The sequence below is a fragment of the Callospermophilus lateralis genome, chromosome 5 (assembly GCF_048772815.1).
Source record: "Callospermophilus lateralis isolate mCalLat2 chromosome 5, mCalLat2.hap1, whole genome shotgun sequence".
NCBI lineage: Eukaryota > Metazoa > Chordata > Mammalia > Rodentia > Sciuridae > Callospermophilus > Callospermophilus lateralis.
In genome coordinates, this window is record NC_135309.1 from 32,969,534 (window position 1) to 33,093,063 (window position 123,530).

At 42.1% G+C, this 123,530-nt stretch overlaps 1 protein-coding gene and 1 non-coding gene across 2 annotated transcripts; both read left to right on the forward strand.

Moving 5' to 3' along the window:
- Positions 1-2,714: 2,714 nt before the first annotated feature.
- Trnav-uac (transfer RNA valine (anticodon UAC)) lies at positions 2,715-2,787 on the forward strand. The gene has a single exon. It is a non-coding gene; the product is annotated as a tRNA-Val (tRNA).
- A 26,766-nt stretch (positions 2,788-29,553) lies between these two features.
- On the forward strand, positions 29,554-114,895 carry Glra1 (glycine receptor alpha 1). The gene is made up of 9 exons (XM_076855746.2): positions 29,554-29,609; positions 65,431-65,558; positions 71,209-71,276; positions 100,186-100,409; positions 103,009-103,091; positions 104,339-104,476; positions 106,110-106,324; positions 107,775-107,921; positions 114,608-114,895. Exons 1-9 carry the CDS (start codon positions 29,554-29,556, stop codon positions 114,893-114,895), a joined length of 1,347 nt encoding a protein of 448 aa, XP_076711861.1.
- Positions 114,896-123,530: the final 8,635 nt, after the last annotated feature.

A 123,530-nucleotide genomic window follows, 5' to 3' on the forward strand; every position in this document is an offset into this window, starting at 1 on the left:
ACCAGTAAAAACATGATTAGAACAATGTTGATACCTACCAAGACTGGGTAGAGGTCTCTGCTTTTTTGTACTTTTAAACATCTCCAATATAAGTTTTTAAATTTCTTTTCAATCACACCTGCCTAGGAGGAAATGAATCCATTATTGGTGAGTGGGCTATATGAGTGAAAGATGAACAAATTAAAAACATAAATGATTTAAAAATGGGAGACTGAGCTTCATCTCAGCACTGTCTGACACAAACTTGAAAACATTTCCTTTAGACCTTCAATCTTATTGTACTTCAGGCCTTATATTAAGTTCTATGAGGTGAAAAAATACCATGGGGAGATTAGAGTCCAGGAAAAGGGTCAAAATAAAAGCAAAATATAATGCACACAGTAAAAATTAAGAAAACATCAAAATTTGAATGTGGTTATATATAAAAGCTTCTGCATAGCAAAGGAAATAAGAGGAAAGCCTACAAGAATAGGAGAAAATCTTTGCCAGCTGCTCCTCCAACAGGGGATTAATATCCAGAATAAATATAGAACTCAAAAAACTTAATGCCAAAAAAGAATAATCCAGTCAATATATGGACAAATGAACTAAACAGGCATTTTTCAAAAAATATGTACAAATGGCCAGCAAATATATGAAAAAAAAATGTTCAACGTCCCTAGGGAAATGCAAATCAAAACAAAACTATACTGAGATTTCGTCTCACTCCAGTTAGAATTGAAATAATCAAGAATACAAATAATAAATGCTGGGATGAGGGTGGAGGGAGTACACTCATACATTGTTGGTGGGACTGCAAATTAGTACAACCACTTTGGAGAGCAGTATGAAGATTTCTAAAATGACTAGGAATGGAACCACCATAAGATCCAGCTATCGCACTCCTGGGTACTTATTCTAAAGAACTAAAATCAGCACACTATAGTGATACAGGCACATCAGTGCTTATAGTAGTGCAGTTCACAAATAGCCAAGTTATAGGACCAGCCTAGTTATCCCTTAACAGATGAAGGTATAAAGAAAATGTGAAACTATATATATGCATATATGCATATACATTTATACACACTATATATATAATTATGTATATTATATATGTACATATATAATATGTATATATGTGATTTTTATATATTACACACAATGGAGTTTGTATATATTATATACATATATAACACACAATGGATATATATTACACACAGCCAAGGAAGAATGAAATAAAGAAGAATGAAAATTATAAAGAAGAATGAAATTATAATCATTTGCCAATCAATGAATGAACCTGGAGAACCTCATGCTAAGTAAACTACACCAGATTCAGGAAGTTCAGGGCCAAGTGTTTTCCCTCATATGCAAAATCTAGATAGAAGTAAGGAATTCTTCTAAAAGAAGAATGCATGAAAATTGGGAGAAAACTGGAGCAGAGGAAAGGGATTGAGGAAGAGGAAGAAGGAATAGGAAGAGGAAGAACTGCAGAATGCAATTGACCAAACTATGCTATGTGCATACACTGAAATATCAAAATGAATTCCACTTTTATGTATAACTGTAATGCACCTATTAAAAAATGAAAAGAAACACCAACAGAGTTGAGGAAGGGGGTCATGGGGATGTTAGGAGGGAAGGGAAGAGTAATACTGAGGATTGAAATGAAGCAAATTATGTGCATTTATGAATGTCAAAATCAACTTCACAATTATGTATAACTATATTGCTCTAATAAAGTAAATAAATATGGTTATATAATATATTCACATAAAATATGCATTGGACACACATAGAACTGATTTCTCTGAGCACTTAACTCCATTCTAGGAACTATGCACTTAGTATTATGTAATTCTCACAGCACCCTCCCAGGTAGCTGCTCTTATCATCTCCATGTATAAAGAAATTGAGTCTCAACAGAGTAAAGTAATTCATCTAAAGTAATGCAGTTTTTACCTGGGGGAGCCAGGCAGCCTAAGCCATCACATGGCAAATGGAGAAAAAGCACCCGGGGTGGAAGGTGGGGGGATGAAATAATTTCTTGCTTATTTCTTTGCAGGAGTAAGTGTAATGACAGAGAAAGTGGTATTCATGTTTTGAGCAACTGGAAAGTCTGGAAGGCCCAGCAAGGGTAGCTCAACATTCACAAATCAGTAAATGTAATTCACCACATAAACTGAATCAAGGATAAAAATCACATAATTGTCCAATAGATGCAGAAAAAGCCTTCACCAAAAGTCAACACCCCTTAAGATAAAAGCCCTGAAGAAACAAAGGATAGAAGGAACCTACCTCAAATTCTTAAAGGCTCTATATCACAAACCAAAGCCAATGTCATACTGAGTGAGACAAAACTGAAACCATTTCCTCCAAAATCAAGAAGAAGACAAGGAAATCCACTCTCACCATTCCTGTTCAGCATAGTACTTGAAATTTTAGTCAGCACAATTAGGCAAGAGAAAGAAAGAAAAGGGATACAAATAAGGAAGGAAGAAGTGAAGTTATCCCTCTTTACAGATGATATGATCCTGTATTCAGGAGAACAGAAAGGTTCCACCAGGAGACTTCTGGAGCTGATAGACAAATTTAGCCATGGAGCAAAATGCAAAATTGATTTTGTATATAAATATCAATACTTTTTCTATACACCAATAATGAATCCACTGAGAAAGAAATCATGAAAACAATTTCATTTATGATAGCATCAAAAATAAAATACCTTGGGCTGGGGTTGTAGCTCAGTGGTAGAGTGCTTGCCTTACATGCATGAGGCCCTGGGTTCGATCCTCAGCACCACATAAAAATAAATAAATAAATAAAAATAAAGATGTTGTGTCCACCTACAATAAAAAAATAAAAAATTAAAAAATAAAATACCTAGGAATAAACCTAAGGAGATGAAAGACCTTTACAATGAAAATTAAAGAATACTAAAACTTAGAATGACCTACCTCCATGTTCATGGATAGTCAGAATTACTGCTGTTTAAATGGTCATATTACCAAAAGCAATATAGTTAATGCAATCTCTATCAAAATACCAAAGATATTATTCATAGAACTAGAAAAAAATAATCCTAAAATTCATATGGAAGAACAAAAGACCCAGAATAGCCAAAGCAATCCTGAGCAAAAAGAACACTCTTGGAGGCCTCACAATTCCAATTTCAAATTATACTACAGGCCATAATAACAAAAACAGTGCGGCACCCACACAAAAATAGAAACATAGACCAATTGGATAGCATTGAAAACAGAGATGGACCTCACAGACATAGTCATCCATTTCTTGACAAAAGTGCCAAAAACATACATTGAAGAAAAGAGTCTCTAACAGGTGATGCTGGGGAAACTGGATATTCATATGTAAAAGAATGAAACTAGATCCCTAGCTCTCACCCTGCACAAAGGTCAACTCAAAGTGGATCCAAAACCTAAGTATAAGACTAGAAACTTGCCTGGCAGGGTGGCACAAGCTTTTAATCCCAGCGGCTTGGGAGGCTGAGGCAGGAGGGTCGCGAGTTTAAAGCCAGCCACAGCAATGGTGAGGCGCTATGCAACTCAATGAGACTCTGTCTCTAAATAAAATACAAAATAGGGCTGGGGTTGTGACTCAGTGGCCGAGGTGCCCTTGAGTTCAATCCCTGGTATTAAAAAAAAAAAAAGAAAGAAAGAAAGAAAGAAAGAAAGAAAAAGACCAGAAACTTTACAACTTTTAGGAAAAATAAGTCGGCGGGGGGGGGGGTGGTAGTGAACATTTCAACAGATACACAGAGATCAAGAGATCTAGGGCACATTTATGATATGCTAGTACCAGTTTTCATTTATCTTTAAAATAGGAGGGAATCTTGAAACATGTAGGAAAGGTCAAGCCTCTGATTGCGACCCATAGAAATGCTTCCTTGATGGTATTGCCTGTTCTTCAAATTCCACCTCAACTTCACCAGAATAGCCAAATCTTTCATGGTTGAGGCCTTGGGGTCAAACAGGCATGAGAATCCATCCGAGCCCTGACACTTATCAGCTGGTGGCTTTTGGGGGAGTTCTTGGATCCTCTGTGCCTCAGACCCATCTGCAAAGTGGGATGATGACATTTCCTCCTTCACAGAGGAATCCTGGCTTCTATGTTATGCAGCTGATGAATAAGTATTAGTTGCTATGGATAAGATTGTTTCATCTTCCAGATCTCTTGAGTTCAATGACCAATGAACTGCAACCATGATAAAGCAAAGCCTGGCATGCAGAAGGCAGACATTAAACGTGCAATATATGAATCAATATAGTTTCTGGTGACTTCCATCCCATATGCTTACAAATCCTCAACTAGAACATCAGCATCACGGGAATTTGTCTTTCAATTCTGAATCCCACATAGCATGCAGCATGAGATTGGCAACTCATTCAACAAATGCCTGCTGAAATATCTAAATGAATAGCCAAGTGTTGGCTCTGTCTATAGGACAGAATGACTAGCACCCCAGGCATGTCTGCACCCCAGCAAAGACGGAGAGCAAAGAAACGCTGCAAAATCTAGCAGGTCCAGTGGAGGTAATTCAAGCCCCCAGTGACCACAAGCAATTTTCCCTGGCTTTCTGCAATACCCACCTTGGCTCTCCACGCTGCCTGGCCAGGGAATGGACACATCCTCACCATGATTTGTGACACCTCTGTTGGGACAGAGGGAATGCAGCAGTAGTGACAGTATCTACGCAGGGACGCATGCAGCAGGCTAGTCTGCCTGCCGGAGAGACGCAGGCTGGCCAAAGAACCCAGAGCTTGGCTCCCCTGGGCACGGCATGCTGCCGCCGCCACTGACCACAATAATTCATCATGTTTAAAAACTCACCCTCTGGAGGAGCCCTGAAAGAGGCAAGGGAGCCAGCGTCACGATTCTCAGGGAAATTCAGGACTGGGTGGTTTTTTGGGGGGGGTTTTTTGTATTTTTTTTTTTTTTTTATCTTTTACATCAAGCCTAAAAGGAGAGTAAGCAACATCCAATCCGCAGGATGTTGTAAACATGAACAGGATCCAACAAGGAGTTCTCATTCTGGAGTAAACAGTAAAAACAATCTAAGAAAAATCAACCTCTCCTGTAAAAAAAAAAAAAAAAAAAAAGACATTTTTGTCTATGAAGCATCATCTCCTTACATCCCAAAATCTACCCTACTGTTTTACACACCGTTCTCTGTGGGAGAATGAGACCCAAGTAGCCTAATCCAGCCATTGTGAGACCTGGGATAAGTTACTTCTGCTCTCTTGACCTCAGTTTCCTCATCTCTCAGAAGGCTGAGCAAGATAGGGGTGTACAAATTTAAGTGATATGGGGGTGACCTGAGGAAGCAGTTTACCTAATGGGTGAACAGAGAGCAATGGTGCTCAGCTGCTCCTCCTATCACCTGACTTAAAACAAGCTCTCACAAATCTACCTGCCTGTGACCCACTCCAAAGAGCTACTCAGGACTTTCCCAGTTCTATAAAGTTCTATAAAATTGTTTCAATGACACCAACAATTTTCTCCCATGATACCATCTCCTTGGCCCTATGCCAGAGTTGGCTACCAGATCAATTCACAGGAAGCAGCTCGAAAGCGGCCCAAGAGATTTCCTTCTCCCAGAGCGAGGTGAGAGTAAGAAAGAAGATGGGAAGGAAGCAAGAAAGAAGCCTCTTCATTTAAATGGACACACCCATGAGTGAGGAAACTGCGATTCAAGATGATTAAATAATTCGCTCAAAGTCCTTCCACTAGTGAAGAGGAAAGCCAGGACTCAAATCCCAGTTCATCCAAACCCAAAGCTCTGGATCTCCTCCTCTTCCACACTCCCCTCCAAACATGATAGGGGAAAGTCCTGCCTTCACCGAGAAAAACAAAAAGGAACCTGTCCGTCATTCTGGAGCTGCTATCACTAAATGACACAAACGAGGTCAGTTCTGGAGGCTGGGAAGTCAAGTTCAAGGCAGCAGCAGATTGCACATGTGGAGAGAGCCACTTCTATGCTTCAAAAATGGTACCTTCACACTGTGCCCTCGAATGAGGAACAGGCTCACGGGCTCTCTTCAACCCTTTTTGTAAAGCCACTAATCCCATGTCCCAAAGCACCCCCACCAAAGGGGCACATTGGGGATTAAGGTTCAACATAAGAACTTTGGGAAGACACATTCAGGCCACAGCAGTACGCCTTAAATATGTGTGTGGGCTCCAAAAACAAGTGATGCCCTTGATAACTCAGCATTTCAGAGTTTGATTTTTCTCTAGGGCATCCTACTCATTGTCCAAAATCAACCTTTCCATCTAGGGCATTTGTTTGCAAGCTTCCCTTTGCCTAGAATTTCCTTCTAGCCAGGTTTCAAATCAGGTGACGCCTCCTTCCTTCAGGAAGTCTTGTTTAACTCATCCCTCTCTCCCCATGTGACATTCCCTCCCAGCAGTCTGCAGCCCATTCCAACAGTAATAGCAAATATGAGGACCAACAGTGGAACTGTTCTAGCTCTACATCAGGCCCTGTTCCCAATGCTTAATTTGAATACAACTTATTCCTCACAAGGACTGTAAGGTGAGTACCATCACTCTCCCACTCTGATAGTAAGGTTAGATAGCCTGTCCCCAGTCAAAGGTCGGAAACAACAGGGACATTATCCAGACACAAGAAGTCTGTCCCAGCCATATTCTTTATCCCAAACACACCTTTGTTCCTTTACAAACAGTCTCAATTTTCATTTCAGGTGCAGACTCCTAACAACCCTCAAATGCAAAAAGAAAGGAAATCTTCTAAGAGAGCAGTGAACTTGTAAGTCAGGAAACATACCCAAGCAATGCACCCAGGAAATAATCATTCCAGGATTCTGGCCAGTCATCCACCACCAGTATGTTTCTCAGAGGTGGTATAGCTACTACCAAAGAACTGTGTTTATGCCACTCCATGCCCACCCCCACAGACCAAGAAAAGCCCAAGAGTGGCTAGGAAATTGACGCCAATAATGGGAATCTGGGAAAGAGGTGTTGGCAAGCCCCAGCAGAGCAAACGCTGACAACCCCTTTACTCCAGTGGAAGGCAGGCAGCTACTGTGCTCAGCCCAAGGCTGCACAGGTAAACATCCAATGAAGGACAGAGGTTCAGTGGGTTTCTCTTCTCAGGGACTGCAAGATCTAAAGGGCTACTACTATCATCCCCTTCTTGGGGAGAATAAAGCCTTGGCCAAGATAACAAGAGTAAATTAACACAAAGAACCAAATCCAGCCATCTCTTCCACCTCTTTTCCTCAGAAATGTCCTCTGCTGTACCTGGTAACCCGCTGACAGGGAATCATTGCTCCTTGGACAGGCAGCAGGGGAAACCCCAGTCATCTGGCTTCTGCCCCAGCATGTCCCCAGCCCCTGCAGACAAACACCACAGGCAGAAAGGGTGGGTGCAGAGTCTTAATGAGAGGGCTATAATTTCTTGGAGTCTTGGCCAAGCTGTTTGTCTATCCCAGAAAGCAAGCATCTTTGGACTGCCCTAACATATAGGCCTTTGGCCCTGTATGGCCTAAATAAATCACCTCAGAGTCCTCTCATCTGCTCTTTAATGAATAGTTTTCTTGGTCATGGAAATGCTTTTTAAATCATGGAGTCAAAAAAAGAATGGAACAAACCCTATAGGGTCTACAGATATGAAAGGAAAACCATCACATCTCGCTTCGACTTCATACAAAATAAGACAAATGCCTAGTCTCTTGGGGTCCCTTCCTATGAAAGCTAAATATGTTAATGTCACTCCAAGGGTCTTAGGTCAGATGTCCATGGAGGGTAAAGAGGTCCCCAGGGAAAGGAAAGAAAAGGGTGATTTCTGCTTTAGTGAAAGCCCATTGATAATCAACGTCCTTCCTCAATGGACCGGGTTGCCTCCACAGGAAAATGAATCAAACGGAAGCTCAATCTGTTGGGGACCCTGTAAAAGACTGTATGTGGATAGAACATTAAATAGAGGCCTAAGAGTTCCTTCCAAATCTCCAGTTCTATTCCCACAATTCTTAGGGGGCAGCAACATAAATAGCATAGGCTTTAGAATCAGGATAGTCCAGGTCAGTCCTGGCTTTGCTCTTTTGAGGCTCTGTGACCTTGTAGGAGGTGTTCCTGGTCTGCATACAGGACTGACCTCCCCGCACTTCTTTATGTTATTGTGGAGACCAAATAACAATGAGAGGAGAGATACCTTGCACCTGAAAGTGCTCAGTGAATAATAGTTCCCTCCCTTCCAATAAGGGAGCATCCAGAATTTTCCAAGGTCTTCTGATACCAAGACTCAAAAAAGGAAAAGATGTTTGTGATCACAACAGAAACAGGGCAAAGATGACACTGATGTGCAAACCCAGGCTGCCTCTCAAGAACACTGAGGCCACCTTCTCCCCAGCCTTTGCCATAATGCCCATGTTTTTATTTCTAAACTTGAAAATTAGCAGTCTTCTGTAGGCTTTTCTCCCCCTTTTTCTTCAAGTGACTTAAGCTGAGTTGTTGCTTGAGCCAAAAAAAAAAAAAAAACACCACCAAGCTGGAGTCTGAACCCTTCCCTCCAGAAGATAAATTATGTTGGTTTTCACAGTGAGTGAATTGGGGCAGGAGAGAGCTTTCACTAGAATAAAATGTTCTGGGCTGAAGAGGTGACTTTGTTTGCAGAGAGAGGTTCCCAGGCCCCTGGATCTACCTGCTCCTCCTCAAGACTGCTGCTCACCTCCAGGATCTCCAGTTTGGCTTGTGGGGAGCCTCCTAAGACTTGGAGCCGAGGCAGCTCCAGACAGAAAGAAGGGCACTGACCATTGGCAACTTAGCTCTGATCTCTTCCCACCCCCTTGCAAACAGGGCTGTTAGCAGAGACAGGAAGAAATAAACCCTCCTGTTTCTTTTCAGGTGTGAGACAGCTTTTAGAAGAATTGTCTTAAGATATGATGCTCAAGAGAGAAGGCTATGTCCACTGGTTTGGCATTTTCCCATTCAGGTAACACCGACCGGACTTGGGACAGGAGATGATGTCAGGCAAGACTCAGATGCAACAGGAAAGCACATGGAGTCATGTAGTAAGGAAGTTATTTCTTCAAATTATTCTCAATATGAAGAAGAAAGAAGTCTGAGCTTAGTACTATTGTGTCTTTAACTCTGTTCCACCATTTCCTAATCATACTTCTTAGCTTAAAAAAAAAAAAAAAAAGAATAGCCCAGACTCGGGTGTGTTAGCAGGCAACAGCACCTGCTAGAATCTAATTACTTTTTCCGTTATTGTTATACCTGTTTTCACATCAGCTATTTTTTAAAGCAAGTAATAATGGCTTCACATTTATCATAGTGTTATAAAGATTTCTTTTACAAAAAAAAATGCATGTTTTGAAAAGTGGGCTGATATTAAGAAAAATATTAAGTAAATCATATTATAGTTGGTTCACAGATATGGCAACAATCATAAAGATAAAATAGGAGAGACTAAATTTGGAAAACACTGGATTAATTGGAAAGAAATGCATGGCATGTACATTTTTCCTCCGTCTTTCTCAAATTAAATAATATATCTTGTTGCCTTGTTTTTCCAATTAAAATGAATGCTCTGTCTCTCCCACTTCCTTTTTCCTTCTTTTTCCAAAGCTTCCTTAGCAGCAGAGGAACTTGTGTCTGCTGAGCATTATCTCATGTTTCTTCCCATGAGATTCTAGGGAAATGCCTGGAGCCGTACCTAGGCTCATTATACTCATTAATTCATTTAATTGATATTTATTAAATGAATATTTAATAAATATTAAATCTATCATAGCACCCTGTGCTGGGTGCTGTGATAGAGCAGTGAACAGGTAAGATAAGTTCTCTGCCTTCCTCCAGCTGGATCTAGTTGGGGGCGAGAGGATTAGACAGCAACTGCACTGTAGTGTCACAAGTGCTGAATGAGGTGGGGGTGGAGCATGTGACACTGGGAGTAGAACCAAGAGGTCCCCAACCAAGAGTGGCGATGTAATGCATGGTGATACCCACCAGCCCTAGTAGAGCCACACACAGGGACCAATCTCAACAACATCATTCTCTTGCTGGGAGTTTTGGCTAAGTGATTTCAACCCTCGCCTCAGTTTCCTAATTAAACAGAGACAACTTGATATCCCTCTTAATATTACTGAAAGGAGTAAATGAGACAAAGAGCATAAAATGTGTTAGTTGGGGGGCTGGGGCTATAGCTCAGGGGTAGAGCACCTGCCTCACACATGCAAGGCACTGGGTTCAATCCTCAGCACCACATAAAAAACACAAAAGATATTGTGTCCATCTACAACTAAAAAGAAAGAATATTTTTTTTAAAAAAATGTGTTAGTTGGCAAAGTGCCCAGTACATATAGTAAGTGCTCAGTAAATGCCAAATAACTTTCTCATCACCTTTCATCCCAAGACTATTTCTTACATAGTTGAAATTTCATGCAAACATCCCTGCCTGACCTGAGCCAATTCTACTTGAAAACAGCAAAGAGAACCTAAGTATATTCCTATAACACTCTAGGTTGTTCTAGATCCCAGCAGATCTAGAACAAAACAGAACAGAAATACTTTTATTGCTTCTGATCTGATAGCATCTCCTTAAGTACAATTTGTTCTTGAAGAAGAATCCTCATGTTGGGTTAGTCAATTACAGTGGTGAAAATGAGACTGTTCAAAAGAAAAAGCGGACTAAGAAAAAGAGGAAATTATTCCTTTTTTTTTTTTTTTTTACCAGTGTGGAAAAAGTAAAAACAAGAAACTAGAGGGAAAATAGTAGGATAGGAAGTGTTAGAAGCAGAAAAAATTGAGAGAATAATCACTCCTTAGCTAAAATATAGAGACCTCCAAATTCCAGTAGAAAACATGAAAAGCTGGAGTCCATATGTATGAGTACATGTTTTTCACCAAAACAAAAATCAGAACTAGTGAGAGAAATAAAAATCTCATTTTTATAATATTTCAAGATTTATGAAGTAGATTCATATGTACTGAATTCTCTCAATGGCCCTGAAGACAGAGACCATTAGCTCCACCTTATAGATAGAATGAGGCTCAGAGAGGATTTGATTTGCCAAAGGATTTCATTAGATAGTAAATTCAAGAAGAACATTCCAGACTATCCAAATAAACAGGTAGATGGGAGGTAATACTAAAAAAGAGATGTGTACTCTAAGCTGTGAATGACCTGAAATACCATGTCACAGGCTCTAGATCCAATCCTTCTTGTTTTATGAAGTGTTTTCCAGATTGATGAATGTTTGAGGTTATATTTTTAGGCTCTTCTACCCGAGGGAATAAGTAGATGTGATCCAGGGTCTCTAGAGAAGGCCCACTGGGATAGAGAAAACAATTAGGAGCAGAGTTCTTGACTTTGCCATTGAGGACCCTCATGCACTCTGGCTTTGAAATATTTTAGTCCACTAAATTGCATGATTTAAATCTTGGTGATTGACCTCCTTTACCATATACATTCTTCCAAGTCATCAGGGAAGACTGGGATTGACCATACTGAATTGTTCTGATTCCAGTTAAAAGTCAAGAGAGCTCAAGAGGCTGAGGCAGAAGAATGGCAAGTTCAAAGCCCACCTCAGCAATTTGGAAGGCCCTGAGCAACTCAGTGAGGATCTGTCTCAAAATTAAAAAGTAAACAGTTTAAAAAAAAAAAAATCAGGTTAGGGATGTTGCTCAGTGGTTAAAGTGCCCCTGGATTCAATCCCCATTACCAAAAAAAAAAAAAAAAAAAACAGTCAAGGGAGAGCTAGGATAGGGGAACTGATGTAGGGGGTCCCATTTGGGCAACCATATCATTGTGAACCCAGTCTGACTTCAGTGGTCTCAGTGCTACTCTCAATGCACCACAGGTTGAATATGAATTCCCAGTGAGTTCCCCAGGACCACATACTAATACACCAGGAAAAACCTGATACAGGAATGGGAGCAGAACAGGCTTGATGATAATTTCTGCAAAGAAACCAAGCAGAGAACATCCATGCTCACCTGCAAGGTCTCACCCTTGTTTGGAAGCCCATAAATAAATATGGACACTGTTCTTTTCTAGACTACCAGGTGATCACAGAGAGGCAAATGCAGTTTGCAGGTGCTGTCTCCCCCTCCCCAGGAGTGCTCCCAGAGTGTCTGATAACTTGATAAACTCACTGTTGGCTGGTGAAGTAACAGTGAAAAGCAATGCTGCTGCAGAACAGCTGCAGAAAACGTCAGGCAGAGCCTCTTCTAGGAGCTCCTATAGGAGCAGCAGGACTGGCCCTTGGCAGAGTCAGAGACACAAGGTGCATTCTTGCACCTCCATAGTGATGGTCATCTCCTAATGCACACAGGACTCAGAGGTTGGCAAAAGGCTCACCTCACTTAGTCCAATCTCCCACCCTCCATCAAGAGAAGTGGGATAAGACATGTGAGTCCCAGGACCCAGTGAGAGGCAACTCCAAAACTCCTGCCTCTTCAAATGACCTTTTCTGACTCTGACTGTGCTCACCACCTACCTGAAATTTAAAGATTCTTGCTCCAGTCTGAAAGAGTCTGGCGTTCTGTCTGTCTGTCCATCCGTCCGTCCCCCACCCCCACCCCCCCGCTCCCACCTACAAATTCATCATGGCCTTCAGGTGTCATAGCAAATTCTGAGTCTGGGACTCCCACATTTAGCCAAGCCTGTGTAGACTCTTTTTTAATCGATGCATTACAATTCAACATAGTAGTGGGATTCATTATGCCACATTCATACACGCACACCACATACTTTGATCGACCCCCTTGCCCAGTCCCTTCCCTTTCCTTTCTCTCCTGTGTAGATTTCTAGCTCTGCATTGCCTACCTTGTCTTCGACCTCTTTAATCTGCTCTTCAGCGTTTTCTGAAGTTTGGTGTTCATTTCTCTGACTCATCCCCACCAGTTCTGCTGAGACTCAAAAGCTTTCTGTCTCCCTAGGAGCTCCACTCCCATCCCAACTAACCTTGCTCTCTGGAATACCCTCCAGACCACGAGCCACCTCCAGCCCATCTCTAATCCCAGAATCTGAATTCCAAAGTCTTTCCAGGTGTCCAGATCATAGTGACCATCTTCTTCCCTCTCCAACCCTCCTTAGAAACAGAGAAGGCATAAGTCCCTTTGGAGTGTGCCCATGGCTCCTCTTAATGTGCTCATCCCGTCCTCTCCTCCATTATAGGAGTTCATTTCCTAGATAATAAATTCTATGAGCAGGCACTATGCCACCTCCCCCACTGCATACCCAGAATTTGCTCCAGTACCTCTTCCCCCAGTGGAGATACTCAAAGAACATTGTCCTGGATGATTAATCACTAACTAAATAAGTTAGTGAATGCAGGCCTGGGAATCAGATAAAAGTGTTATCAAACCCCGACTCTACTACGCCATACCCTGTGACCTTGCTAAGTCACTAAACTTGCCAAAGCTTTAGCTTCATCCTCTGTAACATCTGCAAGAAAGCCAGATTACCCTCCTCGGTGGTTGTTGGTAGGATTAAATGACATAATAAATACCAAACTCTTTTCCTTCATTTCTGAAGAAAGGAAAAAAAAAAAGCCTTCCATCAATGGCATCCAGAGCTGTAGATCTAGAACCTCAACTGAATGCCAGTCACTGAACTAGCCACAAGGGATCCTGCACTGGATGAAAGTATAGGACCTGCTTTGTATTTTAATTGTGTTTATATAAATCTTATCTTTCCAATTAATGATAAAAGAGCACATATATTTTTCTGAACAGTTGGTATTAATTATCTCCTGTGATCTTCACAATAACCCTATTTAACCAACTAGGAAACCAACGCCAAAATGAGTTAATCAACTTGCCCAAGATTAGATGGCTAACAAGGGACCAGAACACACACAACCTGACTCTAAAGAGCTCTTAATGCTGATCTCTCTTCTCATCTCCAAGAACCTTCCATTGGCCTCGTCCCACCACGGGTAACACATCAGGTTGCCATCAATATCCGAAGACAAACTTTGCTATAGCAAAGTAGGGATGAGGTCACTGAGGAATAGGAGAGGCCCCTGTGGGGTAGAGGAGTACAAAAGTAACAGGGAGACACAGGATGCCTGGTTTTCAGAATAGTTCTTTCCTCTGCAACTACTACAGTGCCGGGCATACAATATATTAACGGAATGAATGACCTTAAAGGGGGACACTCAAGAAAACACTGGACTGGAAAGCCATAACACACACAACCTAAGACCACAAAGAATCGGACAGGAAGGGGAAAATGAATAGAAAAACAAAGCTAAGCTTCATGTGAAAAAGACTGCTTTTGTCTTGCTTACATGCCCCCCACCCTACCCCCTGTTTGACATTAGGTAAATCTCCTGGCCTTAGTTCTCTCATTTCTAAACAGGATACCAAAAGCCTCCCCTTCCAAATTTGTGGACCTCACTGACAGACCCCAAAAGAAACTTACTTTGAAAAAGATAAAGAAGGTATATTTTGAGGCTCTTTTTTACAGTTTTATTATTATGTTATAGGTGCATTATGTTATATGTAATAGTGGGATTCATTATGCCATAATTCATGCATGCACATGACACTTTGATCAATCTTTTTCCCCAGTACCTTCACCTTCCCTCCTAGCCTCCCTTTTTCTACTGCATTATTATTATTATTATTTTAATTAGAACATTATAATTATATATAAGGATTCATTGTATATTGGACATAATTTGGATTGTATTTCTGGTAGAACTACACCTGTCATGTGGTACAAAGTGCATCCCCCGAGTTGTTCAAGAGACAGGGTTTGCATCCTAGCTTGATTACCTTGGAATCTACTTCCCTATCTCTGCATCAGAGACATGAACATCAACTTCTCACAGTTGACCTGAATGCTGCATGGATATGTTAGCTCATTATAACCGTTATGTCTGAGACTATCTATCACTGTGTTTTGTTAATTTGTTAAACTACATAAATAATAAATGCCTTTCCCTAGCATAGTTCACCTAACAAAAGACATCATAATTTACCATCCATGGTCCAAGCATTGGGATCAGACAGATCTGCCTCAGAATCTTAACTCAATCCTTTCCTAGTGGGGTGAGCTAGGTATTGCACCTGTTTCTTTGTTTCTAATGCAGAAATAATATTTCTCTTCATTAAATTGGAGTTCATATGAAGTAGACAAAACATAATTATTAAATGACTACTATGTATAATCTGTCACAGCACTCATATAAAGGAACAATTTACATAAGAGAAGTTTTGAGTCACTTTAGTTCCACCCTCATTTGATCTCAAAACTTCTAGGACAGAGAATTACTCTGGGAGCAAATTTTCTCTCAATTAAGGGGTGGGCTGGGGACTGGAGATCTTTCCTTGCTGCTCCCAGAATGACCAAAGGACAAGAATGGATTTTTCTATTCCCGGGGTACATGTTTTGTTGATGCACTAATGGCCCAGCCACTGGAAATTCAGGTCAGGGATTTGGGGGGAAACTGAAGAAACTGCTGTCAGCCTTTTGGGAACTCAGTGTTAGACTCTTAAGCTTTTAAAACAGTTTCTGAAATCCAGGAGAAAACTGCCTTTAATGAGTGCCCGTAGCTAGAGTCCCAGAAGAGATTGGAGAAATGATATTGTGTTTTTCATCTTGTATTGTTGGCTCTGCAAAGTGGCCAGAGGCCTTGGAGGCTCAGATCTCCAGTCTCGCAGTCAGCTGTCAGTTCTCTGTTCAGAAGCACAAGTTTGGAGTCTCTGAGGGACCTCTCCTGACCTCTTCTGCCTGAAGCCTGAGATACCACCAGGAGAAAAAGACTGAGGTAGCCCCCAGGAAGCCCAGGACACACAGACAACTGATCACCGTGGAACAGGGGACAGTGATGGCCTTAACAACAAAATAACTGGGCTCTTCCTCCGTGTTGTGCATGACATCATTTTCTCATGATGTGACTATTTAGGATCACCACCACTTTACAGATGAGGAAACCGAATCTCAAAGATGTGAAGTAACTTTGCCAAGGTCACCCATTCCTAAAGAGGGGAACCAGAATTGGAACTCAAAAACCCATGAACTTAGTCACTGCCTATGTCTATATTAAATGAGGGAGGATTCACCTAGTGAGCACAAGATTTGCTTCCAAGAGCATTCAAAAACCATTCACACTGAAGATCTTTTAAATACTACTGTGTGAGCAGGAGGGAGCCCTGAAAGCACAAAGCCTCCGACAGGCTGGAATCTCCTGGGCAGTCTCCTTGCCAAGTGATAATAAGAACCTCCTCTCATGCCTTCAGTGACACACACCTCTGTTACCTTAGAAGACAACCCCTCCCTCGCCTACCAACAGCTTTGGCTGCAGGAAATCCTATATTGAGCTGAATTATGTCTCCCTGAAATGGCTACCCACTGGTCTTATTTCTGCCCTTTGGGATAACACAGAACAAATTCAACCCTTCTTCCACAGAACATTCCACTAGGTATCCCAGAAACAGTAATTCTGGTGGCTTGAAATTTACCACCTTACCTTCCTATACTCCCCCACACATACCTGAAAGAAAAAAAAATATTAAAACATTTATTTACTTGTTCATACTCTCAATAAACATTGCCAGAATATCTACCACAGATCAAACGCTCTATGCGCTGTGGGGACCGTGGAGCGTAAGTTTTAGGAGAGAAGATAAAAATACACACAAATGATTATATTACAAGGTAGGAAATTATGAAACTGTAAGGCTACCTGACGGAGTGCTGTGCAAGTTCAGAGGAGAATTCTTCTCCAGCTGGGTGATTTGTGGGGATGACACACAGGAGCTGCTTGTCAGGCCTGGTATTGGAGAACAAGAAGTATTACTGACCATCTGCTTCTGGAAAAAGACTGGGCAGCTGGAGGGTTGTGAGGCCCTGTGTGGCCCTGCCACGCTCCTGCTGCATCTCTCCACGCTTCCTTTTCATCTGTAGAATGGAACCTACAACACCTGCCCTGCTGATTCCTGAGTTGCCGGAAGGATCAGGTGCGAAGGTTTTGAAGTCAGAAGACAACAAGGGGGACTTGCTCCCCGTTGTGCAAGAGATTGTTCAAGCCTATTTTCCTATATCTGAAGATGAGCCTGACATTTCCACGTTTCTGGAGAATCAGGAGAAACTTGGTGAGAGCCCCACTGCGAGACTTCCACCCAGAACAAGCGGAGGAGAGAGGGAAACAAATGTCAGAGCCAAGCAACATGGCTCCAGTGTGAGCCCAGACAACCAAATGACAGCCCCGGCTCTCCCCAGCACCATCTCATTACAGAATAATCCTATAAGACGTGATCAAAGAAAGGATCAACAGCTCAAACATATTATCAGCCACCTAAGCCTTTCGAGGAGAGGCCCACTGAGAGATTAAGACACTGAGGACATGTCTGAGAGGTTTCCCTGCAGTTAGAACTTTGCTAATTGATATCCAAGCATCAGCAACCACTCCATCTGGCTCATGATTACCACCACCTGAGAAACAAGAGACGGCCCTCATGCAGAATCAAGGGCTCAAAGCAGAGAGCTGAAGAAGATGCACGATGAGCTTTGCTTCAAGGTCATGAAAGACCCCCCTCTGCCTCATGTCAGGCTGCCCTCTGGGGTTAAGTACCAGTTGTGAATCCACATGATCAGCCATCAGTGGGCTTTGATGAAGCATCGTATGAGTCGGGGCTATTTTTTTTTTTTTTTTTATGTAAGGAGGGAAAAAATCCAACTAAAACTGGCTTAAGCACAAAATAAACTCATTAGTCCATTTAACTAAAAAGACAAGAGGATATCACGGTCTGAGGCTGACTGGAAATAGGTACTCAAATAATACCATCAGAAATCTGACTCTCTCCAATTCTCAATTTTTATTTCCTCTGTTTTGGCTTCATTATTTTTATTTTGTTTTGTTTTGTTTTGGTTGTGGAAGGGGAATATTAGGATCTCTTATTTAAATCCTCAAAGAGTTAAGAGTTAAGGAAAAGAAAAAAACAAAGTCTTTCCAGTAAAGTCTCAGTTATCTACACTTGGATAGACTTGGGTCATGTGTTTATTTCTGAATAAAACCTGCTTAGAGACTTGAGCATAGGGATTAGGTGGTCCTGTATCAGGCCCTGCCACCCCTGTATCTTGGGATAATTCCAACCAAACCACTTGAAATAACACTGGGAGAGAGAAGAATATTCCTAAGGAAAGCCCAGATACTGTTAAAAGAAGAATATCTTATGAATTTTAGGGAAGGAAAATAGATATCAATTCTCAAAACTCTCCTGGCAAAAACCTATAAAGGAGCCTGGTGTGGTGACACATGCCTGTAATCCCAGCACCTCAGGAGGCTGAAGCAGGAGGATCACAAGTTGAAAGCCAGTCTCAGAAACTTAGCAAGGCCCTAAGCAACTTAGCAAGAACCTGTCTCTAAATAAAATATTAAAATGTGGGGGGTGAGGGGATGTGACTCAGTGACTAATTTTTTTGTTATCAAAGAAACCATTCTTTTAAAAAAAAAAACCTAATTGATTACAGCAAATAACTGAAAATGTACAATACAAACCATAAGTTTAAAAAAATTACATTAGGAGTTAAAAATGTAGGTTTGGGGTTAAATCCCAGTTCCACTTGTTACCTGCTATAACTATCAAGATGCTTGATCTTTCTGCACCTTACTACTGCTCCTCTGTAAACAGGGGATATGACTGCTCCACAGGATTGTTGTGATAATTTAATGAGAGTGTATCAGAATCATGAAACACAGTGCATGTCATACAGCAGATAAATCTAGTAGGAGTTCATTCATTCATTTCATGCTTAGTATGTGCAAGAACTACTACAGACACTGACAATACATTGGGAGAAGCCCTTTTATTAGGCTGTTTGTATTCTAAAATAAAAAGTAAGTATATAAAATTTTTAAAAATAGTAAGTATAGTTTCTATGAAGAAAAATTAGACTGAAAGAATAGTAGTACTAGGGAAGAAGAACTTCAGGGAGAAAGGTCAGGGGAAGCTTTGTTGGGGAGGTCAAATTTTAACTGAGACCCAGCTGATCAAAAGAACCAACACTGCAAATGTCTGAACTCGACAAAGAGTGAATTGACATCTGTGGCATGGTGAGAGAAGGGGAGAATGGTGATAGTGTGGTCAGAGAGGGAAGTCAGGGCTGATTGTGAGTAGTGAATAGTTGTGTTTCATTCTAAATGCAAAAGGAATTCAGCACACAGGCTAAAATTTACTTTTTTAAAGTTTACTCTGGGTGCTGTGTGAAGAACAGAATATGGGTTGGGTAAAAGGTAGAAAAGACAGCTAGGGAAGGAAAAAAAATGCTTAATGGAATAAAAGTGGAAAAGTAACAACTGATTCACAAGAAAAGCATGGATGAAATAGAAAGATGGGTCCAAAGGAAACCAGTTAAATGGAGCCATGAATGGTGTGCAGCTCACTCGTTTAAAAAAAAAAAAAGCCATGGATCTAGTGCAGAGTGGAAGTGGGAATATTCAGTGGCTTCCCTTTGCCTTGTAGCCAGGAAATAGTCTGCATCTGACAAACCTAAGAAGAGTTGTGAACAGTGATAAAAACTGGATCAAAAATAAAATTAAGTGTTTGAAAGCAATAGGGGAGCAGCCGTGACATCCAAGACTTGAAGGGCCAATGAAAAAGGAAAATGCATTGAGGTGAACCCTAAATTGGTGCTTTCTCCATTCAGGGTTTCTTCTGATTTCATTGCAGAGCAAACAAACAAACAAACAAACAAAAAAGTAAAGCAGAAAACAGTAATCAAGAGCTTAACAGAAGTTTCACTGAACTAGAAAGACCAAAAATTTAAAAATAGGCAGAAATTAAGAAGCCTAGATTCCAGAGAAAAAAGAACCACAGAGAAGTGACCCCAACATTGTGCATGCAATTTCTCACCGATGGATTTGCCAGATTCTCAGCTGCCCATATACGTGATCAGAGGCTGAAAAGTCCAGCAAAGGTAGCTGAGAACTTTCTCCAGGGGGGTGGAGCTAATTTCCCTCTCCTAGAATATGAGCTGGACTTAATGACTCACTTCCAAAGATTAGAGTATGGGGAGGAAAAAAAAAATAGTAACTTGACCACGGAGAAACCTGGCAGATACTACCTAAACCAAACAATCAATGCTAATCAACAGAGTTAAGTTATGGTGATAACATGCATCCCCTGACATCATGGGACAAAGGCACTTCACTTTTGTGATATTCTTCCAAACACTCCTAACTTCAATCTAATAAAAAGGAAACCACTGGGAAAAGACAAATGGAGTGACAATATGCAAAATGCCTGACCAACACTCTTCAAAATTGCGGAAGTCATGAAAGACAAGGAAACACTGAGAATCTGTCCCAGTTAATAGGAAACTAAAGAGACAGGATGACTAAATGTTACGCTGCACCTGAGACTGGAACCTGGAGCAGTAAAGGAGGATTAAAAAAAAAAAAAAAAAAAACTGGAAAAATTCCAAATCAATCAGTAGCTTCGTCCATGGTAATATGCCTGTATTAATTTCTTAGTTTTGACAAATGTGCTAGATTAAGAAAAATGTTGATATTAAGAGAAACTAGGTAAGGGGTATCTGGAAATTTTTCTAGAAATCTAAAAATAAAGCAAAATGAATGATAGTGCTTCAAGGAGAATGGTCAGGGAAAGCTTAATTACAAAATAGTTTCAAATGCTAGCTGCAAAGGGTTGAAAAGCTTAAACAATATTTTTGGAAGTTTCCCTCAGACAAAGAAACAAAAATTGGAGTCCAGGGTCCAAAAAAGAAGGGGTGCTAGCTTTCAATTGAGACCCTGATAAATGAGTTATGCCCAAAGAATAAGGTAAATCAAAAACAGACATCCCAGGGTAGGGTTGTGGCACAGTGGCAGAGAGCTTGCCTAGCATACATGAGGCACTGGGTTCAATTCTCAGCATCACATATAAATAAATAAGTTAATAAAGGTCATCAACAACCTAGTAAATATTTTTAAAAATAGACAGCCCTCCCAGAACTTGAAACACAACAAAATCCCAATCCATGATTAGATCAAGGTAATCTGTTCATACTCTACCAACCAAAGGAAATTCAGTTCTCTCCAAAAGATAATGTGATCCAAAGCCACTGTAATTTTTTCACACACAATTTAATGTATTCATTTCAAAAGTACCAAGCATGCTAGAAAACAGATACAAAAGGGAAAAAATCAAATAATAGAAATATACCAATAGATGACCCAGATTTTATTTTTTTATCTTTTTTTAGTTATATATAGACCTTTATTTATTATATGCAGTGCTGAGAATCAAGCCCAATGCTTCAAATATGCCAGGTAAGTGCACTACCACTGAGCCCCAGCCCCAGCCCAGATTTTACTTTTAAATAATCATAATTAATATGTTCCAGAAAATAGATAAAATGATAACTCTGAACAGAGAACTGGAATCTGTTTTGGAGGGGGGAGGCAAATGCTAATGCACTTTCAGCTAGAACTAAAAATTAAAGCAATTGAAATTGATTCAATAGATAAATGTAAAATCAGATTAAATGCACCAGAAGAAAGGAGTGTAAAGAGTAGAAATGATCCCAATTGATAGAGAAGAAAGAGAACAAAAATATAGAAAAATCCATAAGCAAAAGATCATAATGAAAATATCTAACATATGTATAATTGAAGACTTAGAGAGGAGTGAGAAAAAAAATAATAAAGAAGTTACTGGGGGAATGATATTAACCAAATGAAACTGTTATATCATGTGCATGTATGAATATGTAATAACAAATTCCACTATTAATAAAATATAATTATAATATACCAATAAAAATATGGGAAAAAAGAAGTACTATTGATGAAATACATCAGGATACAAATTCATAAAAAAGCTCCATAAGCCCGAAGTAGAATGTTTATTTTTTAAAAATGAATAAATTATATAAAACCAATAAAGACCAAAGAATCTTTTTTTTTTTTTTAAAGAGAGAGTGGAGAGAGAGAGAGTGAGAGAGAATTTTTTAATATTTATTTTTTTAGTTTTTCGGCAGGCACAACATCTTTGTTTGTATGTGGTGCTGAGGATCGAACCCGGGCCGCACGCATGGCAGACGAGCGCGCTACCGCTTAAGCCACATCCCCAGCCCAAGACCAAAGAATCTTAAAAACTATTGGGTAAATGGTAAAAAGAAAAGTTACTTTAAAAGGACCACGAATAAGTCATTCCTGACTTTTCACATATATCATGCAAGGCAGAAAACAATGAAATAACATCATTAAACAGTGCATTTCTAAATGCCAAAGAATAAAGCAGAGTGGATACTAGAAAATATTCTAAACTAAATAATATTGATAAATAGCAACACAGTTTGTGGTATGTGAGCAAAACTCAGGGGGAAACTCCAAAAGATTTAGAACTAGAAAAAAAGAATGGTTGAAGATCAATTCTTAAAGTATTCATCTGAAGTCAGAAAAAAAGACATTTAATCTCCTGAAAAACACATAAATTGAAAGCCAAAATAATATAATTGGAAAAAATGACAATACAGAAAAATCTAAAATTGCTTATTTGAAGTGATGAATAAAACAGCTACTCCCCTAGAAAGAGTAATCAAGAAAAGAAAACAAAAAGCCAACATTACAATATGACAAAGATAAAGACCACATCACTACAGGGTCTATAGACTAACAAAATAAGAGGATTACAACATCTTATGCAAATAAATGTGAAATTTTAAGTAAAATGGGCAAATGCCTTGAAAAACTGCTTTAAGGGGAAATGCAATCTGAAGAGTTCTTTATCTAGTAAATAAATTGAATCTGTAAATAAAACCTCTCACTAAGAAACCTGCAGTCCCACGTAGCTTCACCATCTTTAAATATTTAAAGATGAAATTACCCCAATCTTGCTAGATGTTTCTAAAGAATAAAAGAAAAAAGATTAACAACTTAATGACATCTCCACAATATTTTTATGTCAAAACCTGAAAAAAGACAATCCATAAAAGGCAAGTAACAAGTCGATCCCTCTCCTCATGAACATTTTTTTTTCAGTCGAAAGCAAGTAGAGCAACAGTAATAGAAATTGGAAAGTAGGGGCTGGGGTTGTGGCTCAGTGGTAGAGCTCTCACCTAGCAAGTGAGAGGCCCTGCGTTCGATCCTCAGCACCGCATAAAAATAAATAAATAAAGGTATTGTGTTCGGAAAGTAGAGATCTTGGGTGGATAATGAGAAGCTGGATGAGCCTGGGTGATGGCTCTAGGTGGATTTGAGTAGTTGACCATTTTATAAATAATTCATCACAATGCATGTACTTGTACATGTGTATTTCAATTGTAAGTGGTTTTTAAATATGTAATACAAGAATTTCTTTTCATCTCCTCCTCCTTTCAACTGACACAGATATTATGCTCTCACTGCGTTACCATTTTCTGCAGTTCCAAGCACATACAAAGCACTTAATAAATATTTGTTGCAAACTGAATGGACAAACCTTTTGTTAGACATGTAAAATCTCAATGCAGTGTCAGACACACACAATGGATGTTCAATACATATGTATTTTTTAAATGAATAAATAATGAACTCCTGGATGAGGAAACAAACTCAGGAAAATGGTACCCTTTGCTAAGACTTCTTAACAACAAAAGTCCTTGTGGAGGCACTTAGAGACCCAGTAAGAGGAAATGACTGAATAAACATGAAATACAAGTGAAGGCCGCACAGAAGAAAGTAGGAAGAAAAAAGAGAAAGAGGTTTGAGAGAAAGATGGAAATGAAGCATAAGAAGACAATGAAAATTCTCAATGAATGTCAACCTACTAGGGCCCAAAATACAAGTATACACTTGACTTCAAAAGAAAATTGGGAATTTCTCTGGGAAGAAAGCCAGGATGTGGTCAGCACTGGTATGAGGCCTTCATTTCTTCCTCACTGATCCTACCTTCTCTTCTATTTTAGGCCTTGGAGTCAAGGGATTAGGAGCCATCACCTGATAATCCTGAGACCTAGATCCAGCCAGCCATCTCACTCTCCGGGGCACTAGGTGACTAGCCAGTAAATTGGGAGAAAAAGTTTTCTTCATATCCTACTCATCTACTCCATCTGACTAAAGAGTCTTCTGGTGCACTGAGATTTCCCAAGTAGTTCTAAGCTCCCTTCTTTAAAAACAAAGAACAGATTCTTGCAGAAAAAGGTAGCAAGGGCATTCTCTAACTTGTGTTAGGAAAGGCTGGCAGGAAGCCTCAGCTCTTGGAAGAAAGGCTCTTCCACAGTTCCATTCTCAGTCTCAAATTCATCATAATACTTCAGCACAATTAGGCAAGCTGCTCAGTTGCTCCAAATATCCATCTCTCTTTACAAACTATCATTGAAGCCTGTCAAAGCAATGTTGAAGCACCCAGCATTCTCCTCTGTGAATGTCATTATGGACAGAGGCTTGCATTATGTTAATTACATAAACTGAACAATGTAATCTCACCTGATTATCACTACTCTTTCCTGTTGTCTTTCTCCTCTCTCCAGGCCCTCTGCCTCAGCATTTTTGCTTTTCTTTCATTCATCCCTTTTATTAATCCATTCATTCATCCCTACAAGAAATATTTCCTGAATATCCCCTATGTGCCAGGTACTTTATATATACAAGTGGTCCCCAATTCACTATGGTCTGACTTGTCATTTTTGTCTTGTTTTGTTTACTTTATGATGGTTGGAAAGAGATACACATTCAGTAGAAACCAAACCATGCTTTGAATTTTGAATTTCAGTCTTTTTCTGGGCTTGCATTATGGAATACCATACTCTTTAATAATGTTGGGTGACAGCAGTAAGCCACAGCTCCCAGTCATTGATGCAATCACAAGTGTAAACAAACAATACTCCACAGTGTACTGTACTCAATAAATCACACAAGATAGTCAACGCATTATTATAAATAGGCTTTGTGTTAGGTGTTTTTGCCCAACTGTAGGTTAATATCAGTACCCTGAGCATATTTACAATAAACTAAGCTAAGCTATGATGTTTTGTTAAGTGTACTAAATGCATTTCCTACCTATTATATTTTCAAGATTCTATGAGTTTATCAGATATAACCCCATCATAAGTCAAAGTGTGTGTGTTTATTCATGTATATAATTTATATATGTATGTCTATAAAATGAATGTATGTGTCAATAATAAGCCAGGCAAGTTTCCTGCCCTTGTAGATTTTCACAATCTTCTTTCACATGTCCTTCACTTTAGTTGGAGCTAAAGTAGAGTAGAAAGACACTTTAATTAGGCTTCCTGTGTTCTTCTACCAGCCATTCTACAAGTCTATCCGGTAAGTAGATTCATCTCTCTGGGAATAATTTTTCCCTTCTGCAAATAACATTGTTGAACAAGACCACTAAAGATTTCTCACATGGGATTTTTCAGTGGTTCCTAACTAGTCCCTGCTTTCCTTTTGTTCTTCCCCCAGCACCCCATACCTACCTCCTTCCCAAACACACATTTTATTCTGGACCTAGTAGCCAGACAAATCTTGTTTAAATGTTAAATCGGATCTTGTTTTTCCTCTACTCAAAACTCTCCAATGGCTTCCTGCCTCATTCAAAATAAAAACCCAAAGTCCATCCTGTATCTACCAGGTATCAGCTCCCAACCTCGCCCACAACCACTATTGCTTTCACTCACTATGTCCAGGCACACTGGCCTCCGTGCTATTTCTTGAACACTCCAAGCACATTCCTTTCTGGGAACTTTTATATTTGCCTTTCTATCCTTCAGGAAAACTCTCCTCCCCTCTCCAAGATTCACATGGTTCAGTCTCTTCCTTGAATTATTTGCTCAGGTGTCCCCCTCTCCAGAAGGCATTCCCTGATCTGATCACTCCACATAAAGTAGCATCTCCATGTCACTCTCTGCCCTTACCCTGCTGTTTTCTTTTTACTCTTCCTGATTGCTTAACACACCATTTATTTCCTTGTTTAGCTTCTGTTTCTCTCCACTGGAACATACACTCCATTAGAACAGGGATCTTTGCCAGTTATATCCCCAGTACCTAAAGTGGTGCCTGACACATAATACGTGTTCAATAAATACTTGTTGAATTAATAAAACAATAAATTTTTCTACTAATAAGATAAGTTTCACTGTGTGTCCAAATTTATTCATACTTAATAGGGTTCAAATCTGGCTATTGAAACCTAAAGAGACAAGTCAAATATTGAAATTACACTCTATAGTGGGTTATGCAGAATACTTACCAATAAAAATGGACCACAACCTGAAGCCAATCTGTTCCATTCCATAAAAATTTTTGCTTAGTAGCATGATGAGTTATAGTAAGATAAGTTCTCAATGTCATTTCTTCTATGCAGTTCCTTTCGGTGAGAAGAGTAGGCCTTACTGCCCTCATTTGACTTAAGCCTGAAATTTGGTCATTCATCCAATGCATACAGCCTTTCTGAGGCAGAGATAAAATAAGGACATAAATATCCTACCAATTGCACAAGTTGTTTATTTTCAACATTGATCTACATAAGAACGGGAAGATCTGGGTATAGTGTTTAAGAGCATAAGATGATGCACAGAGTAAAAAATGTAGATTAACAACCAAGAGGTACTTTTTTTCACTGAAGCAATTGCATATGTCAGGGGTTCAAAGTACTGTTCATCTTATGTATTTTTATTCCTCCAATGCTTGGCCCATGTTCAATTCAGATATGCTGATTAAATGAAAGTATCAGCCTCATAGTTAAGAGGAGCCTATTGAAAAACCAAAACTCCTCCCTCCAGATAATACCCTCATCCCCTTCACAGACCACTGCCTTGGAGTCATGCTCAGTCACAAGCACCAACAGAGGGAGAGAGAAAGAGAGAGAGAGAGAGAGAGAGTTTCCCTTGAAGGAGAAGAAAAAGAAACCTCTACGCATTGTGCATCCACTCTGATTGCACTGGTGCTTCCTATCTAGTTGAGGGCAAGGACAACCTTGCCAGTTCCCAATGTGTTTCAGTACCTCCGGGGCACCACAATGACACACATAAGGTGGAGGGAACTTACATGTAAGTAGGGCATATGGCAAAGGGGAGACTCATTGACAAATACAAATGGACAAATACATACACACACACACACACACACACACACACACACACACACACACATATATATATATATATATATATATATATATATATATATATTTCAAATCCTCTTCAGAATTAGGCAGAATACAAATAACAAATAAATTTATATAGAGAAAAAATATATACATGCTGATTTTGCCCAGTTATACTTAGAAATGTACCCATATGCATGTACACAAACATATGCACAGAGATAATAATGTTTATCTCAAGGTATGACTGTGAAATGTGAATGAGGTTACATCAAGTGCACAAGAGTGCCAGGCACATAAAAGGTTAGCTTTTGATTATGTATCACATATTTTTAATAGTAGATATTACTATCTATACATATATTTGAATCAGATTCATGTGAATACTCATCATCAAAGCAAAATTTCCTTTTCAGTCTCTATGCAGAGCATCATGGAAATTCTGATATATGGGAGCCAATAAAAGAAGCAGTAGTATAGAGTGTGTTGTTACAGCACAGAAGGGAAATCCTGCTGGTAGAAAGCTGGTAAACAAAGCTTTCCAGACGTCCTTGCTTGAGAGAGAAGACCTGGATGTGGAGAGGGATGAGCTGTTGGGAACTACTCTAGGAAAAATCAGTCTCCAAACAGTCCGAAGAAGGCGTCCCTAAAGTTACTGAGTAAGGGGGAGGGGTTGCTATCCCTCAGTAGCCTTGGAAGGGAGAGCCCCCAGAGTCCTGGGGAGTTTAAATCAGCCAGAAAATCCTGCAGAGGCTATTAATCCACCAAAGTCGAATAGCTTGGAGAAAATCTGATTAACTCCACCTCTCCAGATGGGCTCCAAAGTGAAATGTATATCTGGTTGCTGAGACTCAAACAAGGTGGAGAAACAGAGAGGTGAGATGAAGAAAAAAAAATAGGAAGAGGGAGCAAGAAGTGTTGGATACCTGTGTATACAGATTGACCCTGACATTGATTTGCAGCAAGTTACAAGCTCTAGAAACTCAGCTTAGAAAATGTGAATAAAACTGTCTCCTGTCCACTTGGAAGAAAGCTATTTTTCTTCTCTTCCAAAAGGGTGCCCGAGAGGACAGCTCCCTCTTGACCCTGGAAACTATTTAAGAATTCTTTCCTGTGTTTTTCTGCTGCAGTGACCCTGGATGGGGACATCCTCTATCCACCAGACTTCTTTTTGAAAGCCTCTCCTTTCCTTCTGGAACCAAATATTGTAACTTCAGAGTTCTAAAGAAATTCAGTGGTCTGGCTCAACTCTTCCCTTTTGAAATGATAAACTGAGATCAGAAGCACACCCGAACTGGGACCCAGGGTGTTTTACACACTTACGACTATGTTCTTGTAAATGGTAGGATTTTGAGAGGCCTCAAGAGATTAACTTGAGGTTACGACCTCCCTCACCCAGCACCGAACGCTCGTAGAGACCCTGGGGCCCCGGGAAATGGGGGAAGCGGATGTCGCCCAGCACTTGAAGCGTTAAACTCAACCCAAGGTCTAACACGCGATTGGCCAAATACCGGGAGAAGATCTGGTTTTCGCAGCCGCGGGCCAATGAGCACCTCGAGTGGGAGGGTTTGAAGATACTAAGGAGTTTTCCCCCCTTTTCTTTCCCCTCTCCACCCCCTCCTATCGGCCATCGCCCCCTGCCCGCCCCTCCATCCCCTACGCCGTCAGTTTGTTAAATTAATGCAGTAAGAAAGTCTGAAGATCTGGAGGAGTCCTGGCCAAAGGAAGATGGGCGAGCCCAGAGAACCGCGTTGCATCTGAAACCCTGGGCTCCTGAGCCCCTCGGGGTAGCCATGGACCCTAGCAGCCCCTGAAACTTGCCCTGGGCTCTCTCCCGCCTGCAATCCTAAGCAATGGGACAGCTTTCCTTCAGCGATCATAACTTATTCGGCGGGGACCAGAGGACAGGGATTGCACAGCGACAGCAGACCGGAACGGAGACAGGGGAGCAAGATTCTGGGACTCGGTCGCGATGCGCCAGCCTGGCACACTCTCCGAGATTTAACTGAAGGCTGCGCCGTCAACCGCTTTCCCCTTGCCCCTGACCCCCTCAGGCTAGCCCAGAGCCATCAAGCCTTGCTGCGTCTACCCAAGATGCTCGCCCAATCTAAAGGTCCGCGGCCAGCGCTCTGATCTCCACAGAAGAATTTTGCCCTTTCACGGAGCTGGCCGTTTAAACAGAAAAACAGGGGTAAAAAAAAGAAAATATACCCACCCCCAAACGTGCCTCCCCAGCGCCGCAGGGAGCCAACAGACACGCTGGAGTTTAACAAACAGCAATACTCTTCGCGCTCCTGAAAAGCGGGGCTGGACGCTCTCCGTGGTGCTGAAACGCTACGCGGCCGCCGCTGTCCGTGGTACCTACAGCCTCCTCGCTCCAATTTCCCCTGAGGCTCTCTCTCTCCGCACCCCTATTCCTCATCTCCCCTTAACATCTGGATTATTTTTCCAATAGCTCTCGCTGGTTTTGTAAGTGCCAATTTGAAACATTTTTTTGCCCCCGTAACTCGTGGACTACAAAGCACAAGGACCTGAAAAATGTACAGCTTCAATACTCTTCGACTCTACCTTTGGGAGACCATTGTATTCTTCAGGTATGCAATTTTCTACTGACCATATCGCTCTGTTGGAAATGGGGGAAAGGAGTACAGATGCTTGACTCTGCCCGTGGTCCCATCATTTGGGGGAGGGGGTTGCTGTGTACCGCTGCAATCGGGTCCTTCCATCCCCCGCCCCCTTCTCCCCTCCCACCCCCCGCCCGCAGGGTGTCTGGCTTGTGCGTGGAGGTCTGAGACAGTCTCAGCTCTAGCAGCTGTTTGCCTGTTTCTTGCGGTTTGTTTGTACTTCTGCCTGCTACACCCCGACATTGGTTCCTGGCCCCCTGTGCATATTAGCTTTCACTGGGTTGAGGACTTTAAGGGGAAGCTTTAGGAGTTACTCAGTTTAATTAGGACTGCATTCTCTGTAACCGCAGTGCCGAAAACCTCAGCTCTCCCGTCTGGGAGCCAAGTGACAACTAGCGGTGATAGGGAAGGTTGCACTCCAACTCGCTGGACACAAAACATACCATTTTCTATCCTTTTTGTTGTTGTTGTTTTCTTTTTTCTGCGGGGGGATAGGGAGGGGTTTACTGGGGCTTAGTGCTAGGAAACAAGAGAGTTATGACCTCCGTTTGTAAAGCCCTGAACTTGGGTGCAGAAAGAATTTAAGAACAGATACTGTGAAACGTTCCCCCTATCAAACTTTGACTCCCTCCTTTCCCCTACCCACCTTTACAAACTACTCTGTTAGCAGCAGATCTTGAACTAATGGATAATGCCTCTTTGTTTTGTTTCTTAGTTTATCCCTATCCTTGACTCTATAGCTGAGTTCCCCTATCCATTGTCTCCTACGTTAAATTTTTTCTGCCTACAGGCTTGGCATTCTTGTCTTAGTACAAGTGAAAAGTGAAAAATCATCTCTTTAGGAAGTATTGAAATAGATGGGCCTTTTGTAAGTGAGTGAATCATGCCATCTTCAGAGATGGTTATGATAAATTCCATTTATATGAATTGGAAAAAATTATTCTTCTTCCACAGCTTGCAGGGATCATTAATCTTCCTCATTTTAGATGCCTGCTTCTCATGTTTTACCATGGCATTGGATTAAAAGACATTTGAAAAACCCCACTATAGTTGTTTCAAATAACTCAGTGACCACCAAATATTATCCTCTCCCATCATAAAACAGCAAATAATTCTTTTTTAATGCATTGCGTAAAAATTGTTTGTTTGATTACTCCATTGATTTGTCTATTAAATGAATGACACCTCCCCCCAAAATTGTGAATTTCTATGTGTAAGTCTCTCTCTCTTTATGTCTTTCTGTCCCGATGAAGACAAGATCCCCCTCTTCTCTGAGGTACCCAAAGCTCCAATTCTACAGTTTCTAATCTCTGGTTTGAATAATTAGTTGTTAGGTCACTATCCTGACCACAGCTCAGAATGTAAATAGTCAAGTTGACAGGTAGAATGAAAAAAGTACAGTAGTTCAAGGCCTTGTAAATTTTACGTACTTTAAAGCAGAAAGTGTCCTCTTAATACTATCCGATCCTGTCCCCCCTTTATACCTGGTAGAACTGTGAAATGTTGTAGAGATGGGGTACTTGGTAACATTTGTATGCAAATTGATTCTCTGTTTGTCTTACCGAGACAGAACTGAACCAGAGAGATTAAAGAGCAAATTAATAGGACCAAGCACATCGTTCTACCCTCTCCACACTCCTTTTTTTTCTTGATGAACAGTATGCGATGCCTGATTTTCCATTTCCAGACATTGTCTTTCACAAAAAGGAGACTCAGTCTAAAAGGTCTGCATTGTAATCATTTTGATAAGGTTACGAATCTACAGATGCATTAATTCTTCAAGTAAACTGGTAGTGGCCTATCAGGAAGCATCAGTTTACATCTCTGTCCCCTACGTGTGTGAAGGCACACATGAGCTTCAATGGACGTAAGACAAAATTCCATGTGTTTATCAGGAAAAAAAAAAAAAAAGAGTCACAACTATAGCAGGCTGGAAAAGCAGTGGTACCATGGCACTTTCAAAATATAGGAATAGATACTTCATTTGAGGAGCAACTCCATTTCTGAACCATAAATATGGGGAATTGAACCAGGGCAGTACCCTAAGCAATTTTTTCAGACACATGAAAGAAAATAAAAGGTCAGAAGGAGGCAAACTGAGTAGATTGTCTTTCTTCGATGGGTATTTTCATTTCTCATTCTTTTATTTTTTTCAAATTTTAGATGAAAATAGAGAAGTATTAAAGCCTGGAGACTTATTAAAATGGGTGTGGGGGTAAATGGGTGCCGGCAGCTCCCTAGCAGTCCCCGGGTGAATACCCCCATTCTCCCCTAAGGCTCTGCTTTGGGATGAACCAATCCAATTGTCCCAGGCACTCCTTAGATTAAGATATGCCAGCTGCCCACCTTGCTGAAAAAACCATGGGGGCTTGGAAAGCACTAAGTAACAGAGGGGCTGCTGCTGCAACCTATAAGCAATGAAATGGCAAAAATGATAGCAAAACAAACAGGACAACAACTGAAGTGAGTATGGACAGAATCTCATGTGATGCCAACACAGAGAACGAATCAAAGCCTTAGAAAGGGAGACTTGGGGTCCTAGGAGACCAACAGCATTGCGGCGCTCATCAACCGTGTCCCCATAAGAAAAAGGAGGTGTTTTGGCAGAAGTTCCTGCTCTGATTTTTGTAAAGCCTGAGGTTCTAAAATACTGCAGGTGGCATTCTAGAATTCAATAAACTAAATTTTTTTCTCATTTGGGAGATGGAGTCTTATATCCAGACAAACCAAAAATAACAGACAAAACATTTTGTTGTGATGATGGGAACACATTCCTTTCAAACCATCTTTCAAGCCAGAGGTAACTTGATAGCTAGCTCTAATCCCTAGAGCCTTTACAGAGGCTTTTGGCCAGGACAGGTCTGGTAGGACCCCCAAATTATTTTGCTCTATCAACAAGTCAAACAGACCCACAACATATATTTCTCCACTTCTGCACTATTGGCATTTTGAACTGGACGATTCTTTGCTACGAAGGCTGTCCTGTGCACTGTAGGATGTTTAGTAGCTTCCCTTCCCCTCCTGCCTCCAGTCATGACAATCAAAAATATCTCCAGATGTGAGGGGGAGGGCAGGAAAAGGAGACTCAATTGCCCAAGTTTTGATCTGCCATTTGAAATGACCAAATTTTTAATGATTTGCTTTAACATCTGAGTTATAATAAGGAAGTTAAAATAAGAAATTCTAGCTTCCTTTAGAAAAATGTCCCCAAGGAGATATACAAACTGTCCCAGTGAAACAAAAAAGGGACCTAGCTTGTGCTTCAGAAGGGAATAAAGATAGGAAGATAGATGTAATCTAATCTATATGTGGCTCTCCCAAAACATGATCAGGTTTTCTTCATGTGCCCCTTCCATCTCCCATTCCAGGAAGATGGTATTTCGCACAGGTTTTGTATTAAATATGGTACTCATTTACCAAGAAAAGTCATTAGAGCTTGAAGGGGAGATGTTTCAAACACACTAGGATCAAAAGGAACATGATAAGCACATTGTTTTATACTGCAGTCCTAAAAATAACTACCCAGTTGAAAAGTAAATAAACTTCCCTTGAGGTGGCCCTTCTGGCAGCTGGGTCTCTGAGCTTGTCAAGAAGGGCAGATGGGGGGCTGGGGTTGTGACCCAGTAGTAGAGTGCTCGCCTAGCACACGTGAGGCACTGGGTTCTAACCTTAGCTTCACATAAAAAATGAAATGATGATATTGTGTCCACTTACAACTAAAAAATAAATATTTTTTAAAAGGGGGGCAGATGACCACCTTGATCTTTTTCTCTTAGTGACATAGTTATACCCTGCCTTGAGTCTTACTTGCTGCATTTTTGATACTGCGGAAAGTGTCTAAGAGCTTCTGAAATAGGCCAAGGACTTTTTCCTAAGGAAAGGGGAGGCTGCTGGGCAAGTTTGCATCAGGACCAACAAAAAATGTCAATCAGTACACCCTCCTTTTGGGTTTAGAAACCTTAACAGGGGTGGGGGGAGAGTTATTTTTTTCCTTCCCAAGTGTCAGCCTGGACAGGGACCCAAGGCCAGTAAATGGAGTTATGGATCAGCACAGAACATCTGCATATTTGCCAAACTGGTAATGACCTATCAGGGGACATTTAGGGAATTTGTGTTTGAGACTATCTTATGAAAGAGGTTGTAACTATATGGTGCAGTGAAAGAGCAGTGTGGCTATGATCTGAGAGCCCCTGCTTCTAGTGCCAGCTCTGCTCCCATCCTACAGCTTGGCCATAACAAGCTTCTTCCAAGGTGAGGACTCAGTTTGCAATTCAAATGACTGAATTCAACCCTTGTAAGTTCCCTTCGGCCTCTGGCATGCTCTTTATCAAAGACAGGGCCCCAGACCCACAAAGGCTCAGGATGAATTGGTTCTAGTGGTGGCCCTGCCTTCATTTCTTCACCATTTACTTAGCATGTGCATACGTGTCCAGTCCAAAGCTAGGCTCTCTGCAGGGCAGATGTCACAGTCCCTGTCCTTGCAAAAAAGGAGACACTTCTTCCTTTAAAGCTACACTAAAAGCGTCCTTCTCCTTCTTCAGAAGGCCCACAGAGCTCTCCTCCAGGCAGCCTGTGCGTGCGTCCTGCAACAGCGTCACATTTATGTGGGCGTCATTAACTTTATTTCCTTCATCAGCTGGCAGAAGCCAGAATGATTTTTAAGATGGATGGCACTGTCTCCCCGCATGGCCATCTTGATTCTATTCACGGGTTTTAAAGTACGCGTTAGGCAAAGCCGCACTGGCCCAAAGGCCGCAGACCCAGGATCTAGAGTTTAGCTGAGTGTGACCTTGAGAGGGTTCTATGACCTTTCCGGCCCTCAATTTCCCCACCTGTAAAATGAAAGGATTTGACCAATCACTGTCTCTAAAATTATTTTTAGCTGTATCCTTCAACCTCTTCCATCACAGCACAGTTTGGGCTATAGCTATTGCAGAATATTTTAATTACTACCAAAAAAATATATAGCCATACCAAGGTATATCCCAGGTCAAGACCTGAAAGAATTGAGAACTTCACAAGACCACTTCACTCTTTGGAGGATTATCCTAACCTGGACATGATTACTGACAGATACTATAAATGTGTCAATTTCCCCCAAGAAAAGCTTAGAATATTGAGAAAATGTGACACCTGATCACTGTCTTCAGTCTGAAAAAATGATGCAAGACAGACAGACCAAAGTTTCATACTTCCTATCAATGATTCTTCTTAGCATGACTACTCCACAAAGCCTACGCTTTAGAAATTTATTTACTAAATCCCATTCAGTATTAACTTATTTTTCCATCTTTATTAATCAAAGGCATACATAACTACCATAAATACCAAATGTCACAGCACAACGCCACTCCATTGACCTAAGAAGAAACAAAACTAAAGACATGTGATGCTTTTGAAATAATCCATAAAGCTTTGCCAGATGTAAACATGCAGTTTGTTAGTCTTTGGCTTGTTTAAGATGGATTCTGAGTCCTCATTACTATTTCATGCACCTCCTAGGTGCCCAGGGACCCCATATTGGGAAACATTAGATTTATTCTATGTAACTACAAGAGAAGAATTGGTAGATTTTTTTTAAATGCATACACATAAATTCTGGCTCAATGTAATTCAGAACTTTCTGGTAGCTCTGTCAAATGGTGCAAAGAGCTTCCTCAGTGGTAGTGAAGGTCCCTGTCAGTGGAGGTGTGCAAACAGAGACTGGAAATCTGCTTCCCAGGAGAAGCCTAGAAGAAATCCTTCTTTTGTAAATTGAGGTTTATCATTTGCTGCAGAAGAATAAATAAAAAGCAGGTTAGGGACAAACCTTCACAGTGCTAATGCTCCCCATTTCCTGGTTCCCAAATTACCATCTGATGGGTATAAACTGACTAAAGCATACCATCAACACATCCTCTCTGGGTATTTTTTTATTTTTTTAAATAAACAAACTGGGCAATAAACATACACAATGTGACAAAGAATTATTAAGAGGAAATCACCATGGTTATGGAAAAGCCTGGTTTTAAGAAATGAGAAGCACCTCAGCATAAGCCAGAAGGATCCACCGGAAAATGCCAAGGTCCAAGGACGAACCCTCAGACCTGGTCAGTCCTCAGGACTCTATGCTGAACTCCAGCCGTCTCCCCTGAAGGAACCTCCTTAAGCCCTAACACAACTGAAAACACCATAGGGGGAGCCAGCAAATCCATTCAGAGAGCACATTGAAGGAAACAAAGCTAACAGGGCCCAGGCTTTGTAACGCAGGCCCTTATGAGGGCTGCCCAGACCCCAGAGCTTTTCAAACTCTGTATAAAGGAGCCCTTTGTGGTTTCCTGAAGTTGAGATTGTCCGAGTCTCCTGAGGCTAATTCAGTGCAATTAGATTACCACTCTCTGCCTTTGAATTCGGCTGTTTTTCAGTGTCCGTTGCTAAATGAGTTTACCATCTTAACAGGGAACTGCCAACAAATGTTAATCCCAGCCGTGAAATGGGCAATGGCTCCTGGGCAGCATTCTGTCTAGCCCTGTAGACGGGAGACCCCCAGGCACAGAGAGGAGAAGCCTCAGCTCCCCTCTGGGTACATTCTCCACTTACCCACCTGTCCCACACCAGAGATCACACTGTCCTTTGGAGTCTTGGGGCAGCAAAAGGTCTAGAAAGTTCTACAATTCAGCAGTCCCTCGCTGTGAGGGGTTTGTCAAAAAGACAGTTTCCCCAAAATTTTCTAAGAGGGTAAATCTTAAATATTCTTATTACAAAAATAACAATAAATACAATAAATGAGAGGACAGGAGCAAACCGTTGGAGGTGATGGATATGTTTATGGCATAGATTGTGAAGATGATTTCACTTAACTCCAGACTCGTCAAGTTCTCTACATTAAATATGTACAGCTTCTTATATGTCAATCATATCACATTAAGTGATTTTAGAAATTAATCAAAGTCAGGGCCAGAGGTGTAAGCATTTGTCTAGCATGGGCAAGGCCCCAGATTTGATCTTCAACACTGCGAAAATATTTTAAAATTAAAATTAAATAAAGTAAAATACAGATTTGTAAATTGCTGAAACAGAATTTCCCAGGATGGGAATAGAAAAATCTGCAAGGTCAAGAGGAGTCCCTAAGTCGGTGCTTTCCAAACTCCTGTGTGCATGGGAATCACAGAGAGTGTAACAAAACGCAGCTGCTGGCAGAGTCGGCCTGGGGAGCCTGAGAATCTGCATTTCTGTCAGCTCCCAGGGGATGTTAATGCTACATGGACAGAAGGCTTGAGCAGAAAGACTCTAAATCATCCTGACCAAAACCTCTGACATAAATTGACCCTTTTATTTTTTAGAGGAAGAGAGGATACATGAATCCCTCAAGGTTATGGAGTGACAGGACCCTCAAAGTCATGCCCCAGACATTGCACCACATAGCATTTGTATACTGGTCCCTATGCCCTGACTACCACTGCACTTTCCTTCCTTCAGTTCTCTCAAACACCGTCCTTCTCATAAATATTAACCCTTGCACATCAGGAGGACTCCTCAGGGAGCTAGCTCCATCCCTGAACTGGTTCTGGTCCCTGAAGTCCTAGTGAACCAAAAGCTCTCATTTACATAGCTAGGAACTCTATGTGAGGGACCACCCAAGGAATAAACCTTTAATCCAGGCCCCCTGGGGCCTTGGGTAATAGCAGTGAGGGCCTGCCTGGATCAACAGAGGAGGTGAATCAAGATAGTCAGAAGAAGGAAGTCTGGTTTTTCTCTAAGGAGCTCACTTACCAGCCTTCCTGTGCACACTGTACTATCAACCTTGCATAACAGGAGGATTGCTTAGGACTCCCAGATATCTAGAAGCCACTGTCCCATTTATCTGATCTCAGGACCGTGTCCTTCTTTCTTTACCCCTTTGTCTGCCCTTCCACTACGCATGTTAGTATCTTACACACCAAATAGATTAACTGCCGTGGTCTCCAGCTTTTTGATAGCTGCGTGTTTATTGCTACACACTGCATTCTGCAACCCTCCCCAGCTCCACAGAACTGCAGCAAGGCCACCACAACCCTGGCTGCCAGGCAGATCTGCTGTAATCTTACCAAAGCTCTTTATGGGTTAGAGTATCCCATAGCTCCAAGCTCATGCGGAAGCCCCAATCACCTTGAAAAGTAGATAGCAGACAGTGGTGCTGTGCCCATTTTAGAGCTGAGTAAAACTGAGGTTTGGAGAGGAAAAGTGATTTTCCACTTGGTAATCACAAGTAACCAGGCTGTTAATCTTGTAAAGCCAGAATTCAAATACAGATTTCCTTGCTCCCAACCCACCACACTGAAATATGTCTGTGTCTGTGTGTGTGTGTATGTATACAGTATATCTCTATAGATAGATATATGCTGATAGATCTATCAATATAGAGAGATAGATCATATAGGTGGATATACACTGATACACACTCACACTCTGCAGCTCCTGTGAACTGCTACAGACATCAAGAAAGCAGTCCTCTGTCTCTGCCAGTGGGCCACAGAGATGGAAAGAAGATTAGGAGAAGGGAGTGGGAATTTCCCTTGAGGACTTTGGTTTGAGAGACCCATAGTCTTCCTGTTCTTAACTAGAAAGGCCTTTCTTCCTGTGTTCTCATTCTTTTTTTTAATTTTTCAGTTGTTGATGGGTCTTTATTTTATTCATTTATTTATATACGGTGCTGAGAATCGAACCCAGTGTCTCAAACATGGGAGGAACGTGCTCTACCACTGAGCCACAACCTCAGCCCTCTTGATCATTCTTAATGGTAAAATATATGCATACTTTTTAAAGAAATTCTAATACTATATTTAAGCCCAAAACCCACTTTGATAATGACCTCCAGGAACCTCCAACTGTTATCCCTCTCTATCATTTTTATTCATATCCATTATGTACTACATACAAATACACCACATATGCATAGCCACACACACACTCATTTCTTGAACTCACTTTGCCAACATAATTCCGCAGTTTGTCCTACTCATGTTTCTGTGTGTCTCGGGAAGCCTTACCTGCTGAGGTACCTCATTCCTTTAGCCACTGCAGAGCATTTTATGCTTTGGAGGTATAATTGTATTCTGCCACCTCCCTATTGATAGGCATTTATACATTTTTTCCCTAATTTTTCCACTGCAATCCATGCTACAGTAGTCACGGTGCACATGCATCTTTGTGAACACATGTGGCATTTCTCCGGGCAGATAACAGAAACAAGAAATGGAGTTGCCGAGGCACAGAGCATATGTATCTTTTATGTTAATAGATAGCACAGGCAGCCAAATATCCCTTTCTTCCTGAGCCTTCTCTTCTGTCCTTCTCATGTTGACCCAGCTCAGCCCAGACTGCAACGACTCACCAGTAATAATCCTTAGTACTTATTGAATATTTATGGAATCCTAGGTACTCTTACTAACAACATCATATGCCTCATCTCATAATTCTCACACACAAAAAACCCCCGAGATGTAAATAGCATTATATTCCCATTTTGTAGGCAACAAAATGAAGATACCAACAGGTCACGTAACTTGATGAAGGTGAGACAACTAGTAAAAGGCAGAGCCAAGATTGAAAAACAAGTCTGACTCTAGAAATCACTCTTTTAATTGTTCCGTTGCCATCACGACTCCACAAATGAAGCAGAGTAGAAAGGGGAGGAGCCTGAGGTGGATGAGGAAGGTGGTGGAGATGAGTTTGCCTCTCCGGGTAATCAAGAGCTCATCTCTTCCAGTTTGTTCCAGGTTATAACAAACCTAAGAGACATCTATAATAGACGTGTGTTTCCAATCTCCAGCCTTTGCACAGAATTTCACTAACTTTCACACCCATCAGGAAGGCATCTATGCAGAGCTCAGTGGAAGGGTGGAGATGATTTACTACATGGCATCTTTTCTTCTCTGTCCCAGCTGCCTTGTGGACAAAACCATTCAGTTGAAAGAGCTATTTAGGATTATGGGAGAAAATTTCTGAGTTGGGAAGTCAGGAAGAGGGACAGCATTGCCTCTGGCCCAGGAACACAATTTTTCACATTTTTTATTGGTGCATTACAGTTGTACATAATGGTTACATCTTCATTCATGCACACAACGTAACAATACAATTTGGCCAATATTAATCCCCAATACATCCCCCTTTCTCCCCTCCTCCTCCTTCCCCTGGTTCCTTTCCTCTATTCTACTGGTCAACCTTTGGTTTTCATAACCAGGAACAGAATTTTTTTTAACTATTGGTCCCTTGTACTCAGATCAAGTATATGTCAGTCTCACCACTAACCTTCCAAAATTGCAGGACTGAGTAACCACAGTCTCCCTTTATCTTCTGTATGAGAGGTCAGAGAGTCAGTCCCATCCCCAGTGCCAAAGACCCCACCACATGTCCAAGACTGCCAGTCCCCAAGCAGACCCAATGGGCACCTCAGAACTTCTCCAGACCAGGAAGCCACACCCAGTCCAGGTGTGTCAGGGTGAGGACAAAGGGGGAGGGTGCGAGGACCAAGCCAGTTTTCCTTTATGACCACGAGCATCACTCCAGATGTGGAACCCTGGACAATGCTGTCTCAGACACTGGTTTTCAGTAGCTTTCTGATTGATACCAGAGATACCTCCCAACATGTCCCTAGCAGACCTGTTGCTAATAGAAGAAAAAAATACAGTAGAAATAAAGTCTCCCAATATCAACTCTTGAAATAGACCTGCTGGCTTTTTATTTTGTTTTCCTGTCTTTTGGTTTGTTACATTATAAATATTACACTTGTTTGCCGTAAAATATTAAAACAACATAGGGAGAAATGTTTCAAAACAAAAATACACTGAATTTTATTCCCTAGGATAAATCATTTAACAGCTGGATATTCATGCTCCCGGATGATTGGAATAACATAATAATAACCCAAATATAAGTGCTCATGTACCTGATGCCATTCTAGAAGTTGAGTGTCTCTGAACCCATGCTGATCCTCAGAACAGTCTCATAAAGCACACAGTATTCTTCATCCCATTGTAGGGAGGAAGTTAAATAATTTCCCAAGGATCATCCAGCCTGGAAGTAGCAGTGTGGCTCCAGAAACCATTTTTAACTTCTGTGCTACAGTAATAAGCCATTTGTGTTGTAAAAAAAAAAAAAAGGAATTACTCTAAACACCGTGTTCTTTGTCTTCCTTTTATCACTCAGCAATACTGTCACAGTACCTACAGATGCATCTCATGCCTCTTGTCGCCATGCTGCCCTTCTCCTGAGAACACCAGGTTTGAGAATAACACAAAACTCAACTTGCCACCCTTGCAACCCCCACCTCTATTTCCAACTGCTTTACTTCACACAAACCAAATCCCAACCCAAAAACGGATTTCTCATTGTCTGTAAGTCTCACCTCTTCGCTTGCAGTGTTTCCTACCCCCACCATAAATCTGGAAACTCCCTTCCCTTCAATTCTGTCTAGAAAGACCTCTGAGCCAGCTCTGGTTTCAAGCTAATCTGATTTGGATCCACTTGCTTCCCGTAGGATCTTGGCAGTTGGCTCAACATTTTCTGAGCATCAATTTCCTCATCTTAAAGACTAAGGATAATAACTTCACTGATAAATAATGAAGCTCCATTCCAAATGCTTTTTCTTAGCAGAACACAAGCCCTTAACCAATGGTAATTCCCTCTCCATGTCTCTGAGATCCCATGGATGTATGGAGACCCATCTCTAGTAACACTTCCTTCTTGGTATCCCCTGGATTGCCACTGTCCCTACCCACAACTGGTCACAGACTCTCCTTTCTATATTAAATCTCCTTGGAAATGTAGGTGTTACTGTTGTTTCTTAGCTTGCTCAAAGTGACTTTCCCTATATTTGTGGAGGAACTTGCAGCTCTCCTGATGGATTGTAAGCCTCTCAAAGGCTAAGAACTTAATGAATTCCTTGGTGCATGCAAAAGGCAAACAAGACAAGGGACATATCCCTGGTACTTCCTACAGTCTTCAACTGGCTCCATTTCCTCTCACAAAGCATCATCCCAGTGGTTCATATATTTTAAACTCAGTGTTTCTTAACCAAATTCATTTGTCCCCATATGCCTGTTCCTGTCCTCCTCTTATTGGTTCTGCAGAAACCCAGGACCTGAAGAAATCCAACCCACCAATCCCGAAACTCTGCTGTGTCTTACCATGACCTCTTTTTGCTCCAAGAAATGAGTCCCAGTGAGAGAGTGCGCTAGCTATGGCAGCTCAGTCCTGCTGTTGCAGTGAGCGGTTCATCCTCATCCTCATCCTTGCTGCCTGACAGGCTATGTCTGAACTTTAGGCCTTTCCAAATATCTGAGCCACTGCAGATAGGGTTGCTTCCCACGGTAAGCCAGGCCTGCAGAGAGGCCTCTTCCACAGGACAAGACAAACTTTCTAAAATGGCTTTATTTCTGCAAAAAGCATGAATTTCATTGGAGGCAGTTTTACCACTGTGACCCAAAACATCTAGTAGAAGAGAAAAATTCTCCATAGGAGACAAGAAAAAGATTGCATCATGCCCAGAGAGAGGGGGCTTGAAGGAACTCATAGAATTTGTCTTGGAATGTAAAAAATCTATACCTCCTGAAAAATAGGCTGAGGAGGCTCAGGCGAAGCCGTGATGCTCCATACTGCCTCAAAATTAGACCATCTCGAGATCAGAGCAAGATGTTCCTTCCTCTGCAGGCTCTCCCCTGACTTTGTGAGTCTCATTTTCCCCAGGCCTAAAATGAGACTGGACTAGGTAAAGGCTATGGGTCCTTCCAGCTGTCAATGCATAATCCTTAAGTCGAGTAGGATCACAGAAGACCCAGCAGTGGAAAACTCTATCTTGGGAATCAGTTATAATCTGAAATTCTAGTTACACCACTTACTAGGCGTATGCCCTTGGAGCAAAATTGTTTTTAAGATTTCAAAGCCTCATTTTTTCTTATCTGTGGAATGGGAGTGACAGGTTACCCTAAGTGTTAAATGAGAGAAGAGTGTTGGCATAGCATTTGGTGCATAACTGTACAAAACAGAAAACGCTGTTATTACTATAATTAGAATGGGCTGGGTGCAAAGTATGGTTGAAGGTTTAAAGAGAGTCTGACTAATCTGTCTGGAGGCGAGGATATAGCATGAAGTTGAAGACAATTTTGTAGAAAATCAGGACAATAGAGGATGTTTAATTCACCAGGTGGCCAAGAGTACCCACAGAGTGATATCTGTGCAGGAACAAGGCTGGCAGAGGAGGCCTGCAGGATGATGCTGACCTCCAGGACATGGTGGGCAACTGTTCACCTGTTACCCAGGCTCAGCCCAGTTCTGCTCTGCCCTGTTGTCTCTCGGTGGATCTATCAACTAGAAGCCCAACTGAGAGTAGATAATTTGTTCTAAGTTCTGAGGACAGAGGCATCGATGAACAAACAGAATAAGCAGGGTCCCTGCTCTCGTACAGCTTAAACTCTAGAAGGAGGTTCAAACAACTAAACAAATTGGGAAGCTAGAATTTCAGGGTCCGGTAAGTACTATAAACTCAATACCACAGTAGATCAGGACAGAGAATTGTCCACCAGGGTCTGCCCCTTGGCCAGGTACCTACACTTTCAAACACAACCTTCTCTTTCTTCAGCCTTCTATCACAGGGAGTTAGAGGAGGCTGCTCTTTTTACAGGTGAGGAAACTGAACCCCTGGGAAAAATGACCATGTAATGAATATCACATGATCAGTCAGAGCCATGCCAGGTGACCTCATTCCAAACAGAAAAGTCAAAAATATCCTGGATGAATGATTAAATCAGGCGGGTGTGGGGAGAGCAAGTAGCAAAAGAGTATTATGGTAGGATCCCATTTTTACTTTTTTATATGGATTAATATTCTCATACAAGGACAAAAACCTAGAGAAATGGACCCAGAACTGTTTATACTTTTTATTATCTCTTGAGAATGAGACTAAGGGGGACTTTTATTTCCTGCATTAAATATTTCTGTAATGCTTGAATATTATATATTACTTTTAAAAGATGAAAAATATTTTTTGTAAAAAAAAAAAAGAGAATGTCAGAGAGTACAAAGTTGGAGACATACAAATTTGGAGCCCTCCTTAATAAAATACAACCTGAACCAGGTAGGGGAAAATGACAAATCCAAAGAAAGCCAACTGGCCGAGCTGATTGTGTTTTCTTCAAGCACAAATGAACCTAGAGGCTGAGACCATTTGGTGCGGTCGTTGGAGTTTTCTGAGCAACTAGAAGCTGTTTTCCCACTGATATCATCCTTCTGGAAGTAAAATATCACTACAAAACAAAAGGCCAGAGTTAGGCTATTTGTGTCTATAGAACAAAGTGATGAGTGGGACATAGTCTCATCAGAGGGATGAGTGCCACCAATTCCATATGCAATTTCATCAAATCCTCCTAGTCACAAAAGAAGAGAGAGTTAGCCATGAAAAGAATTATCTGGCCCAATTCCTTAAATTTACAGTGGATTAGATCTCAGCCCCCAAAATAACTGAGGATTCCGAGTCTCTTATGCCCATGACAAGGTTCCCTAACATCCAGTAAGTGTGCTGATGATAGTGTGCAAGGTAAATCGCAATGAATTTTATTTTGGTAGAATATTTACCAAATCCACTATAATATTAATAATGTTTAAATTGTTTAAGATAAAAGTCAAATTAAAAAATAAATAGCAGGTCAGGTCTCAGACATTGACCAACCAGAATAGTAAATGAGAACAGTTCAGATTAGCGAATGAGACAAAGAATGGGAATTTGGAGGTCTGACTTTGTCATAGGCTACCAGGGCATCATCTGTGAGTCTTATCTAAGTCACAAGGAAGAATGATTCTTTGCAGTAAGCCATGTCCCAGAACACAAAAAGATGTGAGTTGTACAATAAAAAAAGTGATAATTCTCGAAAGCATAAATTGGTTGGACCAAGGAACAAAAAACACATCAGAGAAGATGGCCTTTAAAAAAAAATGATACTGAGAAAACTGAATATCCATGTGTAGAAGAATAAAAACAGATCCCTCTTATCTAGCCCTGCATAAAAGTCGACTCAAAATGGATCAAAGACCCGGTAATTAGACCAAAAACTTTGCAACTGCTAGAAGAAAACATAGGGTCATCATTTCAACATATTGGTGCAGATGCCAACTTCCTTAACAAGACCCTTAAAGCTCAAGAAATAAAACCAAGAATCAGTAAATGGGAAGGCATCAAGTTAAAAAGCACAGCAAAGAAAATGAGGGCATGAAGAGAGAATCTACAGAATGGGAGAAAATATTTGCCAGCTATTCTTCCAACAGAGTATTAATATCCAAAATATAGAAAGAACTCAAAAAAAACTTACCATAAAAAAAACTAATAAAAACAACCCAATCAATAAATGGGAAAATGAACTAAACAGACACTTCTCAAAGGAAGAAATACAAACAACCAGCAAATATACGAAAAAAATGTTCAGTGTCTTTATCAGGGAAATGCTCATCAAAATTATACTGAGCAGGTCGCGGTGGCACACGCCTGTAATCCCAGTGGGTTGGGAGGCTGAGAGAGGAGAATTGTGAGTTCAAAGCCAGCCTCAGCAAAGGCGAGGCACTAAGCAACTCAGTGAGACCCTGTCTCTAAGTAAAATACAAAATAGGGCCGAAAATGTGGCTCAGTGGTTGAGTGCACCTGTGTTCAATCCCTGCTACCAAAATAAATAAATAAAAAAAAAGAAACTACATTGAGATTTCACCTTATTCCAGTTAGAATGGCAATCATAATGAATGCAAACAATAATAAGTGCTGGAGAGGATGTGGATAAAAAGGAACACTTACACACTGTTGGTGGGATTGTAAATTAGTACAATAACTATGGAAATTAGTATGGAGGTTCCTCAAAAGATTAGGAATACAATCTCCATATGGCCCACCTATACACTCACTGATATTTACCCCAAAGAATTAAAATCAGCATATTGAAAGCAATACTTGCATACCCATATTTATAGCAGCACAATTTACGATAGCCAAGCTGCAGAACAACCTAGTTGTCTGTCAATAGATGAATAAATAAAGAAAATCCGGTATATATTAAATAAATAAATAACACTATGTGAATTAAGCAAAACTTGTGGCATGTTATGCAAGTGGTTCAGGTTTGGAGAAAGTGAAAACTATCACAAGGACTTGTGAAACTGGGCCAGTTCTGAGCAAGCCTAACTTTAAATTTAAACCCAAATTGCTTCTCTGGTGGGTTATGAACTCACAGTCTTCGATTCCCTCCTTATGTTAGAATGACATCTGTGACTTCCAACATTGCCTTATGGACAATAATTCCTCTAATAATATTTATAATTAATAAGGTTAGCAAATAAGGTGTAGTCGGAGCTTATGTGAGGAACTAGGCTAAAAGCTCTGTGTGTATTAAATATTTATCTTTATAGCAACCCTATGAAGTAAGTACTATTATCATCTCCATTCAGGGATAGACTAAGGTAGTAATCTTACCAACTTGGGACCCCTTTAAGCCACCTTGCCAATCCAAGTGCAAATGAAGGATGTTTCATATGAAAAAAACATACAAACTCCTCCAGGGATGTGGTGGGATAGGATGGAGGTGTAGATGATACTGTGAGAAAGAAAATTAAGGCGCTCATCCCAAATGACAGCCTTTCCCAGTGGGGAAACAGAGGTGGAGAGAACCTGTCAACACACTTCCCCCTCATTTCTGCTGCCCAAAATCCTGATTTCCTCTCCATTGATCACCATAGGATTTATGAAGAAACATGAGATTAATAAAGATGTTGGAGTTGAGTGCAATTTGATCTCTAGACCCAGGTGACTGAGGCAGAAGAATTGAGTGTTCAAAGCCAGCCAAGGCAACATAGGCAACATGGCAGACCTTGTCTCAAAAAAATAATAATAATAATATTGGGCAAGAAATAAAATGGAAAATTTTAAAAATGAACAAGAAAGGATAGGGAAAGAGAAATCAAGAGAGCAATAAAGAGGGAAGAGGAGAGAAAGGAAAAAATAAGCCTAGTAATAATTAGTAAAGGACACTAAACACGGGTCTACCAGGAACTCACTGTGTGAGTCTCCTCTGGACCACAGTCTTCTCATCTGTAAAGTGAATGAGTAGCTTGCACTAGATGACTTTTAAGATCTCTCTCAGGTCCGCCATATTGAAGATAATGGAAGGTCAAAAAACAGAAAAGAAGAAGAAAATGCTAAGGAGAAATGATGAAAGGAGGGGGAAACCAGAAGAAAAGAAGGCATCTTCCAGAGCAACTGAAATTTGCTTATCTTGTTGCAAAAAGGAGGAGGAAGAAAGCATCAAGAACTTCAGCAATTAAAGCTTTCCACCTCTCGCGCCAACTCCATGCCTCCCTCTGGTGAGGCCCATGGCTGATGGTGGTTTACAATCAGCCTAAAGTGATGTATACAGAGCAAAGGACTGAATGGAACCCTGATAGGAGGTAGGATGCTGCCCTGTTCCCTTTGAAAAAAGAAGGTTGCCTGGAGGGTCTTCCTCCTCCAAGCCCAACAATATGTCTATTGTTATGATTAGCATATTCCCAAGCCCTGGAAGATATCCCAGGGAAATGACTAGAAATATGTCCCAAGAAACCCAAAATTGCAACATTGTCACACTGTGCCTGCTAAAACAAACCCTGGGGACCACCAAAAGAAGAAAGTCCCAGGAAACAGATCTTCCAAGGTCATCTTCTCGAAACCACTGCCTCCAAGCACCCCTTGCCTAACTGCCAATGGGGCTATAATCCAACCCAAAATATTCAGCATGGACTGATACTCAGTCCTATTAGCTAATCTCGTTGTGATTGTTTGAGCCATCCCAGGCCTTCAGACCTTTGAAGACAAACACTGCCTTCATTGATTGAACATCCCTTGATCCACACAGCGTAGTGAAATCCATCTGATATTTGATCAGTGGGTAAAGTAATTCTAATCTCTGTTCTCATAATATCTCTTCTGTTGCTAACAGTTTAGTCTAACATTCTTTAATTTATTCTGCTGCCCCTATTTTCAAGTCAACCTGTCACTGGCCAGAGGAGACAGAAACTAGTAGTTACCTGCCTCAGAAAACTCATGCTGCTGGAGACCTGCTCAGCTCAGAAATTGACCCCTGTGATGAAGTGTGTAGATAGTGTCACCATATAAATGAGAGCTGCAGATGAAAATGTGCAAATCATAGATAATTATTCATTTAATATATAATGTATACTAGGTTCTTAGCTAAGCTTTTGGTCTGTGTTTTTTTAAATTCTCCCCAACTGTTTCTAGAATTAGCCAGTATTCCCAGTTTATGGAAGAGAAAACTGAGGCTCAGAGAGGTTAAGAAACTTTCAAGAATGCACAAGCATTCGGCAGAGTCACGATCCTATCACACGCCCCAGCTGTCATCCTTAGAGCCTCTACTAGAACATTTCTGATGGCCAGAAATCCAGCATCTACCTAGGCAGCCTCCCCCGCTACCAGGGGACTGTCATGGTCAAATTATTCTTTCCTTACAAGTATCAGGCAGCTGTACCCTTTGAAAGTCAGACTTGCCTTTTCTGGTCACTTGGAACAGTCCATGGGCTATAGAAGGTGTCCAAACTATGGAATTAGAACGATCTGGTTCCATCCCTGCCCTGCTACCTACTAGCCAGGTAACTTTGAACTGAGTCACATTCACCCGCATGCTTCAGTGGCTTTGTTTGTACAATAGGAATACAAACACATGCATCCTCTACATACAGTGTCTTGGAGACGGAAAAAAATCATATCTGCAGAGGGCTTAGCTCAATGCCTGGAAAATAGAAAAATACTCAAGACCATTATTTTATTAAGTTTGTTCCCTCTTCCCCACAACAGCCCAGCAGACTGATCCCTTCTGCCTGAGTCTTTTCTGAGCCAAACACCCACAGAGTCTTTAATTATTCCTTATAGGTCAATTTCAAGTTTGTTTACCAGCCCAGTTGTTCCTTTCTGGACCTGTTCCAGCTGTTAATGTCCCTCTTAAAATGCAGGACCTACAACTGAATACTATAAATTAGCCAAGATTTAAAGTACAGCTCACCTCCAGTATTTCCTGCTCAGGGTTATTTGTTTTAACCTAGGCTGGGCTAAAATTTTAGTGAAGAATATCTAAACCAAGGAAGAGAAACTTTAATTTTTATATTTGTGAAAAATGGCTATCATACTCCATGGTTTGTATGTGCCTGGCAACTGTGATTAGCCCTTATAACATATTTTCACAGGTAGTTCCAACAATCTAGGAAGTGGGTCTCTTATTTCCCTTATTTTACTGATAAGGAAACAGTTGAAGGAGTTAAGTGACTTGCCCAAGGTCACACAGCTAGTTAAGTGACACAATCAACATCGGGCCCACCATGCTATCCCACCTCCCATTTTAAGCATTTAGAAGATATAAGGATTTTCAGGGATGACATGTGACACAAAGCAGAAGACAACAGCAAAGCAATTTAATCCTCAAAGAGATGCAGGGCAATGTTGGGCTTCTGAACAACCTATCACAAAGATGTCCCCATCTGCCCCCTAGCGTGTCCCCATGTCTGTGGCTCCATGGGCAATATGAGTCAGTGAGGGAAAGAGGGAAATGTAGAAGCAGTCTTTCACTTTCTTTCACTTTCACTTCTCACCACTGCCTTTGGTCTTTGCCCGTAACAGACTCTGTACTACAAAGAATTTATTTTCTTTTTTCGGCCAAGTTGCTGGTCCTGGGGGCTAGGAGGGGCACTGCCACACTGGTAGAGCCTTTCTGACTCAGAAATATTCCTACCCTTTGACTCAGCACTTTTGCTTCTAGGACACGAACAGAGGTTTGTCACCAAGGGGGTTTTTCACAGCATAATTTATAACCACTAAAAATTGAAAACTGTATAAATGACCATCCACAGGAGGATAGCTAAGTGAACACTAAAGCAGCCACACACTGGCATATGTAGCCATTTAAAAGTGTGTTTCTAAAGGTTTAATAATGAGAGGAAATGCTCACTTAGAATCTTTGGTTTATAAAAAGAAGGAAACAAGAACTGATTATGATCTATAGAGGGGAAAAAAATAAACCTAAAAAATAATCGACCAATATGTTAGCAGTAGGTATCTGGATAATGGGATTTCCAAGTGGGTTTTATTTTTTAATTTGAACTTCATTGAATTTTTCCAATGTGCATTTATTGCTTTAATCATCAGAGGAAAATGATGTTTTCTTAAAGGGTTGAAAGAATCTGGTCTGAGGGCAGTCAGCCAGCTGGTGAAGATCAGGTTTCCACTGTACAAGGTCCATCTGTGTAGCAGCAATTACTACTCTGTTACCATCAGATCATCTTAATCCTATTGATTAAAATGCCAAAGTAATGCTATTAATTTACTACTTAAGTGGTAAATTACTAAGAGCAAAGCAATAGAATTACCTGAGAGTGCTGTGCGACTCTTCTAGGTGTGTGAGTGGGTGGACTCCGGTCTCCTCATAGACTCCAGTGTGGCACACAAAGAAACCCTGTAGAAGTTCATATATTTATTCCCTATCACAAAGCCTAGCTCAACCAACTCTCTTTAAATCAATAAGAGTTATATTGAACATCTACAATGCACCAAGTACCAAAGTAAGCACTATAAAAAAATATTTGTTCTTTCTAACAATGTGGTGAGAGGCAACTATTATTCTCTCTATTTTACAAACATAAAAAAGCAAAGACTTAGGATAAGTTCCTTGTCAAAAGCCACATAACTAATACATGGTAGAGCCTGGATTTGATCCCTGAGACCACCTGCTTAACCCTGGAACATACACGATTTCAGCCTTCCACCAAAAAATGAGCTCCTGTTTGTTTCGTATCTTCCACTTTCATTGACACAGTGGGTTTGGGTGTTTCAGTTCTGGGGATCCAACCCAGGGCCTCACACATGCTAGGCAACAGCTCTGCCGCTGAGCTACACCCCAGTCCTCGACATGATTTCAACTTGTATTTTACAAGTTAAAACAGAGGGTACTTACACTTTATGGGTGAGGAAGCTGATGTCTAAAATAACAAGGGACTTGCCCTAGATCATAAGGGAAAGAATCACAATAGGTAGAAAGAAGTCACACTCAGGATGTCTGCCTCTGCACCCAGAGCTTGTCCCATTCCTTGAGTCACTTCCCTTTGCCTCTGTGACATGCAAAAAGAAGCAGGAGGGGCCAGGGTTGTGGCTCAGTGGTAGAGCGCTTGCCTGGCATGTGTGAGGCACTGGGTTCGATCCCCAGCACCACATAAAAACAAATAAAATAAAAGTTAAAAAAAAAAAAAAAAAAAAACAGGAGGCAGTGGGAACTTGACTCTGACCTTGTCCTCATGAGCTATAAAGAGGTGACCCTACTAGGGAATCCTGAAGGCAGGAAGTGAAGAGGAATAAAACCCCAAGATGAAAAGACTTGATATCTTTTCATTTGAAAACAGGAAGAGGCCCTGGACATAGCACCTTGCTCTTCCAACATCAGACATTAATCTTCTTTCCATCTCATTGAATCCTACTAGCTGTCCGTAACACCTCTCCTGAATTCTCCTAAGTAAATACTCCCATCGCTTCCCAGGGACTTTGTATAGAAGCTTATACTAAACCACAGAGGAGCAGAAATTTAAAACAATGCATATTTGAGTTGAGTGAGCTGTTCTAGCAGATTTGAACAGCTGCTCCAAAGCCTCTGCCAAAATTCCACCTCAGCTGGATTCATGTATCAACTCTGCCTCCATGTCACCTTGGTTCAGTCAACCTCTCTGAATGTCAATTTCCTTATCTGAAAAATAGAGAAGAAAATGGTTGATGTTCCTTAAGGTTGTTAGGAGGATTAAAAAGCTCCTAGGAAAAGGTTCTTAACTCTGTGCGTGGCATCGAGAAACTACTAGACCATTGACAGCTATCACTATTCTCAGTTCATCTCTGAGTCATCTCTTGCATATATAAACCAGAAATGACAGTCCCTATTGACCTTGCAGGACTGCGATATACAGTCATTAATTAATAGCAGATGATCAACAAACTTTTGTTGTTGTTGTTGTTGTTGTTTTTAATGCACAAGGTGACTAGGTCCCTTAAGTCTGACCCTTCTACCCATCTATTCCCCAAGACTTTGGAACCTGATGCATGAGACAGATTCTACCCTTCTGAGAATAGGCGTAGCTTTGATTCTGGATTGGAGATTCAAGGGAATCACCAATTTGGAGAACATGACTAGAGACCTGGATCTTCCCTACAATTCTATGTTAATATCCAAAAACCTGCTTCAGTGAAACCCTCCTAACTCATCGGAAAGTACTCACTTCCTGAAGACCTGTCCCTGAGCTTCTTAAAGTCAGCTTCGAGTTTTGCTGAAAATTGCTCTTTCTACAATTTAAGATCCTTTCCTCCTTGGTGCCTAGCAAGGACTGGTTGTTTTCTGGACATCATCCTTTGCCCCATAGTCTTCTGAATGTTTGAAGACCACACAAACTTCATTCCAATGAAAACCATTGGAGGAGATCAATGGCACCATTTGTGCTGATGCGTTTCCCATGGGTTTATTGCATTTTGGCTTTTTTATACTACAGGCTAGAAACAGTGTAGACTTGGGAGGGGAAAGTGATGTACTTTTTCCTAATAGGCCCAGAGAGGCAAGCACATATTTGTCTTCACAGAGATTTTCGTCTACTAATTGGAACGTCCCTGGGAAGCAACGATTATCACATGTTCGCATTGATAAAGGTAAAAGAGAAGGCTGTGAGGGCAGGTGAACCTGGATAATCTGTTTAATCCTATGAATCTCAGTTTCCTCACCTGTAAAATGGGAATATGATACCCAACTCACAGAGTTATTGGGGAGATTAAATATTATTACACACAAAACTATTAGTATAATACATGGCACTTCAGAGCCACTCAATAAGGACTAGCAGTTGTTGTTTTTATTTATATCCTGTTCTAGCACCTAGTACTTGAAAACATAATAGGCATTCTGTAATCATTTTTGTCATTGTTAATATTATTACTATTATGAATATATAAGTAATAAAAGAAATAATAAACTAGATGGAATGATCATTACCTCAGAATGCCTTTTAAAGTTAACAAACCTGAAAAATAAGATTTTCTTTCCACAGCATTTGTAAAAGCACTGTGGAAAGTGCTTTTACCATTCAAACAATGCCTGCCCTTGGTAAAGACTGAGACTATTTTAAGGATGAGAGAACTGGGACAGAAAGGGGTAAAATGAAAGGCAGTTGAATTTAGAGAAATGTTGATAGAGTCAATTTAATAAATAGTCAAGAAGGTTTACCCAACCCCACGCTTCATTTGGGGATGGGGTGTGGCCAGGTGGTCAAGCAGGTGTCTCAGACACATTTAGAGATTCCCCTCGTTATGTTATGTTTGTACCATCCAAGACCCCAAGCAAGTCCCTCATCCTCCACCGGAGCCTTATCACCATCATCTGCACATGGAGATGCTATCACAAGGAGGTTGTGGGGATCAAAGACCGTTGTGGATGTGAAAGTGCCATAGAAACGGAAAGTGTTATATGTGGACAAATGATTGCCACATGGCTCCCAACCCGTACTTTCCAGTTCTCTCTTGTAATTCCAAAAAGTCATGGGAACATTTATATCATGAACTGGAGCAGCTCCTCAGAGGGACTTTGCAAATCACTATCACTTGAAAGAAGCAATAGACTGTGGTGGTTCATTGTGTGGGCTTTAGAGACCAGTTGACTCATGGACTTGCCATTCTCCAATTGCAAGATCTTGGCTGAATATCTGAAAACCAATGTGTCAGCCTCCTCATCTATAAAATGGGGATAATGATGCCATCATGGGGATGACTAGGAAGATTACATATGGTAACGTATGGAACGTGTCCAGCCCATCGTGAATTCTCAGTGGTAGCTAGCTATTCCTCTCATTAGCTGATCCAGTGTCTCCATCTATTTTGATGCTATTACTATTTCTTCCCATTATTTGTACCCCTCCCTGAGGCTTCAAGTGACCAATCCCTGCTGATCATTGTCATTGTTTTTCCCAAAACTTTTTGTCCAGAAGTTCTGAGCTCCATCCTCTGCAAAGATGCATTTCTGTAGTATGATTTATCTGATTAAAAAGAAAGCTGCATTGAAGGTAATGAGAGCCATTTGCTCTCTGTCCAGCTCGTGGCATGCATGCTAATTACGCAGGGCCTGCTAAGAGCTTTTACTCAGGCAGAATAAGCCCCATAGACCTGGTCTCCAGCACTCACACCTTTGGAAAACCCCCAGGACCCCTCACGGTGTACCACATGGGGGTACACAATGCAGATAGGCTTGCACTGAGAGCTTTTTCACCAAATGATCAGACTACAGAATGGTAATGAAAGTCAGAGGCACAGGAAGATTTCCCCAAATGAGATACATAGGGGCAATCAGGGCCAAGTGAGATGGTTGTTGTAGGATTATAGGGAGTGACATTAGAAGCAGGAACATGGGGTTTATGAACAGACATATAGGTTTGGCTTAGGCCAGTTGCCCAAGTCATTGCATAGGAAGGCTCAATTCTCTTATGGAAAATAGAGAGAGAGAGAGAGAGAGAGAGAGATGACTTCTTCCCTACTTTCTCACCTTAGATTTCCCCAGAGGACATTAAGTATTTTCCCTAAGGGGTTAAGGGTACCAGGAACAGAGTTCAGGGCTTTTTTGACTCTAACCAAACACATCACTGATGCCACATGGCTGCACAGCTAAATCTGGAATTACAGGTACATAGCAACTAGTCAACAAAATCTATGAAGCCATGATCATGCACCAGGCTCTGTGTTTCATGAAAACCATGTCTACAAAGAGCCCAAAAAGAAGACTATGGGAATCCTGCTTTGGGTCTTGTCTACACAAGACCTTGCTTGACACCCTGATTCTGAGGAAAAGGAAGGTTACTGAACTGAAGATTGCCTTTGAACCAGAAAAGACTGAAGGCTTCCATGCGTCTAGGCTTGGCACATGCACATGGAGTAAGGGGAAAGGAGACAAGAGAAAAGAAAGCATCAGTGCAGCGTGGAAGACCAGAGCTGGGCAGGTCAAGTCACCGCTCAATCAAGCCTCAACTTTCCTATGTGTAAAATGGGAACAAACATCTCCACTTCTCAGGCTGTTTGGAGGATGAAATGCGACAAAATACGTAGTGGGAGCCAGGTGGGGTGGCGTACGCCTATAATCCCAGCAGCTCAGGAGGCTGAGACAGGAGAATCCCAAGTTCAAAGCCAGCCTCAGCAAAAGCGAGGTGCTGGAGCCAGGATTATGGCTCAGTGGTAAAACGCTTGCCTAGCATGTGTGAGGCACTGGGTTCAATTCTCAGCACCACAAATAAAGGTCCATCAACAACTAAAAAAATATTGAAAAAAAAAAGGGGGGAGTGCTAAGCAGCTCAGTGAGACCTTGTGTCTAAATAAAATACAAAATCGGGTTGGGGATGTGGCTCAACGGTCGAGTGCCCTTGAGTTTAATCCTCCATATCCCCCAATATGTGTGTGTGTCGGGGGGTATCTTTTAGAGTGCATAATAGGAACAGTAGGTGCTCAGTTGTTATTTCTTATCACTAAAGAAGAAAATCCAAAAAATGAAGCTTTGGGGAAATAAATGGGTTGTATGAGAGGCAGAATCTCCTCTTCAGAAATCTACAAGAAATCCCTACCCTGAAGAGTGGGGCTTGAGGCTCTAAGATGCAGTAGCAAGGCCAGGACTCAGGGAAGGCAAGTGAGGCACCAAGTTTAAGGACACACTCAGCCTGTGGTCCCTCCCAGGGCACAGCTGGTACTTGCACAAGTCTGAGAGTTTTCCTGGAGTTTTGCTAGGCACCTCATGCACCTCGTTCTATTGTTGGCCCTGCTTTGTGGGGTACATAAAATAAATCACAAAACTTATTCGTCTAGAGGAACAGACTAGAATTGATGATAGCATAAGGGATCCCTAGAGAATCAGGGGCAGAAGCAGACAGAATCTCAAGGTTCCTGCCAGCTCCAAGAATCCAGGATTGTATTTTGTTATCAGAAGACAATCATGTTAAAGTGCATATGCTCCTTACCCAGAGAGGCCCTTTGTAGGAAGAGATTCAGCTGTGGAAGGGGGAACAAGAAGAAGAGAAGTGTGTCTTGTTCCCTAAGACCCTGGGCTCAGAACATGCCGACTGTGACACTGTGCTCCCAGGGGTGCTGAGCAGATCAAGAAGTAAGAGTAATAAAATGTCAGGCACTCCCCTGCCAGCCTAAGCCCCTTACAGAAATCAAACAAAATCAAAATTGCACAGCTGGCTGGGGGAAGCCAGATGTTGATCTGATGATAAAACTCAGGTGAGGACAAGGGTAACCAGCCAGCCCAAGCTGCACGGCAAGTGCCAACCAGGAACAGGAAATTGGTTCAGTCCATAAGGCCAAGAGAGCCACTCTGGCTTAGCTCCACCTACCCCCAGGGGCCTACAGAACCTCGTCCTCTACCCTCCAATTCCTTTTCCAAAAGCAGAGCCCCTGCAATGGAGCAGGAGAAGTCTTTCTCCCTCAATGCCCAACTTGAACAAGGCCAAATGTTGGATCTTTTTAAAATTACACAGAAACTAATATCAGCAAAATTCAAAGTTTCTCTGATGAATCCGCCCCACTCCACCCCCTCCTAAAAGTATTTGCCTTCCTCCTCCAAAACACCAGAGCAGTCCAGTTACGCCACCTCAAACAGGTGACCACCTCTTATAATGATTGCTAAAGTACCTAATCTATTCTGTCCACTGAACAAGAAATAATTAGAGGGCAAATGTTATTCAACAAATGATTACGGATTGCTACTACATGCCAGGCACCAAAAAAAGACAGACAAGTTCCATCCACCTGGGGCACTTTTTCTGGTAGGCAGTAACATATTTAACCTGTACCCACCCTGATATGCTTATGCATACAAGGATTGCTGAACAAATCAAAAGGGTCATAGGATTTTGGAACAAGACAGCCTATGGAAGAAAGAAGTGCCACTACTCCCCAGCACAGTGTCTTGGCAGAGACTGATAATCTATCCCACTATTCCTCCCTCTGGTTCAGCCCCAGAACCCTTCTCTGAGCAGTCGAAACCAATGGTATCAGCACTCCAGGTAAAACTGTTTGCCATACCTGAGCTAATCAAAAACTGCCATTTACACTCAAGGAAACCGAGGTCCACCTAGGAAAAGTAGTAGGACTAAGTTCACAGAGAAAGTTGGACATCCATCCAAAGCTACCCAGGGTTCCTGGTTCCTACCTTAATGCTCTATGCTCGATTTCATGGCCACCTTGATAGTTGTGTATTAATAAAATGCCCAGGGTGACCTAGAGCAGGTCCTCCAACAATGCTGGACTAGTTGACCAGGCATCCTCAGCACAGAATACATTGCAGTTCCCTAAGTACCTCCCTGCCGAGGCAAAGTGAGTCAAGTCAGAGGACAAGTTGCATGGAAACCAAAGACACTGACCATTGGGTGGTGTCTTTGGAAGGACCCATTCCCCAAGCTTGGCCAGGCCACGGTTCAGCTTAACTAGATGACAGATGAGACATCAGATTGAGTATTGTTACTGTAAATGGGTTGAGAAGGGATAACCTTACCTGAACTTTCAGACACACCATAAGGACACAGACCAGAGGGTCCCATCCTTGCAACTCCCGCGGACACTAGTGCTCCATCTTCATCAATTATCGTTGTCCCCACCTCCCCACGTCTTGTACAGACGTTAAACTTCTTTCACTTTTCCAGGTTCTCTCGCCTCTAGACTTTACATAAGCAGTTTCTTTTACCTAAAGCAAACTTCCTCTCCTATTTCTCCAAGCCAAGTCCATACCAAGCTTTAAGTTTTGCCACAAAAGCCATTACACCTCCAAACCTCTTGGAATCACCCCCAACTCCCATCACTGCCTTTCCATCAACAGCAGTTGAGTGCGCAACCTCTAGACACACCCAATTCCTCAGTAACAGCACAGCGCATGCCTCAGATACCTCCACGGTCACACTCTCCTCTTCCTCCCCACTTCTGCCTCCTTTCCTCCTCAGTCTCTAGCCCCATAAGTCCCACCTCTGGTTACCCTCGGCTTCTCGGTCCCTCTTCTGCCCCTCACCTATCCTTCCCTTCCTCTTCCTACCTGACCTCCAGTGCTGCAGTCTGGCTGGGCACAATTCAGGAGCCACTTGTCAAAAGAAACGAACTTTATTTTTAGAAAACACACACCACACCACACAGCTCCTCAGGAAAAACCCTCAGAGCCCAACTGCCACCACCGGCTTCCCACAAGCCTCTCCACCCACCCCACTCCTCCTGCTCTTGAGGCCGATTGGCTGGGTCGTGTGGGCGGAGCCAAAAAAGTCCCCCAATGAGCAGCTCTGTGGTCTGAAAGGGCGGGGAAACAGCCCAATGAGCATCACCACAGAGGAGCCAATCAGTTGGCAGCTAGAAGTTGCTGGGGCTGCTGTGAGCCAATCATCAACTGGCAGCTGGAAGTTTGCTGGGGCCCCTTTCGGCTGTGGCTCTCAACACTCCAGGACTTCTACCCAAAGTGAACGAGGCCAGTGGAATCTGGCAACAGCCCTGCAAAGCCAGAGTGGTTCTGGGAGGTGTGATGCCGTGGATGGTAGAATTGAAGTTGTTACTCCCCACTGTTTTGGCAAACCCCAGTTCATCTGAAATTCACATTGACAGTTTCACATTGACTCTCTGTTTCCAACTGATGCTGTAACTGGAGAACGAGAATCTGAGCATCGATCTGGCCTTTCTTCCACCAAATTCTTGAGAAACCAGTTGGCTCACTGGAGAGAGAGCTTGAGACTGGATGGGAAAGAAACAAGATAAACATATTCCCCCACAGGAGTTCAGGCAAAGTCAGATTCTCAGACCAGATGCACGAACAATAAGAGAGAATATTACAGATTCATAAAATGCGGGCTTACAACTGAAGGACTCTTAGGAGATCATCCCAATCCCCCCACTTTATACCTTGGGAAGCTGGAAGACAAGAGGGGAATATTGGCTCACCCAAGGTCACACAGTCCCCACTTCATGAGAGCCCATGGCCTCTGTCAAAATCTGTTCCTAAACCTTTCTGTGATCTTTGTCATGATTCTTTAAACACCACACTCTGGACGTGACAAATCCCAACTAGAGGTGACAGCCATCGAATGGTCCACCCAATGTACCTATCACCATAAGCCGTCAGTGGGGAACAGAAAACTTGATCCCAGAAGTCCTCGCTGTCCTTCAAAGATTACTACTAATCAAAGCTGTCTAAACTGAGCCTGACCCACCTATTACGTTCAGTAATCCCCGAAACAATTTGTATCGTTTCCAAATACTTTCATAAGGTCAGAAAATCCTAGTGAGTGTTTGCTTTCTCAGATTCACTCCCAGCTTCTCTGCTCAGCATCTCAGAGTCTAGGAAAATGCTTAAGTCCAACAGAGGCGGCAGTTACAAATGTGTCTCAGTGTCCCCTGATGCGTGTTTACTCCACACAGAGGCACAGAACACAGAGGCACTATAGGTGGAGGAAGGCTTAAAATAATCCTGTGCAAATTGTACTGTCTAAATATAGGATTACCAAGAGTGAGGGAAATGGCTATTTTGTCATTAAAGGAGACCCTTTGTATTTCACAGGGGAAAACATTGGGGAACTTTTGAACTAGAACTGTGAGAAATGGGGTGGGGGTGATTTATCATCATTGAATATACACAAATAACATTGAGTTATTATTGAACCCATCCTCTTAACCATCATTGCATCTAAGCAAGTCTCAGTGAGGTGTTAGTACGTCTCTAACGCCTTCGAACACTGATGATCTTCCTTTGAATCTTCAGATTCAGGACTCTGACAAGAGGCAGCAACAGCCCAGCATCTTAAACGCTTCTCTTTTTGCCTATTCTTATGACACTTGCTATTATTGTTATCTTCTATTACAGGAAGTGACACTTACGAGTAGTAAAATGTAGTTTCCTTTTTTATAAAGAAAGAGTGTACGTTTAACAGAAGTGAGACCATGTAATTTTTTAAAAGTGAAGTAAATAGTAGAGGTGGTGCACAAACAGAACATGAGTTATAAAATGATCACGGAAAACCACTGGCAAATGATACATGGGAAAGACTGGACCAGAGAATCTCAAAATTTCAAAGAATTCTGCTGTGAATCTCTTAACAAAAGATCCTTTGGTATCTGGCAATTGTATCTTCTCCATTTTTAAGTGTTGTCAGTCAAAGCTGTGCGTGTCGGGATCACTAGAAGTCAGACGTGTGTTTTGATGTTCTTGGATACAACAGGATCTAACAAGCTTCAACAACAAATAACAACAGATACAGTCATCTGATCTGTGACAAAAGTGCCAAAAACATACACTGAAGAAAAGACAGCCTGTTTAAGAAATGATGGTGGGAAAATTGGTTATCCATATTAGAAGAATGAAACTAGATCCTTATCTCTCACCTTGTGTAAAAGTCAATTAAAAATGGATCGAAGACCTAGGACTTAGATCAGAAACTATACAACTCCTAGAGGAAAACATAGGGTCAACTCTCCAATATATAGGTGTACACAATGACTTTCTCAATAGGACTCCTAAAGCTCAGGAAATAATGCCAAGAGTTAGTAAATGGGATGGCATCAGGTTGAAAGTTTCTGCACAGCAAAGGAAACAATTAGGATGTGAAGAGAGAACTTACAGAATAGGAGAAAACCTTTGCTAGCTACTCTTCTGACAGAGGATTCATATTCAGGATATACAAAGAACTCAAAAAAAAAAAAACCCGACTTAGAACCTAATTAATAAATGGGAAAATGAACTGAACAGCCTCTTTTGAAAAGGACTCTTAGGAGATCATCCCAATCCCCTCACTTTTGAAAAGAAAAAAATACAAATGGTCAACATACATATGAAAATATGTTCAACATCTTTAGCAATTAGGGAAATGCAAATCAAAACTACACTGAGATTTCATCTCCCACCAATTAGAAAGGCAGCCATCAAGAACACAAACAATAATAGACACTGGAACACTTCACAGAAATAAGAAATATGATCCATCAACAAATATATAAAAAAAATGCTCAACATCTCTAGCAATTAGAAAATGCAAATTAAAAGTACACTGAGATTTCATCTCACTCCAGTCAGAATGGCAATTATCAAGAATACAAATAACAATAAATGTTGGTGAGGATGTAGGAATACATTTCTGGTGGGACTCCAAATTGGTGCAACCATTCTGGAAAGAAAGATGGAGAGTCTTGGAATGGAACCACCATTGACCCAGTTATTCAACTTCTCGATATATACCCAAAGGACTTAAAATCAGCATACTATAGTGACATGGCCACATCAATGTTTACAGCAGCTCAATTCACAATAGCTAAGCTATGGAACCAACCTAGGTACCCTTCAATAGATGAATAGATAAATAAAATGTGGTACATATACCCAATGGAGTACTACTCAGCCATGAAGAATGAAATTATAGAGTTTGCTGGTAAATGGATTGAACTGGAGACTATTATGCTAAGTAAAATAAGCCAATCCCCCAAAACCAAAGGCCTAATGTTCTCTCTGAAATGTAGATGCTGACCCACAAGAGGCTGGAGGTGGAGGGGAGGGTTTCACTGGATTGGACAGGGCTGAATAGGGGAAAGGGAGGGGGATGGAAATGGGAAAGACAGTAGACTAAATAAGACCTAAGTTTCCTGTGTTCATATATGAATACCCGACCAGTGTAACTCCACATCATGTGCAACTACAAGAACAGGAAGTTATACTCCATGTATATATAATATGTCAAAATACTTTCTAGTGTCATGTATAACTAAAAAGAACAGATTTAAAAATATAGTAATAAATGCTGGAAAGAATGTGGAGGAAAAGGTACACTTCTACATTCTTGGTGGAGTTGTAAATCAGTACAATCACTATGGAAATCAGTATAAAATTTCCTCAAAAGGCCAGGCATAGGACCACCATAAGACCCAGCTTTGCCATCCCTTGGTATTTATCCTGAAGAATTAAAGTCACCATTCTACAGCGATACATGCACATCCATCTTTAGAGCAGCACGGAACCAGCCCTCTGATCCTTGGAGGAATGGATAAAGAGAATGTGGTACAAATACACAGTGGAGTTTAGTCAGTCATGAAAAAACAAGAATGAAATTATGTCATTTGCAGGAAAATGTATGGAACTTCAGACCATTTCGTTAAGTGAAATAAGCCAAACTCAGAAGGTCGAGGGTCTCATGTCTTCTCTCACATGGGGAAGCTAGAGAAGAAAAAGGTAAAGAGAGGTTTTGGGGGGAATCTCATGAAAACTGAAGGGAGATGAGTAGAGAAAAGGGACCAGGAAGAAGGAGGAGGAAAGAGAAAGGGGAAATGCTGGGGAATGATATTGGCCAGATCATATTGTCTTATTGTGGCATATATGAACATGGAACAACACAACAAATCCCACCACTATTCACAGCTACAGTGCACCAATAAACATATGGGAAAAAAAGAAAATTAAAAAACAAATAACCATCATAGCAGCTATCCTGATTCACAGTCTTCACCATATACAAAAGGCCTTTCCTTATGTCGTAGCATTTCTATAAGTCAACTCTTGAAAATCTGAGTTCTTATCCCTTCTCTCATTAAAGTGCTGTGTGGCCGGGCGCGGTGGCGCACACCTGTAATCCCAGCTGCTCGGGAGGCTGAGGCAGGAGGATCTCGAGTTCAAAGCCAGCCTCAGTTACTCAGTGAGGCCCTAAAGAACTCAGTGAGACCCTGTCTCTAAATAAAATATAAGAAACGTCTGGGAATGTGGCTCAGTGGTTAAGTACTTCTGGGTCCAATCCCTGGTACCAAAATAAATCAAGAAAGAAAGTGCTATGCGACCCCAGCCAGTTATTTAACCTCTCAGAGTCCCCTCCGGTTCACCTCAGCGTCAGGGTTTTCAGTGAGCCAATGGCCAGGTGACCAGACTGCAAATACCTTGCTGCAGACACTCGAGCTAGAATAACTAGAGGACACGGCGGCAGCGGCGGCGGTGGAGGATTCCAGTATTAAATGGCACGTTATGCTAATAGCAAATGGTCTGGGATAATTGGGGAGGAATCCATTCTCCCACTGAACCGCCTAATAGGATTCAGGCTTATGAAAGAGGCCTCAGAGCCAAGAGATGGCTTGTGCTCTAGTAGCTGCTGGGAGGAGTGCTATGTCCCCAGATCTGATTATCAAACTGCCCCTCTGAAAGAGGTTCTAGGGGAGAATCAAGCAGAAGAGTCTCACATCACCCACTGTGTGCCTGGACCCCTTTGCTCCCCAGAGCTGCAGAGTAGCCAGGAGTCTCCTGCTGAATAGGGAAAGGCTGAAACTGTGGTGCTGATAGCACTGGGCCTGAGAGAGGGCTTAGCCATGCAGCACCATGCTCCATGGTGCACCTGGGAGCAGTGTGAGAGGAGAAGCCCTTAGGCTGGCTCTGAACTGTTACACACACACACAGCATAAAGAAGACTGTATGGAGGGCCTCCTGTGTTCCAAGAACTGTCCTGGATATTATTTACAGTGCTATTTCAGATACTCCTTGTATGAAGCGAATGTGATAGATGAGAAAACCGAAGTTCAGAGAGGTTACTTCGCTTTCCCCAGGTAACACACCTAACTAATAACTGAGGTAGAACTGGTTTCAAGTCACCTGTTCTCTTCTTCTTCTGCGCTATCTTAAATCTCACAGTACATTCAAAAACAAACACACCGAGATACAAAAATCTGCAAAGGCATTTTATATATTCATACCGTATACCCCACATACAAACACAAAAATGCCCATACGAAATGCCACCCTTATCACAAACACAGGTATCCATAGTTTTGCACATATTTATGTGACAATCCACCGCACAGCCACAAACACTCCTGTGCATGCTCTAACCCCAGCACACATACTACACATCTGTCCATTTGTACACATAATGCACATCATACCCAGGACACCTAGAGACCTACATCTCAGAATTTCACCTGCATCCATAGTCACACACATAGAAAAATGCACCTTTCCCTCATCCTCTCCATCAAAACTAGCTCTTCAGGGTATGCATAAGGTATCTTCAGATTGTCTAATCCTAGAATGCCTTCTGAATCTTCAAAAGAATACCAGATGGTGTCAGTATTTTCATGACTGTGTAAAATAGTGTCATTATTTTTAAATCGTTAATCCATATATAAATATTTATGAACGCGTCCTACTAGCCAGGATATTTGATTAAAGTGGCATCTTACTCATTCATTCATTCACCGTGCAATTACCGAGCTCCAATTAAGTGTGAGACATCATGGTAGACACCGTGGGAGGTTAAGAGAACAAATAATAAATAAAACCACCACGATTTCCACTCTTGTAAGACAAGCACAAATACTGATGCTGCAAAGTGACCTGGCTTGTGCCTTGACGGGACCTGCTAGAGGAGGGATGAGCCAGGAGAGGGGGACAAGAGAGGGTCTTCTAGTCCTAGAGAACAGGGATACGTTGGTGTCCTCTGGGGAAACTGGGATCTGGAAGGGCACGTTTGGGAAGGAAACTGTGGGAGTCACAGGTGGACTTGAGGCACAGGCCCTGCAGGTGTTTGCAACTGAGGAAAGAGGCCTTCAAGGGAGAGCCCAGAGTCGAGATAGAGACTTGTGAGTCGCCCTTTAGAACAGATCCCTTGAACACTTGCAACTGAGGAGTTCAGAAAGGGAGCTGGCATGAAGAACAAGTGGAGAAGGAATCCTTGGGGACCGCCATGTCCTACTTAACTCCCTGACACACCTCTCTCCCCACGCTCCCTCCAACACCTCAGCCCCGCAAGCACAGAGCTCCGGGTTGCACAGGGCTCCGGCTCTGCCCTGGGGGTCATTTCAGGGTTAGGAAAGTTCAGTGGCCCAAGCAACCCAACGATTGTTCTTCAACCTGGAGCCTCCGATCTTGACTCGATTGAAATCTGTGCACTTTGGAGAGGTTGTCAGGTGGAAGGCCACTGTTCCTAGACATGAGTGATTCAGACTGTGAGGATCTGAAACTGCTTTGCTGAGGGAGTGGGGGACAGAAACCATGTGAGGCGTTTCCAGGAGTTTGAGTTCAAAGTACCCAACTCTTGAGACAAAAGACCACGGATTGACTCTGGAATCTATGTTAGTTTCTCCTGTGAGCTGAGTCTCAACTTTTCCAATTAAGCACTTTTTAAAATGCATGGTGCATGAGATAGTAGCCCTGGAAGCACACACATATAAATTTGTTAAAAGCTCTGTGTGGACCTGAGGTGAGGATGCCTGGTTCGATTTGTATTGCCAAATGCATTTGACATTGGCAACTTTTTTTTTTTTTTCTTTTTTAACTCAGTGACTGATTCTAAAAAGACACCTTGGGGAGAGAGCCTGGATAATTCCCTGTCCAAGGTTCGTTCAGTTATCTGCTCCATAGACCTATGAGAGGGCAGATACCCAGGCAGAGGGTGTCAAAGGGTTAACCCTTCAATCTCACCCCCTAGGGAAACACAGTAGCCGAGTGTGATTTCCTCCAAATCCCAGAGATGACACCTTACAGGAGTCAGTAGTTTCTCAGCATCAGTCAGACACTTGGCTGCCTGCCAGAATCCCACAGTGGTTTATATTTGGGTTGGGTAAACAATTTAGCCTGGGCCGTCCTTCATTAGAGACCATATGATCTGTTCCTGGGGCTAGAACTCTCCAGTGGCTCCACAGGGCTGGACAAGGCTGGGATCTGATCACCACATGAGAAAGGGTCACCGTTAACCTTTGCTTTTCTCTTGCTCTTCTTAGCCTTGCTGCTTCTAAGGAGGCTGAAGCTGCCCGCTCTGCGCCCAAGCCGATGTCACCCTCGGATTTCCTGGATAAGCTGATGGGCAGAACTTCTGGATATGATGCCAGGATCAGGCCCAATTTTAAAGGTAGAGAAAAAAAAAATTCCTTTCAGATCCATAAGAAAATGCTTTCCCAAATTACAACATGGTATTTATGCAGATGGTAAAATCCCATGACTCTTTCTATACCCAGGACAGACATTGCTAATCAATTCAGTCTACTCAGTCTCCTCTCCCACCAAGCCCAGACAGAGCCTCAGAGAATCTGACTCAATCGTACTTCTGCCTACTAGAAGTCAGTAAGTACATTAATATCTATTTGCTGCCTCTGGTGTAGACAGAGGATAAACACAGAATGTGGAAAAATAGGTTCTAGTTTTGGCTCAGGCACAAATTTGCTCTTTGGGGGCAGGGGCAGTACCAGGGATTGAACTCAGGGGTACTCAACCCCTGAGCCACATCCCCAGCCCTATTTTGTATTTTATTTAGAGACAGGATCTCACTGAGTTGCTTAGCACTTCGCTTTTGCTGAGGCTGGCTTTGAACTAGTGATCCTCCTGCCTCAGCCTCCCGAGCTGCTGGAATTACAAATATGCACCCTTGCACCCAGCTACAAATTTATTCTTAAATAAGCCACTCCCTCTCTCTGGGAGATGTGGTTGGCAACACCTGCAGCTTTTAAAACATATGCTTTGTGGAGCTTTGGGGTTATCATCAGGTGCCCCAAAATGGAGAAACAAGAGGGTATAATCATCAATTCCACCTCACCTTTTTCCAAGAAACTCCACTTCCATTTGTTTTGGATAAAGGTCTTCCAACTCAAATTCATCTGCTGAAAGGTTCCCATGGAAAAAATAGGGGGTGTGCAGACCATACACAAAATGAGGTGCAGTTTTCTCTGAATAGAGAGGCCTCCCCTAAGTTCCAGACTGCAGGTCCTGTAGGAATGTTGGCCCCATGTTACTAAAGAACCCAGTAGTCTGAGAAGAGCCAGAAATCAAGATCTACATGAGACTTCCTAACATCTAAAACATGTCAATTTAAATGAAGCATGTTTGTGACCTAGATACACCTGTGGTTTGTCAAATTGCGAACTCTAGTCCGGGCGATCTGAGAAGGTTCTTTGAACTCTCATAGGCCTTGAGATCTCAATGTCTATAACAAGAGAACAGTTCTCTATGTCTACTGAGGCCTTGAAGGTGTAATCACCTTAAACTGCCTCGTTCAAGTCTGGGGGTCTTAATGACCTTCCTCCTAGCAATCCTGCAAAGATCTTACTCCAGGGACCCGCGGTCAACCTCCAAACCAACTCCTGATTCCAGATGCCCTTCCTCAGCTCCTCTGGGCTCCAGTCCAAGAGCAAACAAGGGATGTGACAGCTGTAATGGCTTTTTGATGTTGGCTCAGGTTGCCCCTGTTCTCTGAGTCCCCTTCTCAGAGGGCTCTATCCACAAGTCTCTGCAAATAGAAAACAGTCCATGAGATGCACTTAGGTTTGTGCTTGCCCCCCACCCCCCGCACCCTGTTCACCTTAACACTCCTACACTACCCCTGCCCCTGCCCCTTGCCTCTGAGGCCATATTTTCCATCATCATTAGCAACACGGGTGAGTCAGGCCTGAGGTTGCAGGCACAGAATAGTTGACCCAGTCCGTTGACCCAGTTCCTTCACCAGGGTCACAATCTCAAATACCCTGATGGGCCAGGCAAGAATTTTTCATGAATGAAACAGGATGAGGAGAGAAAAAAAAAAAAAAGACGCAAGCTTATCAAAGGGTGGCCTCTCTTTAACTCCTGCCTATGGCTCCTGCCAGGAAGGAATGTGGGCCCTGGGATGCCAGGCCTTGACATAGGACTTAAATCTAGGGTTTTATCCAATATTCTCTAAGTTGACAATTAAATCACCACGTTTAAAAACATCATTGACTAAACCCAACCCACGGAGAATGAGTTATAAGCCTCCCCACCCAGGTCCCATTCTTAGGAATTCCAGTCTGCCACGCCCCCTGGTGGACTCTCTCAGAACTTCACCCTCTGGGGTCATGGTCTTGCTCTCCTGACAAAGATTCCTTCATTTGTTCCACGTGGGTGTGCCCAGGGTGGGTCACTTATCCGGGCACAGGAAAGGCCCTCAATAAACCTTCCATAAAGGAGTGAGTGACCCAATGAGTCAGCACATAGGCGAGGTGAAGGCTTAGAGCTGTTAAATGACTTTCCCAAACCATGCTGTCAAGACCAGGGATCTTAATCCAGCTACTATGATTCCCTTCTTTATCTAACACTTGTTTACTCATTCATTTATTTACTTACTTAGCGGGAATACTTTTAAGAAATAAAAATTTTATGGCTGGGAATATAGCTCAGTTGGTAGAGTGCCTGCCTCACATGTACAAGGCCCTGGGTTCAATCCCCAATACCACAGGAAAAAGAAAAGAAATAACATTTTATTTCATCCAGACCACTGAATCAGGGCCCTTCCCCTGCCCACTCTGGAGCGTCACCTTAGGAACTGAAGGACGGGTTTGCTACTTTCTCTGTGGTGAGAGTTTAAAAAGCTGATAAGAAGCGATATCCCACCCCTGAGCCCCACAATCTCCTTTGCATTTCCACTTAGGCCCAAAAAAAGTTTCCCCAAAGGGCTCCTGAAAAGGGCCCGTAGGTCAGGCCCCCAACGATCTCAACACATAGGGAGAAGCCAGTATTTTTTTTTTTTTTTTTTTTTTGAAACTCCACAGAATGATTAATCACTCAGCAGCTTCCTTAAGGCATCAGAAATTTCCCAGCTCCTAAAGCTAGGGGTGGCCAGGAACCACAGGCATGGTCCACAGAGCCCATCGGTAATGCAAATCATACTGCAGCTGTAAAGCACTAGAACTGGACTCTAATCCTCCGCCCATGTACATGATGCGTGTGACCCTGAATAAATCATTCACTGTATCTGGGCCTCTGTTTTCCAGCATCTGTAAAATTAGCCAGTAGGACTAGGCCTTTCCAACTCTTATGTTCTGCCTCTTTTTCTAAGAATTCATGGATTACGATGGCTCCCAGGATTAGGGGCACAGCCCGATGCAAACACTCACACAAAAGCAAAATTAAACTTTAATATTTAATGAAATATATACATTATCCTGCTGCCAAAGGCAGCCTGATTGTAATTTTCTTGAGATAATTTAATTTCAGATTTATGTCAATGAACCGCGCCTCCCCATGGGGTCCTTTTGGCAGGCGCCCTCTCACACACATAAATCAGGATCTAATTTATATGGGCTTCACAGTACCAGACAATTGCAGGGCCTGGGTGGGAACCCTGCATGTCATTTCTAGCCATGGGCAGTAACTCTTTGGGGCATCTTAATGGTATGAGGCTAAATGAAAAGAAAAACCTAAGTCTGAGGCTAAACAAAGGAGAGAAAAAAAAAAGAACAAGCTTTTGTTTATGTGGAAGTAACAATGAGGCACATTTCCACTCAATGAAGGGGGGAGAAAAATAACACAGAGAGCTATCCAGCTAGGAAAAGGGCTCAAGACTGAGGATCCCCCTGCTGGAGGTTCGAAGGCATCAGTCTTGAGAGGAGAGCTGCTGTATTGCATTGGTCCCCAAACCTGGCTATGCATGAGCATCACCCAGGAAACTCATTGAACAATAGCCTCAGGGCTCATCTCCAGAGATTTGGCATCACCAAATGTGGGGTTGGGCCAGGAATTCTGCAATTTAACAAGTTTCCTGGGTAATTCTACTGCCCATTAGAGTCTGGTCTGCACATTTCGTTTTAAAAGCCAAGGATGAGGTAACCTGTAAGAAATCTTGCAGCCCTGAAACTTTGTAACTCTGAAATTCAAAAGGATTTTGAAGCAGAGCAGTTTTTAGAGGAGAGCTTCCCTAAGATAATCCCAACCCTCTGGGGCTGAGAATGGTTTCCTAGTTCAAGAGCTACTCTCTCTCCAGATGGCTAGGGAAACTGAGGCCTGTCAAATGGGAGGGGCACTCCTGAGGTCAAACAGCCAATGAGTGCTTGGAGTCATGCCTAAATTCCACAGGCCCTGACACTCCTGCAGAGGAAGAACCCGGATTCTACCCCAAGCCTAACTCCTCCTATGCACCAAGGTCCCAGAACGGAAGGAGATCTTGGCTAAGTCTGGGTACAATAATTGGGGCACCTTTTAAAGAAGAACAGAATGGATTGGATACCAGAGGACAGACAGAGATTTACTTCCTTCTTTCCACTATCAGAAAACTTTGGTTTTTTTGGTTAGCTACTTTTTAGCTAAATGAGACTGAGGCCGTTATTAAAACTCTGTGCTCATAAATGAAGTGGGGACAATGATTCTTTTCTGCCTACCTCAGTCCCTCATGGGGATCAACATGAAATTGGACCTTAAAAAATTTTCAAAAACTACGATCATCCTCTGAAGGATTATGACCTATTATGGAAGCTCTGACCACCCTCAAGTTCAGCTCAAGGTCATCACTGTTACAAAGTCTTCCCTGTCTCAATCTTCAGAACCTTTCTCACCTAGACTCCTGCTGTTTTGTTTTGTTTGATTTTTTTAAGTTGTTGATGGACCTTTATTTTACTTATTTACATGCAGTGCTGAGAGTCAAGAACCCAGTGCCTCACACATGCTAGGCAAGCTCTCTAGCTGACTCCTGCTGTTTTTATCACCCGTACCCAAGGTCTTGCATTCCTCTTTTATTATTTTACACTGATGCTCTTGTCAGCAAATGTGGAAACCCAGTGATTAAAATTCTGGATTCTGCCACTGTCTGAAACTCGAGCATGCCTCTTCCTTCCCCTGAATCTCTCCTAGAGTGTAGACATTATGATGACCACCTTTGGTAGAAGACAAATCTTAACTCAAACTCTGGCTCAACCATTGACTAGCAGTGGTGGCCATAGACAAATAACTTAACCTCTCAGAGCCTCTGTTTCCTCATCAGCAAGAGAAGTAACATCACCATTCCTTCTCATGAAGTTGTTGGGAGAATGCAATGAGATGATCTTTAGTAAAACTTAGCACAGCAGCAAATGCTATATTGCCTGGTAAATGATAACTGCTATAATAAATATGATAAAAGAAAGAAATGGGGCTCCAGATAGACAGAATGCTCTCCAACAAGGAGATACAGTGCAGTAAATATTCCTCCACTTCTTTCCTATCTTTGGCTGTAAGATTAAAAAAATAATAAATTAAATTAAATTTAAAAAAAAAAAAAAAAAACTTGCCTTGAAAATGTTTAACAAATATGTGGACTTTCCTTGAGATTCCCTCTGGATTCTCCACTGGTAATTCCTATCATCGCCCTTTCAAGCAATCATTCTTAGTTCATAAGTTCAAGGCAAGGAACTTGCTGTTCCTTGCGATTCCCAAGATGGCCTCCAAATGTTGGAGCCATAAATACATTTCAGACATAAATTAGGAGGCAGCCAGTGGGGTTTGGAGAAGGGATTTCAACCATATGGCAGCTTGATGAATCATCCTGTGTTAATGAAAGCACATCTCAGCTCAGCCTCTGGTGTTCTATACCTGCTGCTCACCTGGGGACAAGGAAGTCTGGCATAGAGATGTTAAATGGAGGCCCCCCCCCACCTCTCCCGTGCTTGGGGGTGGGGTAGCAGGCAAGTAAGGAGGTCTTCTACTAAGGGGACCGGTCCCTGAAGTCAGTGTTCTGGAATAGGTCCTATACTGTGGATTTCTCCATGGCCCGAGGCTAAGCAGGAATCTCTCTTGATTGGCAGGTCCTCCCGTGAATGTGAGCTGCAACATTTTCATCAACAGCTTCGGATCCATTGCTGAGACAACCATGGTGAGTGAGTCAAAATACAAGCTGCTACTTCCCCTCTGGGAATATGTCTCTCCCGGAAATAGTTATCCTCTGTATTGATCTTCCCCAAGGAGGTAGAGACTCAGTGTTTTATTGTCAGGTCTCAGTGGTAAACCACAGGGCTCCAGTGTTTTTACTGTCCTATTCAGAGCTGTGGGTATATACACAACATATGAAAATGGATAAAAAAATAATAATAATGATAATAACAGGGCTAACACCTGCCTGTTAAAAAAACAAAACTATTCAACAAGCTAAATTTTTAGATTACAAGAAAATGTGAAAACCTGGTCATATATTTAAAATTTGACTGCAGAATGGCAGAAGACTTCTGGTTCTAGAAGCTGAAATGATATGTTGGGTTAACTGTGCAATTTGCTCCACTTGTTAATGTATTTAAAATTTTTCTGCAATAAAAGCTTAAAATAGATCAATTATACAAGGAAAAAAAAGACTATAAAGCAAAAATTGGTGTTAATAGCAATTGTCTCCGAATCACTGACTTACAGATAATTTTTATTTTATTCTTTCAGTATTGCTGTATTTTTCAAATCTCTACAAGGAGTGCATATTACGTTAATGATCACAGATATATTCGAATGACGAACATTTTTCTTAACCTTTGGAAACAAACAAAAAATAAATTGATTGTACTCATGTGAACAGAATGATCTAGACTGTGAAAAAAATAATCAGAGCAACCAAAAATCAACCCTCTGAGCAGAGAGACAGGCAGCCAGTGAAGCCAAGTGCCATGTATACTGCTGCCCTGAGCTCTCGAAATCATCCATTTCTCCACTCACCTGCCCTTTCTCCAGTTCAAGTGGTCGTCATGGCTTGCGCACATTCCTACAAAGCCTTCTTGCCCCACTCCAGTCGATCCCGCAAAGCAGCATTTCTCAGACACACATCTAGCCACCCCACTCCCTTGCTTAAGCCTTCCTGGTGGCTGCCCACCCGCTTCTGCTCTAAACCCAAATTCCTTGCAAAGCCTTTAAGGCCCTATGTGATCCTGATCCGCTTCATCTCTTCTCTCGCCCACCGCACGCTAGTTATGCCCATTGCTCAGCATTCGCCACACAGACGGCTTCTCTCGGGTTCACAGGCTTTGGCTGATGTCGTGAGGCCTCTGCCTAAAGCACCTGCTTCAGCCTCTTTCCCTCGCCAACTCCTATTCTCCTTCAAGACTGTGCTTAGAAGTCCCTCCACAGAGCGTCTTCCCTCTCCAACATGTGTGTGCATGTGTGTGTGGGTTTAGACGCCTTGGGTCTCTTCTGTTATGTCAAGACACATTTTACTATTTCCTCAATGACACTTGCCACTGTACCCATCTGTATTCTTTGTCCCTCCTATGACTATAATGTACGTTCTTTGCAGGCTAGAATCTTCTCCATTTCCTGGAGCCACCTCAGCATCTAGCTCAGGGGTTCAATAGTAGGCACTTAATAATTTTTAAATAAATAAAGCAAATAGGATCTATTTGTTTGTGAGTTCGAACCATTATTCACTCCTAAAAACGTTTATGAAGATTAGATTTAAATTTTTAGTCAACGACTGGCAAAAATCACTAGGCTCTGTAGGTCATGGAGCAAATGTCCCCAAATTTATTCTTTTGCAAGGAGACTTGTCTGGATACGATCAAGAAGACCCTGTACATGAAGGGCAACTGTGAACTAGGAATAACCGTGGTTGCTTTTCATCAGGTGTCCAGGCCAAAGAGCCTAGTTTTTCTACCCCCTGAAAGACTGTCTCACAAAAATTGTGAAGGAGCCCTCTGCTTCCCTTCCTCTCCTCCCAAATCAGAAACATGCTGGCACCTGCATTACCCATTACCTTTGCACTCTTCTTCCTCAATGGTAGATGGTTAACAAACCAAGTCACAGTCTGGACCGCCTGGTTATGTAAGGGGCCTGACTCTTTGAGGTCAGAGCAGGTATCTGCACAGCACCCTCCCACTCCTACTCACACTGGTTTCCTTTTATGACCCAACAGATTTATCTCCTTATAATAGATTCCTGAAAGAATAAGAGCATATCCTGATTCTGTCTGGGTGGAGATTAAAAGCCCCGCTGTAGAGTCACAGACCTGAATTTGAATTCACTCTCCATCTGCAAGGAGTTTATTTGCTTCATGTCTTTAAGCCTCAAGTTCCTCATCTGTAAAACCCCAGGAGTGATTATCACACCGACCTCATCAGGTTATTACGTGTACCATATGCAGGAAAGTATTCATCTCAGTAAATGCTTTATGAATGTTACTAAATATTTTGGCTAAAGATAATGACGATGATGATGATGGTGGTGGAGATTCTGGACACTGAAGCCCCAACACTTACACTAATTAGCTGTGTGTTCATGAACAATCCCTAGACTTCTCTGAGCCTTGGTTTCTCCCTTCCCTACCCCCATGTCTTCTACCCCTCCTTCTTGCCACTTTTTGCTTTCTAGAGTGACAGTATAGCACAGTGATCAAGGCACTGTCTTCAAGACCCAGACAAAATCTGAGACTCAGCACTGTGACCTTGGGCAAGGCCACCTGAGTCAGCTTCCTCAACTGTAAAATGGAAATAGAGATGGCCTCATCTCGTGACCTGTTGTCAGAAGAGACAGTGTGAAAAGTGCTAAGCACAGGGCCTGACTCGAAGCACACAGGCAATGAAAGTTGGCGGTTGTTACTAAATGTCACCTGCCTTCATCCTCACGTTTTCCCATTCACCTGCCCACTTGATTCCTTCACCAAATGCTGGGTCTTCCCACCACTCTGTGAAGTGGACCTGGCTTACACCCCATTTTACAGCTGGGGAAGCCAACATGGAGAACTTACATCACAGAGGCAGTTAGAGACCAAGAAAGAATGAGACCTGATGTTCAGAACCCATAGATAAGTGTTCTCTACCGCACTGCCACAACAGCGAAGAGCTCAAGGAACCGGGGGCCAGAGACCTACAAATCACAGAGAAGCAAAAACCAAAGTGTTCTCAAAAGTGAAAATCCATAATGGGTACAGTGACACACACACCTGTAATCCCAGCTACTCAGGAGACTGAGGCAGGAGGATCACAAATCGGAGGCCAGCCTCAGCAACTTATCAAGACTCTGTCTCAAAATGAAATACAAAGGGCTGGGGAGTGTAACTCAGTGGTAGAACACCCTTGGCTTCTATCTGCAGTACTACCCCCCCACCAAAAAAAAAAAAAAGAACAAAAAAGAAAAATAAAAAAGAAAGAGAAGGAAAAGAAATCTAACCCCAGATTATGCGGGCTCACACACCAACTGATAATGGAGGTGGCCAATAAAAGAAGCCCAGAGGAGATGGCCCCTTCGGTGAAGATTAATCATCTTTAGAGAGGAACTGAAGGCTGGGCAGTGAGAGCTTCCTTAGGAGAGGTTCACGGTTCACGTTGCTCCCTCCTATTTATTAAGGTAATCCAAGGCAGGGCAGGGGTGCCATTTCCAGTTTGCACCTTTGGAGATATGGTGAATTTTTTCATGAGCTTCTTAATTATCTGTATGTGTTAAATTTTCTTTGCAGATAATTTAGAAGGAAAAAAAAAAAAAAACTAGAATCTCAAACCTGGGGGGGAGGCTCTAGAAACTGTCTAGCCCAGTTTTACAGAGAGAATCTGATGGCTGATGTGACATAGTCCCTTGAGCAAGGTCACATGGCATGAAACAGGGGGACAGAAAGCCAGGCCCCACGCTCTCTAGGTTTCTCCTCCCTTCATCTTCTTTCTCCCCAAGACCCTACCAACCCCCTTTGGACCACTTTCCCACCGGGGCCTTTCACCTGTCACTCCAAGTGTTCTTGGGGAGCAATGCTGCACCTGTATTCATATAACAACACGAACAACAGCTTGTTCTCAAAGAACATTTCAGATGCTACCCTGTGTCAGGCAGTGTGTGAAGCAATTCTGTGTATATCACCTCATTTCAGCCTCACAATAACCCCCAGAAAGTAGGGAAGGTTATATACCCAGTTTATAAGTGAGAAAACTGAGGATCAGAAAGGTTAGGTTATTTACCCAAAGATACATAGCTAATGAATAGGAGAGGTAGAATTTGAAATCAGAGCTCTCTGACCCCAGCACATGGTTTCCTAAGCCAAATAGAAATATCTGTTTCCTGGATGTTTGGGCTTTCCCAGCCATTGCTTGTCTCCTTCCATTATAGGGAATTAGAAGCGAAAGGGAGCTCCTTTGAACAGACACAGAAACAGGCGGCTGGAGAGAGGATTGAACTTGCCCGTGAACACAGAGCTAATAGGTGCCGCGGTGTCAGCCCTGGGCTCTGGCTCTCCACCCACACAGAGCTGGCTGTGCACATGGACATAGTCCCAGTGTCAGAAACTTTCCAGACTGGGTTTGCTTCCCAGGAGCAGCAGGATGCAGAGCAGCTCCGGAGACAGTTGGAGTCCCCAGGCCTAAGTGTCTGCCTCCCAGGGCTTGGCTCTATTCACTGGAGCTAGCAGACCCGAGAGTAGAGAGAGGCAGCCAGCAAAGCCACAGGGCCTCGGTCCATTCCCGTCCCGGGGAAGCCTGACTTGGCCTGTCCTTCATCTGACCTTCCCAGGGCTCTTTTTGAATCTGCCTAATAGGAAGGTAAAAGTCCATGGGCTGGGTCTGTGGCTCAGGGGTCGTGCACTTGCCTGGCACGTGTGAGAGACATTCTCAGCACTGCATATACATAAATAAAATAAAGGTCTATCAACAACTAAAAAAAAAAAAATTAAATATAAAATAGATAAAAGTACATGCAGGAATACATAAGAGAGTGGAAGAAAGGGGTCCTGATCTAGAGCTAGAAGCCAACTTCTCTGAACACGTGTGCTTACGAAAGCGCCGTGGTCGTGTGCGCCCTGGGAGACAGTGATCCAAACCCCCGGCACCAGGGTTTGAATTGTTGCCCTGCCGCCACCTATGAGGCTCGGGTCCCCCGGGCACCTTGTTCTAACAATGGTGCATAGATTACTCAGAGCAATGGGGATGTAAGCATTCTGTGACTGCTACAGAGATGTAGAACATTATTATCCGCGGAACTAATCACACAAGGGCTCCAACACATACACATGGGGAAATGCCTTTCTGTTTGCTATTCTCTCTTCAATCCTGGGCTCTTTTCACCCTACTTATGAAGGTCCTATATGTGCTCAGTGTGGTTGAGGCTCTAGGGCTGGAGTTCCATTTCGGTCTTTAAGCTAAGCATTTTCACAGAAACAAATAAACTCCCAAATCTCAGTGTCTTAAAACAACAAAGATTCACCCCTCCTACAAAGCCTGCTGCAGATCTAGAGGACTCTCCAGGGCTACTGTCTCGGGGCAGTGGCTCGGCACTGCGTTTCCACATCAACTCACAAGTTCACATTTTCCATTAAAGGCAGGATGCACGGGTGCATTAGTCCGCTTGGGCCACCATAACAAAATGCCAAACCATAGAAATTTACTTTGTCACCATTCTGGAGGCTACAAGTCCAGGATCCAGGTGCCATCAAGGTTGGTTTCTGGTGAGGCCCTCTCTTCCTGGCTTGTAGACAGCTCTCTTCTCACTATGTCCTTGTAGGACTGCTTCTGTCTGAATGCAGAGAAAGACAGACAGAGAGACAGACCAACACACACACACACACACACACACACTTTCATCTCCTTCTAAAGACACTAATCCTATCAGATTAGGGCCTCACCATTATGACCTCACTTCACCTCCTAAAAGACCCGCCAATACATTCCCACTGGGTGTCAGAGGATCCTCTTATAAATTTTGGAGAGACACAAACATTCGATCCATAACAAGAGACAAGTAAATGCTTTTTACCTATAAGTGACATCGGCCACATCTGCTCCCATTTTACCACTGAAATAAAGACACATGGCCCTGCCTCAAGAGTACACTCCTCCCAAGTTTTTAGAAATAAACAGGAACAAGGCATCAGGGAATAGTAGGTCTGCGTTTTCAAGGAATCTATTGGGCAAAGAAACCAAAGATAATAGTAGAGTCTGATGAGTGAGATTACAGAGGTATGCACAGGGTGTTATAGAACACAGAGAATACTAATAACCAAAAGTACCACAAGCTAGTACTTACTGAATGCGTTATCATGTGCCAAGCACTGTGAAAAGCGCTGCTCTGTGATTTGGAGTAATTTTGCTACCGGAGCAATCTGATCGTGCTATTCTCCATGTTAAAATCTTCCAAGAGAGCACAGTTTCAGGGGATGACTCAAAGGATGAGGGCTTTGAAAAAATGGGTCTGTGCTCAGTAGTGCCAAAAGAGGAGGAAGGTCCAGTAAGACTATAGCATAAGGGCTGGGGATGTAGCTTAGTGGTAGAGCACTTGTCTAGCATGGGTGAGGCCCTCGCTTTGATCCCCAGCACCCAATGGATGAATAAAATAAATAGATACATAGAGGAAAAGAGAACAGCATCCGTAGGTTTGGCAGAGAGACATAGGAGGAGGGAACACGTACGAAATTAGGGAAAGTGATTTCAGAGGCATAAAGAAAGCAAAAGGCAAACGAATACAAAGACGGCATACAGATAAGGTCTTTCTAAAAGCTCTGCCGTGAATGGAGTGTGAGGTTTTGTATTGGTGTTTGTCATGTATTGAATACTTTTCTGAAAGCCAGATAATTGTGGTTAATGAATTATGGTAATTAGGTCATATAATACAACAGCCTCATTTTATAGATGAGGAAAATGGGGCTCAGAGAGTCTTGATACACACAAGTTTTTCCAGCTGATGAAAAGGATAAAAACATAAGGGGAAAAAACCATGGGAGGATTATAAAAGGCAGTTCTGATCTCCAGGCCCCCTGACTCCTGGAGGCCTGTCCTTGGCCTGGACCATTGCTAAGCATGAGGCAAGAGGGAGATGGCCGCTGGGGGTGTAGCGCCAGGGTAGAGCACTTGCCTCTCACGTGCAAGGCCCTGGGTTCCCACCCCAGTACCGCAAAAGGTAAAGAGATGAGATGAGATGGCAGAGCCACGTGATGACATGACCTCATCCTGGTCTTCAGCCCCAGGGTTTTTCCAATAAAATACTAAATGGTATTTATTTAATTCTATCAGAACATTTATTTATGAGGAACGGGAAAAGTTCCATCAGAGTGAACAGATTATAAATGGTTCGGCAAGACTCTGCCCATCCATCCCTTCGGGTATTTGCAAACAAGACCTCAAGATATAGGAAAAACAGGGGGAAAAAAAGATATAGGAAAAGGTTTCCTCACAAAGAGACTAAACCCCTTCAGCCCAACCACAAATATTAACACTTGGCTAGGAAGCATTCACTGCCTGTTGCCATTCAACTGGGTTGAGCGAAAGATATTGTGAATCCTAGGAATCCATCTGTTAAAACTGACATCATCTCTGTCAACTCTAGTTAAAACTGACATCATCTCTCTCTCTTGCTTGACAAAAACAGTCGCCTGACTTCCCTCCCTCTGCTCCTCCTGTCCCCTTCCACTTCCGACTGTTGCTTGGGGGTTCATTTGAAACCCCAGGTCAGATCACAGAATTCTCCTGCCTCCTAATTCTCTTACTTATTCTGTTCCCTCTACCCAGAAAGATCTCTGCAGGATTGGCTCCTTCTCATCCTTTAGCTCTCAGCTCAGGTATCCCAACCCTCTTGCCCAAAAACTTGCTCCCCTTCCTAGCTACTCTCTACCACATCACCATGTTCTCTATCCTCAGAGCAATACCTAAAATTTTGAAGCTTCTTATTTGTCCATCCATTGACTTGTTTGCTTTTTTCACCAAGAGCAGGGAGACCTTGTCTCTCTTAATCAGCTGTACATTTCCAGGGCCCAACACATGGCTTGAATCATAGGAGCTAATCAGTGTTTGTGAAAAGAATTAACCTTGGACATTCTCTAGTCTGACCTTCATCTGTTGTTGGAATCCCTGCCACAAACATCGTGGCCAAGTAGTTCCTGCTTGCATAGCACCAGTGATAGAGACTCTACTACCTCACCCAGCAGCCCTTTCATCTTTGGACAACTCTCAAATCTCTACTTACCAGTAGTTTGAGTCCTGACCCCGTCGCTACACAGAAACAATCTATTTACCTGACAACCCTTTAAATAAATGAAGTTGGCTCTCTGGACACTTCCCAAGCCTGGCCTCTTCAACCATTCTCTCTAGATGTCAATCTCTTTACTATGCACGTGGGGCCCTCTCCTTAGATTGCATCCATGCACTGATTTCCATCTTAATAACCCAGGAGTGGTCAGAGCAGAGCAAAGGGATGGCGTCATCATCCTTATTCTGGTATATTGAATTAATCTATTTATGTATTTATTCTGTTTGTTATGCATGACAGTAGAATGCAATTCAATTCATAGTACACAAAAAGAGCATAATTTTTTCATGTCTCTGGTTGTACACAATGTAGAGTCACATCATTTGTGTCTTCCTACAAGTACCTAGGGTAATGATGTCTGACTTTTCTACTCCCATGTCCCCTCCCTCCCCTTCCCTCCCTTTTGCCCTATCCAAAGTTCCTCCATTCCTCCCATGCTTCCATCCCCCAATCCCCATTATGGAGCAGAATCCACATATCAGAGACAACATTTGACAGTTGTTTTGGGGGGATTGGCTAACTTCACTTAGCATCATATTCTCTAACTCCATCCATTTACTGGCAAATGCCATGATTTTATTTCTTTTAATGCTGAGTAATATTCCATTGTGTATATATACCACATTTTCCCTATCCATTCATCTACTGAAGGGCATCTAGATTGGTTCCACAATTTAGCTATTGTAAATTGTGCAAAGCATTACTTTTTCTATTAGCGCTTTATAGCTATACATAGTAATCGGATTCATCCTGAGAGACTCATACGTGCATGGAAATTGATTTCAGTTCATGATCACCCCTCCATTTTCCCTCCTGTCCTACCTTCCCTTCCCATTCCCCTTCCTTTACTCCACTTCCTTTCACTCATCTATTAATTTGTATTTGATTGGTTCTTTATATCATCCTATTCTTCCCTTCCTCTTACATTGTACTCTAGCTTCTGCATATGAATTTCTGAGTTTGGCTTTTTTCACTGTGCTTGATAGTCTCCATTTTCATCTATTTACCAACAGATGCGATAATTTCATTCTTTTTTCTGGCTGAGTAGAACTCCATTATATATGTACCTGAGTAATATTTGAAAACAATCTTTTTGCAATTAATCCAACTGAAAAAAGAGCAAGATGGGCTGGGGCTGTAGCTCAGTGGCAGAGTGTTTGCCTAGCACGTGTGAGGCACTGGGTTCGATCCTTAGCACCACTTAAAGAGAAAACAAATAAAATAAAGGCATTCTGTCCATCTACAATTACAAAAAAAATTAAAAGAAAAGAAAATAGAGCAAGAGCCAGGCACTGTGGTGCACGTCTGTAATCCCTCAGAGGTTGAAGCAGGAAGATCACAAGTTCAAACCAGTCTCAGCAACTTAGTGAGGCCTAAGCAACTCAGTGAGACCCTATCTCAAAATAAAAAATTAAAAAGGGATGTGACTAAGCATGCCTGGGTTCAATCTCTGGTACCAAAGGAAAAAAGAGAGAAAGAGAGAGGAAGGGAGGAAGGAAGGAAGGAAGGAAGGAAGAAAGGAAGGAAGGAAGGAAGGAAAATAGAGCAAGAGAGAAATAAGAACACTCCTGCTCTACCTCCCCTCAATTCCTATTTTTTTACCCTGAGGTAACCACTACAAATAAAATGTAGTGTACACGCGACCAGTCACCTTCCTTTGAATATACATACATTTAAGTACACATGCATGCCTTTGAATAACACAATTTGCTTTTCCTCCTTCCACCCTGGCTGGGCATCTCTGTCAACATCACCACATCTAGGTCTACCTCATTCTCTTTAACTCTCTTCAGGTCAGAAATTTGGAAATGTGGGAGAGGTCATAACAAATGACTTATTAATATTACATTAAGTACACGATATAATGATGCCATTTATGCTTCTGGACTTTGCCCTATAACATTCCATGGTGTGGACACACCACTGTTTCATGGTTTTCAGATACTTTCCCCATGATGCACCTTTAGGTCCATCTCGATTCTCACTATTATGAACAATATCACAATGAACATTCTGCTGCATAATTCTATGTTAATTTCCAATGTGCATTGATAGATACTATTACCCAGTTTCCTTCCAGTGACACTTCAGTAATTTACATTCCCTTCAGTAGTGTTCGTTACTCTCCATCCTTGCCAATCCAAGACATTATTAAGCTTTATTTTTTTTCATCAAATGTGATTTCAAAATGGTGCATGATTGTCTTTTTTGATTTATACTCCAAATTCCTAGTGAATTTGAGTATCTTTGCATAAGTTCAGTGAGCATTTTGAATAATATAGACATTTTTTATATGTACCTCCATTTGGAATCTAATCTTCTATGGATTTAGTTGTCTAATTCTATTTTTCTCTGATTAGATATCAATTATTCCGATGCCATTAGTAAAATAGCTATTATTTCTCCAACAATTTGAAATTTTACCTTTCTCATCCACTAAATCCCTATATATACATTTTCAGTTTCTAGTTCCAGTTTATTTCCTGTTCTAGTCCGCTTTCTTGCTGCTGTGACTAAAAGACCAGACAAGAACAATCTGAGGGCAGGAAAAGTTTATTTAGGGGCTCATGGTTTCAGAGGTCTCAGTCCTTGGAGGCTGGCTCCATTCTTCCAGGCTCGAGGTGAGGCAGAGTATCATGGCAGAAGAGTGTGGCAGAAGGAAGCATCTCACATGATGATCAGGAAGCAGAGAGAAACTCCACTAGCAAGAGACAAATATATGCCCCAAAGACACACTCCCAATGTCCCCACCTCTTCCAGCCACACCCAACCTGCCTTTAGTTTCCTCTCACTTAATCCCATCAGGTGATTAATTCACTGATTTGGTTAAGGCTCTTATAAACCAATCATTTCTCCTCCAAACCTTCTTGCATTGTCTCACACATGAGCTTTTGGGGGACAACTCACCTCCAAACCATAACACAACCTTGCTCTGTTGTTCTACCTGTTCCTAGACTAACACCAATCCTTTAATCACTCTGATTTAAACTTTTATGTCCATATCTGATAGAAAAAGCCCTCCGTTGTTCTTTTACAAGGTTTTCTTTTTTTTTTTTTTTTTTTTTAATTTGCCTATAAAACTTTCTTATTTGTTCTAATTATACATGATAGTAGCATGTATTTTAACATACATATATGGATATAACTTCTCATTCTCTGGTTGTACATCACATAGGATTACATTGGTCATATAATCATATATGCACATAGGATAGTAATGTCCGATTCATTCTACTATCTTTCCTAGTCCCATTCCCCTACCCTTCCCTTCTTTCCCTTTTTCTAATCCTATAAAACTTTTTTTTTTTTATTGGTTATTCAAAACATTACAAAGATTGCAGAATCACATCGGTTACACATCCACATTTTTACATAATACCATAATAGTAACTGTTGTATTCTGTTACCTTTCCTATCCTCTACTATCCCCCCTCCCCTCCCCTCCCATCTTCTCTTTCTACCCCATCTACTGTAATTCATTTCTCTCCTTATTTTTTCCCCATTCCCCTCACAAACTCTTATATGTAATTTTGTATAACAATGAGGGTCTCCTTCCATTTCCAAGCAATTTTCCTTTTCTCTCCCTTTCCCTCCCACTTCATGACTCTGCTTATTGTTAATCTTTTCCTCCTGCTCTTCCTCCCTGCTCTGTTCTTGGTTGCTCTCATTATATCAAAGAAGACATTTGGCATTTGTTTTTTAGGGATTGGCTAGCTTCACTTAGCATAATCTGCTCTAGTGCCATCCATTTCCCTGCAAATTCCATGATTTTGTCATTTCTTAGTGCTGCGTAGTACTCCATTGTGTATAAATGCCACATTTTTTTTATCCATTCATCTATTGAGGGGCATCGGGGTTGGTTCCACAGTCTAGCTATTGTGAATTGTGCTGCTATGAACATCGATGTGGCAGTATCCCTGTAGTACGCTCTTTTGAGGTCTTCAGGGAATAGTCCGAGAAGGGCAATAGCTGGGTCAAATGGTGGTTCCATTCCCAGCTTTCCCAGGAATCTCCATACTGCTTTCCATATTGGCCTCACCATTTTGCAGTCCCACCAGCAATGTATAAGAGTACCCTTTTCCCCACATCCTCGCCAGCACTTGTTATTGTTCGACTTCATAATGGCTGCCAATCTTACTGGAGTGAGGTGGTATCTTAGGGTGGTTTTGATTTGCATTTCTCTGACTGCTAGAGATGGTGAGCATTTTTTCATGTACTTGTTGATTGATTGTATGTCCTCCTCTGAGAAGTGTCTGTTCAGGTCTTTGGCCCATTTGTTGATTGGGTTATTTGTTTTCTTATTGTTTAATTTTTTGAGTTCTTTGTATACTCTGGATATTAGGGCTCTATCTGAAGTGTGAGGAGTAAAAATTTGTTCCCATGATGTAGGCTCCCTATTTACCTCTCTTATTGTTTCTCTTGCTGAGAAAAAAACTTTTTAGTTTAAGTAAGTCCCATTTGTTGATTCTTGTTTTTAACTCTTGTGCTATGGGTGTCCTATTAAGGAATTTGGAGCCCGACCCCACAATATGTAGATCGGAGCCAACCTTTTCATCTATCAGACGCATAGTCTCTGATTTGATATCAAGGTCCTTGATCCATTTTGAGTTAACTTTTGTGCATGGCGAGAGGAGGGGATTCAGTTTCATTTTATTGCATATAGATTTCCAGTTTTCCCAGCACCATTTGTTGAAGATGCTATCCTTCCTCCATTGCATGCTTTTAGCCCCTTTATCGAATATAAGATAGTTGTAATTTTGTGGATTGGTTTCTGTGTCCTCTATTCTATACCATTGGTCCACCCGCCTGTTTTGGTACCAGTACCATGCTGTTTTTGTTACTATTGCTTTGTAGTACAGTTTGAAATCTGGTATCGCTACACCTCCTGATTCACACTTCCTGCTTAGAATTGCTTTTGCTATTCTGGGTCTTTTATTTTTCCATATGAATTTCATGATTGCTTTATCTATTTCTACAAGAAATGCCGTTGGGATTTTGATTGGCATTGCATTGAACCTATAGAGAACTTTTGGTAATATTGCCATTTTGATGATGTTAGTTTTGCCTATCCATGAACGGGGTATATTTTTCCATCTTCTGAGATCTTCTTCTATTTCTCTCTTTAGGGTTCTATAGTTTTCATTGTATAAATCTTTCACCTCTTTTGTTAGGTTGATTCCCAAGTATTTTATTTTTTTTGAGGCTATTGTGAATGGGGTAGATGTCCTCATTTCCAGTTCAGAAGATTTGTCGCTGATATACAGGAATGCCTTTGATTTATGCGTGTTGATTTTATATCCAGCCACTTTGCTGAATTCATTTATTAGCTCTAGTAGTTTCTTTGTAGACCCTTTTGTGTCTTCTAGGTATAGGATCATATCATCCGCAAATAGTGATAATTTAAGTTCTTCTTTTCCTATTTTTATGCCTTTAATTTCTTTCGTCTGTCTAATTGCTCTGGCCAGTGTTTCAAGAACTATATTGAATAGAAGTGGTGAGAGAGGGCATCCCTGTCTTGTTCCAGATTTTAGAGGGAATGCCTTCAGTTTTTCTCCATTTAGAATGATGCTAGCCTGAGGCTTAGCATATATAGCTTTTATAATTTTGAGGTAAGTTCCTGTTATCCCTAGTTTTTCTAATGTTTTGAACATAAAGGGATGCTGTACTTTGTCGAATGCTTTTTCTGCGTCCACCGAGATGATCATATGGTTCTTATCTTTAAGTCTATTGATGTGGTGAATAACGTTTATTGATTTCCGTATATTGAACCAGCCTTGCATCCCAGGGATGAATCCTACTTGATCATGGTGCACAATCTTTTTGATATGTTTTTGTATACGATTTGCCAGAATTTTATTGAGGATTTTTGCATCTAAATTCATTAGGGATATTGGTCTGTAGTTTTCTTTCTTTGAGGTGTCCTTCTCTGGTTTGGGAATCAGGGTGATATTGGCCTCATAGAATGAATTTGGGAGTTCTCCCTCTTTTTCTATCTCCTGAAATAGATTATGGAGTATTGGTATTAGTTCCTCTTTAAATGTTTTGTAAAACTCTGCTGTATATCCATCCGGTCCTGGGCTTTTCTTGGTTGGTAGTCTTTTGATGGCTTCTTCTATTTCCTCCCTTGATATTGATCTGTTTAGGTTGTTTATATCTTCCTGATTCAATCTGGGTAGTTCATATGTCTCAAGGAATTTATCTATGCCTTCACTATCTTCTATTTTATTAGAGTATAGGGTTTCAAAATAATTTCTAATTATCGTCTGTATTTCTGAATTGTCTGTTGTGATGTTGCCTTTTTCATCCCGTAAGCTAGTAATTTGGGTTCTCTCTCTTCTTCTCTTTGTTAGTGTGGCTAGCGGTCTATCAATCTTATTTATTTTTTCAAAGAACCAACTTTTAGTTTTGTCAATTTTTTCGATTGTTTCTTTTGTTTCGATTTCATTGATTTCTGCTCTAATTTTAATTATTTCTTGCCTTCTACTGTATTTGCTGCTGATTTGTTCTTCTTTTTCTAAGGCTTTGAGGTGTAGTATGAGGTCATTTATTTGTTGGCTTTTCCTTCTTTTAAGGAATGAACTCCATGAAATGAATTTTCCTCTTAGTACTGCTTTCATAGTGTCCCAAAGATTTCGATATGTTGTTTCTGAGTTTTCGTTTACCTCTAAGAATTTTTTAATTTCCTCTTTGATGTCTTCTGTAACCCTTTGTTCATTCAATAGCATATTGTTTAATCTCCATGTGATGTAGGGTTTTTCCTTTCTCCTTTTATTATTGATTTCCAATTTCATTCCATTATGATCAGATAAAATGCATGGTAGTATCTCAACTCCTTTGTAATTGCTAAGCTTTGCCCTGTGACATAATATATGGTCTATTTTTGAGAAGGATCCATGTGCTGCTGAGAAGAAAGTGTATCCGCTTGATGTTGGGTGGTATATTCTGTATATATCAATTAAGTCTAAGTTATTTATTGTATTATTGAGCTCTATGGTTTCTTTATTCAATTTTTGTTTGGAAGATCTGTCCATTGGTGAGAGAGGTGTATTAAAATCTCCCATGATTATTGTGTTGTGGTCTATTAGACTCTTGAACTTGAGAAGAGTTTGTTTGATGAACGTAGCTGCACCATTGTTTGGGGCATATATATTAATGATCGTCAAGTCTTGTTGGTGTATGGTTCCCTTGAGCAGTATGTATTGTCCTTGTTTATCCCTTTAGATTAACTTTGGCTTGAAGTCTATTTTATTTGATACAAGTATGGACACCCCTGCTTGCTTCCGGGGTCCGTATGAGTGATATGATTTTTCCCAACCTTTCACCTTCAGTCTGTGTATGTCTTTTCCTATCAGATGAGTCTCCTGTAGGCAGCATATTGTTGGATCTTTTTTTTTAATCCATTCTACTAGCCTATGTCTTTTGATTGGTGCATTTAAGCCATTAACATTTAGGGTTACTATTGAGATATGGTTTGTATTTCCAGCCATATTTGGTTATGTATGACACTTAACATGATTAGTTTTTCCTCTATGCTTAGTTTTTCCTTTATTGTACTACCTCCCGTTGTTGGTTTTCATTGTTATTTTTCATTTCCTCTTCCTGTAATGTTTTGCCAAGGATGTTTTGAAGAGCTGGTTTTCCAGCTGCAAATTCTTTTAACTGTTGCTTATCGTGGAAGATTTTTATTTCATCTTCAATCTTGAAGCTTAATTTTGCTGGATACATGATTCTTGGTTGGAACCCTTTTTCTTTCAGCGTTTGAAATATGTTGTTCCAGGATCTTCTAGCTTTCAGAGTCTGTGTTGAAAGATCAGCAGTTATCCTGATTGGTTTACCCCTAAATGTAATCTGCTTCCTCTCTCTTGTGGCTTTTAAGATTCTCTCCTTATTCTGTATGTTGGGCATCTTCATTATTATATGTCTTGGTGTGGATCTCTTATGATTTTGTATATTCGGTGTCCTGTAGGCTTCTAGTATTTGGATTTCTTTTTCATTCTTTAAGTCTGGGAAGTTTTCTAGTATTATTTCATTGAATAGATTACTCATTCCCTTGGTTTGGACCTCTGTACCCTCTTGTATCCCAATAACTCTTAGGTTTGGTTTCTTGATGTTATCCCATAATTCTTGGATGTTCTGCTCATGATTTCTTAACATTCTCGCTGAGCTGTCTATGTTCTTTTCAAGTTGAAAAACTTTGTCTTCGTTGTCTGAAGTTCTATCTTCCAAGTGTTCTACTCTGCTGGTAATACTCTCATTTGAGTTTTTAAATTGGTTTATTGTTTCCTGCATTTCCAAGATTTCTGTTTTTTATATCCTCTATCTCCCTATAGAGTTGATCTTTTGCTTCTTGGATTTGTTTATGTAATTCATTGTCAAAGTGATTTTTCATTGTCTGAATTTGATGAATAATGTCTTCCTTGAGACTCCAGATCATCTGAAGCATGTATATCCTGAACTCTTTGTCTGACATTCCATCAGCTGCAGATATTACCTCATCTAATGTTGAATTGACCTGTATTGTTTGTGGTCCTTTCTTTCCTTGTCTTTTCATACTGCTCATGGTTCTTTCTAGCTTTGTGAAACTGTTGAGCTAATGTTTTTCCCCTTATATATTTGTATTGTTCTTGAATAGCTCCAATATCCCTCTTTTTCGGAGAAAGACAATGTTAACAGATCCCAATATCAACAGTACATTATCTAAGGACAAGTTTTCATTATTAATACATTTATAGTTAGATTCTAAGACTATAGATATTGGATTTAATTATTACTTAAGAATATATTCCTTAGTTTCATAAAAGGCGTACCATATCTGGTGGCATATAGAAAACTTAATTTCAGACGAAGGATGTTATACTTAAAGAGAAAGGAGTGAGGGAATGAGGTTAAACTAACTTAGCACCTTTGGAGAACTCTAACCACTCGACTGGTAATTTATGGAAGAATGTATAGATTCAACCTCCTATTTAGATAGTTACCCTATGTATAGATAGCAAAAGTTAGGAGACTGAAAGTGGTATAGAGAGAATATGAATTAAAAGAAAAAAAGAAAAGAAATAACAAGGAAGAAAAGAGAAATAAGAGAAGGGAAGGGAAGTAAGATAGAAATACAGAAAAAAATGGGGGGGAGGTGGGGTATATGCAATTCCTCTATATTATATTACTTTGGTAATTCAGTTGTTCATGCTCAGTTCTTGGTTTCACATATGCTGAAGTTGTGGAAGAGAGAGAAGAAAAGAGAAAGAGAGGAAAAAAAAAAAAAAAAAAGTCTCTCAGAACACTGTTTTCCTTGCTTCCAGTAGGTGGCGTTGTCTATTCCTAGTTTGAGCCTCTGTATTCAGGGTGGTGGGTATAGCCAGTGTGAAGGGAAATGAGCTTCCACCTGTATCTTCCCTACTCTAGTCTCTGAGGTAGAAACCAGGTGCCTCTACAGTTGTTGTTTTGTGTTGATAGCTACAATCCCCAAAAGCTTGTGGGAAATATTTTGAGTTATCGCAGCTAAGGGTGGGGGAGTTGGAAACCGGGTACCTGGATCAGCCGCAACTGTGCTGGTAGCCACACCCACTTTGATGGGTTTTAAGGGTTGATGGGCTTCCTGGAGACTAGCGCTCGGGGCGGGACCGGACTTCCTCCTCCGGTCTGACTGAGCGGCTGGCGCCTTCCTGCTCCGGTCTGGCTGGGCGGCTGTCGCGGCTTCCTGCTCCGGTCTACAAGGTTTTCTTGAACTTGCCAGTCGATTTTCTCTTTCCTATGAACTGTAGAACCAGCTTTTTGAGGCTTATAAGAATCCCCTCAGATTTTGATTGGGATTACACCGAGTTTATGGGTTAACTTGGGGAGAAATAATACCATTGCAATATTTTATAAACATGGTATATCTCTCCACTTACATAGTTTTTCGTTTATGGCTTTCCATAAAGATTTGTAGTTGTTGGGTTTCTTAATGTACACAATGCACACATTTCTTGTTTAGGTTTATTTCTAGATATTTTGTGAGGTTGGTTTTTGTTGTCAACAAGATCTTTTTGGTTGTTGCTTTTTCCGCTACCCTTTCCACCTTTCTACATAGCTTTTATTAGCTTATTTCGATACTCTTGGATTTGGGAGATCCAAGAGAAAGTCTATTAAATGGCATTCAGTCATATATATGGCTCAACTCCACAAAGCCTTGGTAAACAAGGGCAGAGGAGTGAGCCCTCAAAAAGGCCAATAGATTCTGTTACAGGAAGAAAATGGGATTAAGAGGAGTCTTAGCCTCCCCTGCTGGATGACTCTATCTCAGTACACCACCAAAGAAGGCATCACAATCATGACTTTATGGCAGGACACAGTGTAGCTTTCCGTGAGATCAAATTCAGGAAATCAAATTCACAAAAGACTAAGATGGTGAAATCAGACTGCCGAGTTATTTCAATCTACAATGGGGCTTCCCATTCTAATAATAGGAATGTTCATGTCCTCTATAAGTGTGCCCCTTACCATTATCCAGTACCAGGAAAGTCAAGCAAAAGTTGCTTTTATCAGTGGAGGAAAGGGAGGTAAACCTCCTTGAGGGAAATTTGATTCAAGCCAGAGGGAGATCTAAGAAACCATGCTGAACTCACCACACAGATACCCTCTTTCCAGTAACAAGAAAGTTGGTTCCTCTACACATGGCCATGCTGTCCCCCAGATGATGCTAGATTTCCAGCTACAAATTTCTGCTTCTTGATCTGCCCTTTCTTGTACTATATTATGAATTCACACATTTATAAAATAGTTCTCTAAATGAGATGCAGTATAAAAAATTAGGGTTCCACTTATTAAATTAAAATGAGAGCCTGTACTAAAACATGGAGGGCACACGTGCACCATTTTGATTGATGCTGGGCCTTCTCCAAATTCCTCTCGTTTGTATTCATCTCTGTTATCAGTTTAGCTTTCAGAAAGTGACCTTCTTTCCTGTATTTCCAAGTTCATCTTTGCACTTTGAATTTAGCATCCCATTCTCTCCTAACCTGGTAAGACATCTTCTGTTAATCTAATGGGGATTCCCTTATGTAAGACCTGACTCTTTTTTTAATATTTATTTTTTAGTTACAGATGGACACAGTATTTTTATTTTTATTTATTTATTTTATCATGTGGTGCTGAGGATCGTACCTAGGACCTCATGCAAGCAAGGCAAGCGTTCTACCACTGAGCTACAAACCCAGCCCTTTGTCTTGTTTTTTTATAGAATTTTCTCGTCTTTGACTTTTTTTAATTGATTTTATTTTTTTAAATACACTACAGCAGGATGCATTACAATTCTTATTATACATATAGAGTATAATTTTTCATATCTTTGTATATAAAGTATGTTCACGCCAATTCATGTCTTTATACATGTACTTTTTTTGCATTACAATTCTTATTACCTATATACACCACAATTTTTTATATCTCTGATTGTATATAAAGTATATTGACATCCAATTTGTGTTGTCTTTGACTTTTGATAGTTTGATTATAATGTGCCTCAGAAAGAACCTTTTTGGATTGAGTCTATTTGGGGGCTTTTCAGCTTCCTAGACATGGATATCCATATCTCTTCCACAATTTGGGACGTTTTCAGCTATTATTTCATTAGGTTTTCTACACTTTTCCCCATCTCTTCTCCTTCTGAAATGCCCATAATGCATTTACACATTTACATTTTGTCTTATAAGTTTTCTTCATTTGCTTTTTTTTTTTTTTTTTTTTTGGTAAGTTCAGCAATTTGTTCTGCTTAATCTAATCTGTTGTTGAGGCCCTCAATTTACATTTTTATTTCAATGAGTTTCAATCATGATCTCCAAGATTTCTGTTCAGGTCTTTTTTCATGATATTGATCTCTGTTGAATTTCTTATTTCGTTTCTCATATTATAAATTATTTTATGATTTTGTTGAATTATCTTTATTCACTAATACCTTACCGAGTTTCCTTAAAATCATTATTTTGAATTTCCTTTTAGGCAATCTGTTGATTTCCTTTTCTTTGAGGCCTATTACTAGAGAATTATTTTGTTCATTTAGAAGTGTCATGTTTCCTTGCCTTTTCATGTTTTGGGTGAGTGTGTGTGTGTGTGTGTGTGTGTGTGTGTGTATTGATATATGAACATATGGTGGAACCGTGATCTCTTTTTAGCTTTTGTAGGGACTTTTCCTGTAGTTGGGGACTAAGGTATTGATTGGATAGGGTGCCATGGCTTTGGTTCTGGGTGATCACAGTAACATAGTCTCCATATGACTTATTCAGCATAATCAATGCGTGTTCTCAATTTGGTGCTATGCTATAGCAGTTTGAGTCCCACTGAGTAAGGGGAACACTATACGAGTTTCTGTTCTGAAGCAGTACAGCTATATGGACTCCAGGAAGTTCCCTAAATGGAGCTTGGGGCCAATGAACTCTCCTAGAGCTAGGAGTACAGTGATCACACTAGTAATGGGGGGGCATTGGAAATCTCCTTCTTAACTTTTCCCTACAGTAAGAAGTCTCTCCTGCCTCTGAGCTGATCCGACTAGGAAACAAGTTATTATGGTTTATATTTTAAGTGCCCCCCAAATGCTTATGTGTAAGAAAATGCAAGAATTTTCTGGATGAAATGATTTCCTTATGAGAGATGTAACTTAATCAGTGAATCCACCCACTGATATGGATTAACTAGGCAGTAACTGTAGGCGGGCAGAACGTAGCTGGAGGAAGTCAGTCACTGGTGGTGTGCCTCTGGTTTGTATATTGTGTCCTTGGTGAGAAGAGTTCTCTCTGTCTCCTGGTTGCTGTGTCCTGAGTTGCTTTCCTCCACCACACCCTTCCGCCATGATGTTCTGACTTACCTCAGGTCCAGAACTGGACGACCATGACCTGAACCTCGGAAACCATGAACCAGAATAAACTTTTTCCTCTTTTAAGTTGTTCTTGTCTGGTCTTTTTGTACACAGTAATCCAAAATCGGACTAAAACACCAGTGTCGTAGAGGCAGAGTACTTTGGTCCCTTCTCTATGTATCTGAATTTTCATGTCCTACAGTGTTCCCATCTGTCCCTTGCCAAATTCCAGTGTTTTTCCTTAGATCACTTCCTCAGAGTGTAGTTATCTATTTGTTATTTGGGGTTCTTTGCAGGAGATGAGCACTGGGCGCCTCTGTTGGGCTTCTTGATGATTTTCCTTCCATGTTTTCACTGCCAGTGTCATTCTTCCTCTTTCTGAGTTAATATCTACCCTTCAATTTGCATCCTTTGGCAACCAATTATAAATCCACCCCATGGTTCAATATCACAATCCAAAGTTCTCCGTCTGATACTGACTATGAGAATATGTATGAGCAATCCTGTCACATGAGCTCAGGGGGGGTCCTAGTATGCTCTGTCTACTATATTTCCTTCATTTACCCCAGAGACTGTTTTAAATTTTATATCTAATATTGAATAAAATTTTTAATGAGATGTTTTAAATATTTAATAAAATGTTTACTATTTAAATAGTATTTAATTTTAAAATATTTAGTTCAAATAAATATTTCAATATAATAATCATAAATATTTCAAATAGATAATTTAGAATAGAGTAGATGGAACTTGGCTTAGATTTTTTTTTTTTACAAAAAAGGAAATAGAAGAAAATTATATTAAAAAAAAAAGAGAGTGTGAACTTGGAAACCATAAGTCCTGTATCTGTATAGATGTTCTAGTACCTATAACTACCTGACTTTAGGTAAGACCCCTAACCTCTGCTTTAGCCTCACTGTTTACTCATACATAAAATGAGTATGGTAATACCCAGTATGTTAGGTTGATGAAAAGTTTATAAATACATTTACAATTCTAGCAAATGTTAGCCATCCAATAAAAGTAGTGGCTATTAGCATTTTTTATGTGATTATTAAACTCATACTGGGCTTTAGTGATTCCCTACAGACATAGAACGATGCTCAGCTCCACTGGTCCAAATGTCTACAGTTCTTAACAACAAATGTAGCTCTGACTGTGTGATCTCCAAATGAGCATGCACCAGACAGCATGGTGACTTAGAGAGGTTTAAGCACAAATTAGGCATCTGGACAAGGAGACAAGAGGCAGGATCTGGGGAGTCTGCCAGCAATGGACTTGAGTATAACCAGAACATGAGTCAAGTCTCTGGGCCAAATAAGGAAAAAGGCACTGTTAAACCTGGGGCAAAAGCTTTCTGTCCTTTGCCTTTTGTGACACTTCCTGCTACTTATGGGCGACCACAAACCCACAGGTAGGTTAACAGCAGCCAGAGGCCATAACTGATAGCTTTGTGGTGTCTTGAATTCTCAAGGCAATTCTGGGAGATGCTTGATGCTCTACAGTTTAAATGCCTAGACTCTGGCTTTAACATCCTGGGTTTGAATTCCAGCTTTGCCACTGACTAGTTGTCTGATGTCAGCAATGATATTTTAATTTCTGAATGCCTTGATTTCCCTACTTGTAAAACAGGAATGATAATATAACATACATTACAGGAATAGTGTGAAGATAAAGTAACCCACATATACAAGTTCTTAACATAGTTTCTTGTGCATGGTAAAGTCTCAATGTATTAGTCTTATTTACCTTGTTACTATCAGTCCTGGATCTGCCAGTACCTGGCAAAGGGAACTTGAGCTTTGAGGGCTTATTTCCACATATGGACGTCCAATGGGGATAAGAATCTTCTCTTCTATACCAAACCTCACAGACAAAATCTAATGTGAGGGTGGCTTGGAAAAGCAAAAAGTAGCAAATTATAATAAGACATTGTTAGTAATAAGAACCAATAAGTATATTACTTAAAAGTATAGAACTTTGAAGTCAAACTGTCCTGGAGCTGAATCTCAGCTCTGCCACTCAGTTTATACAAAGCACTTAATATCCCCAGGTCTCAGTTTATTTGCAAAACAGTGTCACTGTGAGAATTTGGTGAGAAGTTCCCTATAAAGTGCTTCACACCATACCTGCCACTCTGCGATGGTTTAGTAAACCCTACTTGCGCCAGCTGAGCCAAGTTCACATGCTCAAAGGACAGTGCAGAGAATGAGGCTCTTGCCATATTTGCATGGTTAAAAAAAAAAAAAAAACACATAGGACTCATGTCATAGTGCTTCTCAGAGGTCCAGGAAAGTGAGAAGAAGTGCAGCGAGTAAGAAAGGAAGCAACAGGTCATAAATCAAGCCTGAGCATCCCCACTTGGAATGAACCCCATGGCTCCTGGTCTTTGGCAGACTGACTCAGCTCTTATGCATCTTAATCCCAAATCCTGTCAGAGCCAAGCCCATGCTAAAACTTCTCCAGGAAAGCTGAGCCAGCCTGATGGCGGATTCATCTGTGCTCTCTTTCTCCTGGGCCTGGGGCTACCTCCAAAGGTATACAATATAGAAACGGAAAGAAGTAGGATAGAAGTAAAAATGACTTCATATGCATTCCATCTTAGTCACTTAGTTGATGTGGGGCCTGGAGAAAGGCACTTTCCTTCTCTGAGCCTTGTGTAAAATGAAGAAGACAGAGGTCCCCAAGGTTCTTTCTAGCTATAATATTTGATGGTGCAAATGGTGATGATGATGATGATCAGTAACTACCATTCTCTTGCCTATGCCCAGTTCCCTTTCCTACTGTCTTAGTTTAGATTCTTCTTAACCTTCCAACGGGACTGTCAAACGGCCTCAAACCAGAGCTCCCTGTGTCTGATTCCTCTCATTTCCAATACCTCACGATCAGTCCTGCCCTGCTGATTATGAAGTTGAGCCTTGATACCAGTCCACCTTGTAAGTCTTCAATGGTGTCAAATGGGCTACAAAAGAAAAGGCAAATACCCTGGTTTGACAATCAAGCATATCCAGAGCTCACGTCCCTTCATTTCACCGCCTTATGACAGCCCGGTGGTGCAAAGCAAGGACTCTATATCATGAGATAAAATAGGTTCAAACTCCAGCCCTCCCCACCCGTTACCAACTGTGGGACGTGAACACAATAGTATCAGGGTGAACACAGCTATGTCATGGGATTACCTTAAGGATAAAATAGGCTAAAGCGCATGCTTGGGTCCTCAGTGAGAACGCTGGTACTATTTCTACTGCTAGTGCCTGAGCGAGGAGGAGCCACTTGAATGCTCCTGCCTCCACTCCTTTGATCATCCCATTTTTAAAATGTGAGATTCCTTTTACCCCAGCTCCGCATGCCAATCCTAAGTGCTCTGAGGCTGTGGCCCTGCTCCCTCTGTCCGGTCCTGCTCTAAGCCTCTAGGTGTCACCTCTGTCATTCTCCTCTCACCCACTGGGCTCCTTTCCCAGTGAACAATTGGAGATCTAGAGATGCTACCAGAAGAACAATCGGAAAGGGGGCATTTCAAAGACCACCTTCTCTCCAAGAGCTTTTCCAGATTCACCCCTCCTGGCGGGAATGAATCTCTGAGACCCGAGAGAATACTTAACGGCAGTTTGTTAGGACTTCTCATGACCCTTGTCACTTGCCGTCTTCTATGGCAAGTACTTGTGAATAAATTTTCTCTCTCCTGCTAGACAATTTGAGCTCTGAGTGTAGAAACCAAGACTTTCTACTTCCACACACCTCGCCAACGTTGTACTTCAACTCCGTCTTACAGATGCTTGTGGATTTGGGTGTGGAGAGAAGAGACATCCCTTTGAGAGCTGGAAGATGAGACTTCAAAAGGTCTCTGAGTCTGGTTCTTGGGGTCTACCTTTTGGTGCCGTGTCTCTTGTTCTGAGGGCAATGGACAGGACTCTACCTTCCACGTCTCCTTCCCACCAACTCACACCTCTTAGCTTTTTCCTATTAAAGCGCTTCATTCTATTTTACTGCAATACTAAGTTAAGAGCTTATTAGAAGTTAGAATCTCAAATTAGACACAGTAAGGGTATGAATGGGGACGGATCTAACTGCAGGTGGCACATAGCAAGTCCTTGATTTGTGTTTGTAGAATGAACAAAGGATGAGCTTATGCTCTAGAAGCCAAACAGCTAGTTGCCCAGTTACCAGAAATCCAAGCATCAAGGAATCTCAAGGCAAGATGAGTGAGTTGATGCTAAAGACCGTTGGACTTGAACTCTAGAAATCTCCCTGTTTCGGGGTAACAGGCTACCTTGGGAGACCTAGAAATCAGCTACTGTAAGTGGAAGTTGGAGTTCTGGGCTGAAGAATTCAAATGTTGCTTCTGTGGCCCCTGAACTTGAACATGGATCCCCAGCATGTCAAACATCAACCAACAGAAGTACAAGGCAAAGTCAGCAATACAGCATTTAGCTTTCAGCCTATTACACCAATTACATTGATCTCTTCTGAACTGCATTTCCCACTGCTGTTTACCAACTTGGGAGGAGAAAAATCAATGGTGGCAACTCGTTTGGGTAGCAGCTGCCGAGAAAAGGAGCCGGCTGCTACCGCAGAAGGAGTCAAGCTGCCTGGGGACAGACAACTGAGCATGTTCTCCAGGTCTCTTGCTTTAAATTTTCATTAGTCATCTTATAATGAGACACTACGGGTTCTATTTTTTTCTTGTAGATAATGAACATTTTAATTTTTTTACAGTCAACAAATTGCATTACTTCTGCAATTAAAAAATAGAATATTTTTAAATACTAATAATAAAATCCAAGTGGAATAATGTCCATTTAGACCTAAAACTCTTCAAAAGATTCATATTACTGTCGCAATAATATGATGGCTTGCAAGACCCTTTCTGCTTTCTCCCACTCCTCTCCTTCATCATTTACCTGTCAGTCTTTCCACCCTTTTATTTTGCCTCAAGACCTTCACAAATGTACTTCCGAATGACTGAGATACTTTTCCTCTTTGGTTCAACCTTTGGTCTCACTTTAAACATTGCTTCTTCCTGGACACTTCTTTGACCTCCAGCCCTGCATCTAGATGCAGAACACCTGTTTTCTGTAGTCCCAACACCATATATAGACCCCACCAGAGCCCTCAGCATGGTACCAACATTACCCTGTAAGCTCTGTAACTGAATAAATAGACCTTTCTTTTTCTCAGAAGATTCCCCAGGATGTAGAACAGTGTCTGGCACTTAGTAGATGCTAAGTTAAGTGTTCTTGGGTAAAATGAAACTCATGACACTCAGCTTTTGGATTTGGGTAGGTTCTTAGAGACCGACTCACCTAATTTCTAACAATGAGGTCTAGAGAAACAGAGCCCAGATTCCAATACCAAGTCCTTTCCTGAAATGCTACATGACCTTAAATAAGGCCTTCCCCCTCAGGGTCTCAGTGTCTTCAGCTGTCAAATGATGAAAGCCCATTCTGCTCCAACCTGTTCTGACTTTTTCCTCCTTCCCCTTCTCCTGGGTCTGGGCAGCTGATAGGCACACTGACTGGGAGGGTAGGAGGGATGGAGCAAGAGAAACTAAATCTGCTACATCCCTTCAAATTGCTGCCAAACAAGTTGAGGAAGTAAGTCACACACAGGGAGCAAGTGCTCAGCTAAATGCTTCTGGTGATTCCCTCCTCCTAGGAGATCAGATAGGGGAAAAAGAAAAAAGAAAAAAAGCCTACAGGTGCCAGGGCACCCAAGAGATAAGGAGATAAGGCTTAAGCCGAAGAGGCAGAATTTGCCCAAGCAATGAGGACAAGAGAGTGTCCCCAGCAAGAATCGACTCCCTGTGCCCACGTGAGGTCAGGTGGGAGTACTCACTGAAGGGTTCCATCCACGCCAGTTCTGACCCCAGACCTGCGACTCACTCACCCCGCGCTTAGACACTTTCTCCACTTTTCCAGACCTGCTTCCTTACCCTCGCTGCGGGAATCTGAATGCTTGCTTGCAAAGATTTTGTGTGAGAATTAAATGTGTGTGACAGTATCTAGAACAGCGCCTGGTGCCTAACAGACCATTTTAAGAAATGTCACTTTCTTTTCTTCCTTCCAGCTACATAAACAGTCTTGACATGTCACTGGCAGGAACATCAAAAGTACAGCAGGGGTTTGGGGACTGAAGACTCTTTTTGCCGAACCATTTATATTCTGTTCACTCTGACGGGACTTTTCCCGTTCCTCATCACTCCTCATCGTAACACACACGTGTACATACACACACCCACACACACAGTAACACCGCAGGCGGGGAGAGGGGTTGTTTCCAACCCCCTGGTCAGGTGGGGCCAGATTCAGAGGTGTCCATGATCATCAGCAAAAAAACACAAGGTACCTACATCTAGGCCTGGCCTCAAGTTCTCCCTCCACCACGGGACTTATAAGGCACGAGATTATGAGACCAAAGGTCACTTTCTATGGCGCTGGAGGGAGAGCCTTTGATTAAATTAGAGGAAAAGCCTATAAAATACCTTGGAACATTTTATGAAGTTATTGATATTTCTGCAGGCAAAGAGTGAGGCATGTGCTGAGGGAGGAATCAGGCAGGGGTGAGGGCCACAGTGGGAAGGTTGTTAGCCCTCCCCCATGATGATGGACTGAAACTAATGAGGATTTAGAAGCAACACACCAAAAAAAAAAAAAAAAAAAAAAACACATAGTATGACCTCATGCATACATCACCCTCAGAAAAAGAGCAATAACAGCCCTCATGTGTGAACATTCTTTCTTTCTTTTTTCTGGGGGGAGAGGGGTTGGCGGAGATGCAGAGATTGAACCCACAGCCTTGCATATGTAAGGCAAGATCTCTACCCTTGAGCCACATCCCCAATCCTGGACATTATTTCTTGAAGGAAAGAATATAAGTTGGACTTAACTGAGGTTATTAATCTTTGGGGTATAAAGGCGGTGGTGCACACTTATAATCTCAGCAACTCAGGAGGCTGAGGCAGGAGGATTGCCAGTTCAAAGCCAGCCTCAGCAACTTAGCAGGGCCCTAAGCAACTTAGTGAGACCCTGTCTCTAAATAAAATATTTAAAAAATTCTGTGGATGCGGCTCAGTGTTTAAGCACACCAGGGTTCAATCCCTGGTATCAAAAAAAAAAAAAAAAAAAAAAAAAAGTCGTTGGGGGAACTATAGGACCTTTTAAGAATCCAACACAGAATCTATGCCCTTCTTCCTTGGGAAACCCCAAATTCTATTTGTAGTTCCACAGGATTCATGGTACGTGAATCACTGGCAAAATACAAAAGTTTTCCTAATGAAAGATTTAATCACATTACCCAGATTTCTGCCACTGAGACCAACACACACTATTTATTGCCTCCTCTAGTTGCGAATGGAAACTAAATGGACTCTTTTCAGCTCCACCAGGATCAGCAGGGACAGTTAAGCCCTCAGCAGAGAGTTGGGTCACATGGGGTCCAGAGAAGTTACCGTGCTTAAGTGATACAACTTGATCTGTAATTTCTTTTATCCAAAAAAAAAAAAAAAAAACATGAAGGAAACATGACAAAAGAGGATGATGAAAACAGGTGTACATTACATTAGTCTTTGAACCTTTTAAATTTTTTTTTTTAGTTGTCAATAGACCTTTATTTTATTTATTTATTTATATGCAGTGCTGAGAATCAAACCCACTGCTTCACACATGCTAAGCAAGCGCTCTACCACTGAACCCCACAATCCCAGCCCCAAAACCTTTTAAAATTTTTAAGAGAAATAATAACATTTAAATAACCTCAGTTCAGAGTCGAGTATACTTAGCCAGGTATTGAGAGAATTGTCTGGAGTCATTCCAACTCTCAAGGTCCCTGAGGCACAGACTTTTACTTCTTACCCCATGTAAGATGCAACCACACTCCAATAATGTCTCCCAGGAGGGATTTTTGGGGAACTCTGGCTGAAAGGTGACAGCCCTCTGAGAGTTGGTGTCCCCTGGCCTGACCCTGCCTCCTCCTCCTTGTTTCCTGGCTACAGGACTATAGGGTCAACATCTTTCTGCGGCAACAGTGGAACGACCCCCGTCTGGCCTATAATGAATACCCCGATGACTCTCTGGACCTGGACCCATCCATGCTGGATTCCATCTGGAAACCTGACCTGTTCTTTGCCAACGAGAAGGGGGCCCACTTCCACGAGATCACCACAGACAACAAACTGCTGAGGATCTCCCGGAATGGCAATGTCCTCTACAGCATCAGGTGAGTTCCCTCCAGGTCCGTCCACTCCCTCCAGAGAACGTGCCCTTGCCCACTGCCCTCCGGAAGCAGGCACCAAGGTGAGGGTCCGACAGAGAAGAACAAACCCTGCAACTCAACCCCTCTGCAGCGTAGGGGGTTTACAAGTAACTTGTAACCTAAGCTCAATGAGTAAGAACAAAACACCAGGGAGTCCCAGGGGCAAGTGGTTAGGGACTTGTAACCTAAGCTCAATGAGTAAGAACAAAACACCAGGGAGTCCCAGGGGCAAGTGGTTCACATAACCAAGGAGATCAGGGAAGGGATCCTAGAAAAGGTGTTGTTAAAGTAACCCAGCATTTCAACAGAACCAGAAAGAGGAGTTAACGATTGTCATTGGCAGAAGCAGTGGCACAAAACCTAGCAACCAGGAAGTTGGTGGCCTGCCGGGTGGATAATGCTGCTATAAGCTCGGGCAGGGCTGCTCTGTCCTCTGTAAACCCCCTGTCCCACAGAGCTGGCACTCAAGAGGCTAGACTCCCTTCCTCAGCTGCGGGGTATTCTGAAGACACTGGATAGGGGCAAAGCTTTCAGAGTGTCCTGCCACACCTCCCCACCTAGTCCTAAATCTCCTCCCCCAAGGTATGGGGACAATGACCAATGGCCAAGAGGTAAAGGCATGACCTGACACATGCAAAACTAATAGCTACCATTCATTGAGAATTTACTCACTGTGCTAAGTATTTGTTATGTATCTAATCCTTTCCACAACTGTCTGAAATAGGTTTTATTATGCCCATTTTGCAGATGAGGCAAGTGAGAGTCTGAAAAATTCAAATAACATGCCTAAATTCCCACAGTGAGTTCATCACAGAGCCCAGATTCCCACCTGGGCTAATCTCAAAGCCCTCAGCAGGGAATGGTATTCAATAGGTACTTAAATACTCAACGAATGAATATGTGTTTATTTCAAAGTACTTTAAAGGACACTGGTCAGAAATGACTCGCCCCCCACCCTTCAGTTCTTCAGGGGAATGGACCTTATTTCTATTGGGAGATGAGCCTTCAAGGTCAGGCCTGTGGGAGAGGTTATACCTAACCCTCAGGTGCAACTAGACCCAGTTTCCCATGGGACAGGCGGGGAGGGGATGTGAGGAACCCACCCCCCAGAGGCAGGCTCACCTCCCTCAGCACCATCTGCATGCAGAGGGGGAGAGCCATGGGTTTTTAGGAAATGGTTGGCAAGGCCCTGGCAGGCTGGGGGAGGAGAGGGCCACCCTGCTTGGGTTTTGCTGCTGCCAGGCTAGTTTCCTATCTCCAGGAAGCTAAGTCCCAGTGCTGCATGACAGAAGGACAAATCAGCAGAAAGTGATGTTCCCAAGGTCATTCAACTTCAAGAAATTAACCCAGTGTGACAGCTGCCCCACTTTGGAGCTTTTTATCTTCAGAATTCCACTGCATTCCCTTTCCCTTTGTTTTCCCCCTCCTTTCCCCACTTCCTCCCTTCCCCTCTTCCTCCCCTCCCTTTCCCTTCCCCCTTTCCCTTTCTTGCTTCTCCTTTGTACTTGAGGGGACCCACATGCAGAGCTGTGGGTGTGAGCTGGAGGGAGAAGGTTCACCAAGGGCGGTTTTCCCCATGCACGGCTGAGATGCCCACGGCTAAGTCTCCCCAGAACAGCATCAGTTAGGCATCTTGGGGTGTGACGGGGAACATTTCAGGACAGCACTGCAGGAAAACCAGCCAGCCACACACGAGCCAACCCCACTGGTAGTCTGAGTCCAAAGGCTCGGAGACGTGGTTTTGCATCCTGGCTGAGCCATCAGCTTGCTCTGCCACCTTAGATAAGTCCCAATCTATTCTCCCCTGCACCCCAGTGTCCCCACCTGTCAGAAGAGGGAGTTGGCCTGATGATCTGAGAGCTTTCCTTCCTTGCCACCTGCAGTGGGCGTTTTGATGTTGGCAAAGCCTTTCCAGCGGAAGTCTCATATCCCAGCCCGAGCCACAGGCGTCCATTCCCCTGACGGGGGAAAGCCTGCGGCCCTGGCAAAGGTTGAACAACCCGAAATAAATAGCTGGCCCAGAATCCTGGGGAGCCTGCCGCCTGCCACCTGACCCTGGCAGAAGCCCACAGATGTGTCAGCTGGGTGTGAACCTTCAGCAGACAGGGGCCCTCTTTGAAATAACTTCTAAGGAGCCCAGCATGTGAGGGGAGGCAGTCAGGATCCACTTACAGCCCCTGGGAGGATGCCTGAACCTGGTACAGCTCCATTGATGACTTGGACTCTGTCTCTACCTGAGGACTCTTCAGAAGAGTCAGAATAGGTGGGTGAGGGGACAGCCATGCAACCTATTAAAGATAGGTCTCTAGAAGCCAGACAGACTCCAAAGAAACCTGTAAGTTCCTCTGACTCTGTGTGACCTTAGACAAGCTACTTGGCCTCTCTAAGCCTCTACTTCCATATAAGGAACATGGAAATATATATATACATTTATTCAATGAACAATAGTTTTTTTTGATCTTCTTTCCCTGTCCGGAATAATTGCTTTTCTGCTAGTAACTAGGATGGAGACTCAGTCTCTCTGAATGTGGATTCAGCATCATTTAACGCCCTCTCTTCCTAGAATCACTCTGACACTGGCCTGCCCCATGGACTTGAAGAATTTCCCCATGGATGTCCAGACCTGTATCATGCAACTGGAAAGCTGTGAGTCCTTTGCATGAGTCCTCTCTAGAGAACCAGGCTCCCATTTACCAAAAACACTGTAAAAACTCAAAATACTACATAAGGGCTTTGCTTGTAGAAAATACACTAGAAATATAACTGCCCTTACCTTCTTCAACTGGGCCCAAGTTTGGAGTCAGCAGCATTCTCCAAATAAGCATTGTTCTGTGTCTCTTGTGACTGTGCTTACCAGGAACTGAGGAGAAAGACCTCGAGTAGGCCAAGGTCCATGAACTCCCAGGGATGTTCACTCCAGCAGAGGAGAGGCGACTGACTGCACAAGTAACTAAGGGCAGCCAGTGCTAAGAATGTTGTTAGACATGCAAATGCTGCTGCCCCTTGGCAGAGGAGTCCTTTCCTCTACTGGAAGGAGAGGGTATTGGAGGCTTTGTGAAGGACCAGGATTTTAACAGATTGGAAGCCAGGTGCGGTGGCCCATGTGTATAAGCCCAGTAACTTGGAAGCTGAAGCAGGAGGATCACAAGTTCATGCCCAGCCTGAGCAACTTAGTGAGAACCTTTCAAAATATAAAACTAAAAAGGTCTGGGATGTAGCTCGGTGGTAGAGTCCCCCTGGATTCAATCCCCAGTAGTGCTAAGAAAGAGAAAAGAAAGAAAACCTGACTCCCTACATTGCAACCATAGAAACCAACTGATTAACTTAAAAGTACAAGAACCAGAGCACAGCATTTAAGTGTTGGGAACTAATGGACCATTTGCTTGGAGCACCGCCTCCGAGGGGAATCAGTACCAGCCAACTCAGAACCTTCTTTACCTCTCTCAAGAGTCAAAAGTCCTGGGGCAGAGAGTCTGATTAGTCTAGCTTGTGTCACTATTTCATACCTTATCCCCTCCCAGCAGATAGTCCTACCATGAACATGAACAGTAGAGTCATTCCCCCCACACACACTGCAAGAAAATCTAGTGCAAGAAAAAGAGGGGGCTGGCCAGGATGGTGTGCAGGCAGAGCAGCAGGTGTCAACTGCTCTGCAGCATGGGGGTGGGGGGGGCACCAGGACAAGCTAAGGCAGGACGTGGAGGAAAGAGGGGGAAGGGTTGTGGGGTAGCTGTAAACAAAGTTGGCCCTCCTTTGTGAAAAAGAGAAGGCTGCATGATCCCATGAGTTCCAACGAGTGACTGATGGCTCGGCCAGCCTCTAACCCTAACCCCAACGTGCTTCAAACAAGTGACCCTGGGTGATCACTGCCGCTTCTTCTCATCCCATCCCAGTTGGATACACCATGAATGACCTCATCTTTGAGTGGCAGGAGCAAGGAGCTGTACAGGTGGCAGATGGACTAACCCTGCCCCAGTTTATCCTGAAGGAAGAGAAGGACTTGAGATATTGCACCAAGCATTACAACACAGGTAGGTATACGGGGTTGCTGTCCTCAGATCCCACCCCCAACCAGGACCAGAGGTCATCTCAAATGCTCATATTCTATCACTGATTCTATAGTGCTTGTACAGTGCCCGTGGTGCGCCCAGATTTGTATTTATCACCTAGTGGTTAAGAGAATAGGTTTTGAAACCAAAAAGTGGTTCTGAAATTTTCTCCCCATGAGTCCTGGGGTAACTTCAACTTAAGTTTAGGCCATACCTAATTACAAGGGAAGCTGGTAAATACAGTCTTTATTCCAGGTAGCAGAATGGATCCTATTCCTAAGGCTGAAGGGGAGAACTCATATTGGGAGGACAGTCCCTATCACCCAGGAATTGGCATTTCTGATAGGGCAAAAGTATAGAGAATACTCATGCGAGACCACAGCAAGAGGGAGCTACGAGGAGGTGGCTCAAATCAGTAACTAGTTAGAAGGGGTCCACCCACCTGGGAGCCACAGGAAGACAGGAAAACCACAACTGCTTAGCTCACAGCCTGTCTCCATGACTAGCACAGCCTTGGCCGGGAGATCAGAAACGGGAATGAACTGGTGTTAGATCAAGACTGGCTTTGCATGCCCTGTCACAGACTGGGAGAGAGCTCACGGAAGCACTATGGGGGACAATCAGTGAACTGGCATGCCAGCTGGCAGGCTGGTAGGGAGCTGCTGTCTGAACCCAGCTGAGAGGAAAGGCATTGACTGGTGGCAGGTCACAGAGAAGAAGGGGTGAAGGGGAGGGACTGAGAGAAGCCACCGCGGGCTCTCGTGCAAATTGAAATCCCAGTTGAAGGGACAGAAAGCCTAGATTCTGGTCCATCTGGGATCCTCTTCTGGGTCAGCTCAGAGAAGTCTCAGAGCCTCCAAAGGCACTCTCTTCATCCCTGAGCAAGTGAAAGTACAGAACATGCTCATGACAGGGAGGGAGTGGGGACCAAGGTGAAGGATGGTGATATTGGTGATGATGATGATGATGGAGACAAGTAACAATTCCGAGCATTTATAATATGTGAGGATTGTGCTAAGTTCTTCAAAAGCATCATCTCATTTTATCCTCACAATAACCATACAAATAACCACATGAAGTAGGTATTACTATTACTACTACTACTACTATTACTGCCATTCCTTGGTATCAACGAGGGATTGGTTTCAGGACCCCCATTGGACACCCAAATCCAAGGATGCTGAAGAACTTTATATAAAATGGTGTAGTATTAGCACATTACCTACACCCATCCTCCTGTGTACTTTATCTCTAAATTACTTGCAATACCTAATACAATGGAAATGTTATGTAAATACATGTTATACTTTACCATTTAGGGAATAATAACAAGAGAAAAGTCCATGCATGTTCAATACAGGTGCATTTTTTTCCTGAATATTTTCTACCTACATTTGGTTGAATCCATGAATGTAGAACCTGCTGTTATGGAGGACAAACTGTATTATCCCCAATTAACCACAGATGAGGAAACAGATACAGAGCCATTCATTCTCCTGCCGAAGCACACAGCTAATGCGTGGCTGAACCAGAACTCCACTCAAGGCTATTTGACCCCAAACCATTTGCTCCCACCCACCAGCCTAACTTGTGTTCTCACTATTATTTCTTACAGGTAAATTCACCTGTATTGAGGCCCGGTTCCATTTGGAGCGGCAGATGGGCTATTACCTGATCCAGATGTATATTCCAAGCCTGCTCATCGTCATCCTCTCATGGATTTCCTTTTGGATAAACATGGATGCAGCACCAGCCCGTGTGGGCCTGGGCATCACCACTGTGCTCACCATGACCACTCAGAGCTCTGGCTCCAGAGCATCCCTGCCCAAGGTAAGTGACACTGCAGAACACCTGCTCAGAAAAAGACATCACACATCTGCCTAGACTGACAGAGATGTGGGGAGCATATGGAAATATCAGTAGGTGTTTACCTACTATATGTTCATGGTCCAGTGTTCTAATTCATCCAACCTTGCACCAGGCTCAACATTGCATTCCATACAGGCTGCCAGACACCACCTTCTGCTCCATTCTCTACTATCACTAGACACACACTCTGTTTCATCTACTATTCAAACTCAACTTTGCAAACACACACACAAAAAAAAAACAAACAAACAAGAAAAACTAAAACTTGCCAAGTGCAGTGGTACATAGCTCCTCCAGAGGCTGAGGCAGGAGGATCTCTTGAGCCCAGGAGTTCCAGACCAGCCTCAGCAACGTCACAAGACCCTGTCTCCAAAAACCTCAAATTCTTAACTTCGCATTCTCCTCCATGCACATTTAGAGCTAATTACCATATTCTTCTCCTTTCACCGTAAATAGTAAATACTTGTGTCAGGGGTCTCCAAGACCATCGCCACATTTAGAGAGCTGACAGGACTCAGGACTCAGTATACCCTTGCACTCCCAGCTAAGATTTATCATAGTAACAAACTAAGGATACATTAATAGATTATAATAACACAGGCAGACACAGGAATCCATGTCTGGCTTCTTAACTCTCTCCCTCCCATAAGGAGTCACAAAGAACTTACTTATTCAAACAACAAAACTGTAGACGCATGATACATCTGTCCAGAGAGACAGAGACTCTCTTGGTACTGAGCACCCAAAGTCTTAACTGAGGGCTGGTATTTTCTGCCTAGCATGTACCAAAATTTCAGACTCCCTGGTGGAAATCAAATGTTCAGCATAAAGCATGTTCTCGTATAAGCAGTTACAGCACAGTGAGCCATGCTCATCAGTTAGGGAAAGTAGGAATAGTCCCCAAATGCAAGATCCCAGACACCAGTCCAGGGTCAACTTTGCAAGCAAGTCCTTCTTAAAATGACAGCCTCATATATGCTATGGTGAGAGATATCCAAATTGGCATATGCAAATTACCTGCATCACTGCTTCTGTGCCTTGGGACAATGATTAAATAAAATAAGGGTTACTTGAACACACGACATCAATATTTTGACTTTCAATCTGATAACCAGGAAAGCTACCAAGTGACCTGTGGATGGGTAACACAGATAGTATGGATATGCTGGACAAAGGAATGCTTCATATTCTGGGACAGGATGGGACAGGATCATGCCAGATTTCATCACACAGTTCAGAACACTGTGCAACTTAAGACTGATAAATTGTTATTTCTGGAACTTTCCATTTAATATTTTAAGAGCATGGTCACATCCGAAACTGTGGAAAATAAAATGGGAGGTAAAGGGGGACTGCTGTTCCACTCTCCTGGGCTCTCACCCCGCTGCGTTTCTCCCTACCCTCACTCCAGGTATCCTACGTGAAAGCCATTGACATTTGGATGGCAGTTTGCCTGCTCTTCGTGTTCTCAGCCCTGCTAGAGTACGCCGCTGTCAACTTTGTGTCTCGGCAACACAAAGAGCTGCTCCGATTCAGGAGGAAGCGGAGACATCACAAGGTAGGCCTTTGGGTCACTACCTAAGGAGGGACAGCTGGCAGTGGGTGGAAAGTCTTGTCTTGTGATACCTTTTTTCCCTGGGGCCATCTTTCTCATTGGGCCAGGCAAGCAAGAAATAGGAATTAAAGTCCTAGAGATCTTTAGTTTCACGCCCCACACCCCACATAATGACCTAGTTGGGTCAATAGGCGGTCACTCCTACAATCATGATGGCAACCATGCAGAAATTACCAGGTTACCTAAAGGCAGAACTAATGGAGCAAAAGCTGAAGGGTCAAGGTAATAGCTAACTGTATACCTAAAGACGGGAGAGTGGGGGACGTGTGTTGGTTTTTTTTTTTTTTTTTTTTTTCCTGCAAGACTACGTTACTTCATTGGGCTTGGTTCCAGAAGGAAACTGTGCTAGAAAAGGCAGGATCTTAAATCAGTATGTCCAAGTTCCAAGTCTTTATTGCCTGTCCCCAGGGAGGGGCCACAAGCAAATCCTCCTCCCAGTGTGGGGATTGAATAAAGGAACGTTTGGCAGGCTGTCTTTTAAAAGTCACCAACATCTGTTAACTCAGAGGTTATTAAATGCCATTGGGAAGAGGGCAACCTATTGGATCCAACCACCCACCCCCCGCCCTGGACCATATCGACCTCCCCACAAGGCCTTTCTCCCGGGGATCAGAGACTCCACTCCCTCTCTAGCCTCATCCCTTTGCTGTCTGATCACCAACCACAATAGCTTTTTTCTTAGCTCCTCATACACAAAGGACGTCAGACATCGCATTCTCTCTTCTCTTCTTGCTTTTCCAGTACCAGTGCACCACCACACTTGATATCACCCCACTCCTGTCTAGTTCTCAGCTGCTGAAGGCCTAGGTCCTTTATTAAGGCTTTCATATAAGGGTATCAGGTGTATTAGTGCAGTTTGTATCCTACAAGGGCCCTAGCCAAGGAGGGACTCTTCCTAAGCCGTGTTCTGGCTTGAGACTTTATCTGAAAGGACTCCAGTTCACATGTCCAGAGAAAGGGACCCCTTTTGTCGAACGAGCACAAAGGTGCTGTGTGTGCCAGCCAAGGCCATGTTCCAAATGAACTCGATTTCTATCCTTCTAAACATTGTGTTGGTCCATAGTTACACGTTCTACCATGTGATTGTTTAATGTCCTTCTCTTAGTCACTGAGTTTTAAGGCCCATAAGGACAGAGACCATGTCTGGTTTTGCTTAGTACTACATGTCTGGTACCTAACACAGAGCCTGATGTATTATGAACTTACAATAGGTCTTGTTAAACAATTGAACAAAGGGAGAAACACACTAATGGATAAAGAGGAAGCCTTCCAGTCAGACAGCCTGCCCTGAAATACTTCCAGCGGCAGATTAGGGCAATCAAGAACCCCAGACACTACAATCTATCAGGTCACATCACTCACCTGGGATATACCAAGGTCTTACAAGCTTCAGACAGACCTATTTAAAGTAACTACTGAATGCTATCAATCACAAAAAAAAAAAAAAAAAAAAAAAACCTCTGGCTCCTGGATTTTCTTTAGAATATGACTTCAAGTTAGCCTCTTTCTGGGCCCAGTTTCACCAGCCTTAAAATGGACTCAATGTGTCAATTGGGAGAGACTGGTGGGGATCAAATTAGAGGATGCCAGAGCAGCTGTGTCAAAAAGTAAAATGAGGGCGGGGGCCTGCGGCTCAGTGGCAGAGCGCTTGCCCAGCATGTGCAAGGTCCTGGGTTCGATCCTCAGCACCAACCACATGAAAATAAAAAACAAATAAAATAAAGGTATTTCTGTCCATCTACAACTCAAAAAAAAATTTTTTTTAATTAAAATGGTTACTACACACACATTTCCATCAATGTGTTTCTTTAACATCAGTGACATGACTCAGTTGACTTTTGGCAGTGTGCTAAAGGGAAGAGGCACCCCCTTCTGAGACAGAGGAAGCCCTTGGAGTTAAGACATCACCATGCATTGGGAAAGGGAACTGTGGGTGCTGCAAGCTAGACCATCTTAAAAGATCCCTAGCCTCAGTCCTTTTTATACTGTCCACTAGATTCCTAGCTACTCCCTGACTATTAAAAAAATACGTAAGCATCAGGCCTGGTGGCACATACCTGTAATCCCAGCAGCTCAGGAGGCTGAGGCAGAAGGAGCACAGTTCAAAGTCAGTCTCTGCAATTTAGTGAGGCCCTAAGCAACTCAATGAGACCATGTCTAGAAATAAAATATAAAAGGGGATGGGGATGTGGCTCAGCATTTAAGTCCCTGGGTTCAATCCCTGGTCCAAGTAATAATAATAATATGTAATAAAGAAACTGACCAAAGACAATTGTCTCTAGAATTTTTTGTTTGTTTGTTTGTTTTGTTTTGTTTTGTTTTTTTATTTTGTGGTGCTGGAGATTGAACCCAGGGCTTTGTGCATGCAAGGCAAGCACTCTACCAACTGAGCTATATACCCGGTCCTCTGGGATTCATTTTTATTTACTTTTTTTTTTTTTTTTTTTCATTTTCCTCTGCTAAAGACACTTGTTAGAAACACTTATTTGGAAAGACTATGTCCAAAAATGTGACTACACCACACCTTTCAATTGGGCATCACTACTGCACAACTCCAGGAGTTGTATTTGCATAGACTGCAGTGTAAACAGAGTCCCCTGTGGTTAAGTACCAGGTAGGCTACTGTACTTCCAAAGGCTATCTCCAACATCCCCCCATACCCAATTCCCCCCTTTGGAAAGCAAAAACTTTTATCTCCAGCCAGGTAAGGTGTGAACAAAACCACTATCCAGAATTAATCACATTCTCCTGCTCAGCTCCCTCCTGCAAGAGAATCTCAGAAATCATCTCTTTCTCTCCTCTCTTGCAACTGCAGAGAGACACTGACCACAGTGAGACAGAGCAAGCCCCCAGGATCCCACTGCAAGGACAAATGGCACAGGCAGGGGAAGTGCTCAAGGTGTTCTTTCCAAAACATTAACCATACACCATGAGCTCTTATCTGTTAAGCAGTGAAGCAGATAAACATAATCCTGAATTTATGAGATCATAAACAAGAAGTAAGGCCTAACTCAAGGCACAGGTCACTGACTGGTACTAAGAAGGCTAAATCCAAAATGCAAATATCTTGTATTTAGCCAGCAGTGTTTAAAAATCTAGAATAAGGTGCTCAGATCTTTTTAAAACCACACTTTTGGTGTCACTTGACAAAATCACAGCATCTGGCCATACTGGCTACACAATCCCACATGAAATTCATGTGCCGGAACTGTCTTTGGGTACAGAATGCATTCTCCAGATTACCACCGCCTCTTCTAACAGATTGCCTAATGAGGCTGTTCACTTGAGCACCTGCAGTTCTCTCTGCTGTCCTGTTGGGCACATTTGAGTTCATGTGACCTCATTCATAAGGACTCTGAACTTGGCCCAAATCTCAGAAACTACAAGGACACAGAATTGGCTGCACCATAGCAAAAAACCTCCTTTGGATTAAGCCATTCCAGCTGAGGTTTATACATTAGAGGTATCCAAGTGTGGGTCACAGAAATCTCCTTTTAGCAGTAGTATGCAGAAGGGATTTTAGGCCCCAGATTGTGATCGGAGAGGAACTAGACACAGGCCTGAATTTCTGGAAGACTGTGATCTTGGCCAAACTCCCCAACTCCCACCATTCTCCCATGTTACCTCATTTGTTGGGCAGAAAGCATCTAGTCTTCCAATCCCTAGGCAGCCTCATTAGGCAGATTATTAGAAAATTCTGTGAGGCCTAGACTCAGCAGGTTCATGAGCAACCTCTCCAGGTTCCAGGGTACACTACCAGATTCCCCAGTTCCATTCCCCGGCCTCAACCCCAACAGTGGATAGGCAGATGTTTCCTGCCACCTGCTGGCTATAATAGGAATAGCAAGCTTTTTTCCGGTCATTCCTAGGGAATTTCCTTTCTCCCAGATACAATGTGAAATTGATAATCTTTTGGCTCAGAGGAACTTTCAGTTCCAAACCTCAGCTGCTTCCATTCTAGTGTTTAACAAATGAGAAAGGCAGAGAATAATTCATTCCTAAGATACATAGAAAGTTAATGTGGTGGTACTTCCCTACATATAAATACAGTCGTCCCGCTCAAATGTTGAGTGTACTTCATCATTCCACAAGGGCAGATCTATATTAAAATGTCACAGAGTCAGAGCTAGACCCCTTTCATGTATCGAGCCTGGTAATCTGGCCAGCGAGTACTACTCTCCTTGGCCTGAAATAAGCCCTCTCCTATTGCCCTACTCATAGATGAATATTTGTTGAGAACCTATGTGTAACAGAGTTTGCCTATTTTCCTTCACTTCTGTGGTGAGGGTGTTGGACCAGGTTCATTCATTTGACCAACATTTCCCTGGCATTTACCATGCATCTCAGACCCTCCCAGTGCCAGGAATACAACCCCATTTAAACAAATGAACAAAAACCAGGAAGCTAAGGCTGGTGACGATGAAGAAGTATGAGTAACCATTTATTTCTTCAATCAACTTTGAGCTCATGTGCCAGGACCTGTTCACATGTGTTGAGGTTGTAGTGACCATGACAAGCTTTCCCTCTGATTTCACAGAGCTGACAATTGAATGGGAGAGACAGACATTGGTCAAGGAGGTACAGTGGAATAAGAGCTTTTTTTTTTTTTTTTTTTTTTTTTCCAGTGCTGGGGGTGGAACCTAGAGCCTCTTGCATTCTAGGCAAAAAAAAACCCAGGAATAAGAGTTTTAAAAGTGTCGGGGGCGGGGGACACTTTTACTGAGCACATAGCTAACCTATCCTTGGGAGCTCAGGGAAGGCTTTTTTTAAAAAAATATTTTTTTTCTTGTTATTTTTAGTTACATATGACCATAGAATGGAATGTATTTTGATATTTTACACATACATGGATTATTACTTCCCATTCTTGTGGTTGTACATGATATGGAGTTACACTGGTCGTGTATTCATAGGTGAACATAGGAAAGTGATGTCCGGTTCATTCTACTCTTTTCTCTTCTCACCACCCCCACTCTTCCCTTCATTCCCTTCTGTCTAATCCAATGAACTTCTGAGAAAGAAATTAGGCGAAAGAAAGAAAGAGACGGGGGATATAGCTCAGTAGCAGAGCTCTTGCCTAGAGTGCATGAGACCCTGGGGTGATGTGCTGAAAAAAAAAAGAAAGAAAGAAAGAGAAAAGAAAAAGAAAAAAATGAAAGGAAGAAGAAAAAAGAGGAGTCAGAGGCAAGGGGTAGGGCTAGGTTGTATTCCAGGAAAAAAGGACAACTTGAACAGAGATCCAAAGAAGAAAAGGCAGATACTTTCAAATATATGGAAATACTGCAGGGTGACTGGGGCATAGAAAGCTACCTAAAGAATGCCATAGCGAGACTGGAGGCAGACAGGATCCAGGTCATCTGAGGCCTTGCTCACCATGTTAAGGATTTTCTTTTTCCTAAAGTCAATGGCAGCCCTATTAAAAAGTTCCAAGAAAGACCAATAAGATCTCTTTCATAACAATCCAGATGGGTAGTGGGGGGGCAGGGAGGCTGGCAGCCTCCAGACTAAGCTAAAGATTGTTGCAACAAATCCAGATGCTGGCCCATCCTAGGGTGGCACAAGTAGAGACAGAGAGGCACCGGCAAGTTCTGTATTGAATATATTATTCTCGGTTAGCCCTGTCCTGCAGAGAGACAAGCAAAAGACAGAATTCCTACCCTAAAAGCGCTCCATATCTAGGAAGGCCATGTGAGCTGATAAAACGTTCCCAGAACCACACACTGAATCAACAAACAGTTCAGCTGAAACCAAAATACTGGAGTTTCAATGCCACCGCAGAATTTTCATGGAGAGATAGCAAGGCTGGATGTGACGAGAGCAGACAAAAGTGCTTCCATGACTCAGGCCAGGGCGAGATCACACTGACCCGGAGCAGGGACAAGCCAGTGGGATAAGGGAGACAGGCATTTTGCACAAGGGAAACAGAAATAGTCCATCAAAGCTGGCAGAGGTGCAAAGAACATGGGGGAGGGGCACCCTGAAAAGGTAAGTTGGAACCAAATGATGAACAAGATCATCATAAAAACCCAGAGGTTACAACTTCCAGAGACGTGGGGACATGAGGCAGGAAGAAGCTATGGCTTCCCTGGCTTGTGAAACAGGAAGGTAAAGAGCTCTTGTTCTCTTCCTGGGTAACAAGGGGGTGGGGACCAGGGCAAGGAAGCAACAGAGGCAAAACAGGGGATCTGTCCAAATTGTCCTCTGAACTTCAGACCAAAATCCATTACACAGCACTGTGTATTGACCTAATGAAATGTCTGAGGGTCAAAGCCTTGAAATGTAGTGAGGTAGATCTTACCCCGTCAAACAGGAAAAAGTGGAAGAACTCTGAGATTCACAGAAGGAAGGGATTTGCCAGCCCACGATGGCGCTGAGATCTAGCATGGATCTCCAGAATTTGAACCACGTTCCCATCCCCTGGTTTGCACCTGTTTCCTCATGCAAGTGGCGCCCCTCTATAAGGCAGAACTCCCCAGCCAGCCAAAAAGCCTTCAGACACCTGGGAGAGTACAGTGTGGGGGTCAGGGAGAGCCAGATGGGCATGGCCTGGCCCCGAGGGAGTGCCTTGCAGGGAGGGTGCCCAGCCCCTGTCTTATTTTAAGTAGAGCCCCATGTTGAATCTGTTCCAGGAGGATGAGGCCGGAGAGGGCCGCTTCAACTTTGCCTATGGCATGGGCCCAGCCTGTCTGCAGGGCAAGGATGGCATTTCGGTCAAAGGCGCCAACAACAACAACACCACCAACCCGCCTCCCGCACCATCCAAGTCCCCGGAGGAGATGCGAAAACTCTTCATCCAGAGGGCCAAGAAGATCGACAAAATATCCCGCATTGGCTTCCCTATGGCCTTCCTCATCTTCAACATGTTCTATTGGATCATCTACAAGATTGTCCGCAGAGAGGACGTCCACAACCAGTGAAGGGCTGGGATGTGGGGGGAGGCTGGGGGAGGCTGGGACAGGGCAGCCAGGAAGCGCACAGGAATCTGGGAGCCTAAGGAAGAGAGGGGAAGAGGGAGGGGCACATACACAACTCTTGTCTCCCTCTCTCTCTCTCTGCAATATGTGCAATAGCAAAATGCACTAATGCATGAATTCTAGAATGTGGCACTATCTATTTAACCTGGGGTGGGTTGGTGGGGGTGGGGCGGGTGGGACTTTTCTAATATAGGAACCAACCGAGGGCCAGGGAGGCAGGGTGGGGCATAGGTGGGAATGGGGAGTTGGGGAATAACAACTTTTAAATTTTGAGTCCGCGGACTGTGCAGTTTTCCTATTTGGAAGGAGAGTACAGTCTGCCCCAGAGTAGAAGGAAAGCAATGTAATATATGATATATATTCATGCTTAATATTAATGCAAAACCACAAGAACAAAAGATTTGTTTCTTAACCTATCAGCCTAGTAACTGCTTAAATTTTTAAAGTCACAGAAGTGATGGACAATTTTTCCCAAAGTGGAAACAGTCACAAATAAGCTTGCTCTGGCATGTGTCTGTCCCACATCCTACCCCTCTAAATGCCATATCTGTCTTCAAACTGGCCCATGTGGACACATGCCAAAAAGCCATTCCACCTCTGCTTCAAGAGGGATGTACACATGGGCATGGGTAGTAGAGATGGGGAAAGGTGGACAGAGGAGAAGAGAGTGACTAAAGTTCAGAGGCCTGAGGACTGGGAATCAAGTGACCCCACCTCAACCCCCATGTCTCAAGTTGAGGGACCACATTCATTTTCCGGTAAGCCCTCTCTCGCTTCTGTGCTTCAACACCTACCCCCACTAACCCTCCACCAGTACCCGGAAGTGGCCGCCATGGTTTTCTCATTATATTGCCAATATGCAATCTTTTTTATGGTTTAAAAAAAGTAATAATCTCAAGAAGTAATATGCAGATAGACTGAGTATAAACAGATGTACTTTTTTCAAATGTCTATTTTTTTGGAGAGTCTCTTTGGAATTGCAAATGGGTGCATGTTGGGGAAGGTGGGGGCCAGTTGGATGGAAAAGATTTATTATCTAGTGGATCTACAGAGTAAAGATTTAAGAGGTGAAAGGGAAGTACAGAGGCTGCTGTGGATTAGGTATATATGGGGGAAGAGATGATAATATGTAGAAAGTCTGTTCATTATATTTTGGCATTTCATGTATCATAGATAATGTGAGAAGTTTGGGGGGATGTCCCCATTATATTTTTATAAGTCTTTTTTTTTTTCTTTTAGGTGCTTTGTTTAGCTTTAACATTTGGGAAAATTAGATGAATATTTCTCTTTCCTCCTAACTCTGAAGTGCCAGAATTTTCCTAGGATAGTTAGGGCACTCCAGAGAAAAGAGAGATGAGTTGGGGGTTGGGAGGACTGGAGGGTGCTGATGAAGGACAAGGACATTCACAGATGGGAGGTCTGCAGTGCAGAAACAGCAGGACTCTGTCCCCTCTGTCATCATCACTATGCCTGAAATGATGGCACCATTGTCTACAGCAGTTTCCCTGCTTGGGCGCATGGCCCTAATACTGGAGTTCCATTTCTTACTTTGTACCTTAGTGGGCTGGCTTCTGATCAAAGTTGTAGGCAGCATGGCGAGAGATGGCTGACAATCAGTGTGTCCTGACGCTTTGGGGTTTTGCTTGTGTCTGTAGAGCAACCCCAAGATGGAGCAGATGGAAGAGGAGCCGTGCCTACCTGCTCCCTAAAGCACCTTCCCCCAGGGAATTACCTCCCCTTTTCTGTGGCACAATTGTTAATGTTAGGCTTATATTTAAAAAATATATATATATTATTTTTAATTAAAAAATAAAAGCAGGCCAAGATGAAGAACTTGAGTGATTTAGATAAAGAAAATGCATTATGTGTCCCAAAAAAGTAATGGCTTTGAGGCTTCGGTGTTTGCATCCAAGCCCAAGATCAATTGATTGTTGCCTTCCATTCTCTTGGCCTGTGTAGACCAAAGAGGTTAACTATAACCCAGCTGTGGATAATGTGAGATAGAACCTGGAGTCCTTTTTTTTTTTTCTCTAAGAAATCTTGAGTGGTGGCATCTGAGTTGCGTGGGAATCTTTCATCTAAGACCATCTTTTCCCCACCACAAATATGTGTCCAAAAGAATAAAAGTCAAAGAAGACTTGAGCAACTATTACCAGTTCAGGGCTAGTGGTCTCTGAACTGCTAGGAGCCTTTTTCATGAGCACTGTATTCACTTTACTTAGGTAAAGATTATTTTTAATTAAAATAAATGAATAAACAGTGATGCCCTTCTCCCCACTTTCCTCCTTACTGGACTAAATTCAGGAAGTCTACAGTAGAGGTGAATGAGACAACAAAGGCACAAGGTCTCTGTCAGAGATTAAAGACAGTATCAATCCTTCTAAGAAATTCTTCCTACACACACTCACAGTCAGTAGACTCTACCATCTGAGCACAGAACAAAGGCCAGAGAAATGCAAGAAAATAAATTTCAATTGTTCAAAAAAAAAAAAAAAAAAAAACCCTGCAGGTTCCAAACTGGCCTTCTCAAAGGCAATATCCAGAATCCCACTGACATAGGAATCCCTGGGCATTTGCCCAACCTCTGCTGGGTCCCTGGCTTCTGTCACCATTCTGCCATATTTAACACGTGGGGCCATTGGGAGCTGCCAAGACTGGGGGACAGTATCCAACAATCAAGGAAATCAGCTCTCTGGGAAACAGGAGGGTGATGTCCCTAAAATTTTCTCTCAGATTATTTCAAACTTACTATTCCTTGTAGAGATTTGATGTGAAAGGAGAGTTCTACAAGCAGTGAAAAGAACCTGATTTTAGTCCTGCCACTAATATGCTGAGTGACCTTAGGCAAATGACTAAGCTTTAGTTTCTCTGAATACACAAAGGGGAGAGAGTGGGATAGTATCTAAACTCCACCCGGCCCTAACTGTTCTATGAATCTGTACATAAACAGGTCTATGGGATGTTGGCCCAACTAAAAAATATAATGTCACTTTGATTTTTTAACCCTCCTTGTGGATTGTGAATACAAGTACAGGGACCACACATTTTTTGTTGTCTTTCTTCTCTGGAAAATTTGCAGATTGTTTTTCTTTTTGTACCATTCTATCAAAGGTGAACAATGGTGAAAGAAGGACATCAATCATGATTAAAATCAATGATTTAAGAAAGGAAACATTTTGGAGGAGAAGACACCATTATCCATGTATAATGTAGTAAGGCTTTAGCAATACATTATGTGAATTTCATCACTATAGAAAATCAAATATTTTTTAGGTGGCCCAATATTTTTTAGGTGGCTCCAAGAAGCAGTGCAATGCTTCTGAATTTCTTCTTCAGTTTGAGCACAGGAGATGGGAGTACAGATGCCAAGTGGTATGGTGAATGAAAAACTGGCTTAGGTGCAATGACTGACTCACTGGTTTCAAACCTTTTGCACGAACAGACTGGTATTTATTCATAATTAGAGGCTTAGATAGTGGCAGAGAGGAGTTGATGTCTTCACTGGTCTCCAAAACTGAAACTAATCCCAGGAGCCAGATGATAATATTTCACCTATTAGTTTACAATGTATTTCACTTGTTTCAAAAGCAGCCAAAATGAATGGCTGAACTCCTTGTTCCTCTTGTCCTTTCAAACACCAAGGGTCAGTTCTTGGCTAAGTATATAAAACAGGAACAAAGACAGATGTGAACAGAAACAAAAATGTCTATTTGTGTGTATGTGTAATTAATATCTGGAATTAATTCTATTTTTTGCTTGAGTCTAGAAAGACAAAGGGGGGGGGTCAATCATTTGATTCCTATTATTTCTTCTTCCAAGCTGACAATAAACAGGAAATGGATCACTTTCAGAAGTTCACCAGTATTTTTCAGAGGCTTATTTTTTTTTATACTTGGAAAGAAACTAATGAGAGATGGTTTCTTTCCTTCAGTGTATGCATCTTCATGAGCATCATAAAAGAGATGGTGTTTTGTGAGGCTCCAGGATGTTAGATTGCATAGAGGAGGTTAGTGCTCTAGCCAAACTGGTACCACTTCTGATAATAGCCTTTTGTGAAAATTAGATCCTTAATTGAGACACACTGAACCTGAAGGGGGTTATCATTATGCCTATAGCAACTGCTTTCTTAGAAGAAGAATCTGGCAAGCAGAGTGCTTGATGGTGGTACAGTCTGTATCAGCTTTAGGACTGGGGTCAGGATCTGAGATTTGCAACTATTTCCCAGTCTGACCAGAAGCCCGGACCAGGGATAATGAACAGCACTCTGGAAGCTATCATACTTACTCAGCCAGCATCTTCTGCACCTTCTACCTATCCTGCACCCCAGCTCTAAAGAGACAGGCAAGACTGTGTTTTCTCTGTGGGTTATGTTTCCTACGTGACTTACTAGCTAGGTGATTTGTACTCTGAGAAGCTGCTAAGATCTGTTGAGAAAGGGTGAAAGGACCTTTATCCCATGATGTATGGAATCTTTACTTCATGAACCAACCAGTTTTTTTCTAATCAGACAGAGAGAAAGTACATTCTTAAAATAGAATTTGGCTTTTTTTCCTTCACTAAGCTCCTCCCCTTAGAAACCAACTCCAGAAATATTAATCAAGAAGCTTCCAGTGTTCCTCCACTTCTATGAAGCCAGGAACAAGAGCTTATGTTCAAAGGGAGGAATAAAAAAAAATATCCCTTGTTTTAATTGAGTTGTTTGCCCTTGAGAACCACGTGTATCAGTGTAAGAAAAATTATACATATTGGCAAAGCTTTGATCTCCTGGTATCCTGAAGTTCCAATGGACAGAGGGAACATCCTTGGATAGGATGAAATCCTTGCAGAAATAAAGAACTTTTTGAAAGCCCTAAAATGACACCCCCCCTCCCCAATACAACGTTAACAGAAGGGAAGCAGTGACTTGGATCTGACTATCTCAGCTGAGGATTTCAGAACTTCAGTGTGGACAAGGGCACCTTACCACCATCTCCCAATCCTGAGTGACCTCCACTCTTGAGGGCCCAGACTAGATGATACCTCTACTGAACTGTTATTCTGATGCTTCCAGAGGATTTCTTAAGTCACAGAGACAGCTTTGCACAAGATAGCTTTGCTCTTACGTGGGTGCTGGTCTGTGCCATTTAGATGGAGCTGTGTGGTTATTTAAAGCAACAATTAAGGTGCTTTTTCATTCTTCAGAACAGCAAAATGAGTTTCAAAGCAGAAATTATTGCCCAGTAATTTTTAGGATCATTAACGATTCCCCAGTTAGCATCCCAAACATCCCTTCTCCCTCTTTTGCTCTCCCCCTACTCCTCCCTCTGCTTCCTTCTCTGTTGGTATTTCCTGTTTCATCATTTTGCACGTCTTGTTTTATGAAACCAAGTTCTGCCAGAAGATGCTGATTTATTTCTGAGGGAGACAAGGGTTTGGTTTAAGGCTGAGGTTTCTATTTCTTCTCTTGCCCCATTCATTTTGAAATTTCATTGCTCTGGAAAATTTCCATTGGCACACTGGGTCAAAAAGTCATAGCGTAGAGAATGGATGGCAAGACAAAAATATGCCCTTCAGTGAGCCTAGCAATAAAACTTACATTCTACATAAGACCATTAACCAGCGACAAAGCTGTAAGAGCTAACCAATCAGGGGATAAAAGACCTCTGCTCACTTCGTGTAGCTTCCAAGTCTGTGGGCCTCCCTTTCCCACTTCTGGCCCCTTCTGCAATTCCCTGTGTTACCTTGTTGTGACTCTGCAGTTCTCCAAGTTCAATTGCTTTCTTACACAACCGCAGAAACCCAGTAACCTGGTTTGTGAAATAGACAGAGGTCAGTGAGAGGTGGCTCCTTGTTCTGGCATTACCTCAGGCTCAACATGGAACTATAGGCAAGCTACTTATTGGGCTGCTTACTCTCCTGGAAAGATGGGAGTTGAAGGAGATTTTCTAAAGCCAAACTTTGGACATTTTGATGGGTTAAAAGAAAGGAGAAAAGGTATGCACCATGTTGTAAAGGATTTTGTCATTTCTCTATTTTAGTGCTAGGTTTGGAACCCCCTCCCAGGAATTCTGGTAGATAGGTAGGGGGAGATTTTTAAAAGAGGAGTCAGTTTGGGCCCTCAAGTTCACAGTCTTAATCTTTTCCCCTGAGAGCCAGGTGTTTCACAACCCTGAGGGATTTGCCTCTGAGTCCAGCTTCTCACCTGAGACTCTTGTCACAAATCAGGACACCATTTCACTCTGGTATTTTAGCATATATGTCCTACAAAGGCTCGAACCCATTTCCCAAGGTAGTTTTTTGAATTCTTTCTGCCCAAGCTTCTGGAAGAATCAAAAAAAATGCATCAGAGCAGAACTCGTGAGATGTCCCGAGGGAAACAATGCTAGTGACCCCAAGTCTGCTCCCTGCCTGCTTCCCCCTCCACAACTTAATCATAACAAGAAACTTCCCACGAGATTTAAGAATATTTCCCCCTGTGTATCCCTGTTATTTTGGTTGCAGAAGCAGAAAAAGTGGGGCCACCTCAGACCATGGGGAGGGGTGTCTAAATTCATACCATTAGCTAAACTACAGTAATATGAAAATAAATTACAGCAGGTGTGGCTGGTGCTGGGCCAGCTTTCTCCCACCCTCCCCCACAAAATCTCACACTGGAAATGTTCCTGAAACTGCTTCTGGACTCCTGTACCTCAAAAAAATATATATTCCTTATAATCAGAGAACACTGTTTCCCATTCTTTCCACAGGGACATATGTATGCTTTGTATCAATGGAACTTCTTTCAGATGTTTATATGGTTGACACTTTGACAAATGGCCCTCACTCTTGTCTGGCCCTGGCATTAAAATATTGCAGACTAAAACTTTTTCTCAATCCCTGGTTTAAAAATGAACTAACATGTTTTGACCTTTTAAATTTTTCATTAGTTGATTAAAAGACAAACTTATTTGAAACCAGTTTTTCCCACCCCTACTCCCCATCCTCACATAGCTACTTCTTTGCCCCCAAAAGATTCAAATAACAGACATTAAAGACCACTAGGATAGATAGAAGCATGATAAAACACAGTGGAATGATAATTGTATTATCTATGGTGAATATGGAGGCAGTCACAGTAAAATCACTTCCTGTTTTTCCCCTTACAGTCTAGTTTTCCCATCTGTAAACAATAGTATTGAATTACTTGATCTTAAAAGGCTTTTCTACTCCACTTCTCCAGTTATCACTTTATTGCACACACACACAAAAAGGACTTCCCCCTGACTCTAAGGTTTGTGGTTTCCTTAATGCAGTAGAAAAGGCACCAGCTTTCCACTCAAAGCCTGCCTGAGGTGCAACTACTGCAGGCCCATGACCTCATTGAGCAAGACTTTTGTGGTGCTTGGTTTCTTTGGGGATAATAGTTACAACACAGGTCTGTCATCTAAACAAAATGACAGTGAATGTTAGCCCCACTTCCTCAGTGTAAACTGCAAAGCAGTCTCATTATCATCTCAGTCTCTCTCTGAAATTCTTATGTCCTCTTCCTCCATCAGAAGATGTCATCCAAGAATGGTCCTTCAGAATGGAGGCCTAGCTGGGCACAGGGGTGCACGCCTGTAATCCCAGTGGCTTGTGAGGCTGAGACAGGAGAATCATGAGTTTAAAGCCAGCCTCAGCAACTGTGAGACGCTAAGCAACTCAGTGAGACCCTGTCTCTAATAAAATACAAAATAGGGCTGGGAAAGTGGCTCAGTGGTGGAGTGCCCCTGAGTTCAATCCCAGGTACCAAAACAAGCAAACAAACAGATTGGAGGTCTCCTCCCCAATCTATCTGCCCTGCAGAGCAGCGGGTTTAGTGACATTCCCTGACTTGTCCCAGAGATTTCCTCACTGGTGAATCATGCTTGCCTCAGGGCTCAGTACTAAGAGACCTAAATTCTAGCTCTGATTGCACTTATAAAGCACTGATATTGCCTTTTTCCTATAGCTAGCATTCAAGTATCAACTGAGTAGAAGGCACCATAGTAGGCTCTGAATGGCTGTCATCACATGTAGACTAGGAAGACTGGGAAATCTGAATGCCACAATATTTTACTGAGCACCTGTTTTATGTTAGTCTCTATATAATTCCCACTATGACCTTGACCTTACTTTCCATTCATTGATGAAAATTTACGGTAATTATCCCAAGTCAAAACCTTGCCAAAAAAGTTTGGGCATGACTCTAGACCATAGAAAGCTAAGTTTTGAAAGCCAAATGGCCTAAACTTACCTCTTCCATGTATATGTTTTTAACCTTCAACTAATCTTTTCCCCCTCTGTTGCCCTAAGTCATCTACCTGAAAAGCCTTGTCTTCCCAAACTGAGTATAAAATCAAGGAAACAAAGTGCCAGTTGACTATGTCATATGGATTAAACATTTATTAATTTAACTGAATCTTATAACTGCTGATAAAAGAAGTATGGATTCATTTGACCAAGGACAGTTCAACATACAAAAATTTAATCTAGTAACTTAATGAATACCATCTTGATTAATATCTTGATCAGGAACCAAACAAACCAATCTTTGGTTTTTTTTTCTCCAATCATGATCATAAACATAAATTGATCAGCC

What these genes read in the sequence shown, in the direction of transcription:
- Glra1 (XM_076855746.2), top strand. Translation starts at nt 29,554, where the DNA reads ATGTACAGCTTCAATACTCTTCGACTCTACCTTTGGGAGACCATTGTA. An exon ending in CACCAAGCATTACAACACAG is followed by an intron (nt 104,477 to 106,109) that starts GTAGGTATACGG and finishes TATTTCTTACAG; the next exon opens with GTAAATTCACCTGTATTGAG. An exon ending in GGAAGCGGAGACATCACAAG is followed by an intron (nt 107,922 to 114,607) that starts GTAGGCCTTTGG and finishes AATCTGTTCCAG; the next exon opens with GAGGATGAGGCCGGAGAGGG.